We start from the raw sequence: 144,179 nt of genomic DNA on the forward strand, positions 1-144,179 counted from the left end.
TTTATTATTATTATGATTATGCAGCACAAAAGATTAAACAAGAAAAAATAATCAGAGACAATAAGGGATCAAGGAAGAAGGCTTATCGTTGTTGATTGCTTAGCTTATATAGCTCTAATGCTTTACCTTCACTGCCGGACGTGCTGTAACAATGTTTATAGTGGGGGGTGCTGACGATGGAAACCACGTATTTGGTGTTTGTTATTACTACTTAAAGCCAGGGGGTGCAGCAGCATCCCTAGTTCCAGCACCACTGCTCACTGCCAACTTTGTGCCATACATGATTGCAGTGTTTCTCCTTGTCAGTATCATACTGTTGGCATTGGGTGCTAAAGCTTAATTCCATGGAACTGAGGATATGAGTCTGAAAATGACAAGCTGAGAACAATGATTAGAAGTGATTTGGGTTGGACATGTAGCACTGCAGTGATGGGCAGAGACCTGAAACCATGAAATGAGCCAGGCAGCAATGAACTGGTTAGCAATTTTCTGACAAAACATTTTTTTTGTTGGAAAATGTTGATTCATCAAAACTGAAACTGTTGGCAGGAAAGGGTTAGTTTCAACTAATTTCTCAATTAAAAAATTCTTTGGAAAAAAAGTTCTGAAATTGTCTAAATGTCCCATTTTGACATTTTCAAAATGAAAATTTAGTTTTCAATTTCAAAATGGCTTTCGTTTAAAAATTGAAGGTAATTTATAATTTTTGATAAATAAAGGTTAATTTAAAAAAAAAAGTTGAAATTGAAACAAAATGTTTTCAAAATCCCATTGAGTGACCCAATCAGAAAATAGTTTTGGATTTTGGGTTTGCAAAAATGTTTGAGATTGTTTGAGACTTTTTGTCTCATTTTGGGATAGGAAAAGATTTCAAGATCTCAAAAATTCTTATGTGATGGGAAAACCATTTCCTATCCAGCTCTATCAAGGAACAACTGAGCAATAGACACTGGTATGGTATGAAAATGCCACATTTACTCTTCAGGCAAGGGAAGAAAGGTTGTTTTTGAGTTACAGGTCGTTAAAGAGTTATCCTTCTTTGAAATTTTGGCATTGTCTGTTGCTATTTGTTTCCTTCTGTCTCAAAAATAGCTTACTACTACTCTTTTTAAAATTCCCATATATCTAATTCTTCTTAAACTCTCACACTGGCTATTTGAGCTTGTCTATTTTTTTTCCACTGGAAAATATCCTGTGGGAAAATGTCAGTTTCACCAACAGCAACAACAAAATTGATCAGAAAAATTGAAATGAAAAATTTGGTTTAAAATCTAGTTTTTAAAAATCTCCATTAAAACTGAAAATGTTGGTTTTGAAATGTTTTTTAAATGAAAAATTTTATTTCAACATGTCAAACTGTTTTGATTGAAAATGTCAACATTTTCCATATAAAGATTTCCAATTTGAAAATAGTTGGAGTTTTCCCACTTTGTGAAAGTTTTCAATATTTTGACTTTTCGTTCCAGTTCAGATTCAGGAAAATAATTTTGAAATATCAAATTTTCCCATGGAAGGAAAATTCTGATTTTTGAACTGTTTTCCTTTACTTGGGGGGAAATAGAGGGAAGGGCTGTAATTGTGGATATATTTGAACCCAATCCTGCTTCCATTGATTTCAGTGGGAATTATGGGCCTAATGCTGCCTCAACTGATGTTGGTGGGAATTTTTTGCCACTGGACAAAATTTGTAAACCTGAGTATCTGAATTTTATATTTTTCTCTCCCTCCCTCTTTGTTCAACATTCATAGCACTCACTGGTTTTCATTTCTCTACTGCGTTTGGTTAGGACCAGGATGCAAAATGTCCCTCTTTGTAAACTCTTTTACATTTACATGAGTTGTTTTTCTGAGAACTTAAAGTCTTCAAATACACAGTGGGAGATTTACAAAGGGAGACTTTCAAAGGGAATTGGGCACCTAACTGCCCTCTGGACCTTTGAAAATCTCCCCCTTAACCATTTCCTTTGACGTTTTTCTCCAAAGTTTGTTCTCTTGTTTTCTACCTAGTCTTCATGTCATTTGTCTGTACTGTTCATATTTCTACCCATCCGTACTTCTGTACAATGTTATTTATATAGAGAATATATACTCCCATATCTATATACTTCCCCCATTATCAGTCTGTATTCACCTGCTGTCTTATGTCTTATACTTAGATTGTAAACCCTTTGGGTTGGGGATTGTCTTTGTGATCTGTGTTTATACAGTGCCTGCCACAGTAGGGTCCTGGTCCATGACTAGGGCTCCTAGGTGCTAGGGTGGTACTAAAAGTAATAGACTACCAAAAAGCATATGATGGCATCCCACATTCGCGGATCATTAAGACACTGGAAACACACAAGTTTCATCCAAAGATCATTTCCTTTCTGCAGCAATCTATGGTTAAGTGGAACACTGAACTCTACCTGCAAGGAAGTTTTGCTGATGGGGTTCAAATTAAAAGGGGAAACTTTCAAGAGAAATCCTTATCACCAAAGGTGTTTGTGATAGCGATTCTGCTGCTGACCTGGATGGTCCATGAGACAAATTTGCTTATCAGAGCAACAACCAGTTAGCCATTTGCTATACATGGATGATCTTAAACTATGTGGACAGTCACAAGAGGGGATACAGAGATTAACGACATGTAGAAAAGTTTGGGGAAGAGACAAAGCTATGGCTGGGTTGGCTAAATGTTTGTTGATGTCTGTAAAGAGGAGCAAACTGGTATAATCAGATGCCATACAAGTTAACGAAGGTACTATCCAAGATATCTCTCAGCATGGCCCCTACAAATACCTTGGAATCAGGGGACTATCAGAGTTACAACATAAAGAAGTGGAGAAAGAATATTACACACAAAATAATAATTACTCTAAAGGGCAAAACTCAACTCAAAGAATTTGATCTGAACCATTAATATGTGGGAGATATCAGTAGTATGATACACTGCTGGAGTGATAAAGTAGAATCAAAAGGAGAAGAAAAAATTTGATAACCAAACAAGAAAGCTCCTGGAGATGCATAGAGCAATAAATATCAGTCAAGAGGGGCACAGCATGTACATCTGATGGTGTGATGTAGTAAAAGGTTTGCCATATGTGGAGAAAGCAATTGACAAAGAGTATAATATGAACATATATGAGGAGTCAGCCAGAATAAAAGATCATCAGTTAATGATTACAAGGGATGGTCAAGCATGCATCCCAGCCCAAGGAAAGCATAAAAGTAAGGAGAATGCAAATCGCCAAAGACTCAAAAGATTTATACATAAATCAATGCTTGGACAGTAGTGAAAAGAGAGCCAGAGTCATGCTTATAGAAGGATACCTCAAAAGAGAGACAGAGAGCCTTACTGTGAGTGCACAAGAGCAGTTCTTAAGGCTTAATTACATTCAAAACAAAATTAACTGACAGAATTTTTCACTGAACTGCAGAATGTTTTTCAAAATGGAAGAGACAATGGAGCATGTGTTGAGTGCCTATGTGAGCCTGGCTGGAAGAGAGTATCTGAACAGATACACAGTGAGGTCACCAAGTGTCTGCATCGTAGCCTCTGTGGCAAATATGGATTTAAATGACCCATTTGGTATTAAAACCACAAAAATGAAATCACTTTAGAGAACGAAGAGGCTAAGATTTTATAGGGTGTGGCAATTGTCAAAGACCGAAAGGTGCAGGCAAACACACTGGACATAATTGTTGTAGAAAATAAGACAAACAAGACATTGTTAATTGATATTGCCATACCAGCAGACACAAACATAAAAGAGAAACAAGAAGAGAATATGACAAAGTATGAAGAGTTCTGCTGCAAAGTGGAACGATTATGGAAAACTAGAACAAAGACGATCCCAGTGATTACTGATGATCTGTAAGGGTATGAATGAACAGTTTAAATACATGTTAGGAGCACAAGATCTCATGATCAGTGACCTCCAGAAGACGTCTCTCTTAGGCACTGTGAGAATATTCAGGAAATTCAAAGGAGAACGAGTGCCTCTGAGCACTTAAATGTAGGAATTCTGTGGAGGGTTTAATAAAACTGCTGATTACTTGAATTTACAGAGTCAGTATGTGGTCAAGATATACTGTGACTTCTGGGCATAAATTTTAGACGGTAGCTTTCCCCTTTTTGTGCTTAAAGATCTTATATGTTATGAAAGCTATTTGTTAAAAAAAGATATAATAGTGAAGGATTATAATAATAATATATTTTAATATGCTTTGATAGCCAAAGGATTGTCAGGCTGTATTGTAAACTTCCATACAGCAACACAAATGTCTTTCTTTGGTTGTCCTATAACCACACAAAACTTAATTTCCTGAATTCCTAACATAAGAACAGCCATACTCGGTCAGACCAAAGATCCATCTAGCCCAGTATCCTGTCTTCTGACAGTGGCCAATGCCAGGTGCCCCAGAGGGAAAGATCAGAACAGGTGATCATCAAGAGATCCATTCCCAGTCACTCATTCCCAACTTCTGGCAGAGTTCTAAAGAAGAAGCTGCATTACACCACACAGTGAGTTCTTACCTAAACAAATGTAAAAGGTATGAACATGATTCTCCTCCAGTACTTTATATTTAGAAATATCCTTCAGCCTTCTAATATCTTGGCCATCCTTATAACAAGTTACTTCTGATTTGGGATTGCCTGGAAATGTGGATACAAAAAAGTGAATAAAAATGTGGATAATAATTGAATGGTTTGTAATCATGACAGGAGCTGGACAATGCAAACTGTGTCATCAGTAAATCTACCTGCTGCTATCTAAGTTTATGAGTATGTGTGAAGCATGTCAAACCGGGGCTTGGCTCTCTTGGCTAAGGATTATATTTTACTACATTTCTACCCACAAACATGCAAATACATAGAACACTCAAACAGCCACATCAGCAATGTAGAAACATCTTTTATTGCCCATTTTCTTGTCAACAACACAGGTGATTAGATCTTTGTGTTCCATACTGATTTCTCTGTTGGGGAATTCATAAACAGTAGCTGATTCCAGCCTACTCTTGTGATTTTATTGCAAGTTTTATTATATTTGTTTTTGGAGGGGGTTTAAATTCCTAGCTTCTGGACTCATGTTCTTACCAGAAAAATATCAGCTTTTATTAAAAAGACAGACACACAAACACACATTTCTAGCCTTCATGACGGTGGAGGAAGCTTGAAAATGTGAATCCCAAAGCTGCAAAAATCAGAAAAAAATACCCCTTCCCACAAATTATTTTAAAAATTCTCCTGATTTTTAAGCCAATCTTATGTTTTTTGGGTCCTGATACATGATTTTTGAATGCTTCTGGATGGCAGTACCAGTACTAGCTGGCAGGTGGGGGAGCAATTGGTCTGGTTGTCCAGAGGTCCAAGGAGTGCATTCAGAGCAACCCAGGATTTGTGTTATTTTGTGTTCCTACAGGGCTCTATATTGTGCCACCATTGTAGGTGAAGTGCTGCTAGGCTCACCAACAGATCTCTGGCTGGCGTCTTGTTCTCCCTTTGTTTTTTCTTGGCCATATCTCTTTTTCCTAAAGTGTTAAGAGTCTGTTCACACTGTCTGAGCAGAGAGGCACTGCTGAATGCAGTGGGATGAGGAGACATGAACACTTGGTGAGAAGTTTGATCTGTTTTGACTCATGTTAGCTAACACCGTGTCACACTGTCCAGTGAACAAGATGATTAGATGATAATCTAATCATTTTGCAATACAGGACCTGATAATCTACTGCCTTGCAATCTTGTGCAGTCTTTTACACCTGTGCAAAATTAGCGTAACATTGCCAGATCAGAATGATAGTCACTGGGTCCCCTATTATAGGGCTGGAAGTTGAAACTAGACAATTTCAGACTGGAAACAAGGTGCAAATTTTTAACAGTCAGGGTAGGTAACCACTGGAACAATTTACCAAGGGTTGTGGTGGATTTTCCATCACTAGTAATTTTTAAATCCTGCCTGGAGGTTTTTCTAAAAGATAGACTCTTGTCCTGGAGGGCAGATGAAACCCACCTTTGGGGAGGCTAGCTCCCTGGCTTCACCCTTCCGCCCAAGGCCCCACCCCTACCCTGCCCCTTCCATCTCCCCTTGCCTGCTGGAGCCCCAAGCCCCCAAGCTAGTGCTGTAGCAGGCTTGTCAAGGTCTAGAGGGCCTAGCTACCACTAGAGGGGGACAGAGTGCCACACCTAGCAGGCATGGGTTACACTTATCATATTAGATCGGAGATATATATTTAGTAGACATTGAAGATGATCAGATATTTCATAGGTAAGTCAGACATTGCCATTCTCTGGTACAGCTTGGGAAGTCAAAGTGAATAGAAAGTAACGTGAGCTCTTCAGAAACAACTGAACCCATTATAAATTTGTGACACATGAACCTGAATGTAAAAAACCTGAAACTCCTTTGTCTCCTTTACTGTCCACTTTCCCTGTAAACCTTTTTACTTTCTCCATAATTCCACGAAATGATAGACATTTAAAAGTGACAATGCCAAGTAATTTAGCCTAACATTTAGTTGTTTTGTTCCATCCATGCCTTTCTGCAGATCAACAATAATGGCTCACTGAAACAGAGAATTTATACAGCAAATAGAGCTGTGTTTCCAGCCATGATGAATAACTTGAAATTATCACCTTAAATATTTCTTTTCAAGAACTACACTTATGTACCAACTCTTCTCAAAATTCAGCCATCTACTAATTGTTGTAGCTATACAATGTTTTTAAAGGTACACTTTTATTATTAGTTGTATTACAGTCGAGCATAGAAGCCCTAACTGAGATCAGGGCCTCAGTGTATAAACATATAGTACAGTGGTTCTCAACCTGCGGCCATGGGCCGCATGCGGCCCAATTAGCACACAGCTGCAGCCCAGCTGTGTGTTAAAGGGTGGTGGGGTAAAGGGCTTGGGCTGCCATGCAGTGAGGTCCGGGGTTAGGGCTGCCACCCGGTCCTGCACAGCAGGGGTCAGAGTCGGGGTTGGCGGTAGGGTTGGGTTGGGGCTGCCACCTGGCCCCACACAACAGAGATCAGCTTTGGGGTTGGGCTGCTGCCCAGCCCACACACAGTAGAGTCTGGGATCTGGTCTGCCGCCTGGCCCCACACACGAAGGTCTGGGGTCGGGGCTGCCATCTGACCCCATACATCGGGGTCAGGTTGGAGGCAGGGTCAGGTTGGGGCTGCTGCCCAGCCCCACACAACAGGGTCTAACTACAGTACCTACTATGCTATTTATCTTTGGTAGTTATAAAACATTATACGTAATTTTCAACATGGCTTGGTCAAAGGGGTCCTCATGATAATAATCATATTACTTGGTAGAAAATATGTTCAGGATGTGGGCTTCTTACAAATATTTGTTTATCATGGTTCAGGAACTACTGTTAACGTTGTGATAGCACCATCAGTGTGCATTGGCAGTTTATGGGCAAAATAAAAAAAGATAAAAGGCCTGTTCTGTACCACTGACTCATAGATTCCAAGGCCAGAAGGGACCATTGTAATAATCTAGTATGACTCCTGTATAATACAGGCCATAGAGCTTCCTCAAAGTAATTCCTACTGCAGATCTTTTAGAAAAACATCCAATCTTGAATTAAAAATTGCTAGTGATGGAGAATCTACCATAGAATCATAGGATCATAGAATATCAGGGTTGGAAGGGACCTCAGGAGGTCATCTAGTCCAACCCCCTGCTCAAAGCAGGACCAATCCCCAACTAAATCATCCCAGCCAGGGCTTTGTCAAGCAATGTTGAATAGAGGGGAATGATCACGTCCCTCAATCTGATGGCAATGCCCCTACTTATACAAATGTCATTAGCCTTCTTGGCAACAAGGGCACACTGATGACTCATATCCAGTTTCTCGTCCACTGTAACCCCTAGGTCCTGTTCTGCAGAACTGCTGCCTAGCCATTTGGTCCCTAGTCTGTACCAGTGTATGGGATTCTTCCGTCCTAAGTGCAGGACTCTGCACTTGTCCTTCTGAACTTCATCACATTTCTTTTGGCCCAATCCTCTAATTTGTCTAGGTCCCTCTGTATCCTATCCCTACACTCCAGCGTATCTACCTCTCCTCCCACTTTAGTGTCACCATGACCATTGGTAAATTGTTCCAATGGCTAATTATGCTCACTGTTAAAAATGTACACCTTATTTCTAGTCTAAATTTGTCTAGCTTCAACTTCCAGCCATTGGTTCATGTTTGTAATACCTTTCTCTACTAGATTGAACAACCCATTTTCAAATATTTGTTCCCCATGTAGGTACTTAGAGACTATAATCAAATCATCCTTCTATCTTCTGTATGTTAAGCTAAATAGGTTGAGCTCCTTGAGTCTATCAGTATAAGACTTGTTTGCTAATCCTTTAATCATTCTCGTGGCTCTTGTTCGAGCCCTCTCCAATTTATCAACATCCTTATTGAATTGTGGATACCAGAACTGGACACAGTATTCCAACAGTGGTCATACCATGACTAAAGTCTCTCTTCGAAGACTCTTCCAATCCTAAGGCCCTGATCCTAAGCGCATGCTTAACTTAAGCACATTAGTTGCCCCACTGACTTCAAAGGGCTGACTCGCGTGTAAGTGTTTGAAGGATCAGAGCCTAAATATAGAGCAGAAGATAAAGCAGACAAGTTGAGTGACGGTAGGACTGAGCTTTTAGTGCTGCTGTTTTTCTTGATGAGGTCTGGTAAGAAACCATTCTGCAAGGTACTGGGAATTGAGGGTGTTCGGTACCTTGCAGTAGGCTACAGCTCTCTGCCTGATCCGACTCTTGCAGTCAATTATTACTGCATTTTTAATGTTACAATGAAAAAATAGAATGGATAGGACTGATGAAAGACATGAGTTTTAGGACAAGAATCGGATAAAGATAGAGTGGTTACTAGACCTACAATATAAGGAAAGTGTATCCAATGATTTGGGCAGTATGGAAGAAGGTAAATTATACATGGACAGAAGAATAAACATGCTATGTTGTTTTAGATGCACAGCACAGTTATTTTATACACAACTAAAGGTGCACATTTGCATTTTTCAAGGCCTGATCCAAACCCCATTAAAATCAATGGGAATCTTTCCATCAACCTTAATGGATTTTGCATCAGGTCCTCAATCAGTTAAACGTCTCTTCTTGTGTTCTTACAATGGGAGAATAGCCGAGTGACACCAACGCATTTCTGTTTATATGTTTATATTTTATAAATCTTTCCTTTGAAAAAAATTACATTTACAAAAAGCATCATTTTAAGAATAGAACTTTGATTTAAAAATATATTATATGCCACAGTGCTGGAAGGTAAACTTAGCAGCAACAAAACGTATGTTTCCTTATAGTGGGACAGATGCTGATTGTGCCATTCTTTAAGAATGATTTATAATAAACAAGAGCATGCAAATAACCAGCAAAATCAGCTAAGAGAAAACCTTTTTATTTATAGCCATATGATAACCTTATTTACATTATTTAGAATTCTCCCCAGCATACTTTTCATAGCTAGGAATAAAGGACTAGGTAATTTAAATGTAAACCTGTTATTCTACTTTACATTAAGAAACATTTTTTACATAATAGCAAAAAAAACCCACGCCAACCTGATTTTTGTCCCTTATCCTTCACAATGTACAAAAGGCAAGCAGACCCAGCATCCCCATTTAACGTGTCATCCTGATTCCTTTCAGAAACATTTGAGTTGTTAGCTAATCTTTTAAAATAACGTACTTATAACTTCGTAAATTACATCGGGTTAGATCGATCAATCTATCTGTCTATCTAATTGGTTTTATATCGCTTCCCATTACCCATCACTGAATGTCTTATACGAAAAATTCATAGCAATGGCAAAATTCTTACTGGATTTCATGGAATCTCTGACATGTCTCCCATTTGGGGGTTACAACTCTGCTTTTGTTTTTGGGGTGTTTTAAAATTAATTTCCTCTGCTTTTTTCTCAAGGGTTTAGCGTTAGAAGGGGTGAGGGTGTCAGTTTTCAAAGTGTCATTGTCATGGCGAAAGGCTTTGGTCTCTTCTGGTAATTTTGGTGAAAAGGTGGATGGTGCTTTTAATACACAGCTGTCCAGAAAACCAATTCCCAAAGGGAGGTTGGGAAGAGATTATGTTACTGGGTGGCACAATCCTTCTGCCTGTGTGTCTAAGAGAGACCGACAGAGAAAGAGAGAGAGAGAGAGAGTTACATCTGGCTCCCCCATTGTGCCTGCCCCACTCCACTGGCTAAAACCCATTCTTAGGGCAATATAGGTGGGTGCTCCATTGTTTGCCCCTAAATTGAAAGGCTATGATTCCATCTTCCTCAACTCCCTGCATAGTTCCTTTTCACTCCATCCATTTCCTCAGGTTGTGCACAGGACACAAAATTTGGCTATATGAAAATTGGAGGAAACTCTACAGTTTACTATTAGATCCTTGCTTGTAACAATGGATTGTTCTCCAATCAGCTGGCTCGGCTTAGAGGTGTTATGCTGGGAGTTGAAATAAACCTCATTGGAACATAACCACCACTCTCCACTCAGCTAAATGTAAAAACAAAACAAAACAAAACAATTAAGCTCCTTTATGGAATAGGATAGGAGCCACCACCCAAAATACAGGTTATGCAGGGGCAGTCAGCAATGTGAGCTATGCGGGTAGAGGTGGAGGGGTTTTCACCTGGCGCCAGGTATTATTTATAGTGTTGTGTGTGAGAGACAGAAGCAGCAAAAATATGACAGAAGCACACAGAGCACACATTAAGGGAGCCCCAGGAATAACCTGAGAAACATTAGTAATGTGACTCTACAAGCTAAGAGGGAATGCTTTTGGGTAGAGTGCTGGCTAGAAAGAGGCTTGGAACTGTGAGCAAAATAAAATAAAATGTTTCCTGCTGTTTGATCCCTAATGTGTTCAGGGAAGCATGACTTTACATACATTCTTCATAAATAAACAGAGAAATACCTGACTCCATCATCAACTTCTCCTATCAAAAACAACTCACAACCCCCCAAATTTCTCTAACCACTTGGGTCAAAAGGGGTAACAAAAGATAAAATAATTTGTTTTTTGCTGCCACCAAATTTACTCTTCTTTTTTGTGATTTTGACTCACTATGGCTAATGGTTGTCTCCTTAGCTATCTCTTTGAATATCAAGTAGCATTCTTTAAGGGTGGTAACGTTAGACTACATCTCCCCTTTATTATATTAGTACAGGTGTTTAAAACTAAGCAGTCTTCACTAGGTGTGGGAATAAGAGATGGAAAGTAAACTTATTTCCATGATTAATGTACTCCTGAGATATAAGGTGCCAAAATGGAAGAGACAACTTGAAATCAACTTTTAAACATAAATATCAATAATAAGTGCCAGCAGAATGGTTCTTGGAACACAAGCATGACTTCACTCGCCTCCTCAGGTGCAGCTTTTAACAGGAGAACTGCATGAGAAATTGATTTTTCATTTTGTGGGAAATTCCAGAATTCTGAAATTTGTTCTCATTCTGAAATGGAGCAAAAGCAAAATGCATTGAAATTTCCCACAAGACAAAATTCTGAAAAAAACATTAGTTTGGGGTCAACCAAAATATTTTGTTTCAATAAACTCAGAAAGTTTCATTCTGATTAGAACTTGGTTTATATAACATAATGTAAGAATATATAATTAATACATAATTGAAATGCAAAGTCATTTTGAAACATTAAAAAGTTCCACTGAAAAAAGGTTGGAACAGAATGTTTTGACCTTATCAAAATGCTTTCTGCTGATCAGTATTTTCCAACAGAAAAATGTTCTATTGGAAAATTTCCTACCAGCTGTACTCGTCAGTACAGGAAGATTTCACCCCCAGAATGCAGTAGGGTTCCTACATTCCTCAGAGCTAGCACCTTTTAAATGGTAAATAAGATCTCCCAGGCAACAAAAACTAGACTCTTGTGGGATCTGTCAGGATTGAGCACCTTCGGCTGAACCTGAGGACTAGCCAAGTCAGGCACCAGGCTGATTAATGAGCTCATCTGGGTTGGCTGAAGGGAGACAGCAGGCCTGCTTTTAAGATCAGCGGCAGCAGTGGGTTGCTAGCTCCTTGATGCTTCTACCTGAAACTGCAGTTATCTTCTACCCCCACCCCCTGCCTCGGTCTTATTTGGTTCCTGACTCTGGTTCCAACCCTGGGTTTGGCTTCCTGGTTTCTAGCTTCTGGCCCCCCTCAGTCTGGTTCTAAACCACTAAGCCAGACTGCTGGCACCCAGACTCTTGGCAGGATGCCCTTAAACTTTGTCCTGAATGCTGAATTCAGATACACACCATGAAAAATACTTGTATTAAAACAAAGATTATATGGCAGTTTGCCGAGTCTGATCTTAGATGGGTTAAATTAAAAGTTTAGATAGAGCCTGCCCCTAGGAGTTTACACGCTTATGGTTTTATGTGTGCAGACTGCCTAGCACAACGGGTCCTGGTTTACAATTGGGGTCCCTAGGCACTACTGTAATACAAATAATAAAATCACAATATTATCTTAATGGGATTGTGATCAAACTAAAAAGCAATGGTAGTATATTTTGAGAATGCTTAATACTCACTATATTAACATTTTATTAAGTCAATGAAATTTGTTCCAGACAGCTGTTTTTAAATTGCTAACATTTGCACCAAATGTTCTCCTCCATAATCGTGTTAATTTATATACGTATAGCACTTTGCTTCCCAATAGACAATTATTCCTGTATGGTAATTAGTGATGCTTGTGGCATATAAATCATTTTCCAGCAAACCCTTCCTGCAGTGTCTATATTCAACACAACGCCTACTACAAAGGAATCACCAGAACTAGGATTAATTCCTTATTTGTGACAGGAATAAATGACTGTCTGTACTTTAATTAAAGAAGAGCTAATGTAAAGTAAGCAATCACAGCAGCAGCCCTTAATGCTGATCCTGTCTTAATCTATTTTTAAATGTTTATCAAGTAACAGTATCTGACACTCTCAACACATGCAATTTCTTGAGTCTAGTTTTATAGATATATGCTAACAAAATGATCATATTATTTTCTGAGTTTTCACGTAGTGAGTAGGAATAACGCAATAGGCAAATAATGCAATATTTACTTTAAAACGAGGTATTGAATATCTCTGCCCATCTAGTATAGATAATAAGCTTTTCAGGGCATGAACCTTGCCTTTTTATGCATTTTAGAAATCTCCTTTGTCCCACTGAAATCAAAGGGAATTTTACTTGGGTCAGGACTTTGGGAGTTGGCCCAAAATATTAGGAAAAATAAAAAGTGCTAACAAAATTTAGCAAGCTAAACATAAATGATTAAACATTAGCACAAGCAAACAACAAACAACAGTTCCTGTATTTAAGCAATATAAACTACTGTACAAATGGATTCCACAAAAAATAAATATGCTCCACTTTTCTGGGTTTTTTTATGACCACATGCTCTATTTTAGCAACCTCAGGTAAACAACCTAATTTCTGAAACTGTAAATGTGTGTACTTACACTTGTAAATGTGTGTACTTACACAGGGCCAGGCTGGTGGCTTGATCCTATGGTATAAGAAAATTTGACAAATAGAGTATCTGTTTGATCCACAGTGCTGAGGTTAGTTGAAAATTTCAGTGTTGATTGGCTGGGTCTGATCATAATGCAGTGTGTTTTTTTAAGAGAGTCTATTTCATCATATTGCAGCAGGTGCCTCTTCCCAGGGTAATTTTGGAAGGAGAGTAGTGGCAAGGCAAGGAATTTCCCCACGGACTTCAGTGGGATCAGGGCTTGATCTCAAGTTTTCATGCTAAGGTATTGGGTTGCTTTTAGAGTCGCTTAAGCATGTGCTTAAGTACTTTGCTAAGTATGGATGCTTAAAAGTTAAGCACATACTTAAAGGCTTTGCTGAACCATGAAAGTGTCCCTAGTCTGTGATGAATCCGTAGAGGTTGTTGTGTGATGTAGGTGGCATTGATGTCAATGAGCTCTCTCAGAAACTGTGGTAGATTAAATTGGAAATACCCCCAATTTCTCAATTTTAGGACATTGAGAAAACTCCAGGGACTTGCTGTTTCAAGTTACAAAGGACAAAACAGCTGCTGCAAATGTTCACATTCATATAAAACTGAACATCTATACATTTACCCGTAACAGGTGGGCTAAGAAAGCAAAGGAGGTCTGGTGAATTTTAACAATCACAAAAAATTCACACTGTTCAAACGATGATTAACGAAATGATTATGACGAGATAACTGGCTCTGTGGATGAGAGAAAACAGTGGACGTGTTATTCCTTGACTTTAGAAAATATTTTGATATGGTCTCCCACAGTATTCTTGCCAGCAAGTTAAAGAAGTATGGGTTGGATGAATGGACTATAAGGTGGATAGAAAGCTGGCTAGATCATCACTACTCAACAGGTAGTGATCAATGGCTTCATGTGTAGTTGGCAGCCAATATCAAGTAGACTGCCCCAAGGGTCGGTCCTGGGACCAGTTTTGTTCAATATCTTCATTAATGATCTGAAGGACGGCGTGGACAGCACCATCAGCAAGTTTGCAGATGACACTAAACTGGGAGGAGTGGTAGATACGCTGGAGGGTAGGGATAGGATACAGAGGGACCTGGACAAATTACAGGATTGGGTCAAAAGAAATGTGATGAAGTTCAACAAGGACAAGCGCAGACGGGAAGAATCCCATGCACTGCTGCAGAGTAGGGACCGAATGGCTAGGCAGCAGTTCTGCAGAACAGGACCTAGGGGTTACAGTGGACGAGAAACTGGATATGAGTCATCAATGTGCCCTTGTTGCAAAAAAAGCTAAAAACATTTTAGGCTGTATAAGTAGGGCATTGCCATCAGATTGAGGGACGTGATCATTCCCCTCTATTCAACATTGGTGAGGCCTCATCTGGAGTACTGTGTCCAGTTTTGGGCCCCACACTACGAGAAAGATGCGGAGGGCAACAAAAATGATTAGGGGGCTGGAGCACGTGACTTAAGAGGAGAGGCTGAGGGAACTGGGACTGTTTAGTCTGCAGAAGAGAAGAATGAGGGGGGATTTGATAGCTGCTTTCAACTACCTGAAAGGGGGTTCCAAAGAGGATGGCTCTAGACTGTTCTCAGTGGTACCAGATGACAGAACGGGGAGTAATGGTCTCAAGTTGTAGTGGGGGAGGTTTAGGTTGGATGTTGGGAAAAACTTTTTCACTAGGAGGGTGGTGAAGCACTAGAATGGGTTACCTAGGGAGGTGGTGGAATCTCCTTCCTTAGAGGTTTTCAAGGTCAGGCTTGACAAAGCCTTGGCTGGGATGATTTAGTTGGGGATTGGTCCTGCTTTGAGCAGGGGGTTGGACTAGATGATCTCCTGAGGTTCCTTCCAACCCTGATATTCTATGATTCTAACTGATAAATTATTTTGTGAATCTGGCCCTAATCCTGCAATGAGTGCCACAGATGCAGACCCTGTCCCTAGGAGGAACCCAGTGGAATTTGATGAGGCTCCACATTGCCTTAGGGCTCTGCACAGCTCATTTTAAAATATGCTCATTTTATTCTTGACTATTCTGCTGAGACTACTTCTGTGACTCTGGCTACAGAGTGCTCTCTAAGGCTTTGTCTACACTTACACTGTTTTGTCAACAAAAGGCAGCTTTTGTCAACAAAACAGAATGCGTACGCACTACAATGTGATGGCATTTTTGTTGGCAAAATTTACAATTTTGTTGGCAAAAATGCCCTGTTTCGCCGACAAAATACAACGAGAGACATAAGACCTTCTGTGCAAAATTTTTGTTGACAAAGTGCCAGTGTAGACACCCTGCTGGATTTTATCATTCTAAGTGGCCTCCAGGAGGTGTCCCACAACGCCCAATCTGACCACTCTGGTCAGTGGTTTGAACTCCACTTCCCTGCAGCTAGGTAAACAACCATCCACCCCTCCCCCGTAGAAGCCCCAGGAATTTTTGAAATTCCATTTCCTCTTGGCTCAGCGTGGAGAGGTTTCATTGCATCTTTCCAAGTGACTATGGCAGGTTATCGCAGCAAACACTGTCCTACTTGGACCACTGTGGAGTTGCTGAATCTGATCAGTATATGGAGAGAGGAGGCTGTGAAGTCTCAGCTGTGCTTGAGCCACAGGAATTTTGATACCTACAGGCAGATCTCTCGAGGCATGTGCAAAAAGGGCTACAAGCAGGATACGCTGCACAGCAAAGTGAAGATGAAGGAGCTGAGGCAGACGTACCATAAGGTGAGGAAGGCGAGCAGTCGCTCCGGTGCTGCATCTAAAACCTGCTGGTTCTATAAGGAGCTGGACACTATCCTCTGTAGCTGTCCCACCTCCACTGCCAGGAGCCCCGTGGATACTTCGGTGGGCCTGGAGGTGGCGGAAAGATGACCTAACCCAGCGGATGAAGTCATTGATGTAGAGGTGGAGTTAGACGACAATGTGGAGCTCCTGGTGCGGTTACCTGGTGGGGCAGGCAGCCAGGAACTGTTCAGCACAGAGTTGTCCAGCCAGTCTCAGCAGTTGCTCTCTGCCAAGCAAGAGAGGAAAGCAGCAGAATACGGACCCTGGACTTCAGAAAAGCAGACTTTGACTCCCTCCGGGAACTGATGGGCAGGATCCCCTGGGAGAATAACATGAGGGGGAAAGGAGTCCAGGAGAGCTGGCTGTATTTTAAAGAATTCTTATTGTGGTTACAGGGACAAACCATCCCGATGTGTAGAAAGAACAGTAAATGTGGCAGGCGACCAGCTTGGCTTAACAGTGAAATCCTTGCTGATCTTAAACACAAAAAAGGGGCTTACAAGAAGTGGAAGATTGGACAAATGACCAGGGATGAGTATATAAATATTGCTCGGACATGTAGGAATGAAATCAGGAAGGCTAAATCACACCTGGAGTTGCAGCTAGCGAGGGATGTTAAGAGTAACAAGAAGGGTTTCTTCAGGTATGTTGGCAACAAGAAGAAAGCCAAGGAAAGTGTGGGCCCCTTACTGAATGAGGGAGGCAACCTAGTGACAGAGGATGTGGAAAAAGCTAATGTACTCAATGCTTTTTTTGCCTCTGTCTTCACAAACAAGGTCAGCTCTCAGACTACTGCACTGGGCAGCACAGCATGGGGAGGAGGTGGCCAGCCCTCTGTGAAGGAAGAAGTGGTTCGGGATTATTTAGAAAAACTGGACGTGCACAAGTCCATGGGGCCGGATGCATTGCATCCAAGAGTGCTAAAGGAATTGGCAGATGTGATTGCAGAGCCGTTGGCCATTATCTTTGAAAACTCATGGCGATCGGGGGAAGTCCCGGAAGACTGGAAAAAGGCTAATGTAGTGCCCATCTTTAAAAAAGGGAAGAAGGAGGATCCTGGGAACTACAGGCCAGTCAGCCTCACCTCAGTCCCTGGAAAAATCATGGAGCATGTCCTCAAGGAATCAATTCTGAAGCACTTAGATGAGAGGAAAGTGATCAGGAACAGTCAGCATGGATTCACCAAGGGAAAGTCATGCCTGACTAATCTAATTGCCTTCTATGATGAGATAACTGGTTCTGTGGATGAAGGGAAAGCAGTGGACGTGTGATTCCTCAACTTTAGCAAAGCTTTTGACACGGTCTCCCACAGTATTCTTGTCAGCAAGTTAAAGAAGTATGGGCTGGATGGATGCACTACAAGGTGCGTAGAAAGTTGGCTAGATTGTCGGGCTCAACGGGTAGTGATCAATGGCTCCATGTCTAGTTGGCAGCCAGTATCTAGCGGAGTGCCCCAAGGGTCAGTCCTGGGGCCGGTTTTGTTCAATATCTTCATTAATGATCTGGAGGATGGTGTGGATTGCACCCTCAGAAAGATTGCAGATGACATTAAACTGGGAGGAGTGGTAGATACGTTGGAGGGTAGGGATAGGATACAGAGGGACCTAGACAAATTGGAGGATTGGGCCAAAAGAAATCTGATGAAGTTCAACAAGGACAAGTGCAGAGTCGTGCACTTAGGATGGAAGAATCCAATGCACCGCTACAGACCAGGGACCGAATGGCTAGGCAGCAGTTCTGCAGAGAAGGACCTAGGGGTTACAGTGGACGAGAAGCTGGATATGAGTCAGCAGTGTGCCCTTGTTGCCAAGAAGGCCAATGGCATTTTGGGGTGTTATAAGTAGGGGCATTGCCAGCAGATCGAGGGACGTGATCGTTCCCCTCTATTCGACATTGGTGAGTCCTCATCTGGAGTACTGTGTCCAGTTTTGGGCCCCACACTACAAGAAAGATGTGGATAAATTGGAGAGAGTCCAGCGAAGGGCAACAAAAATGATTAGGGGACTGGAACACATGACTTATGAGGAGAGGCTGAGGGAACTGGGATTGTTTAGTCTGCAGAAGAGAAGAATGAGGGGGGATTTGATAGCTGCTTTTAACTACCTGAAAGGTGGATCCAAAGAGGATGGATCTAGACTATTCTCAGTGATAGCAGATGACAGGACAAGGAGTAATGGTCTCAAGTTGCAGTGGGGGAGATTTAGGTTGGATATTAGGAAAAACTTTTTCACTAGGAGAGTGGTGAAACACTGGAATGGGTTACCTAGGGAGGTGATGGAATCCCCTTCCTTAGAAATTTTTAAGGTCAGGCTTGACAAAGCCCTGGCTGGGATGATTTAGTTGGGATTGGTCCTGCTCTGGGCAGGGGGTTGGACTAGATGACCTCCAGAGGTCCCTTCCAACTCTGATATTCTATTATTCTATTCTGTGATTCTATGATTCTAAGCAGGAGAGGAGATGCCTGGTAAGTGCAGGACCGGTGCAAGCATGTTTTGCATCCTAGGTGAAACTTCCACCTTGTGCCTGCCTCCCCCCCCCAGCCCTGCGGCAGCTCCCCGCCCCCCCTCGACCTGAGGCGCCCCCCCGCAGCAGCTCCGTGCCCCCCCGCCCTGAGGCACCCCCTCCTGGCAGCCCCCTGCCGCCCCCTCCCTCCCCACCTCTCTCCCCTCGGCCCGGGGAGCCGTGCGGCAACTCCCTGCCACCCCTTCCCTCGGCCCAGGGAGCTGTGCAGCAGCTCCTTGCCGCCCTGTCCCTCAGCCCGGGGAGCCGCGTACAGCAACTCACCGCCCCAGCTCACCTCCGCTCTGCCTCCTCCCCGAACACGCCGCCGCTTCTCCCGCCTCCCAGGCTTGTGGCGCCAATCAGCTGGTTGGCACACAAGCCTGGGAGGGAGAGAAGCAGAGCAGGGTGGCGTGCTCAGGGGAGGAGGCGGAGCAGAGGTGAGCTGGGGCGGGGAGCGGTTCTCCTGTGCGCCGCCCTCCCCCTCCCCATTACTTGCTACAGGCGGCCCTCCCTGTGCCCCCTGGCCCAGCTCACCTCCGCTCTACCGCCTCCCCAGAGCACGCTTTTGGCCGCCCCCAACCACTTGGCGCCCAAGGCGACTGCCTAGTTTGCCTAGTGGTTGCACCAGCCCTGGGTAAGTGGCTATGGTTTGTGTAGTTCAGAGGTGGGTTCAGGCTATAGAAATGTACAAGGCTGGCTGTGTTTGTGTGTGCTAGACATTTGCCCATACAGCTAATCATCACGGAGGAACAGGGTGTTGATGCACGTCGCGATCTCACGGGAATCCTCCTGAGAGATCTCTAGGAAAGTTTCCTGGAAGTACTTGGCAATCCTCTGCCGAAAATTTCTTGGCGGAGCTGCTTTGTTCCTTCCCCCATTGCAGGAGACTTTCCTGCGACATTCGGCAATCACTTGTGCAGGGACCAAAGCGGCACCCGGGTGAGCAGCATAGGGACCCGGGTGGAAGCCACAAGCATGTAGTACATGTACCCTCGCTTCCCTGCTTGCCCTCAGCAGTGAGATATCTGGTACAATGACCCCCGCCTGTGGGGTCACTGTAACAGTGCAGGAGAATTTTAGAATTTTTCCCCTAGTTGGTTGCACTGCAACCCTTGCAGAGTGCTCTTTTCCCCATGTAGAGCACCCCCACCCCCATGCAACACTCACCATGCTCTGGGTGTTTGTCGAGATGTGTGCTTGCCACGGGCCCATGAGAAAGTGATTGTTATGTTACTAGAGGTGCATTTTACTGAAATGTTTCAATGCTGGGCATGAACTTAACAATCATGTTTCTGTGCATGGTTCCTTGTGCTTCAGCAGATGTAGCCTCCAGGAACACCCCCTCCACACACTGGCTGAGCGTTGCCGCCAGAAAGAAAGTGCCCTAGGTGGAGCAAAGTAGACATGTTCCAGGAGGTACTGCACTTCTCCAATGCAGAGAAAAGGTAACTCAAGGAGTGGATGGAAGCGGAAAGGCAGGAAAAGAAAATAAGGAGTTTGTAAAGGATGCTACTGAGTGGGTGATTTAAGTCATGGAGGAGCAAACGCAGATGCTGAAGTCCTTAATAATGCTACAGACAGAGCAGATGTGTACCCGCCCTTTCCTGCAGCACAGTCAGAATTCTTTTACATGCCCCCAAAACTCCACCCGCACATTCCTTTCTGCTTTCCGGGACTTCTCGGTTTCCCCTTCACTTCACCCCCTCGGACAACTTTCAAAATGATAGCTGGACCTACACACAGCTCTGAAAGTCTGCCCTTCCCTGGTCCCTCCTTTCCCACCAAGTGCCTTTGTGTGTGCATGTGCGTGCGTGTATGTATTGTTTCTCGTTCAATAAAAGCAAAGTTTTTGAACAGTAATTCATCTTTATTTGTTTCCTACAAATTGAGATAGCGGCACTACCAATACATACACAGTGTAATCATTAGCTTACTGGAATGTAAGACCCCAAATGCCACCATTGATTCCTAGGAAAACTACATGTAATTTAACATTGCAACACCAATCAGAGATACACATTACTGGTTCTCATTTTCAGATTGTTGCCTCAAAGTCTCCCTGATTTGAATTGCCCCCCCTCTGGGCTCCTCTGATAGCCCTGGTATCTGGCTACTCAAAATCAGCAGCCAAGCGGTCTGCCTCAACACTCCATCTCTAAGCAAACCTTTCACCCTTAGCTTCACAAAGATTATTCAACATACAACATGCGGCTATGACCATGGGAATATTATCCTCATTGAGGTCTAACCTGCCATAAAGGCATCACCAGCACTGTCACCCGGCATCTACTCAGCCTGTTGTTGAACTGCTCCTTATTGCTGTCCAGGTTTTTCCGTTTAAGGTTTCATAAACCACGGCTGTAAGGGGCAAACCGGGTCTCCCAGGCTCACTATGGGCATTTTAACATCCCACACTGTAATCTTCTGGTCTGGAAAGAAAGTCCCCGCTTGTAGTTTTTTATACAGGCCGGTGTTCCTGAAGATGCCTGTGTCATGCAGCTTCCCAGACAACCCCACATTGATGTCAGTGAAACACCCCTAGTGATCCATAAGCGCCTGCAACATCATAGAGAAGTACCCCTTCCTACTGATGTACTCCATCGCAAGGTGGTCTGGTGCCAAAATTGGAATATGTGTGCCATCTATTGCCCCTCTACTGTTAGGGAAACCCATTTCTCAAAAGCCATCCACTATTTCACATGCATTTCCCAGAGTCACAGTCCTTCGTAGCAGGATGTGATTAATTGCCCTGCACACTTGCATTAACGCAGCCTGAATGGCTGACTTCATGACTCCAAATTGATTCACGACTGACCGGTAGCAGTCTGGAGTTGCCCGCTTCCACACAGTGATTGCCACGCACTTCTTTACTGATAGGGTATGTCTCATCCTGGTGTCCCTGCACCGTAGTGCTGGGGCGAGCTCCACACACAATTCCAGGAAGGTGGCTTTTCACATCCAAAAGTTCTGTAGCCACGTGCATGACTATATGATCCCACCACTGAGTGCTTGTTTCCCAAGCCCAAAAGTGACGGTCCGCTCCCTGCAACTGTTCCGTGAATGCCAAAAGCAATCTAAAGTTGTTCCTATCCATATCACACAGCATGTCAGGCAACTGGGAGTCTTCTTCAGTGAGGAACTTTGTGATTAACTGCACTGCCATCCACAATGTCTTCATGACAGTTTTTTTTCATAGATATTTAGATCAGAAGGGACCATTATGATCATCTAGTCTGACCTCCTGCACAATGCAGGCCACAGAATTTCACCCACCAGTCCTGCAAAAAACCTCTCACCTATATCTGTGCTATTAAAGTCCTCAAATCATGGTTTAAAGACTTCAAGGAGCAGAGAATCCTCCAGCAAGTGACCCGTGCCCCATGCTACAGAGGAAGGCAAAAAACCTCCAGGGCCTCTTCCAATCTGCCCTGGAGGAAAATTCCTTCCCGACCCCAAATATGGCGATCAGCTAAACCCTGAGCATATGGGCAAGATTTATCAGCCAGATACTACAGAAAATTCTTTCCTGGGTAACTCAGATCCCACCCCATCTAATATCCCATCACAGGCCATTGGGCCAATTTACCATGAATATTTAATTACCAAAACCATGTTATCCCATCATACCATCTCCTCCATAAACTTATCAAGTTTAATCTTAAAGCCAGATAGATCTTTTGCCCCCACAGCTTCCCTTGAAAGGCTGTTCCAAAACTTCACTCTGATGGTTAGAAACCTTCGTCTAATTTCTAGTCTAAACTTCCTGGTGGCCAGTTTATATCCATTTGTTCTTGTGTCCACATTGGTACTGAGCTTAAATAATTCCTCTCCCTCTCTGGTATTTATCCCTCTGATATATTTATAGAGAGCAATCATATCTCCCCTCAACCTTCTTTTAGTTAGGCTAAACAAGCCAAGCTCCTTGAGTCTCCTTTCATAAGACAAGTTTTCCATTCCTCGGATCATCCTAGTAGCCTGTTTGAATTCATCCATCCTGTTCCAGTTTGAATTCATCCTTCTTAAACATGGGAGACCAGAACTGCACACAGTATTCCAGGTGAGGTCTCACCAGTGCCTTGTATAATGGTACTAAAACCTCCTTATCCCTACTGGAAATACCTCTCCTAATGCATCCCAAGGCTGCATTAGCTTTTTTCACGGCCATATCACATTGGCAGCTCATAGTCATCCTATGATCAACCAATACTCCAAGGTCCTTCTCCTCCTCCGTTACTTCTAATTGATGCGGCCCCAGCTTATAACTAAAATTCTTGTTATTAATTCCTAAATGCATGACCTTACATTTCTCACTATTAAATTTCATCCTATTACTATTACTCAGTTTTACAAGGTCATCCAGATCCTCCTGTAGGATATCCCTGTCCTTCTCTAAATTGGCAATACCTCCCAGCTTTGTATCATCTGCAAATTTTATTAGCACACTCCCACTTTTTGTGCCACGATCAGTAATAAAAAGATTAAATAAGATTGGTCCCAAAACCGATCCTTGAGGAACTCCACTGGAAACCTCCCTCCAGCCTGACAGTTCACCTTTCAGTAGGACCCATTGTAGTCTCCCCTTTAACCAATTCCTTATCCACCTTTCAATTTTCCTATTGATCCCCATCTTACCCAATTTAACTAATAATTCCCCATGTGGCACGGTATCAAACGCCTTACAGAAATCTAGGTAAATTAGATCCACTGCGTTTCCTTTGTCTAAAAAATTTGTTACTTTCTCAAAGAAGGAGCTCAGGTTGGTTTGGCACAATCTCCCTTTTGTAAAACCATGTTGTATTTTGTCCCATTTACCATTAACTTCAATGTCCTTAACTACCTTCTCCTTCAAAATTTTTTCCAAGACCTTGCATACTACAGAGGTCAAACTTACAGGCCTGTAGTTACCCAGATCACTTTTTTTGCCTTTCTTAAAAATAGGAACTATGTTAGCAATTCTCCAGTCATACGGTACAACCCCTGAGTTTACAGATTCATTAAAAATTCTTGCTAATGGGCTTGCAATTTCGCGTGCCAATTCCTTTAATATTCTTGGATGAAGATTATCTGGGCCCCCCAATTTAGTCCCATTAAGCTGTTTGAGTTTCTCTTCTACCTCAGATATGGTAATATCTACCTCCATATCCTCATTCCCATTTGTCATGCTATCATTATCCCTAAGATCCTCTTTAGTCTTATTAAAGAATGAGGCAAAGTACTTGTTTAGATATTGGGCCATGCCTAGATTATCCTTGACCGCCACTCTATCCTCAGTGTTTAGCGGTCCCACTTCCTCTTTCTTTGTTTTCTTCTTATTAAATGGCTATAGAACCTTTTACTATTGGTTTTAATTCCCTTTGCAAGGTCCAACTCTACTTGACTTTTAGCCTGTCTCACTTTATCCCTACATGTTCTCACCTCAATAAGGTAGCTTTCCTTGCTGATCCCTCCCTTCTTCCACTCCCTGTATGCTTTCTGCTTTTTCTTAATCACCTGAGATGCTTGCTCATCCATCTTGGTCTACAACTCCTGCCTATGAATTTTTTCCCCTTTCTTGGGATGCAGGCTTCCGATAGCTTCTGCAGCTTTGATTTAAAATAATCCCAGGCCTCCTCTACCTTTAGATCCATAAATTCTTCAGTCCAATCCACTTCCCTAACTAATTTCCTTAATTTTTGAAAGTCAGCCCTTTTGAAGTCAAAAACCCTAGTTGCAGATTTATTTTTGTTAATCCTTCCGTTCAGTTTGAACTGAATTAGCTCATGATCACTTGAGCCAAGATTACAACCATTTCTTCTATGAGGTCCTCACTACTCACCAAAAGCAAATCTAAAATGGCATCCCCTCTAGTCGGTTCAGCAACTACTTGATGAAGGAATCCATCAGCTATCGCATCTAGGAAAATCTGAGCCCTATTATTATTACTAGCACTCGTCCTCCAGTCTATATCTGGGAAGTTAAAGTCTCCCATGAGCACACAGTTTCCATTAGTATTTACTTTATTAAAAACATTAAAAAGGGCTCTATCCATATCCAAATTAGATCCCGGCGGTCTATAGCACGCCCCAAGCACTATCCCAGGGGAGGCTGTAATAGTTTTCTTCCCCAATGTAATTTTTGCCCAGGCGGACTCTGTCTTATCCATTCCATCGCTTCTTATTTCTTTACATTCTACCTCATCATTGATATACAGTGCTACTCCCCCACCTTTGCCTTTATTTCGGTCTTTCCTAAACAGCACAGACCCTTCAATCCCTGTAGCCCAGTCATGACGACTATTCCACCAGGTCTCTGTTATCCCTTAATATCTGGTTTCACTTCCTGCACCAGTAGCTCTAGTTCCTCCATTTTGTTCCCTAGGCTCCTCGCACTGGTGAACAAACATCTTAATTTTTGCTGTTTGGCCTCACTCACATTCTGTACCCGATTAGGCACGGTCATTCTACAGCCAATATAACCTATTAGACTGGTATCCACACTGCCCTTCCTCCTACCCATGGCTGTATCCTCTCTTACTTCGTTTTCTTTCCTCTCAATGCTAAAATCCGGCATGGAGATTACCTGGACATCTCCCAACCATCTCCCCCAAATTCCTAGTTTAAAGCTCTCTTAATCAGTTGTGCCAGCCTCCATCCTAGAAGTCTATTTCCTTCCCTACTCAGATGAAGTCCATCCCGAGAGAACTGTCCTCTGTCCATGAATGCCTCCCAGTGGCCATACATCCCAAAGCCCTCCTTATAGCACCACTGCCTAAGCCATCTGTTGATACTCATAATCTTGTCACACCTTTGTTGCCCTTCTCTAGTTATCAGCGCATAGGAGAGCAGTGCAGAATCCATCGCTTCTCACAAAGATGCTGGGGTGCACAGCAAACAAGGACCATTGAAAAATGTCATGCAAGAAAGCCAGAAGCCCATGGAATGCTGGGACAGAAAGCAATGCATCATAGCACATTGAGCCCAGTCCGAAGATGTGCAGCGATCTGCTCTGCCTTCCTACAACACCTAGACGCAGAAGGTGTCGAGCTGGACTGTGGGATAGGTACCCACAGTGCATTGCTCACACGGTCAGTGATAGTGCCCCAATTGTGGACGCGCTCTGCTGACAGAGGGAGTGAGTGTGAACATGACAAGCCAATTATTATTATAGCGATTTTTGAGTGTCAACATCTGTAATATAAACAAGGCCTTAATCAGGCAGTTAGGTAGCTAAGTATATAGCTAGTCCTGTCTCAGGATGCCTAGGCTTTGTGTAAAACCTAGGCTGGAGTCTCTAATAACAATCTTTTTCTTGGTTGTTCCATAAGCATGGTCTAAAGGGAATGTTCACTGGAACTTACAACTACCATCAAGGGTGTCAATTAGTATCAACTGGAGCAGTTGTTTTTGTGATCAGGTCAATCATTGCTCAGTAGAAACTGGACTGAGACATATCAAACTCACTTCAAGGCCACGAAGGAGCTGTCAGGTAGTAAAGACTTACATACGCTGCCCCTCATTAGCTATATTTTACAGCATGGTGTCTGAAGATTGACAATTTAGAAAAAATAACTTTTAGATGAAGTGCCTCCTGTAGGAGTAACACAATAAACAACTTTGAAAGCAACTTACTACAAATATTAATCATACGGAATGTAAATAACCACAATGTGTAATGAAGTCCTCCTCCTCCTAAGCAGATATTTGCATATGAATGTACCTTAATATCCTGGATGAAATCCAGGCTACATTAACTTTAATAGGGTCAGGATTTCATCCCATGGTGCCTTTACTAGAAGAGGGAAAAAAGGCTCTAAAAACTGGAGGTTCTGCTTAAGCTTCTTTTGTGGGGGAAGAATGCTGGGGGAACAGAGGGCACAGCTGGAAGTGATAAAGCACTGAAACCAACAAAAACCTAACGTGCTAGCATTATACATCCTAGAACAGCCAGCCACAGGCATGGGCACACTGCCCCTGTTCATGAAAGGTGCTCTATTATAATGCTAACCCTTTCTCAGAGTGGTCATTGCTGCACGTGCTACTGCCAAAGAGAACAGAAACACCGTCAAGTAGGAGAGGAATGCCAGTATTCAGTAAAACAACATACAGGAAAAATTCCCACAATCTGACATAAATCTGGAAGTTAACAAAGGGGGTTTTAAAGGGTCAGTTTTAATTATTGATTAAGTGTCTGCAGTGATCTTGGCACTGTACAAGACACACAGATGGAGGCGTTTGGATATCCGGATGATAGGGTTAGCTTGGAAATTAAAAAGAAAAATTTTAACTGAGGATACCTTATGCAAAAAATTCCCAGGGTTGGTGCCTGAAGTTTGAAAATCTCCCCTTAGAATATCTAAGGAACAATAGCAATTAGGGTCCACTCTCCCATTGACAGTAATTGGGAGTTAGCTACTTAGTTGCCATTTGTGCCTTTGAAAATCTCTGTAAACATATATTTAGGCATCTAAGTAAAAGCGGCTTGGTTTTCAGGGGAGTAAAGGTGCTGGGTATACTCAGCTGTCTCTCTCGGTTACAGCACATCACTGGGAAGGCTCCTGTGCTCTATTCCTGGCTTTACCAGTAGATCATTACATGTCACCAGCAAGTCAAGCCTCTTGTCATGTCTTTGCCTCAGTTTAACATGTCACATTGGTTTAAAAAGAGGTGCAATGAGGTTTATAAACCACATTGCGCTCCTGAGATAGAAAGTAATATTGAAGAACAAAGTATTGCTATTTAACAATTCAATTATCTTGCTTTCAGATTAGTAGTGTTTCAAGGAAAACAAAATGTGAACAAATGAGAATCAGAGTACATGGCGTTGGCTAAAATCATCCAATTTGAGTGCCTACAGTTAGCGACCTAACTACATATTTAGGCACCTCAATAGGTGGCCTGATTTTCATAGGTGCTGAATACCCATTGAAGTCAATGGGAGCTGCAGATGCTGCCAGGGATCTTTGAAAATCAGGCCACTTATTTAGGTGACTAACTTTAGGCACCCAAGTTTGAAAACTTGGCGATTGATTGAAATAGATGGTAAAATACAGAGAATTTATTTTTAAGTGATTGAAACAAATCACTGGCAATCTATATAGATACGCATCCTCTGGGTAGCCTCTGACCGTGGGTCTCCCCTGGCATCCAGAATTCAACTTGAAGTGTGGCTAAACTCATGTTTAATTGTTAGTCACCTGTCATACAAGTGAGGCCCCAGGAGTGTAAATGGTTTATTTTCTGAAATATAAAGCTAATTTTGCCTATTTTAAAGACCAGGTTGACTCTCCCCTTTCTGTTTTGTTTTTCATAAGAAAGCTTTTCCCCATGTCTAGGTACCTTCAACTTCATCATGACAAAGGGCAGGGCCAGTAGCTGCTTCTATTTGCAGCAGGCCTAAGCAGAGCAGGAATGGGGACATAGATGCATCTGAGCCTCCCACCCTCAAACTTTGCTTCTAGGCTTTTGTTGTTTCCTAATGAGCATAACAAAAACTTTGATGGTTTCATTATTTCCCTTTCACTTGTTAGAACAGCTGAAGTTTTCATTCACAGACTGAAATTACAGCTTAATGTTTCTAGAATAAAAAAACTTCCAAATTATAGAATCATAGAATATTAGGGTTGGAAGAGACCTCAGGAGGTCATCTAGTTCAATCCCCTGCTCAAAGCAGGACCAACACCAACTAAATCATCCCAGCCAAGGCTTTGCCAAGCCGGGCCTTAAAAACCTCTAAGGAAGGAGATTCCACCACCTCCCTAGGTAACCCATTCCAGTGGTTCACCACCCTCCTAGTGAAACAGTGTTTCCTAAAATCCAACCTAGACCTCCCCCACTGCAACTTAAGACCACTGCTTCTTGTTCTGCCATCTGCCACCACTGAGAACAGCCAAGCTCCATCCTCTTTGGAACCCCCCTTCAGGTTCCAAAGAGGAACATATTTATGTATGTTTCACCCAGATATAGGCCCTGTTGGTAGTGTATGGGCATTTCAAAGCTCTCCCTGGATCTTAGCCTGAGGGCATGCCCGTCCTTCCAAACTATCAGCCTAATGATCCATACTCCATGGGGGGAGGGGGGGGGATAAGAGGAGGGTGTCTCTGACTACTAATTAGCTACTACAACAATTTAGCAACTTGGTGGCCTGGGTAGTACTGAGAGGAGTTGGGACATGGGGCGGTGAGCAAGGCCCCATGGCAGGATCAGGCTGAGGTGAACTGGACTGGTACAGGGAGTGGGGAGCCATTCCAGGGTCTGGCTGAACTGAGGTGAGTGGTTGCGGGGGACCCATAGCAGAGTGATGCTTTAGCAAGGGACAGGCCAGGACAAGTTGAAAGAGTGGGGCAATCATGGCATGGTTAGACTGAGGGAAGGGCTGTGGGGAGCTGGGAGGCACAGCTGGGTGAGGATCTCCATAAGGGGCTCTGGGGGGCAGGCACAGAGACTAGGTAGTCATGCAGGGAAAGGGAGATGAGGGCTGGCATAGTGAGTGGAGAGAACAGCAGGGTCAAGCTGAAGTGAGATGAAGCGGGGGGAGGCACGGGGGGAACCCCGGTAGGATCAGACTCTCGGAAGGGCTGGCACAGGCATGTCTGGGGGAACCAGAGGCTGGGGCACAGAGCCGAAGGGGCTGACAAAGTAAAGAGGAGCCTCAGCCCGGGCAGGTTGAAGTGAGGAGGGGGGCTGGCCCAGGAAACGGGGCCGTCGCGGCGGTCGGGCGGGGCTGACACCGCAGGGCGAGGGAGGGTGGCGAGGACAGACGAGACCCAGCAGCTCCCTGCTCGCCCGGCGGGTGGTTGCTGGGGCGGGAATCCCCGGCTGGCTCCTTCCGGGTGCAGGCGCCACCTCCGCCCCGTTCCCGGAGCCTGAGGCGCGGGGGAGGTTCAAACCGCTCCCGGGGCCGCTCGCAGGGGTCTCTGCTCCCCGCGATGTCGGTCTCGCCCGTGGCCCCGCTGGGGTCGCTGCCCATTAACCTGCTCAGGGAGCCGCTGCTCCGGCGGCTCAGTGGCGTGCTGGACCGCGCAGCTCCGGGCAGGGGCTGGAGAGACTTGGCGCAGCGAGCCGGGAGCCACGGCAGGGTCCAGCTCAGGTGAGGGCAGCCCCCTGGGGGCGCCGAGGCAACGGCAGGCGGGGGGCAGGAGCGGTGGGGTGCCTGGCGCGCAGGAGCCCGGGCGAGTCGGGACAGAGGGTCTGGCGCCGGGCGGGGGAGAGGCACATGGGGCAGGCTCAGGTGAAACGAGCAGCCGGCGGGAGCCTGGCACAGGGGGCAAGTGAGGGTGGCTGGGGAGCCTGGCACAGGGAGGGGAGAGCCCTGCGGGAGGGGGGGCAAGTGAGGGTGGCTGGGGAGCCTGGCACAGGGAGGGGAGAGCCCTGCGGGGGGGGGGCAAGTGAGGGTGGCTGGGGAGCCTGGCACAGGGAGGGGAGAGCCCTGCGGGAGGGGGGGCAGGTGAGGGTGGCTGGGGAGCCTGGCACAGGGAGGGGAGAGCCCTGCGGGAGGGGGGGCAGGTGAGGGTGGCTGGGGAGCCTGGCACAGGGAGGGGAGAGCCCTGCGGGAGGGGGGGCAGGTGAGGGTGGCTGGGGAGCCTGGCACAGGGAGGGGAGAGCCCTGCGGGAGGGGGGGCAGGTGAGGGTGGCTGGGGAGCCTGGCACAGGGAGGGGAGAGCCCTGCGGGGGGGGGCAAGTGAGGGTGGCTGGGGAGCCTGGCACAGGGAGGGGAGAGCCCTGCGGGGGGGGGGCTGGTGAGGGTGCGGCTGGGGAGCCTGGCACAGGGGGCAAGTGAGGGTGGCTGGGGGCCCTGGCACAGGGAGGGGAGAGCCCTGCGGGGGGGGGCAGGTGAGGGTGTGGCTGGGGGCCCTGGCACAGGGAGGGGAGAGCCCTGGGGTGGGGCAGGTGAGGGTGCGGCTGGGGGCCCTGGCACAGGGAGGGGAGAGCCCTGCGGGGGGGGCAGGTGAGGGTGTGGCTGGGGGCCCTGGCACAGGGAGGGGAGAGCCCTGGGGGTGGGGCAGGTGAGGGTGTGGCTGAGGAGCCTGGCACAGGGAGGGGAGAGCCCTGCGGGAGGGGGGGCAGGTGAGGGTGGCTGGGGAGCCTGGCACAGGGAGGGGAGAGCCCTGCGGGGGGGGGCAGGTGAGGGTGGCTGGGGAGCCTGGCACAGGGAGGGGAGAGCCCTGCGGGAGGGGGGGCAGGTGAGGGTGGCTGGGGAGCCTGGCACAGGGGGCAGGTGAGGGTGGCTGGGGAGCCTGGCACAGGGAGGGGAGAGCCCTGCGGGAGGGGGGGCAGGTGAGGGTGGCTGGGGAGCCTGGCACAGGGAGGGGAGAGCCCTGGGGGAGGGGCAGGTGAGGGTGGCTGGGGAGCCTGGCACAGGGAGGGGAGAGCCCTGCGGGAGGGGGGGCTGGGGAGGGTGCGGCTGGGGAGCCTGGCACAGGGGGCAAGTGAGGGTGGCTGGGGGCCCTGGCACAGGGAGGGGAGAGCCCTGGGGTGGGGCAGGTGAGGGTGCGGCTGGGGGCCCTGGCACAGGGAGGGGAGAGCCCTGCGGGGGGGGGGCAGGTGAGGGTGTGGCTGGGGGCCCTGGCACAGGGAGGGGAGAGCCCTGGGGGTGGGGCAGGTGAGGGTGTGGCTGAGGAGCCTGGCACAGGGAGGGGAGAGCCCTGCGGGAGGGGGGGCAGGTGAGGGTGGCTGGGGAGCCTGGCACAGGGAGGGGAGAGCCCTGGGGGAGGGGCAGTAAGGGTGTGGCTAGGGAGCCTGGCACAGGGAGGGGAGAGCCCTGCGGGAGGGGGGGCAGGTGAGGGTGCGGCTGGGGAGCCTGGCACAGGGAGGGGAGAGCCCTGCGGGAGGGGGGGCAGGTGAGGGTGCGGCTGGGGAGCCTGGCACAGGGGGCAAGTGAGGGTGGCTGGGGAGCCTGGCACAGGGAGGGGAGAGCCCTGGGGGAGGGGGGGCAGGTGAGGGTGGCTGGGGAGCCTGGCACAGGGAGGGGAGAGTCCTGGGGGAGGGGCAGGTGAGGGTGGCTGGGGAGCCTGGCACAGGGAGGGGAGAGCCCTGCTGGAGGGGGGGCTGGTGAGGGTGCGGCTGGGGAGCCTGGCACAGGGAGGGGAGAGCCCTGCGGGGGGGGGGGGGGCTGGGGAGGGTGCGGCTGGGGAGCCTGGCACAGGGGGCAAGTGAGGGTGGCTGGGGGCCCTGGCACAGGGAGGGGAGAGCCCTGGGGTGGGGCAGGTGAGGGTGCGGCTGGGGGCCCTGGCACAGGGAGGGGAGAGCCCTGGGGGTGGGGCAGGTGAGGGTGTGGCTGGGGGCCCTGGCACAGGGAGGGGAGAGCCCTGGGGTGGGGCAGGTGAGGGTGCGGCTGGGGGCCCTGGCACAGGGAGGGGAGAGCCCTGCGGGGGGGGGCAGGTGAGGGTGTGGCTGGGGGCCCTGGCACAGGGAGGGGAGAGCCCTGCGGGGGGGGGCAGGTGAGGGTGTGGCTGGGGGCCCTGGCACAGGGAGGGGAGAGCCCTGGGGGTGGGGCAGGTGAGGGTGCGGCTGGGGAGCCTGGCACAGGGAGGGGAAAGCCCTGCGGGAGGGGGGGCAGGTGAGGGTGCGGCTGGGGAGCCTGGCACAGGGGGCAAGTGAGGGTGGCTGGGGGCCCTGGCACAGGGAGGGGAGAGCCCTGGGGTGGGGCAGGTGAGGGTGTGGCTGAGGAGCCTGGCACAGGGAGGGGAGAGCCCTGGGGGAGGGGCAGTAAGGGTGTGGCTGGGGAGCCTGGCACAGGGAGGGGAGAGCCCTGCGGGAGGGGGGGCAGGTGAGGGTGTGGCTGGGGGCCCTGGCACAGGGAGGGGAGAGCCCTGGGGGAGGGGCAGTAAGGGTGTGGCTGGGGAGCCTGGCACAGGGAGGGGAGAGCCCTGCGGGAGGGGGGGCAGGTGAGGGTGCGGCTGAGGAGCCTGGCACAGGGAGGGGAGAGCCCTGGGGGAGGGGCAGTAAGGGTGTGGCTGGGGGTCCTGGCACAGGGAGTGGAGAGCCCTGCGGGGGTCAGGTGAAAGTGGCTCCCAGACTGCTGCGCTGGGCATCACAACATGGGGAGTAGATGGCCAGCCCTCTGTGGAGAAAGAGGTGGTTAGGGACTATTTAGAAAAGCTGGACGTGCACAAGTCCATGGGGCCGGACGAGTTGCATCCGAGAGTGCTAAAGGAACTGGCGGCTGTGATTGCAGAGCCATTGGCCATTATCTTTGAAAACTAATGGCGAACGGGGGAAGTCCCGGATGACTGGAAAAAGGCTAATGTAGTGCCAATCTTTAAAAAAGGGAAGAAGGAGGATCCTGGGAACTACAGGCCAGTCAGCCTCACTTCAGTCCCCGGAAAAATCATGGAGCAGGTCCTCAAAGAATCAATCCTGAAGCACTTACATGAGAGGAAAGTGATCAGGAACAGTCAGCATGGATTCACCAAGGGAAGGTCATGCCTGACTAATCTAATCGCCTTCTATGATGAGATTACTGGTTCTGTGGATGAAGGGAAAGCAGTGGATGTATTGTTTCTTGACTTTAGCAAAGCTTTTGACACGATCTCCCACAGTATTCTTGTCAGCAAGTTAAAGAAGTACGGGCTGGATGAATGCACTATAAGGTGGGTAGAAAGTTGGCTAGATTGTCGGGCTCAACGGGTAGTGATCAATGGCTCCATGTCTAGTTGGCAGCTGGTGTCAAGTGGAGTGCCCCAGGGATCGGTCCTGGGGCCGGTATTGTTCAATATCTTCATAAATGATCTGGAGGATGGTGTGTTTTGCACTCTCAGCAAATTTGCGGATGATACTAAACTGGGAGGAGTGGTAGATACGCTGGAGGGCAGGGATAGGATACAGAGGGACCTAGACAAATTGGAGGATTGGGCCAAAAGAAATCTGATGAGGTTCAATAAGGATAAGTGCAGGGTCCTGCACTTAGGATGGAAGAATCCAATGCACAGTTACAGACTAGGGACCGAATGGCTAGGCAGCAGTTCTGCGGAAAAGGACCTAGGGGTGACAGTGGACGAGAAGCTGGATATGAGTCAGCAGTGTGCCCTTGTTGCCAAGAAGGCCAATGGCATTTTGGGATGTATAAGTAGGGGCATAGCGAGCAGATCGAGGGACGTGATCGTTCCCCTCTTTTCAACATTGGTGAGTCCTCATCTGGAGTACTGTGTCCAGTTTTGGGCCCCACACTACAAGAAAGATGTGGATAAATTGGAGAGAGTCCAGCGAAGGGCAACAAAAATGATTAGGGGTCTGGAACACATGAGTTATGAGGAGAGGCTGAGGGAACTGGGATTGTTTAGTCTGCAGAAGAGAAGAATGAGGGGGGATTTGATAAATTTGTTGACAAATTTGACAAAATTGTTGCAAGGGAGAAAATATACTGGTACAAATTGGTCTGCTTTGTAGTCTTCCTGCCAGGATGTCTTCACACTTGTCTGCTGCTGAAGTTTATTGGATCTTGGGTTATGTTAGTGTCCCTTTTTCTCAAGAGTCTAAAAACCCTTTCCTATCACCACCTTATCAATTAATCTGTAGCAAGTACATGGTAATTAAATAAAGGGGTTCTAAATAAACGTTTCTTGTGGTGACATATGACTTCATATATTTCCATAACTTTGATCCTCTCCTAATTCTTCACATTTTGAGACTATCCAGAAAAGGTTATTAGAAGTGGCTGTGAACGCTTAAGACTGAAGTTTTAATGCATGGATCTCTACGTCTGCAATTACAGATTGACAATGAAGCGTAAATACATTCATAGACTTTAAGGTCAGAAGGGACCATCTAGTCTGACCTCCTGCACATTGCAGGCCACAGAAGGCCCCTAACCTCTCGTTGAGTTTCTGAAGTCCTCAAATCATGGTTTAAAGACTTAAAGTTACGGAGAATTCACCATTTGCACTAGTTTAAACTTGCAAGTAACCCATGCTGCAGAGGAAGGTGAAATCACAGAATATCAGGGTTGGAAGGGACCTCAGGAGATCATCTAGTCCAACCCCCGGCTCAAAGCAGGTCCAATCCCCATTTTTTGTCCCATATCAACTAAACGGCACCCTCAAGGATTGAACTGACAACCCTGGGTTTAGCAGGCCAATGCTCAAACCACTGAACGATCCCACCAAACTATCAGATTGATCTCAGCCAATCTGACCCAAATGTGGTGATCAGTTAGACCTTGAGCATGTGGCCAAGACCCACTAGGCAAATGTCTAATATTTAATCTTTCTTAAACTATAGCAGTACATCAGTGATGAAAGCATCATTTCTGAAATAGTGTCTTCCTGGAACCACAGTTTAAATCCTGCCATTGGTGACTCATTGTTTATTGCTTCTGAAGTCGGCACACCGTAAATGGAAAGGTTTTTGCACAGGTATTTGGTTTTTCAGAGGAGATCATGAAAAGTGAAGTCCTGCCTACAAGTGGAGGAGTCTGCCCACTGTATTGGCTAGAATTGTTCTACACACAAATATTCTTTGTGTGGCATGCAGTTCACCTTCATTCCAGGCAGCTTAATTAAAGTGGCTGTGTATGATTTGTATACAGTTGTCATGTATTTTGAAATCCTCTTGAGTTGAGATGCTGCATATGTGTAAGATACTTTAAATACTTCCAGGAAACAATAAAATATAGAACTGGGAACATACCTCACATTAGTGGAATAATCTCTACTAGATTCATATATGAAAATCCACTGCTTAATTGGAGTCAGAAGTGTACATCAGGAAGATCTTGTATTTGTAGTAATGAACCAGATTCCTGTCAGTAATTTCCCCTGCAAAAATGAATATTTACTTTCACATATTCAGTTTTATCAATATTTCCGTACAAGGCAATCTCATCGGGGCAAAATTAGGTATGAGTATTGCACAGAGATCAGGTTTCTCTTTCTCCATTTTAAATTGATCAGCTGGCATACACACAAATGCACTTAACATTTTTATTTTATTTTTTGCAGTTCTCTGGAGTTGGAACAATGTTCTCTCAAAGTACTGGAGCCAGACGGAAGCCCCAGTTGGAGTCTCCTGAGACTAATGGGTGAAAGGGGTTGCACTGTGGTGGAACTGATGGAATTCTTACAGGCCCTGGAACACACAGAGGCTCTTCAGTGTCTCAGTCCTCCAGGTTAATTTTCGTTCTTAAATTCACCATTTATATGCATTATGCTGGAAACTCACTGCGGGAAGGGTCCTGTTTTACCTTTTTATAGGTAAAAGCTAGCAATACTACACTTCCAATTTGGAAACTGAAAAAACTTCCATAATCAAAGTCTTTTTTTATTTATACAGAAGTATTGAGGTGTGTGGTGTGTTGTTTTTTTATTTATTTTATTTTATTTTTTTAAGAATCCAGAATAGATGAACTGTTAGGAACAGATGGGCAGAACAGAAGAGTCTGTTATGAAGACAATAGGTATATTTGGGAGGGAAGGTAGATGGTTTGCTTGCCTAATTATTTAAAAAGTAAGGTTTTTGTTTGTTTTGTTTTTCCTACTGTAAGCCCTGCAGCCAGGACCACACAGGAGTCTGGAAAAGTGGATTCTTTTCTGTCTTATGAATCAACAGAACTGTCATTGGTCTACACTTAAAATTTGGATTGACCTAACTGGGTTGCTCAGTAGTGTGAAAAATTCACACTCCTAAGTGCCTTAGTTAAGCCAATGTAACCCCACCATTGTGGACCTGGCTAGGTCAATGGAAAAATTCTTCAGTCAACCAAACTGCTGCTTGGGAAGGTGGATTACCCATATCAATGGAAAAACTCTTTTGTCGATGTAGGAAACGTCTACATACATACAGGCCTGCTGACAGTGGGGGAGCAAAGGGGGCAATTCCCCACAGACCCAGGCAATTTAAAAAGGTCCAGGGGCCCCCAGCTGCTGCTGCGGTAGCGGCTGCTGGGAGCCCTGGGCCCTTTTAAATTGCCAGAGTGGGCTGCAGGCAGAGATGAAAGTAAGCTGGAAGGCCCGGTACAGTGTATCAGCAAGAGCCGGTGTGCCGTACCGGGACCGGCTTTCCCAGATGGCAATTTAAAGCCCTGGGGTAGCAGTGGAGGGGCTCTGGCAGGGATTTAAAGAGTCCCGGGGCTCCAGCCCACGCTACCGCCCTGGGGCCTCATCTGGAGTACTGTGTCCAGTTTTGGGCCCCATGCTACAAGAAGGATGTGGATAAATTGGAGCAAGTCCAGTGAAGGGCAACAAAAATGATTAGGGGTCTGGAACACATGACTTATGAGGAGAGGCTGAGGGAACTGGGATTGTTTAGTCTGCAGAAGAGAAGAATGAGGGGGGATTTGATAGCTGCTTTCAACTACCTGAAAGGTGGTTCCAGAGAGGATGGTTCTAGACTATTCTCAGTGGTAGAAGAGGACAGGACAAGGAGTAATGGTCTCAAGTTGCAGTGGGGGAGGTTTAGGTTGGATATTAGGAAAAACCTTTTCACTAGGAGGGTGATGAAACACTGGAATGCGTTACCTAGGGAGGTGGTAGAATCTCCTTCCTTAGAAATTTTTAAGGTCAGGCTTGACAAAGCCCTGGCTGGGATGATTTAATTGGGGATTGGTCCTGCTTTGAGCAGTGGGTTGGACTAGATGACCTCCTGAGGTCCCTTCCAACCCTGATATTCTATGATTCTATGAAATCCCAGCCTGAGCCCTGCTGCCCGAGCCCTGGGGTAGTGATGGCGGGACTCTGGCGGGGATTTAAAGGGCCGAGGCGATAGTGGCGGCTGGAGCCCCGAGCCCTTTAAATCCCTGACGGAGCCCAGCCGCCGCTACCCCAGGGCTCGGGCAGCAGAGCTCAGGCGGGGATTTAAAGGGCTCGGGGCTCCGGCAGCCACTACCACAGCGGAGCCCCAGGCCCTTTAAACCTCTGCCAGAGTCCAGAGCCCTGGGAAAGCGGTGGCAGCAAGGAGTCCCCAGGGCTCCTCGGTGACTTAAAGGGCCTGGGGCTCCATTGCCATAGCAGCAGCTGGAGCCCTAGGCCCTTTAAATCGCCCCCGAGCCCCAGGGCTCCCAGCCGCCTCTGCAGCTGGTAGCTTGGGGTGATTTAAAGGGCCCGGGGATTTAAAGCTGTGCTTCTTCCAGTTGAGAGCACGCCCCCTGCTCAGGACTCCGGCATACCGTTAAATCCTTTAACTTACTTTCACCGCTGGCCAGAGGGCTCCTAGGCACTCCTGACCACACTGGGCTCTGCGCTTTGGGGGGTCCAGTGGGCTGGCACGATTGGCCAGCTCGGTCAGTCCCAGAAGTGACAGGCGGTCCCAGAAGTGATGGATTCCTCACTTCCGCCCCGGTCCTCCCTCCTCCCCCTCCCCAGGGACGGCCCTGGCCTTGGGGCCCAGAATTGCTATCGGCGAGCCTGTGCCCATAGTGTAGGCATGGCCTAAGACTCCTCTCAACCTAGCTATTGCCTTTCGGAGAGGTGGATTAACTGCACTGATGGAAAAACCCCTTCCGTTGATGTAGGAAGCATCTAAACTACGGCACTACAGCAGCATGGCTGCCATGCGGTAGCTGTGCTGCTGAAGTGTAGACATAACCTGAGCAAACTTATTACTGAGGTCGGAGCACTCATTGTTTGCAGCTGTCCTTTATTACATGAAACAAGGCTAACAAAATGGGGTGCTGATCCTTAATTTGGATTTCTAGATGCTATGCAAATTATACATTTCAACAGAATTCCTATGTGTTAAAAGAGTAAATCTATGAGGGAGACCGCAACTGAGCAGTCATCTTGCTGAATCTAGTCCTACTGCATTTTGATGCTATCTGGTTTTGAATTCTAGATAGTAATTAATGAGATTTCACAAACAGAAAAAGTTAATGTATATACAAGAGCAACAGTCAGAATCATAGGTGAGTTTTGTACTCCTTGTCCCTAATTTTTGAGAATAAATATGTTTTCATTACTACCTATAATGTATTCCAAAAACACCAGGCCAAATTCTGTTTTGTTATATAAATTGGCCCCCTAACATTAGCTTTTATAGTTTAAGGCCTTAAATCTGGGAAGAATTCATACAGGAATTGTTGTTTTAGGAGAAATTAATCTAGATAATCAGTTATCCTGTTCTGTTTCTTAAATCAGCTATGTGGGAATAGCTGTGTGGCATTTTAGACTCACTGTGCCTACTTTTTACAGTTGAATTATTGCTTTCGCCAAGATCGGTATTAGAACTGCAATGTGTTGCTTTGTGTAAAAGGAGGGTAATGTGAAGAATTCAAAGGTATAATGAACTTTTGTGACCGTCTAAATGAAAGTGTATCTGCGTGAACATATTAAGGCCAGGTCTACACTTGAGACTTTTGCAAGTATAGCAGTGTCAGGTACAGAAGTGATTTGGGGAGATGGCGCAACATTTCTATACTGAGAAAATCCCTAGTGTAAGTGGAGAAATGTGGGCTCGACAGAAATACCATTAAGTGAGTACATAATTGGTTAAACAACCACAAACAGAGAATAACTATTAATGGAATGATGTCAGATTGGAGAGAGGTCTCAAGTGGTGTTCCACAGGGATCTATTTTGGGCCCAGTGTTGTTTAACACCTTTATTAATGACCTGGATGGAGGTATAGGGAGCATACTGATCAAGTTTGCAGATGACACAAAGCTGGGGGGCGATTTGCCAATACTTTGGACGATAGAGCTAAAATTCAGAGGGATCTTAATAAATTGGAGAACTGGGCTATAGACGACAAAATGAAACCCAACAAAGACAAATGTAAGGTGCTATACTTAGGGAAGAAAAACCAAATGCACAAATACAGAATGGGGGAAAACTTGGGAGCAGAACTGTTGAGAAGGATCTGGGAGTTGTGGTGGATCACAACCTCAACATCAGTCAGCAACATAATGCTATTGCAAAAAAAGCAAATGCAAGTTTAGGTTGCATTAACAGACGCATAGCATGGGAGGTGATAGTACAGCCCTACTCTGCACTGATTAGGCCCCAGCTGGAGTACGGTGTCCAGTGTTGGTCACCAGTGTATAGAAAGGATTTAGAGAAACTGGAAAGGATCCAGGAGCCGGCGACAAAGATGATTAAAGGGATGAAATGCAAGCCATATAAGCAAAGGAGGAGATTAAGGGGGATATGATAGTGGTCTTCAGATACTTGAAAGGCTGCCATAAAAAAGATGGAGAAAAGTTGTTCTCTTTTGCCACAGAGAGCAGGACAAGAGGTAATGGGTTCAAACTACAGCATAGCAGATTTAGGTAAAATCTCAGGAAAAACTTCCTAAGTGTAAGAACAGTAGGACAATGGAACAGACTGCCTTGTGGAAGCTTCTTCACTGGAGGTTTTCAAAAAGATGTCTTGGATGGTGTAGGCGCAATAAATCCTGCATCTTGGCAAGGGGTCTGACTAGATGACTCTTGCAGCCCCTTCTAACCCTATGATTCTAAAGTGTAGTTATAGCAACATAAAGTGCTTTTATCAGTATAGCTATAGCAGCAAATGTAGACCTGGTCTTAGTGAAGTGTAAAGTAATGAAAAGGTGAAAACATGGGGGGTTTTGCTTTTGTTTTGGGTGCACAAGGAAGGAAGGAGTAGAAATCTCATCCCCTTGGTTATGATTGTGGGAACATAAACAATCTGGTCATGCTCAGCAATAACAGTAGCTGGAGAAGTTGCAGAGTAGCAGCCGTGTTAGTCTGTATCCGCAAAAAGAAAAGGAATACTTGTGGCACCTTAGAGACTAACAAATTTATTTGAGCATAAGCTTTCGTGAGCTACAGCTCACTTCATGCATCCGATAGTACCACAAGTACTCCTTTTCTTTTTGCAGTACCTAGAGAAACAATTCATTGTGTGTGTAAGGAATGAGTATGCCTGCCTGAGGAGGAGGACGATAAAGAAAATAAGATGGTCCATACATTCCTTTCTCTAGATTACTTGCTGTAGGTCATAAAATGTGCAGTCATGTGCAGACAAGAATTGAAATCTTAATGTGCTCTATCTTGTTAGTGATATGCACTTAAGATAACAATCAGGCAATTTAGTAAGCTATTTGCTTGTTGGAATTAGACCTTCCTATGGTCTAGGACCAGTACTTCCTTTGATATTGTGCCTCCTTTGAGCAGGACGCAAAGAAGCTGGGTCTGTTTGTAATGTCCAGGAGATCTCTTTGGGATCTAATTAGACTTGAGGTACATTTGCAGTGCAATAAAAGACCCACAGCATGGCTGTGGCTGGCCTTGGTCAGCTGTCTCAGGCTGCAGGGCTAAAAATTGCAGTGTTGTAAATGTTTAGGCTTGGGTTGGAGCCTGGGCTCTGAAACCCCATGAAGGGGGGCAGGTCTCAGAGCCTGGGTTCCAGCTTGAGCCCAAACATCTGCATTGTATATTTTAGCCCCACAGCCTGGCCTCTGAGCCTTAGTGCCACAGGTTTTTTATTGCTGCGTAGATATTCTAAAAGTGTTCCTGGGAAGATAACTTCATTGATAGAAGAGCTTTATAATGGAACAGAAAGCTGCATTTGAATCGGTTGAGTTTCCTATCCCCATGGGAGCGTGGCAAGGCTTTGTTTTGTCATCATCACTGTTCAATATTAGTGTTGATCAATTGATGGATAAGTTTTGAGGAGGCAGTTTGCTTTGAGATCTTGAATACACCAATGACCTTGTCTTGTTGACTAAGTTTGGAAAATTGCCGCAGTTTATGGCCAGTCTGGTCAGGCAAGAAGCAGCATGCATTAGTTTGGTTATTAATCCAGATAAAACGAAGTATCTGGCCATTATCAGGCAGTCTCCTCCATATTACAACCAGCTCAATATTAACCTTTCTGGACAGAACATCGCGCAGGTGGCAGCTGTCAGATATTTGGGCCCAGTGTCATAGATAGTGCTGGAGGATGCTTGAAAGATATAGATGCTTGTATAGCAGCAGCTGCTGCTGTGTTTCAGGCCCTTCAGTGGCTCTGTTGAGACGTTGTGACGTCAAGCTTGCTGCAAAGCTTTGGATCTGTAGAACCATAGTTACACCAACTCTGTTTTATGGCAGTGAAATATGGGTGATGAGGAAAGCTGGAAGAACATCTGATAGATGTTTTTGATTTATGTCTTTGTCCACTGCTTTATATTGAGTGGCAGGACAAGATTAGAAATGGGGATGTTCCAAGCCAAAGCTAGCAATCATGTCTATCAGCACTGATTTGGTTTCAGTGGCTTTCTTGGTAGGGACATGTTATTAGAATGGAAGATCAACAAATTCCAAAGTGTGTGTGTTCCAAGGAATGCTGCTACACAGGTGATGATCGTAGGTGTCAAAAGCTTAGTTGGCATGACAAGATTGCCAGTGGTGGACATGAACTGAATATACAACCACACCACTTTAAATGCTTTGCCAGAGATTAATTTGGGTGGTGCTCAGTTTGCAAGGGTACCATGTCCCTTTGGGATTTCCCCTGATGATGACTGAGATCCTTTTTTGTAGTGGACAAGATCAAGAGGCTATTCCTAGTATTGGGACTAATAAGCAATAAAGAAAAGTTGTCTTATCCTGTCCCAAAAGATGTCAGATATGGACAACTTAATAAATGACTAAGGGGGACTCTTTGGATAGGGTGACAACTGTTTCTGTTCATCAGCTTCCTTTATCACATAAAACCTTAATACAATTTATTTTAATAAAGCCATCATTAGTCTTTCGCAGCCATGTCATCTAGGTGATTCTGATATACTGTTCTCAGCCAGTCCTGCATTGGTCTCTGTCAGGGTATGTCTTCACTAAAGAGAGAACTCAAGTTACATACTGTAGAGTTACAGCTCTCGAGTTAACCTAGCTCGAGTGAGAGTGGCTGCTCTGCAAAATAACACTTGAGTTGCTGTGTCCACAATAGCACTGCACTTACTTGTGGGTGACACTAAGACTTCTGGGGACATATCCAATGGGTCTCAGCGCTGCAGTAATCTGAGCTGCACTATGAATTGTTCTGCAGCGTGATGTGCGAGAACATGTCTGTTCTTTCTGGGCCCGCAGGGGGAATCGTGGGAAGTCACAGGAGGACTAATGGCACTCAAGTGCTGCTAGCCTGTATCCACTCTTCAGAGTGGTCATGTGAGCAGCTCAGGAGCTGTGCTCACTTGAGCTTTCACCTGTCTCTCATCTTGGGCCAGCCAACTCAGGTTAAACTCACCACCACATTCAGACTATTGGTTCTCAACTAGGGGTACACAGAGGCCTTCCAGGGGGTACATCAACTCATCTAGATATTTGCCTAGCTTTACAAAAGGCTACATAAAAAGTACTAGCAAAGTCAATACAAACTAAAATTTCATAGAGATCAAATGAGAAAGTAAGCAATTTTTCAGTAATAGTGTGCTGGCACACTTTATATGTCTGATTTTGTAAGCAAGTAGTTTTTAAGTGAGGTGAAACTTGGGGTATGAAAGACAAATCAGACTCCTGAAAGGGGTACAGTAGTCTGGAAAGGTTGAGAATCACTGGTCCACACTACAGATCCCTTGCTGGTATGACTATGCCAGCACAGCAGTTCAGGCAGACCCCGCGAGTGGAGATGTGGCATAAGCTGGAAGGACTTCATCTGCTGACATAGCTACACCTTCGCCCCAATGACATTAGCTGTGTTTTCAGAAGCACTGTTCTGTCAGCATAGTTGCATCTACACTGGGGTTTTGCTAGTGCAGCTGGCTGAAGTGTGTGGGTTTCTTGTGTCCCCCCCCGCCCCGTTCCTAGCCCACATCTGTGCTGGCAAAACTGTGTAGACCAGGCCTTAAAGCAGGGATGTTGGGTGTGTACACAAGTCAAAGTGGGGCAACACTGGAGCTAAGTATGCAGTGAAGACAAGCTCTCAGAGGCTGGGAAGAGCAGTTACAGCTTTAGCAACCTGATCCCTATTGCATCTCATGGCTGTAAATCACATCCTATCAGTGGTGGCATTGGACCTGAGTCAGACAGGGGACATGAAGCCAGAGTGAATGCATCCCTATGTTGGTGACTCAGTAGGACACCCAAATTACTATGACTTTCCAGGACCCACTCAGAGCTCTGCTGATAGGCCAGCCTACGACAATATGTAGGTTGTTCTAGAGTGAGGACACTACAATCCATCAAAAAGGTGTAACCTCATCTATCTTGTTTAACTGAGGGTTATTTGGCTGACTTAGAGTGACCCTGATAGTTCAGACCCCAAGGTTTTGATAAAGACCAAGCATGTGTTAAGACTGAATCTAACTGACAGCTTTTATAAATGGTAGAATTTTCCTGGGTTGGGTTATTTTGTTGTGTTTTTAAAGAAGAAATAACTCCTGATAATTATCCAGGTTTTTACTCTTAGAAACTCGGATTGGCCCTGAACTTTAGGTCAAAATGTACTGGTAATACCCTCAGTTTGATCTGATGATCCAAGCAAGATTGATTGCACAAATTTACTTGAATGTTGTGTATGCTTCTTTCTTTAAAATTGGTGGCTGGGTCATTTAATGTCACAACTGAGTAGCTGTCTTTACGTTAATTATTATGGGTATTGCTAGAGACTTTTCTTTCTAAGCTTAGTTTCATCCTAAGCAAATTTTTCCTGAACGTACACATCGTCTGAATAACCTGTTCACTATTAATGCTATAGGGTAGTCTCTTTGAGAGCGATGCACCTGTGCAATGAAGGCAATGGAGTTGCACAGGTATAACTGAAGGCAGACTTTTGCTGGCAGAATGTTCTTACTGGTGGTGATGCCCAAGAAGATAGACAGGTTTATCCATCATCTTCACATGTATAGAATATTGCTGCATGTGCCTCCAACAATGGCTTACCTGCCTGCTGCCTCAGTTTCCCCCAGCTAAACTAAACAAATATGAACCTTCCCCTTTTGGGATAACAAAAATCCAAACAATTCATTCATTTGTCCATTCTGTCTCCTGGAGTTGTGTAGTAAAATCAACAGACCAAATCCAAAGAAGAAATTTCCTTCCCAATCTCCCCTTGGTTTCCCGGCTCCCTATCCAGGAAGGACAAGGGCTCAACTGGCAGACTGCGTGCAGTCATACTGCCCAGCCTTCCGTGACCTCAGTGAGTCACACTGGTTGAAACTCAGGCAGAGGTATTTGCTGCCTCGAGTTCTTTTCCCATGGCAACTTAGGCAAGTCTGTCTGAATTTGTACAATGTTGAGGTTGAGTTTATACAGAACTGGCGCTTAGGGTCAAATCGTCTTTTTACGTGTAAACTATGTAGAAATCAGTGAAGGATGACAAACAGAAATCATGACACAGCCGTTTTAGCCACTTTTCAGGGTAAAACCACACTTTGACTTCTGCATTTCATCTTTCAGAAGAAGTTCAAGAAGCAGTAAAACCCATTTGTAATCTCTTACAAAGTAGCGTGAAAATTTTACATCGTAAAAATTTTCTTTATAATAAGAGGGTAATTGTATTATGCTAAAATATTTATTTCAAGGTGAAATTGTAAACATTTGCAGGAAAACAAACTAAATTCTGAAGAATGTTTAAACCAGTTTTCTCAGAACTTGCCAGTGTTACTGTAATATCTCCACAGAATGGGAGATGCTAGTCTTTCAGAGAATTTGGTTTTCTTACATATTAAAATGTTAGTGATAACTGGAGCTGATTTAAAAGAAATATTTGAAAATTCAGAACATTTCTTTTCTTTTTTTTAATGCTTGAGTTTGTTCCAGTTTTTCTGTAGAAGTATTGACTTTTTAAAAAAAAATTCTTTTTCAAAATTTACATTTGAAAATTAAATGATTTACTTAAGAAATTATAAGGTTCCCATCACTGCTGTGTCTTAGTGTCTCACAAACCTTTAATGTGTCTACCTTGTAATCACCTAGAGCAGGGGTCGGCAACCTTTCCGAAGTGGTTTGCTGAATCTTCATTTATTCACTTTAAGGTTTCACGTGCCAGTAATATATTTTAACCTTTTTTAGAAGGTTCCTCTCTATAAGTCTATATATTATATAACTAAACTATTGTCATATGTAAAGTAAACAAGGTTTTCAAAATGTTTAAGAAGCTTCATTTAAAATTAAATTAAAATGCTGATCTTACGCCGCCAGTCCACTCAGCCCGCTGCTGGTCTGGGGTTCTGTTCACCTAGGCCGGCAGCAGGCTAAGCGGGGCCTGCAGCCAGGACCCTGGCTGGCAAGGGGCCAGCAGCCAGAACCCCAGACCGGCAGCGGGCTGAGCAGGGCTGGTGGCCGGGATCCCAGACTGGCAGTGGGCTGAGCGGCTCAGCCCGCTGCCGGTCTGGGGTTCCGTCCGCCGGGTCCTGCCAGCCAGGGTCCCGGCTGCCGGCCCTGCTCAGCCCGCTGCCAGTCAGAGATCCCGGCTCTGCCCATATAGAGTGGGTACCCACCTTCTCCCTGGTTCTAGCCCATTCTCTTCCTGTCTCTTTGCACTGAGCTGAGGGTGGGAGTGCACTGAGCACAGGGCTGGGGGTGAAGGAACAGGCTGGGGTTTGGGGTGTAGGGTTTGGCCAGGAGCTAGAATGAGGGAGGGGGCTCAGGGTTGGGGCAGGAGGTTTGGGGGTGGAGTGCTTACCTGGGCAACTCCCATTTGGTGCGAGGGGTGCAGGTGGGAATGTGGGGGGTGGGTATAGGACCTCCTGTTTGGTGCGAGGGGTGGGGGTGGGAATGTGGGGGGTGCAAGAGTCAGGACATGGGGTATGGGGGGCATGTGAGGGGGTGCAGGAGTCAGGGCTGGGGGCATGTGAGGGGGTGCAGGAGTCAGGGCAGGGGGCTGGGGATGTGTGAGGAGGGTGCAGGGATCAGGGCAGAGGGCTTGGGGTGTGGGCTGGGGTCATGGGGCTGCTCCCAGCCCCTTGCCCTGAGCAGCTCACAGCAGGGGGCTGGAGGGGATAAGCCCTGATTCCACCCCCCTTCCCCAAGGCCCAGTCCCCACCTCTTTTCCGCCTCCTCCACGGAGGGGTGAGCTTGCTGCAGCTCCACTTCTCCCCCTCCCTCGCAAGGACCATCAGCTGATCAGCAGCAGGGAGGGAGAGGAGGAGGGGCAGGAACCCAGCACGCTGGGGGAAGAGGCTTGGGAGGGGGGAGCTTGCCTGCCCTGCAGCAGGAGCTGGCAGGACCAAGCTTCTTCACCCTGCCCCGATTGGGGTGGGGGTGGCGGAGAAGAAGAGCGAGCCGGAGCAGGCAGGATTTTTAATGGCACGCTTCTGCCTGCCGGGGTCCCGGCCTGGGTTTGTCAGCGGGCTGAGCGGGGCCGGCGGACCCGGCAGGCAGCAGCATGCCATTAAAAATCGGCTTGCGTGCCGTAGGTTGCTGACCCTAGAGGATAATAGAGTTATAAGGAATAGCCAGCATAGATTCGTCAAAAACAAATCATACCAAACAAATCCAAGTTCCTTTTTTGACAAGGTCACTGGTTTACTGAATGGGAGGAAGCAGTAAATGTGATTATATCTTGATTTTTAGTAAGGCTTTTGATACAGTCCCACATAACAGTCTCATAAGGGAACTAGGAAAATGTGGTCTAGATGAAATTACTATAAAGTGGATGTGCCACTGGTTGAAAGACCATGCTTAAAGAATAGTTATTAAGTGTTTCCTGTCAAACTAGGATCCTGCAGGGGTCCATCTGGGGTCCAGTACTATTCAGCATTTTCATTAATGGCTTGGATAATGGAGTGAAGAGTGTGCTTAGAAAATTTGCTGATGATACCAAGTTGAGAGAGGTCACAAGCTCTTTGGAGGAAAGGATTAGAATTCAAAATGACCTTGACAAATTGGAGAATTGGTCTGAAATCAACAAGATGAAATTCAATAAAGACAAGTGCAAAGTATTTAACTTAGGAAGGACAAATCAAGTGCACAGCTACAAAATGGGGAATAACTGCTAGGTGGTAGTACCGCTGAAAAGGATCTGGGGTTATAGTGGATCACAGTGTGATGCAGTTGTGAAAAGGGTAACATAGTGCTGGGGTGTATTAACAAAAGTGGTGTAAGTAAAACATTGCAGTTAATAGTCCTGCTCTACTCAGCACTGGTGAGGCCTCATCTGGAGTCCTGTGACCAATTCTGGATGCCACACTTTAGGAAAGATGTGGACAAACTGGCGAGAGTCCAGAGGAGAGCAACCAAAATGATAAAAGGGTTAGAAAACCTAACCTATGAGGAAAAGATTAAAATAATGGATATATTTAATCTTTAGAAAACACTGAGTGGGAACCTGATACGTTTTCAAATATGTTAAGGGCTGTTACAAAGAACAGAGGGCTCAATTGTTTTTTAGATCCACTGAAGCTAGATCAAGAAGTAATCTGCAGAAGGGAGATTTAGGTTAGATATTAGGAAAAAAACTTTCTATCTATAAGGTTAGTTAAGCTCTGGAGTAGGTTTCCAAGGGAAGTTGTGCAATACCCATCATTAGAGGTTTCTCAAAAACAGGTTAGACAACACTTGTCAAGGGTGATCTAGGTTTACTTGGTCCTGCCTCAATGCTGGGGCTGGAGTTGGTGACTTATGGAGATCTCTTCCAGCCTTACATTTCTATGATTCTGTGATTCACAAATACTCCTGTAAGGTAGGAAAGTGCTATTATCCCTATTTTTACAGATGGGAAACTGATGGACAGAGACTGAAGGCTTGTTTACATGGGGAAGTTATTTTAGGATAAGTTAGTGTGAATTTAAAGTGTCATAGCTCTTCCACAATAACTCCTCACTGGACACTTATGTTGGAGTAAGAGTATCCAGATGGGAAGCTATTGCAGACTAGCTTATTCCATACTAACTGTTCTGGTCAGTTTCCCCATACAGACAACCCCTGAGTGACTTGCCCAAGATCACAGTAAGTCTGTGGTAGAGCAGGAAACTGAATGCTGGTCTCCCAAATCTTAGGCTAGTGCCCTAAGCACTGGACCTTCCTTCAGGTCTACTTTCCTCATCTTGAAAATATTCCCACCATGTGACTAGACCGATCAATCAAAATAGGGGGAAAAGGCCCACACACACCGAAAAGCCAACAGGTGAATGAATATATGTACACTTAAAATTTTTGTCAAAAATGCAAAAACCATTTGGGGAGAAAAAGTCTTCATGAAAATTCAGTTTAGAAATGTCCCTTTTTGACTAAACTAATTTTTGTTGGATAAATTCAACCATCAATAAAATAAATGAGATATCAGACAGTAACATATTAAGAACAGAACAAAACATTTAAAAGGCCTGATTCTCATTCATACTGAGTCCCCTATACTGCACTGAGGCAGTGTATTGGGGCCTTAAAGTGGGTGTAAGTGTAATTTGTGAATTCCTTTGTATTTAATACACATTTTAAAAGAACTTGCCTAATGTACAAAAAGTTAAATCCTTTCTCTGGCAACAGACTCCCAACCACAAATTTGTTAAAATTGTGGCAGTAAAAATGTTAAATAAGGTAACAATTTTTAATATTAAATAAATCTTATTTAATCATCAACATACCACTTACAACTAATCTTCATCACTTCAGACAATTGTAAAGTACATGCAGTAGGTAAACTGCAAAAATTCAGCAGCGCAGTTCTAATCGTATAACAATATTTAACTTACAAAAGACAAATGGAAGCAAGTTCATTCTTGTTGCAATGTCTTAACTTCTCCTTTTTTTTTTTTTTTTTTTTTTTAAGGTATAAAGATTGTTGTACAGCCAGACCCTAAGTCAGTATTATCTGGACAAACGGTCAAACTATGTTGTTGGGCAACTGGATATCCATTTCTGCATTATCAGTGGTTCAAACAGAAAAAAGAGGTAATAACCAAATATAGGAAATCTCAAGGATTCGATGGAAGTATTGGGTAAAGTCAGTCTACAGAATATAAATCCTTACAAAAAACTGGAGTTCATCTTCCCTATTCCCCAACTGGCTCACAGATATTTTTAAGAACATTTATGGTGAAACTTTCCAGATTGGCAACCCGAAAGAGCAGAACCCTCAGTACTCTTGTCACAGAAGTAGTACAGCACAGGTTATGTCCATTAAAGTTTTCCCACATCACCCTTCAGATGTCATGTGCTTCAACTGTCTGTGACAGTGTCTAGAGAATAGTCCAGTCTACAGGTCCAGCTTGACCAATGGATTCTGTGATCCTGCAAGAATGGCACCAACTGGAAATGTGAGAGAACTGGACTGAGATCACCAACTCATTTACCTCAGGCCATTCAATCTCTGTTGGAATGTAACAACTTCCAGTTGCTATAGCACTAGAACATGTTGGAACTGGTCACCTAGAACTGAAGGGCTGAAGGCTTAAAGTGAGCATGTCACAAATATGACCAATAAAATAAATTGTTGAAGTGGGTCTGAGTTGATATTCCCAAGCAGGGCCATCCTTACCTATATGCAAAGTACACAGCTACGTAGGGCACCAGGAAACTTGGGGCACCAAATTTCCTGATGCCCTGCGCAGCTGCATGCTGGTCCAGCCCCAGCCCCGCCTCTTTCCCAGGCCCCCTGCCCCAGCCCCGCCTCTTCCCACCCCTGCTTCACCCCAGCCCTGCCCTGACTCCACCCCTTCCCTAAAGCCCCCGCCCTGCTCTGCTCCAGCCCTGCCTCTTCCCACCGCTGAGGAGTGTAGCAGGGCTGGGCCTGCGCTCACCGGCAGCGGGAAGTGCAGGGACCCAGCCCCAGTCGCGCCACCAGTGACTGCTGGGGAGTGGTTCCCCCCACGCCCCAAGACAGCCCCTCCCACCCCCGCAGAGGCCTGTCCCCCCCTGCAGGGGGGCTGCGTAGGGCCCCAGAATAGCTAGGGATGGCCCTATTCCCAGGGGCGTGCAAAATGGGGGAAAACAGCGGCACAGGCCACTCCAATAATCAGCAGGGTCACAGAGTGAGTTCTTCTGGCCCCAGGACCACTGCGGCTGAAGGAGGTATTAGCTCCTGCTGGAGGAGCTCTGCTGTCCCTGCTGTGTCCGCCCTCTCTTTTGCTATAATGAACCTCTGGCTATAATGGTCAAATGGCTTGGATCCCCAGGGGTTCGTTATGGCGAGGGTGTGCTGTCTTTTCTCATAACATCATGTGCTTAACGTGTCCCTCCAAAAGCGGTCAAATTTAAATTCCTGCACCCGCCCCATATTCCTATAGCCTGAGTAGCATTCCGCAGTTAAAAAGGAACACAACTTTTCTCCAATGCCCCCCACCCCACCCCTTATCCAGGTGTATCTTCCTGTAAGAGGAATGCCTATTGATGAACTCTTACATTAGCAATGATATTAAAGTCCATTTTTAAGATCTAGTGTTAGATCACTTTTAGGCCTTAAGCAACATGTTAAATTAGTTTGATCCAGATAGAGATTGTCTCCAAGTTACTAAAATGTGTATAATAATTGCACTATTTACTATATAGTTTTGATTCTTATCTGCTAAAGGTAAATTTATTTTCATGTATAGTCTTTTGCTGCACTAGTAGTCAGGAGTACTGTCCTTGCTAGAAACAAATATTCTAATGTTTACCCCAAACCAGCACCAGTCAGTCTAAGTTAAGTTTTTCTGTGGCTCATATGTAACACAGGTTCCACATGGGACTTCCCCAGAGTTGATTTTTAACCCAGTGAGTGTAAATGATTCTGGGTTTTACATCTGTCGAGTGAACAGCGATTCTTCCTTTGTGTTCAGTCGGTGGGCACAACTGGACGTTTGTGATCTCCAGGGAGTGTCTTATGGTGAGTTGCAAATGCCTTTCACAATGGGGCCCCTCTGTTCGGATCTGGGGGTGGGGAAGATGAACCAGATCATAATTCAGTAGGCTTAAAGTAAATACGCATCTGACAAATTCAGTCTGCTATGAAAGTGTCTTTGACTTGCTGTAACGACTTAATTAGCTAAAGCCCAGATTATGGCCCTGCACTCATGATTATACAAGTTAGTGAAGTGGGTGTTTTATGCCTCACTGCCTTGTGCTGGCTACCCATATCACGGCATATAGAGACGGAGGGAAAACGGGTTCTGCAGAGCTTGCTATGTATTGTTGTTCCCCCCCCAAAGTAGGTGGGAATGGTAGAATAGGTGTAGCCTTGACTCCATCCCTCCCAATGTGCCTGCCAGGCTTCAGCATAGTGTGCTGGCACATCAGCAGACATGTGCTGCACCAAATATAGACCTAGAACAGTCTCTACACCCTCTCCAGAGCAGTAGAGAAATTGAGAGGGAGATTAATTTATGAACTAGTCCTAACACACAGTACTTAGGAGAATATAAACCGATGTGTGGAGTGGTAAGTTTAAAAAAAAAAAGTGACAATGTAGACAAGTATTTTTTTGCATCCAGTGTTTGTCTATTTTATAAACTGAGTAAAATAAAGAGTTAGTATTTTCTGTGTGACTAGAATTCTTGTAAGTTTACAACTAAACAGTTAATTATACTAATGATAGATAGTCAGGTAAGTCACAGATATGGTTCACATTTACCTGTGGTAGGAAAATCATGCATAAATTACGTAATGTTAATGTGGAAAACAAGAATGCAGGAAGAAAGGAATAAATAAAGGGGAAGAGAAAACTAAGATGCAAAGATTAAAATCTGCTCACTTGTATCCATTTAGTTGCTACCAAAGTTGAGGAGAGTGTGCAGGCTTTCTTTTATTTGCAGTCCACTTTATAGGCCTTATTGTGCTAACACCATTCATTGCTTCCAGTTTCAGAGGCTGTGTGGTTTTGGTGGTTATTTTGGTAGGGTAGTCCATAGAACTTTTGTAATGACAGTTGTTCATCTGTAACAAATAGCAACATTTTTACTGTTTGTTAACGGCCTTGCTTGGAAGTTTTGGCATTTCACTGAGCCTACTGATGAGGTGAAATGTGCAAAGTTAAAAAAGCAAGCAAATCGTCTTCAATCTGTAAAGAGAGAATTTATTTTACTTTATTATGCAACTCATAGGCGGTACTTTCCTGTAGGCTTTTTGAACTACAGGAGTGTTCTGCTTACAATGTTACTCCAGACAGGAGAAGAGTGTAGGGAACACTGATCAAACTTTTACTAATGTTGCAAGGACTAATGCTAAAACAGAGACCTTTTTAACATCTGAAATTAAAGAATTATTCAATTTGATATTATCTGAACAATTGTCTTCTCCCACTTCACCAAAAGTGCAGCTATTTTTTAACAGTCTTAAATCATCCTGATTGTAACATTGGCTCCCATAGACCGTGAACTGGGTCATGGCTATTTAGTAAAACTGCAGAGAGAAACTAACTGCCCCTCACGCAAAAAAAACCAGAAAAAAACAACACAAGTGTTTCACCTAAGTAACACAAGTTCTGACAATTAAAGGGCAATGGATATATATATAGTCAAGGTTCCTTCCCCACTCTGAACTCTAGGGTACAGATGTGGGGACCTACATGAAGAGCCCCCTAAGCTTATTTTTACCGCTTAGGTTAAAACTTCTCCAAGGTACAAACTGTTTTACCTTTTTCCCCTGGACTTTATTGCTGCCACCACCAAATGTCTAACAAATATATAATAGGGAAAGAGCCCACTTGGAAACGTCTTTCCCCCCAAAATCCTCCCAAACCCTACACCCCCTTTCCTGGGGAAGGCTTGATAAAAATCCTCACCAATTTGCATAGGTGAACACAGACCCAAATCCTTGGATCTTAAGAACAAATGAAAAAGCAATCAGTTTCTTAAAAGAAGAATTTTAATTGGAGAAAAAGTAAAAGAATCACCTCTATAAAATTAGGATGGTAAATACCTTACAGGGTAATCAGATTCAAAACACAGAGAATCCCTCTAGGCAAAACCTTAAGTTACAAAAAGACACAAAAACAGGAATATACATTCCATTCAGCACAACTTATTTTATCAGCCATTTAAACAAAACAGAATCTAATGCATCTCTAACTAGATTGCTTATTAACTCTTTACAGGAGTTATGACCTGCATTCCTGCTCTGGTCCTGGCAAAAGCAACACACAGACAGAGAGAACGCTTTGTTTCCTCCCCCCAGCTTTGAAAGTCTCTTGTCTCCTCATTGGTCATTTTGGTCAGGTGCTAGCAAGGTTAGCTTTAGCTTCTTAACCCTTTACAGGTGAAAGGGTTTTTTCCTCTGGCCAGGAGGGATTTAAAGGTGGTTAGCCTTCCCTTTATATTTATGACATATATAATATGAGAGAGGCACGAAGAGATTAGATTATCAGTAAATGTCTGTAAGCATTGATTTCATTGTACACAAAAAAGTTAACAAATTTATAGAGGCAAAGTAAGAAGAATGCTACTTGAGAACTTAGAATTTGATTTAAGGATATTTACTTTGTATATTTTGACATGTGATGTTGAGAAATTGATGTTGACAAATTGTTTTTTAGTGATTATAAAGCTTAAACTTTTTGAATCGCAAAGTCTACTGTAATTAATAATTATCTGACCTCCCCCAATTTCCTGGAACTATGAACATTTAAATTGATGAAAAAAATGCTTAAAACCCCATAATTTTTGCAGAACTGTGAAACTAAGATAGAGAAAAATAAAAAAGCTTACAAAAAACATTGATATAGCCATTGAAATTATTAAAAAAAAAATTGAATTCTGCCAAGCCTGGATAGATACAAATAGAAAGCAATGCACTGTATCGCATTGGCAACAAAACATTAACATTCTTTTCTCCTCTTTCCCCCTCTCCGATGAAATTAAAGTCACAATGAAGTTTTATTTAACAGACGTATATGTGTCTAAAGCAAGAAGCCTGTGAGAGGAGGGGGATGGCTAGCTTTTAGCGCCTTTAGTGTTTTCCAGACATTGTAAGATATAATGAGGCAACAAACTGAGCCTACGGGGCTGGGAAGAAGTCTAGGCGCAGTGGTGCTGGAATCCAGAAGGATCTTTATTCAGCTTTCCTTATATAATACCATGTGCTTATATAGTGACTTTACTCAGTATGTATGTGGCCCTTATACTTGCCAGCTGGCATTTTCAAAGGCTAATAGGAGTTAGGGATGTAAAATATTAACCAATTAACTGTCTTGTTGGTAAGGTGTTCTGGTTAACATTTAAACTCCGGCTGCCCCCCATCCCCCGTGCCATGGGTCCTGACTGCCACCTCCCCCCCGTGCCACAGGTCCTCCCCGCCACCGGCCCCATGCCCGCCGCCAGCCCCAGGGCAGGAGCTGGGCACGTGGGACGGCAGCCAGGACTCCAAGCATGGGCCCAGCAGTGAGTGGAGTCTCTAGGCACTGGGGTAGCAGCCAAGATCCTTGGCGCCTGGGGAGGCAGCAGAGCCTAACAGTTAAATGTTTAAATGGTACAATTTTAATACTTTAAACGCTTACTTTTTTTAAATGTTATTTAGATCCCTAATGGGAGTTGGACACCTGATTTCCTTAGGCCTTTTTGAAAACCTCCACTTGCAACTTTACCTAAGAAATGTTTTCCATCCATTCCCCTAACCCTGCTCCACCGGAGGGTAGAAAGGACAAACCTTGCACCATTTCTGTATCTTAAGCTAAGCAACTGAGGTGCCATCCATTGGGCTCTGATTAAATTTAAATAAGAAATAATGAACCCAAAGAAGGAGGCAGCAACTCTCAATGGCCCTGGGTTGGCATGTTTGCTGCACTCCTACTACTTTTATTTGTTGAGCAGTCAGGACATAAACACCCAGGAAGGAGGCTTTGAACCCCTCTGTTTACAACTGATGCTAACCCTTACTAATTCTTTGACTAGTTAGAGAAGCAGTTTGACTTGGATTTTGTGGGACATTGGATAAATGGTAATTTCTGCAGCTGCAGAATTGCAGCAAATGAACGCTGGTTATGACTCTAGAATTTGTAGCATGTGTGGTACAACTGTTTTGCCTCCCATCATCCACACACGGGGAGACATAGTTTAAATCTGTACCAACCCAAGGAACTTGGAAACATACAGATGTCTGTTAGGTCAAGAGGTGACAGAACTCTGCAATCAAAGTGTCCGAAACAACAAACCACTGCAAGCTGATATAAAGTACTAAATTGTCAGTGTGACTTCCTCACATAGGTGTATGTTTCTGCAGTTCAATAACACTAGTAATAGTGTGTTTCTGCAGTTCAATAACACTAGCAATAGACTTAGCAAATTTTAAGTTGACCAGTGTTGAAAGTTGGATGGTAAGCCTGTCAGCCTTTACAGTAGCTCATTTCCTTCCTCAACAGTGAGCTTTGCATGGGGAGATCATAAAAAGTAATAGAATGTGCAGACTAAGGGGAAACCAGTCGTCCTCCACAGCCATTGAGAGTCCCTTGACAATGGTCCTGAATGTTATGGATGGTTTTGGGTTTTTTTTCCCCTATGCAAAGGGGAGACTGGCTGTGAGGGTCCATGTCGGGGTTGCTCACAACCTGTGTAATGGAGAACCTTCAGTGACAGTTGCTCTGGTCTTCAAAGGTAATCTGAAAAAGGGAAACCCACTTTGTGTTGTTTTATTTCCTTTTGGCATATATAAAGAAAGCCTGAAGGTCTGTATGGCTTTTACAGGGGTAAAATGCTTTTTTGTTTTTTGTTTTTTTTTGTTTAATCGTGTTTCAAGAATAGCCAGTCCTACCTTCTCTTTTTACTGGAGTTCTAAGAGCACAAGGGGGAGCTTTCTAAACTGATTGTTTGTCAGGCATCTGAGAAGTTAATAAAAACAATTTGCCTAAAAATTCCTTCCCATCACAATTGTTCGAGTTTCACCTCCTTTCAGAGTTTCTGTCCTGCAGGAAATTCTGAGATTTTTAAACTTTGGTTTTGTCCCAAATCAGGACAAAGTCAATATTTGAAATTATTACAAAAATATTTCATTTGCACTTTATGAAAAGGAAACCTGTTGCTCTTTTGTTTATATTATCTCAAAAGAGTAAGTCAAAAGAAAATGTTTTGATAATTTCATCAAAATTTTCACAGGAAGTTAATACATTTCTGTGGAGGTTGGGGATTCCCTGAGTCCAGACCAGATCCCAACCCAAGTTATTTATGATGCTCTCCCCCTGTTTGTACCACATGAGGCATTCTCCAAACAAAAGAAAGGTCCATTTCTCTCTCTTTCCCTTGCGTAAGAAAGAGAAATCACAGGAAAAGAAAGGCAAAGCTTGCCTGTCTCTAGTCAGGTAGTCTTTCTGGGGTCAGCCCTTTGGGGCTTGCCTTTTCAGCTGGTCTACCTCCAGTACCTCCTCTTGGGGCATCTGGTTTATCAGCTGGTCCACGCAGTTTCAGGGGTGGCTAAGGCCTGCAAGTATCTCTCTTGGCTGATTTCTGTCTGTGGTCAGCAATCTCTGAGGTATAGCAGCCTTCTTGCAGCAGGTTTTCCCTTTTTAAGCTCTTCCCCCCACACCCGCCCAATCCATGCAGGGGAAGCCTTACAGGATGCCTTGTTAAGGCTGAACTAGGCTCGTTAGACTCCTCTCCACCAAAGTGAGACTTCACAGTTCCCAGAAATGTTTCAATTTTGTCAAATTGATACTTTCTGATGGAAAACAGTTCTGTCAGTAAATTTTCAGCCAGCGCTACCTCCTTTGCACCAAGGAAGCCATAATTTTGTTTGCTCTCTAGTTATTAATCAGCTTTCTGGAAAATCAGAGTAGATGAGATCTGATTTTCTAATGCAGAATACTAGGACTTGGGCCTTTCTTTCAATCTTTTTTCTGGGATGCCCATAAGAGATTTCAATGGAGTACTCAACTGCTATTCAAAGAGGGCAATTTTTGTTTTCCTTTGCAGATCACCTTAAGGAAAGAAATTGGAGGTTCTGACTTAATTCCCCCCAAAATGTGAAAATTAGTTGAAGCTTCTAGTTAGTCTTTAACTCTCTTATCTCTTGCTCGAGCATATATTTTGTAGGATCTCTGAAATACAGCGTGCTGTACACGCTGTGTTGCTCGGACATTGTAGAATGGGACAAAGGGAGTCAATGCATACAATACATATTGTTATGAGCTCTTAATCCACAAGTGATTGTCAGGTTAGATGCCAACATGTGTCTGCATATTCTGTACCTTAAATTTAAACACATTGAGATGACAGGTTTCAGAGTAGCAGCTGTGTTAGTCTGTATCAGAGAGTACTTGTGGCACCTTAGAGACTAACAAATTTATTAGAGCATAAGCTTTCGTGGGCTACGTCCCACTTCATCGGATGCATTGAATGGAACATATAGTAAGAAGATATATACACATACAGAGAAGGTGGAATTTGCCATACAAACTGTAAGAGGCTAATTAATTAAGATGAGCTATTATCAGCATGACATGAGTGACCACACAAGCTTCATGATGTTTTCTTTCTGGGAAAGTCTGCACTTGCTACTGTGGGTTTTTTTGTTGTTGTTTTTTTTAATTTTACCAGACATCCCATGCATATTTAAATTCCTCACAGTGAAGTTGCTTCTGTATATACAATAGAAATGTATTTAATCTCAATATTTTATCAGTTTCTATATTAATATATTTGTGAACACAGTTTTGTTTAGGAAGAAACTTTATCTAGGAGTCAGAACAAAGAGGTGAGTGGTGTTTATAAAGCACTTCTAGTACTATAGAAGAGCCCATTAATTCTGTTGTTGTTAATAGATTCACTGTCAAACTTGGCTATTTGAATTAAACAAATATTGACACGCTAAACTTGGTGACAATATTGCAGTTTCACTGTAACCCCCTAAAATGTTCACTGCCAGCCATCTGCAGCAACATAAACTGGTGGTGAGAGGAATTTAGTTCATGCATGCACATCCCTGCAGGCAGGTCAGGGGCTGCCATGCAACTCTTCACAATCACCATTGAGAGAGTGAAGAGGGTATAAGTAAATAGTCCAAAAGTGTAACTTCCATTGCTTTATATTTAAACCACTAATCCTGAAATCTACAGAATGCATTTCTCAGGTAGCCACACTGTTAACCATTTAATTTTTAAATCCCTCTCTCCAGTTTTAAATGTCTTTCAGATAATAGCTTTGTGCTAAGAAGCATCTAATATATAAATATATCAAATAAGTATTGAGGATGAAACAGGAAGACTCGGTTTTGGTTATACAAAACCATGTCAGCTAGGTTTTGGGGTCTTGTAAAAATAAACCCGGAGTTGTTTGAATCTGGATTTAATTTTATGTGAACCACAACAATGTAGGCAAGCAGGCAAGTTGTGTCCTGGATTAGGGTTTTTTGTTTTTAACCGAAAAAAACAAAATCCTATGTTTGGTTTACCTGTAATCAAAATATTTTATGTTGGTAATGCTTACTCTTGTTTCATTGAAAGTCAAAACCAGCAAATAAAGCCAACAGTAGCATATCCTTAAAGCATAATATACTCCACTGCACTGAAAATATACTTTGGGGGCACCAAAAGGGTCAGAATCTGAACTGCAGCTGGTTTCTGTGGCAAACAGTTGTAGTTCTGCTTCAGCAACAACAGCTGTCAAAGTTTCAGAGTTAAGATGCTGATCCCTGCATGCTGTGGTGGTAGTACATCATGAGCATTCAATTTGTAACACTGGAGGAGCTTCCTACAGAAGAGCATTCAGCCTTGAATATTCCGTAGTTGAATTAATGTCCTATAATAGATCACAAAGTGGTACTGGGGCTTATAACATTGTTGGGAGTTGTCAACTAACGCTATTAAATATAGTGTTATGTGTTCAGGTAAACAGAACTTATGGGAGACATTTCAGTGGTGGTACACTTCTTTTTAGATGCTGAACACGTCCTCAGTGAAATCTTCTATCTAAATCTCACTCTAAGAATCCTTTAACAGGTATAGCTGCAGTTGATAAAATATATACATAAAAGCATACTGAAAGTTATATGTTGGAAACATATACTACTGATCCCAATTGTGGGAGATGCAGAGCTGCATCTACAATGTACTAAGTCCCTTAAACCTCCTAATGACTTCAACAGGAGCTAAGGGTGCTGAGAAGCTTGCAGAAAGTACTCAAAATCAGGTCCTTAACAGTATTATTTCCAATATGAATTGCAAAGAAAAATCTGGATAAAAGGAGGATTGGTTTTCCAATCCTCCAGCAGTGCATGCTGGTCCCTAGAGGAAAGAGTGATTATCTGTTGTTTGCAATATTAACTTTTCTGTCTATTCGCTGTATGTATTAACATAGAGAGAGTTCAGTTTGGACTGCTATGAATAATGGACCAGATCCTCAGCTGGTGTAAAGTGGTGCAGCTTTATTGACTTCGGTGGTGATACACCAAGTGAGAATCTGGCCCATAAATTGAATGAATCAATTTTGTTACATATGGAGCCAAAATAATACTTTCCTGCCACACTTATGTAGAAATTGATAACTGACAAATATATATCAACCATTTTCCAGTATGAAGATTATGATCAAAGTTGTATTAAATGAACTCTGTTATGTTACCCCTCTTTTCCCATCTGGATTGTGAGATAATGATTTTATTGCTTTTTGCTTATGTCAGTCTTAATCTTTGCTGGCAAAGCCGATTGGTCTTATGGTGTTGAGGATTGTTCCAACACGTTCATTTTTCTGGCAATGTCGCTAACCAGTTTGTGTAGTGATATTGTAAGTTTTGCCTACTGTTGTTTAGATGAGGGGTACATCAAAAAGTGAGTGAGACGGGAAATAAAGTGAAGCTGGAAAATATGTAATCACTAAGGGCCAAGATTTTAAAAACTGACTAGTAATTTTTGGGTGCCTCAATTTTTGGATGCCTACAACTTTAAATGCCTTAAAGAGGCCTGGTTTTCAGAGGGTGGAGGCTTGGCACTTTCTGGAAATCAGACCCTGTCAACCAAATATAAAGGGACCCAAAATCACAAGTCATTTTTTAAAACATTGGTTTAAATTGGATAGTCTATAGACTGGTAACAGTCTTCATTGGTGCTATGTAGACAGAATAGCAGTAAACATACTGTAGAGTAATGGCTCAGTCTTTCGAGTCCTTTGTGCAAAACTCTCACTAAAATCAGTGGAATTTTATTCATGAAAGGCTTGTTGCATTTGGCCCTGTGTGTGATGAACAGCGAGGTATCAAAACTGGCTTTACTATCTTATTGATGACTAAATTTAGGAATGTAAAACATGAATGGGAAGAGGAATTAATTTTTTGAACCATGTCTTTTCAAAGAGGGAATGTTTTCAAATATGCCTTCCATGTTTACTCATTGTTGAAAATGAGGGGATCTCATTTCAGCTGAGGATGGAGTAATATATTTGGGATATAATATAGTTGGCCAGAAAGATTTTCAAGTTACCTGAAGGATTGAAAGGTTAAGTCTCATTAAACCCCTATCTACTGTTACACAATCTTACCGGAGTAGTGTCCAGGATGGCTTTTAATCTTGGTCTGATCTAGAAATGGTGTCCCCTTCAGTAGGATGCAGCTCTCATTATTGTTATCCCCACCCTGTCACTTAGATTAGATTACTGCAGCGTACGTGTATTACACTTTAAATCTATTTGGAAACAGAAGATGAAACAGAATACAGTGGTTCAGTGCTTTATCTTGCTGTGAGCACATGATATTGGTGTTCTTGAACCCTCACTGACTGCCTTTGAGTTTTGGGTGGATGTCCAAGTTTTGGTTTTGACTTGCCAAGCCCTAAATATCTTGAGTCCTCCCTACCTGAAAGAGGCACTTTTCCCATGCCATACTACTGTAGTTGTGATCCACAGAGGTATTAGAGTCCTTGGTTTTATTAGAGAGGCAGCTGCTCTCAGTTGTGAGGGTCCCTAATTTGCTCTTTCTCCTTTCTCCATTCCAAAATCGTCTGAATTTGCTGCTGTTTAGGGCATGCTGCAAAGCCCTTCTGTTTGAGCAGAAGTCTGGAACAGGCTGAGGTTTGGGGTCTCTGTGTGCAGTATTTTTGTTGTAGGTGGTTAGGATGATGTGGGAGCGGAGCTGGGGCAAGTCTGGTTGTTGATGATCTGATTTGTATGGAAAAGGTTAATGGTTTGTTTTCACTGTATTTTTAAGGTCCTTAGGCACTACTGTAATAAACATTATTAATAATAATAGTTTGTCACAGTCTAGAGACTAGGAGAGGTACCTCCTTATATGGTGAAATTGAAGTAAATAAAAGGCAAACTAATCATTCTCCACCTCTCTTTGTCTCAGACTCTCCCCTATTTAAGACAGAGCAGTAAAAAAGCTTGGGCTTGCTTCTCAGTGAATTCTTTTTGTATGTGTGTTTTTTCTCTCTCTTTCTTGTTTTTTTTAAATTTAAGGAAGCTTGGTTGGTTTGCCTGAAAACAAGATACATATCTGCATTCAGCCCCAATCACAAAACCTGATGGTAGGGGACACATTGGTTCTAGAGTGTGGTGCTGTTGGAAACCCAGTTCCTCATTACCAGTGGTTCAGAAATGGACTTCTGTTGACAAATGGGAACAGAAAGGTATATAAGGTAAGTTATTGAGGGGTTAAACTAATTTAACCACTTTTATCTTAGTTATTTGCCTCAGAGACTTTAAATTATAAGAATCATTTAGCCATGAGATAGCATAAGAACACTTTCAATTTTTTGGTGTCCCATTGCTAGTATTTCCATAGTAGTTTTGAGTCCCTTTGGAGAGCAGAGTTCTAAAATAAGTTTAATTAGGGGAACAGTGTCTCTGGTGGTATTAATTGGTTGGAGGCCATGGAAGATACTTTTGTATCCCAGGCTAGAGTGACTTTAATTTAACAGAAGGCTACAAAGAGATGTAGGATGCATTTATTGATTATATTTTGGACTAAATGTTTGCAGCACCTTTTCTCTATGCCATACCTGAGAATGTTGTATGTGGCAAATATTTTTCTCAACTCACCTGAGCTGTAGTATTCCATGCTTAATTAATCTCAGATCAGCAAGATAGATTTGTAGTAGGGTTGTCAGCAATTAAACAAATTAATCATGTGATTAAACAATAATAGAATACCATTTATTTAAATATTTGTGGATGTTTTCTAGATTTTCAAATATATTGATTTCAATTACAACACAGAATACAAAGTGTACAGTGCTCACTTTGTTTATTTTTGATTACAAATATTTGCACTGTAAAAACAAAAGAAACAGTATTTTTCAATTTACCTAATACAAGTACTGTAGTGCAATCACTTTATCATTAAAGTTGAATTTACGAATGTATAATTGTGTACAAAAATAACTGCATTCAAAAAGAAAACAATGTAATATCGTAGAGCCTGCAAGTTCACTCAGATGTTCCTGTTAACTGCTGGCAATGGCCCACCTTGATTATCACTACAAAAGGTTCCCCCCCACCCCACTCTCCTGCTGGTAACACCCATTTTTTCATGTTCTGTGTGTATATAAATCTCCTCACTGTGTTTTCCACTGAATGCATCCGATGAAGTGAGCTGTAGCTCATGAAAGCTCATGCTCACATAAATTGGTTAGTCTCTAAGGTGCCACTAGTACTCCTTTTCTTTTTGTTTGTCTTAGTGATTGGCTGAACAAGAATTAGGACTGAGTGGACTTTGTAGGCTCTGAAGTTTTCCATTGTTTTGTTTTTGAGTGCAGTTATGTAACCAAAAAAAATGTACATTTGTAAATTGCACCTTCACGACAAAGAGCATGCACTACAGTAGTTGTATGAGGTGAATTGAAAAATACTATTTCTTTTGTTTATCATTTTACAGTGCAAATATTTGTAATCAAAAATAATATACACTTTGATTTCAATTGTAACACAGAATACAATATATATGAAAACGTAGAAGAACATCCAAAATATTTAATAAATTTCAATTGGTATTCTATTGTTTAATAGTGCGATTAAAATGGTGATTAATCACGATTAATTTTTTTGAGTTAATTGCGTGAGTTAACTGCGATTAATCAAGAGCCCTGATTTGTGGTACAGCTCTTTGTCTCCAATCCTGCAACAAGCTTCATGCAGACAGATCCCTATGCTGCAGGATCAGGGCTTTTGTATTTGAAATCTTGTGAAGGATGTTTAGTCTTAATTTTTATGAATTTTTCCTTTTTATTGGTTTAACTGAAAATGCATTTTATATATTTTGAGATGTGTGGTTCTGATGCTTTATATAGGTGTCTTATGTGGACATGGAACATCAGGGGACCTATTGGTGTCATGTGTTTAATGACCAAGACAATCAAGAAAGCAAGAAGATAGAAGTCATGATAGGTAATGGTTCTGTTCATTTGACGCATAATAAAAGCTGGTAAATAAACCCTGATGACTTGGCATTAGAATTCCTATTTGAAGCTTCCAGTGCATGGCCATGGACAAGTCACTTAATCTTTCTGTAACTCCAGTTTGCCCAGCACACAGGGATTTTTAGAAACTTAACATTTTTAAAGTGCTTAAAGATCCTCTGCTAGTATCTCTGTGCAATTTATCAAGTTTCTGAACATGCTAGTATATAGTGAAAAGTCATTCAGTTCATCTAGTTTGTGAACAAAAGATAGGGCCAGTGCTTTGACAAGAGAATGACCGGTCTGACTATTGAGATTTCACCTATAGAATTTTGGTGGTGGTGGTGACTGAGTTACAGTTGCTCACTTCCTTCATAAGCACAAATAGCACCAAGTGAAATTACCCACAGTGAAGGCAAATAAATGTATAATCCAGTTTGTTTGGGTGTGTGTGTGTATGTGTACACCTGCAAAAGGAACCTAGAGAGTGGGAAAAATATATTCTAATGATTTATAGACTGGTCTTTATAGGCACTGGAATTGTAAATATGAATTTAGACTTATGATAACTATTTATTTGTATTTTCACTCTAATATTGTATATACCTCAACTGTGGCAACCAAATTTTTTCAGTGCTAATACCAAGAGATGGAGCTGTTTAAAATATGAATATTTATCCATATTTAGCAGTACAGTTTGGCAGTAACTGCTGTCGTCTTCTGGTAGTATACCAATTGAGAGCATGAATTATACTCAGATTTTTCTCTTAAAATACAAGGAAGAAAAGCCATGGAAGTGGAATGCACGGAAGGTAAAGTAAATCTTTGGTTGTGGGTGGCTTTAAAAATAATCCTGAATGCTAGGAATTATGGAGATTGCTGGATCTATAACTACAATAGTGTGTGAAGTTGAAGGCTTTAATGTGCTCTAGCATATTGATTTGCAACATAATTTGATACTTATGTATGTGCTTCCCATTGCTCCTTTGCATCTGGTTCTATCATTTTAAACAAAATCATGAGCTACTTTCTTCATCTGTGCATCAAAAATATTTTGGTTCTGCACTATCGCCATGTGCAAAGCTTGAAAAATTTACCAGATTCTTATGAAACATGAGGGTGCTGGGATGTCTTCAGCTAGGCAAAGGGGTAACATCCTTGGGAAAAGCGCAGCTCCCTAGGCACCAGTGGCTGCTGATTCAGACCTAGTGTAAATTAGAGCAGCGGCAGTACTCTCATAACTTATGTTGGCTGGCAATGGCCTGTGCAAGCAGAGACTGCTGGAGTGTGTCCTCTGTGTTGGGGGTGGCATTGGGATGGTTCTGCCAGTTCTACACCAGCTTTATGCCTACACAAATGCCTTATGCCTTTATGCCTTTCTCCAGCTGTTCTATTAGGGCAGCTTTACTTCCTCTTTGCATTGCTTCATGGTACAGAGGGGATGTAATGAGAGCCAAGGATCAGGCCCTTAATGTCCATATCGTACCTTGACTACTTAAACTATACATTATTTATGGTATGCTTCTGTACAAAAGGAAATTTACTTAGAGATTTTAGGGAGATTTTATTTAACCTTTTCCAATCAAACCAGGCATAGCATAATTTTTAAAATATGTATATGTAGTAACTAAGGCTGTCAGTTAATCACAGTTAACTAAAGCAATTACTGCTCAACAAATTAATTAGATTAAAAAAAGTCACAATCACAGTTATAATCACACTGTTAAACAATAACAGAATACCAATTTAAATGTATTATAAATATTTTTGGATGTTTTCTTACATTTTCAAGTATATTGATTTCAGTTACAACAAAGAATACCAAGTGTATAGTGCTCACTTTATATTTTTATTTTTTATTACAAATATTTGCTCTGTAAAAAAAGATAAACAAATGAAATAGTATTTTTAAATTCACCTCATACAAATAGTGTAGTGCAGTCTCTTTATTGTGAACATGCAACTTACAAATGTAGATTTTTTTTTACATAACTGCACTTGAAAACAAAAAATGTAAAACTTTAGAGGCTCCAAGTCCACTCAGTCCTACTTCTTGTTCAGCCAATTGCTAAGACAAACAAGTTTGTTTACATTTATGGGAGATAATGCTGCCCGTTTCGTCTTTACAATGTCACCTGAAAGTGAGAACAGCCATTCACACGGCACTTTTGTAGCTGGTGTTGCAAGGTATTTACGTGCTAGGTATGTGAAACATTTTTATGCCCCTTAATGCTTTGACCGCCATTCCAGAGGACATACTTCCATGCTGAATTTAAATTAGTATGCTATTATTGTTTAACTGCAATTAATTGTGACTGTTTTTTTTTAAATCGTTTGACAGCCCTAATATTAACAGGTACATTGGAAGAAACAGGGAAGAGTGCAATATTAAGCTATTATGAAGCATTTTTTCACCAATATACAGAGTTTGGATGAGGCCCTATGAACTAGTTCTGCCTATGTGAGGGGCCAAGTGCCAAAAGTAAATGGAACATGTAGGTGCTAAGTACCTTGCAGTATTGAGCCCTTTACACAGAATACCTTCAACGTCAGATTGGTCTTGTGTGGGCCCTCTGCTTTGGTGTGAGTCTAGAAGACTGTCTAGATTTCTCTGTCTCCGGGCACTTGAAATAAATTTTCCCTTAGCTCCCATTGAAATCCCTGAAATGAAAAATCAGAGAGTCCTGTGAATGTTTGACATTTCTGAAAATCATCCCAGAAATGTCTTTATTTATCTTTTTTAAATAAATATATTCTTGTTTAGTATGTTGCCATTTTAGAATGTTCATAAAAACAAATATCTTCAAATGTGTGATTCCGTCTGTTTTCTCACTTGTCATTAAAGCTGCTTGAATGTCTGTGGATTAATTCGGTGAAGTATATACTACATATTTTTCCCATTAGTGTTTCTGTTGTGTCTATTCCCTGATATAGACACTATAATGAAATCTGAGTACCGTAGCTAATCATATTTCGTAATTTGATGTAAATCAACTTGTAGTTTTTTGTTCTGTGTGTGCGGTGTAGTGGAAGCTTGTGAAGGGATAAATTTACTAAACTACAAAAATTCAGATTTTTTTAAAATAATTTGTCCAGGTTTTAGAGCTTGATTTTCTAGCCTTCAGTTTCTGTTAAATACAGAATACGATAGTTGATCATTTTTATAACCAATGTTTATTTTCCTTCTTGTTTGTCAAAACTGTAATTTCATTATTTTTATGTATTTCTCTACAGAAGAGTTAAGTAGTCTTGGAAAGCCTGGTAAGTAGCACACGTTTTGAAATAAATAGCTTTAATTTCAGATTTGAAATGTATATTAAAAACTGAATAGATCAGCGCTGCAAAATTTTAGTTATATTTGCATAGTCCAGGTGTATTAGATCTGGGGTTTTGATTCAGTCACACCATCAAGCTGTCCTGCAGTCACTCAAGAGCATGAGTACCAATCTCTGGGCAGACTGATAAGAAGCAGGGCACAAACCCCAAATTGGTTGTGAGTTCTATACTTAAATTTTGCCAATCCATTATCAAGTATAAACTCCTCAAGCATGATAACAGACTTAATATGGCGTCACGGACAGTCCTCTTGTGGACTCTGATCTATCTTGCCACCTAGGTAAGCTTATCTTTGTGATAGATGATCCCTTACATCAAATATCACAATAATATTTAGGTTTCAGAGTAGCAGCCATGTTAGTCTGTATTCGCAAAAAGAAAAGGAGTACTTGTGGCACCTTAGAGACTAACAAATTTATTTGAGCATAAGCTTTCGTGAGCTACAGCTCACTTCATCGGATGCTGTAGCTCACGAAAGCTTATGCTCAAATAAATTTGTTAGTCTCTAAGGTGCCACTAGTACTCCTTTTTCTTTTTAATAATATTTAGGTTACTCCCAGTCCCAAAGGACAAATCACTTACCCAGGTCATTTGCACTTTAGATATAACACCAAAGATAGCACTTGTAGCCAATGCTATAATAAACTATCTAAAGATTTATTAACTGGGAAAAGGAAATAAGCATTATTTACAAGTTTAAAGCAGGTAGATGTAGATACCCAAATGAGTTCCTATCTTAAGTTTCAAAAGGTAATAGAAGCTTTTATAATAAACATTATGTCCCTTAGGGCTAACCCGGGCTAAGCAGCTGGGGATGCCATGCTTATGCCTAGAAATCCTGCACCCCTAGAGCAGCAAAGAGATACAGTTTTTCTCCTTGTTAGGGCTTTTTTATTCTCCTCCCCCGCCCCCCTTCTGATTCAAGTTGCAAATTTAGCTGGTGAAAGGAATTCACTTGCACCTCTCCTTTTCATGGGGAAAGGGCGGGGGGAGGGGAGCAACAAAGTATTTTGTCCTCTAATGTTCTACAGTAGTTCGTATGCTGTTGATGGACCTTCTTTGTCAGGTGGGAGATAACGTCCTATTGGAGACTAGTTTTTCACTCTAGTTAATGTTTCTCTACTGTCTGATGACTTACATAGTTACAGAGGCTTATCATGCAAATGCTCAAATATTACCTTACAATATGGGATACAGATGATATTGTAAGTAAGATTGTTGCATGCAGCAATTTACAATTCAATGAAGCCTAAACACTATTCATATTTTTATAACTCTAATACCTATTTCATGAATATTAACACACAGGTGAACCAGACTGATTCCAGCTATATGTTTGTTATTATCCAAGTGAGGCATGGGGACCTTGGCATAAATTGGCACCTGATTTGCCAGCGTTACACCTATATCTATTAAAAATGTTAACTGTCATGTTGAGGGCACTAAAATAAATTAGTATAATTTGAAGATAACCCAGCAAATCAGTTTATATAGTTGCAAAACTACAGCAAGCCACTTAATATTAAAAAATAAATCTGGTTTGTTTGTTTTTTGGCTTCCTGTATGTGACTTTTGTATTTGAGATGTTTCAATGTGATGCTGTTTTTAGCAGATTATCTGCTGCTAGAATGACAGGTTTCAGAGTACCAGCCGTGTTAGTCTGTATTCGCAAAAAGAAAAGGAGTACTTGTGGCACCTTAGAGACCAACCAATTTATTTGAGCATAAGCTTTCGTGAGCTACAGCTCACTTCATCGGATGCATACTGTGGAAAATACAGAAGATGTTCTTATACATACAAACCATGAAAAAATGGGTGTTTACCACTACAAAAGGTTTTCTCTCCCCCCACCCCACTCTCCTGCTGGTAATAGCTTATCTAAAGTGATCACTCTCCTTACAATGTGTATGATAATCAAGGTGGGCCATTTCCAGCACAAATCCAGGGTTTAACAAGAACGTCTGAGGAACAGTGGGGGGAGAGGTTTTAGTTGGGGGCTGAAGGTGATGGATAGTGGCGTTCTGGTCACTTCAGCCCCCAACTATAACCTCTACAACCTATCCTGAAGGAGGACCCATCACTCTCACAAATCTTGGGAGACAGGCCAGTACTTGCCTACAGACAGCCCCCCCCAACCTGAAGCAAATTCTCACCAGCAACTACATACCACACAACAGAACCACTAACCCAGGAACCTATCCTTGCAACAAAGCCCATTGCCAATTGTGCCCACATATCTATTCAGGGGACACCATCACAGGGCCTAATAACATCAGCCACACTATCAGAGGCTCATTCACCTGCACATCTACCAATGTGATATATGCCATCATGTGCAAGCAATGCCCCTCTGCCATGTACATTGGTCAAACTGGACAGTCTCTACGTATCATAGAATCATAGAATATCAGGGTTGGAAGGGACCCCAGAAGGTCATCTAGTCCAACCCCCTGCTCGAAGCAGGACCAATTCCCAGTTAAGTCATCCCAGCCAGGGCTTTGTCAAGCCTGACCTTAAAAACCTCTAAGGAAGGAGATTCTACCACCTCCCTAAGTAACGCATTCCAGTGTTTCACCACCCTCATAGTGAAAAAGTTTTTCCTAATATCCAATCTAAACCTCCCCCACTGCAACTTGAGACCATTACTCCTCGTTCTGTCATCTGCTACCATTGAGAACAGTCTAGAGCCATCCTCTTTGGAACCCCCTTTCAGGTAGTTGAAAGCAGCTATCAAATCCCCCCTCATTCTTCTCTTCTGCAGACTAAACAATCCTCCCTCAGCCTCTCCTCATAAGTCATGTGTTCTAGACCCCTAATCATTTTTGTTGCCCTTCGCTGGACTCTCCCCAATTTATCCACATCCTTCTTGTAGTGTGGGGCCCAAAACTGGACACAGTACTCCAGATGAGGCCTCACCAATGTCGAATAGAGGGGAACGATCACGTCCCTCGATCTGCTCGCTATGCCCCTACTTATACATCCCAAAATGCCATTGGCCTTCTTGGCAACAAGGGCACACTGCTGACTCATATCCAGCTTCTCGTCCACTGTCACCCCTAGGTCCTTTTCCGCAGAACTGCTGCCTAGCCATTCGGCCCCTAGTCTGTAGCGGTGCATTGGATTCTTCCGTCCTAAGTGCAGGACCCTGCACTTATCCTTATTGAACCTCATCAGATTTCTTTTGGCCCAATCCTCCAATTTGTCTAGGTCCTTCTGTATCCTATCCCTCCCCTCCAGCGTATCTACCACTCCCAGTTTAGTATCATCCGCAAATTTGCTGAGAGTGTAATCCACACCATCCTCCAGATCATTTATGAAGATATTGAACAAAACCGGCCCCAGGACCGACCCCTGGGGCACTCCACTTGACACCGGCTGCCAACTAGACATGGAGCCATTGATCACTACCCGTTGAGCCCGACAATCTAGCCAGCTTTCTACCCACCTTATAGTGCATTCATCCAGCCCATACTTCCTTAACTTGCTGACAAGAATACTGTGGGAGACCGTGTCAAAAGCTTTGCTAAAGTCAAGAAACAATACATCCACTGCTTTCCCTTCATCCACAGAACCAATAATCTCATCATAAAAGGCGATTAGATTAGTCAGGCATGACCTTCCCTTGGTGAATCCATGCTGGCTGTTCCTGATCACTTTCCTCTCATGCAAGTGCTTCAGGATTGATTCTTTGAGGACCTGCTCCATGATTTTTCCGGGGACTGAGGTGAGGCTGACTGGCCTGTAGTTCCCAGGATCTTCCTTCTTCCTTTTTTTAAAGATTGGCACTACATTAGCCTTTTTCCAGTCATCCGGGACTTCCCCCGTTCGCCACGAGTTTTCAAAGATAATGGCCAATGGATCTGCAATCACAGCCGCCAATTCCTTCAGCACTCTCGGATGCAACTCGTCCGGCCCCATGGACTTGTGCACGTCCAGCTTTTCTAAATAGTCCCTAACCACCTCTATCTCCACAGAGGGCTGGCCATCTCTTCCCCATTTTGTGATGCCCAGCGTAAAAGAATAAATGGACACAAATCAGATGTCAAGAAGTATAACATTCATAATCCAGTCGGAGAACACTTCAATCTCTCTGGTCACACGATTACAGACATGAAAGTTGCGATATTACAACAGAAAAACTTCAAAACCAGACTCCAGGGAGAGCCTGCTGAATTGGAATTCATTTGCAAATTGGATACAATTAACTTAGGCTTGAATAGAGACTGGGAGTGGCTAAGTCATTATGCAAGGTAACCTATTTCCCTTTGTTTTTTCCTCCCCCCCGCCCCGCCCCTGTTCCTCAGATGTTCTTGTTAAACCCTGGATTTGTGCTGGAAATGGCCCACCTTGATCATCATACTCATTGTAAGGAGAGTGATCACTTTAGATAAGCTATTACCAGCAGGAGAGTGGGGTGGGGGGAGAGAAAACCTTTTGTAGTGGTAAACACCCATTTTTTCATGGTTTGTATGTATAAGAACATCTTCTGTACATTTTCTGTATTTTCCACAGTATGCATCCGATGAAGTGAGCTGTAGCTCACGAAAGCTTATGCTCAAATAAATTGGTTAGTCTCTAAGGTGCCACAAGTACTCCTTTTTGCTGCTAAGAATGAAGTGTTACTGAGTTAAGGTGACTGGCTGCCAAACATAAAAATGGTTGTGATGATATAGTGTCAATCAAAGTAGAGATCAAATAATGTAATTTGATACACATTTGTTTGTGTTGGTGATTCAAATATTACTCCATTAGGAATTATCCCAGACACTGGTTCCCAAAAATGTCACATCATAAAGGCCATATAATTCCTGTGCTGGACACAGAAGACAGGTTTACTTTTGATTTACATTCCAAGAGAATCTATTGACAGGGTTGTCATGATATATGCATGTTAACAAAAGGGGTAGGCATTTCACCCACCTGTTATTCAGCACTGAATATCGTTGTTAGCTCTTCCATACCACTGCAAGTGGTGAAATAAAAATTAAAGAATTTCTAGCAAAGCAAATTTCTAGCAAAGCAAAATTCTCAACCTTGCTAAATATAGAACATAACCCAACTCATGATCTGTTTGATTCCCTGCAATACATCTGATCAGAGAGGCTATACTGTACAGTATTTCAGATTTTATTGAAAATACTAACATGTAGTTTGTAAGATCAAAATCCACATTTCCTTGCCATCTCAGGTTCAGGGTGTAAAATCCCCCCCACCATACATATCCTACTAGAGCAAATGTGCTGGAGGTGGGAAATTAGGATAACAGCAAATAACTCATATTGCTAGGCATTAAGAGTGAAAACTTGTGCTGCAAAGTTAGAAAGGAAATAAAGACCACACCAAGCTATAGAAAAGAACTAGCTGAGATAGGGAGCTGTCTTAAATTAAACAAATGCACAACTTGTTTCTCTAATGTACACAACTACATTTGAAACTACTGATCCATGTTTTTCCTCTCTTTTAAATAGACCTTCAAGAGCAATCAGCTGACAGGCCTTCTGGTGAGTAGTTTCATATCCATGATAAATAATGTATATTCTGAACAAGAAATTGCTAGGGCAATACGTCTGCAGTATACTTAATGGCTATATTAAGAGAGGTATAAAAATCTCTGCAGCTTATTGGTTCTTTGGTTAGCAAACTTTAAGTATTTTAAATTAATTGGCATAGAATTGCCTTTCGGGTCTCATAATTTCTAGCTCCTTCTGTCTGTGGTCTCAACATGTATGTTGGTGCAGTATTTGAATGGTTTGACAATCTAAGATGGTAGAATTAGAATTGTTTCACACACAAGGTGGTTGTAATTTGTCCGATAAGTGAAAACTTTTGTCTCTTCCTCTATTTTTCCTTAGTATAGGACACCTGAGTTATAAATCTGTTTATTAGCACCGAATAGCTCACTGTATGAATCTCTCTGGTATTCCCTCATGCCTGCCTCTGTGTTACATGATCACCTATGCCTTCAGATTAAGGTGGAAAGCAAGGGGTTTTTTTTAATTAAATAAAAATAAACAACACAATAATAATAGGTGTTCCTCAGTCAGTACATGAATATCTTGGCTGCAACAAATACTTTCTGGTGGAAATGTGTGCGCACTGACTGCACACACACAAGGTTTGAGTGTCATGGTAAGTGTTGCAATACACTTATTAGATGAGTTCTGCCATACTTTACTAAAGATTAGGGTTGCCAACTTTCTAATTGCACAAAACCAAACATCCCTACCCCACCCCTACTCCTTCTCCAAGGCCCCACCCCTGCTTGCTCCATCCCCCTCCCTCCATCAGTCGCTCTCCCTGACCCTCACTCATTTTCACTGAGCTGGGGTAGGGGGTTGGGGTGTAGGAGGGGGGTTAGGGCTCCGGCTGGTGGTGCGGGCTCTGGGGTGGGCCCCCGGGCATAAGGGGTTTGGGGTGTGGGAGAGGGGATGGGGCTGGTGCATGGGGTTGGAATGCAGCGGCGGTATAGGCTCTGGATTGGCGGTGTGGGCTCCAGGCCCCTGCAGCCCCTAGGTACAGTGGACGGCCAGGGAGGTTCAGGGTGTGGGCTCCAAGCCTCTTGCGCCCATAGGCACCACCTCTGTAGCTCCCATTGGTCATGGTTCCTGGCCAATGGGAGCTGCAGAGCCAGCACTGGAGCAGGGGCAGTCTGCAGAGCCTCCCTCCCTGCCTGCCCATGCGCCTAGGGGCTGTAAGGACCTGGCAGCCTCTTCTGGGAGCTGTGAGGAGCTAGGGCAGGCATGGAGCCTGCCTTAGCCCGGGACCCTTGCTGCACCATCGACTGGATGCCTGGCAACCCTACTAAAGGTATAATATGTTTCCTAACTTTATTGTGTGATTTTAATCTTGTAAGTAGAGATTGTTCTTCAAAGAAAAAAATAAGTGTGATGGGGAGAGAGACGGTGAAAGGGGGTCTCTACACATTACAAGGGACCTATCTAATTGGGACATGTCATTTATTTATTTATTATTATTATTAACTTGAAACCACCCTGTTAGCACATCTGAACTTCCATCTTCTTGTAAAATCTTTCTTGCTTGACCTTCTTGTGAAATATAACCATACCACTTGGCCTTATTCAGTACTCTATTTTGTGCGTGGGTTCGTTGCATTTGGGCTGGAAATCTCTGATCAGCCCCCCTCCCTTCCCCCCCCCCCCAAAAAAAGGCCAAATTACCTCTTCGTTGCAAACATTCTAAGTTATATATTTTTGACAGTCTGATTGCCTTAGTAGTCTATCTTTGATTGATTATTAGGTGTCCGGAATGGCAGATACAAAATATATGCCTATGTTCAACCTGATTTGAACATTTGATTTTCAGAAATCATAAAGTTTATAAATAGACAATTAAAAGAACCTCATAGCTTACAGGCATAGACACATCATAGCACCTCTGGTACCGTGTTTGTTATAGTCAAAGAATTCCTAATGTCTAAGTTAAGCAACAACTTTGATGCTCAGTTTCTTTTAGACAAGGGGAATTTCTTACTCCATTGTCCATTTTTGGGGATTTGGCCTTGAGGTAGCTTGAAAACGTCCACTGGAATTGGATTCTTTGGCTAAGAACCTTCCTTGTGAAAGGGAATAAACATAGACTGTAACAATAAAAGGTCAAAGCATTTTGTTGAAACAGCTAGATACAAGCTGTGTGCATAATGACAGGCGTCCATGCCATAATAAGTCACTACAGAGAGAAATTGATTGCTGTTTTTGCCTGAGCCAATTCAGTTGTGTTATACAGAAGAATCCACACAGTAGAAATAAAATGGATCTCGTACATCTTGACACCCAGTACAAGTTGAAACTCCGTACCTCATTACAAATTTTGTGGTTTTCCCTGTTACAAGTATCACAGTCAGATACTGGGCAGAAGTTATGTGCTGAATCATGCAATTCAGTCTCTCTTATTAACAGTTTTGAATGATCACTGGCTAGAGTTAATAAGCTTGCTACCAAAGTTTAGCGTGGTGTGATTTCAGATATTAAATTGTGTATAATAGGATCTAATTCTGGTAGCCAGTTTACTAGCAACTAATACACAAATTCCAGGTACAACCTCCTCTTCCCTTAAAATCATAGTTGAGAGTTAGTGCTTCCATGACCTTAACTAGAAGCTCTTTACATGGATTTATTTAAACATCCTTGCACTAAACCCTTTCTAGAAAAAGCATTGAGTTCATATCCAAGATATTAATAAACTCTACTGGCAAAATAGACCAGTACCTTTCAATTTCTTACCATAAGAATAGCACATGGAAATTCAACTTGTGTATGTTTAAGCAATTTAATTAGACTTGATGGCATGTAAATTGTTTTGTTAATTTATGGCTCCTAATTTGTAGTGTTAAGTAAGAATAGTCCAAAAATGCAGTGTGGTCAGCATAAATAGGCAAGTGTTAATAACACAACATTGTACAAAACATCTAAATAGGTGGTTATTGAAGCCCTGAAAGTGTGTAATTTTTAAGTATCTCTCTAAAATGGCTTTCATTATACTGTAGCTTAGCTAGTTATAGCACTTCCTATAAATGACCTGTTTCTCTCTTTCACTCGAAAACTATGAACAGCCCAAACAATAAATAGACTTGGAAGCAAATGGCTTAATTTTTTCTGCCATTTGAACAGGTATCTACGGAGCCTTGGTTCTTTTTTTTTATTCACAAAAAGAAAAGGAGTACTTGTGGCACCTTAGAGACTAACCAATTTATTTGAGCATAAGCTTTCGTGAGCTACAGCTCACTTCATCGGATGCATACTGTGGAAAATACAGAAAATGTTCTTATACATACAAACCATGAAAAAATGGGTGTTTACCACTACAAAAGGTTTTCTCTCCCCCCACCCCACTTTCCTGCTGGTAATAGCTTATCTAAAGTGATCACTCTCCTTACAATGTGTATGATGATCAAGGTGGGCCATTTCCAGCACAAATCCAGGGTTTAACAAGAACATCTGAGGAACAGGGGCGGGGCGGGGGGGAGGAAAAAACAAGGGGAAATAGGTTACCTTGCATAATGACTTAGCCACTCCCAGTCTCTATTCAAGCCTAAATTAATTGTATCCAATTTGCAAATGAATTCCAATTCAGCAGGCTCTCGCTGGAGTCTGGTTTTGAAGTTTTTCTGTTGTAATATCGTAACTTTCATATCTGTAATCTTGTGACCAGAGAGATTGAAGTGTTCTCCGACTGGATTATGAATGTTATACTTCTTGACATCTGATTTGTGTCCATTTATTCTTTTACGTAGAGACTGTCCAGTTTGACCAATGTACATGGCAGAGGGGCATTGCTTGCACATGATGGCATATATCACATTGGTAGATGTGCAGGTGAACGAGCCTCTGATAGTGGGGCTGATGTTATTAGGCCCTGTTCATCATCTGGACCTCGTTCCTCAGGCCTTACCCCTTACCATGCCGCTCAGAACAGCAGGAGCTCACAGCCACACTGCTGTGCTGTGCTGCAGGAGCGGCGGGCCAGAGTGCTGGTGGCGAGCTGAGGCTGTGAGGGAGGGGGAACAGTAGGGGAGGGGCTGGGAGCTAGCCTTCCCGCTGGTTGCTCAAGGGCTGGGCAGGATGGTCCCGGGGCCAGATGTGGCCCGCGAGCTGTAGTTTGCTCACCTCTGCCTTGGAGGCTTTTCAGCTGCAAAAAAAGTTTTAAAGATAAAGATGCTGTGAATCTTTTTGGGGGAGGTGAAAAGGTATAATTTAATAGTCAAATAAAACCAGACAGTTGCTTCCAAAGCAGTTTTGAAGGTGTGCACTTTCCCTCTTTCCCCTCCCCCAAATACACACATCGAAGTCAACTGGACTCCCCCTGCATGTATGAAAAGTCACTTGTGGGATCAGAGTCTAACTTCCTAACTTAAAGGCCAGTGATTCTGTGTGCATGCTTGTGCAGCTTGGGAATCTGTCATGCACTTCTCAGTGCGGGATCTGGGTTTTAATGAGAGAATCTGTTGTTCATGGTCAGCATAAAATACTACAATATACTAAATATTGCACATGCACTTAGATTTGAGAATAGCTCATCTTTTAAAAAAAAACACCTTATATTTGATTCAAAAATGTATAAAAATATGTTCATTTCTTTACAGCAATTGACAAGGTAGCTCTGTTAATAGGAAACATGAGCTATTGGAATCACCCTCAGCTGAAAGCTCCAATGGTGGATGTCTATGAATTGACCAACTTGCTGAGACAGCTGGATTTCAAAGTTGTTTCTCTGCTGGATCTTACTGAATCTGAGATGCGGAATGCAGTGGATGAATTTTTACTTCTTTTGGACAAAGGAGTGTATGGTAAGAAAGTCATGATCTGTCCAACTAATTTAGTAAAACATTTTTTGAGTCAAGAACACTCAGACGTTAACTTTCACCTCTGCCAGATCACTAAGTCCTATTTGACAGTAAAGCAGACTTCACTGTAAATAGCATGTATATGGGGGGAAGGAGGAAGTGAGTTAAACACCCGCCAACACATCCTGTGGCTTTGAGTAAAAGGTATTGTTGCTTTTATTAGTGAACAGATAAAATCTTTGAGCCTCTTTTAACCACACCTAAATGTATAGTATTCTGCTAAATACTGCTATGTATTTTCATATTAAAAGGTGTATTATTTGCTAAAGATTGCTGCATTTGTGTTGCTTGTTTTGGTAATGGGACATGCATAATTGTGATCTAGGGAAAAAACCACTTAAGCAAGAGTCAGCACTGTGTAGTGTTTCCCAGAATGCACCAATACAGTAAGGTAGTGTAGCAGATGTAAATGCACAAACCTACTTGCAGTGGCGGAAAAGAAGCTGTGAGGAAACAATATTACTTGTAACCAGCTAGTTATCTGCCACTAACTGGTTACAAAATCACGAATGAGCCCTTTGAGTCATTGTGCTACATGCATTTGCAACTTTACACTCACTATATTTTGTTAACTTTGTACTCCTACAACTTAAAGATGATGTACAAATGAGGAAAAAGTTGTTTTGCTTCTTCAAGACATATAAATAAATTCCTTTTCTGCTTGCTTGTTTACCTTGGGACTGACAGGTCCTGTCTTTCCTTTTTTTGCTGAAGGTCTCACTGGAAAACCAGGAAACTGGAGGGGGGAGCTTTCTCAGCCTTAAATTACATGGGTAGTAATAATTTATTTGTATTACAGTAATGTCTAGAAGCCTAAACCCAACTTGAAACCCTGTTAAGCCCGGCGCTGTATGTACATAGACTAAGAAACAATCCCTGTCCTGAAAACCTTGCAATATAAATAAACAAGACTAAGACTGGGAGAAAATAAATGTTATCCATGTTTTTTTAAATGGAGCAGGGTATTGAACCTTTAACACAGATCTTTTCTCCCAACTTTTTGTCAAGCTTTTAGATTAAATAGATGGTAATAAAAATTTCCTCTCCCTCCCAAGTTGTGGTGGTTTTCACTTCCTTGGTACTTGTGATGTTGTCCTGCTAGTTCTGCAGTAGTTCTCTATATGGGGTTAGGGTAGACAAACCTGAATTTCTAATGTGGAAAAACAAGCTCAGAAAGCTTTTAAAAAAAGCTAACACCACAATATTAGCCCTTCTGTATACGTAATGAAGAAACAAAAAGAACTCGAACTAAATTTGTCTTTATAAGTCACCGTTAGATTGTAGAGAAAGAAGCTGGGAACTCTAGTGAAAGATATGCCATGAACTTCTGATGCAGTTGCTTGTCAGCAACTTCAAGTGGCCAAGGGTTCATCAAATAGTGTTAAATCCTAAGGTCCCTGTGACGTTGCACTCCATATGTTTTATGGAAACATGCTTAAGAGTGTGAATACAATGTAACTGGAATATCTTTATGAAAAAGGTCTCTTGTGAGATATCATAACAAAGATTATAACCTACTGAATATATTCCTCCTATTTGTATATATGAATCATTCTTGTATCTGAAGCTAGAAATATAAAGTATAACTCTGAGGTCCTATTGTAATTATGCAAAGTGTGGGCCCTTAATGGTGGTTTAGAATCTTGATGGCTCCCATTGACTAGGACAATTGGTTGTGGATGGTTTATTTAGCTGTGTATGTGTGGGCCAGCCCATGGGTAATGAAGAACGAGGCTTGCCCAAGGGGCAATTTAAAGGGCCTGGGGCTCCCAGCAGTGGCTGGAGCCTCAGGCCCTTTAAATTGCTTCCAGAGCCCCGCTGCTGGAGCCCTGGGGTAGTGGCTGCGGGGCTCCAGCGGCTATTTAAAGGGCCGGGGCTCCTCTGCTTCTACCGCCCCGGCCCTTTAAATAGCCGCCAGAGCCCCACCGCCACTGCTGCGGGGACTATTTAGAGGACCAGGGCGGTAGAAGCAGGGGAGCTGCAGGCCCTTCAAATAGCCCCCAGAGCCCTGGAGTAGCGGGGGCTCCAGGGGCTATTTAAGAGGCCGGGGCTCCAGCTGCCTCTGCTGCCCCAGTCCTTTAAATAGGCGCTGGAGCCCCGCCACTTCCCCAGGGCTCCGGCGGCTAATTAAAGGACTGGGGCACTAGAAGCAGGGGAGCCCCAGGCCCTTTAAATAGCCTCCAGAGCCCCAGGCTGCTGCTGCTGCTACCCTGGTGGTGGGGGGGAGGAAGAGGAGAAGGAGGGGGAGCACTTACTTTACAGGGTGGGCTGGGGCTGGCTCTGACCCCCTCAGCCCTGCCCCTTCCACCCTAGGCCCCGCCCCTTCCGGGGGCCAGAGCTGGCCCCAGCGTACTGGTAAATCACTCAACTTACTTTCACCCCTGTCTTACAGTGACATGTGACCATGTCACCTGGTAATGAAATGCATCTTAAATCTGGTACTTTTCCATTTAGAAGGAGGGGTGGGGACCCAGAGAGACAAAAGAACCTTGCCTTGTGCCAAAGCTATAAAATGGGCGGTGGGAACAGAACAAAGGGGGCTGCCAGTCATGAGAACACCCCTGCTTTCCACCTAAGATGTCTGCTGGAACTAACAAGGACTGTACCAGGGGAAAGGATTGGGCCCAGACTAGGAAGGAGTCTAGTCTGTGAAAGAAGCTTATTGGAACATCTCTGGGGGTGAGATTTTAAGTGTAATCAGTTTCTTAATGTATTAGGCTTAGACTTGCGTGTGTTTGCTTTATTTTGCTTGGTGACTTTCTTTGTTCTGTCTATTATTACTTGAAACCACTTAAATCCTACTTTTTATACTTAATAAAATCACTTCTGTTTATTAATGAACCCAGAGTAAGTGATTAATACCAGGGGGAGCAAACAGCTGTGCATATCTCTCTATCAGTGTTATAGAGGGCGGACAATTTATGAGTTTACCCTGTATAAGCTTTATACAGCGTAAAACGGATTTATTTGGGGTTTAGATCCCATTGGGAACTGGGTATCTGGGTGCAGGAGGCAAGTAACCTGTTGAGCAGTTTTTGGTTAAAGTCTGCAGCTTTGGGGGTGTGGACCAGACCTGGGTCTGTGATGCAGCAGCCTAGTGTGTCTGGCTTGACAAAAAAGAGTTCTGGAGTCCCAAGTTGGCAGGGAAAACGGGCTCAGAGGTAATTTCAGCACATCCAGTGACAGTCCCAAGAGAGTCTCTGTGACTGAACTCGTCACAGTCCCAATTCAGGCAGAACTCAAACAGAACTGTTAGTGAACACCTTTGGTGGAACTTCTCCCTGAATAAATACTGCAGGATTTGCCCCTTCATATATCTTCATGTATTGTGTAGGGAGAGCAATATGTGGACAATGACAGGGAGAAATAAGTTAGAAAATGGCAACTATAAGCTATTTCAGGATTGAGATAAAAGTGTACTTTGCAACACAGGGCTAACTTTAATAAGTTTAAATTTAGAATGATATCCCCTGGATATTGACAAATTATGGATGTGCAAACTAGTTTACAGGATGAATATTGCACATCTGGTGTCACATTGAGCTTAAATTTCCCCTTTCCCCCTGGACAGGTTTGTGATTTAATTCACAAATTAACTATGCTAGTTAAGTATGCTAGTTTCTGGTGGAGTTTTTTGTCATTAAAAACTTGCCTTACAAGCGAGTCATTGCCAGTACTGTGATAATGGGCAAGAGATGAAGATTGAGCTATACTGGTGAAATGTATCAACAATTTTCTCACGAGCATGTGGCATGGAAAATTGATCTGTCTTTCCTAAGTCTCATCTTGAAGGGGGAAGCTGAGTTACTGTCTCTATTACCTTGAAAGTGGAATAGATCAATTCAGCCAAAACTTTACTTCTTTATTAGGGAGCAGGCCACCCTGAATTATCTGATGCAGCGTGTGATGAGAGGTCTGCTGTTGACTAGCTAGATTTGGGTTTTTTTAAAGCTGTTTTTGTGTAAATTACTTTTAAAATAAGGATTTAGGACAGAGGCTAGAATGCTAAACGTAGGTGTCCTATACAAATGGCTCTAGAATTCCCCCCCTACCTAAATTCAGCCAAGAAACTGCTTAATCTGGTATTTTACTGAAACGGGTGCCAGGCCCACATGAAGTTATTTCTCTGCGTGGCTTTCACACTCATGTGATACCTGATGCTTGATAGGACTGGCCGACCTGACATTCAAAATATCTTTCACCATTTATACATCAGAGCAAAGACTCACAATCATATGGACGTTTATTATAGCTGTAAAGTTCACTCAGCTTTCTGATGGTATGACTTCCATTTGCCTCTCATGTAAAATACTTACGTTGTTTCTTGTGTGTTTGGGTGAGCTATGGACTCCTATTCTGTTTAAGGCTCTCTGTTTAAGTTAGCTGTTAACATGAATTAAAAAAATTAAGTGACCAGAGACTTTGACGTAATTCATACTAGCTCCACGTCAGAGCATTTGCAAAGTACATTTATACAGTTTAACCTTCATTTTTCCATCTAGCTGATACCTGTGGAAGCCAAGCATGGCATCTCCCAGTAAAGTTTATCATTAAACCTTTATAAAACTACTTTATCATTTAAATGATCATTCTGGATAGTAACTATGAGTGTCTCAGAAGCAATATAAAATATGCTGTCAGGGTATAAATTGCGAGTGATTTATTGCGTTTTAGTGGGCACAGCTCCAAACATAAGAGGCACAGCTGCTACTCCCATTTAGACCTTGTTTCAGATATTCATGATATTTACCATGACACTGTGTAATTACTACTTGCTGCCAGGAATGTGGCATTTCAAACACTGTTCACTAAAAGTAGAACTGATAAACAAATTGGTGATGGTGGTCTTGGTACTTTAGTTCCTCAATATATTTGTTATTAAATGCAATGCAGAATTATTGTGCTCATCATATATAAATGAGATGAGAGATGTAACAGCATGCATTTTAAAGATTGAAAGTAATCTGGCTATTTTCTTAGTAAAAACTCTGGAGATAACTTAAAATGTTGATTTCTGTGATCCTGATATTAGTACAATAACTGTTTGTGACCACTGCATCTTAAATACTTTTGCGGGCTGCTCATCAGATATCCTTAACCCAGTTACTTGCCCAATGACAGGAAAGAAATCCAGTTACCATTTTAAAATAAACCTATCTGGGGCAGAAATGCTCTGATAAAAGGTGTTCCTGCCCACTTTGTTTCATAACCCTATGAAAAACATAGTATGTGATCATGTAATTAAAGGCTACTATATGCATACATACAGGAGGCTGGATTAAAGTTGCATAGGCATTTCCTAGCTTCTGAGTGCTTTTACAGCAGATCCTTTCAACAAGTCGAAGTATCTGAGGCAATAAGTCAGCAGTTCCCAAACTGGGTCACTACCCAAATGGAGTAACACCATCAGCAGAGGGGGTTGCGGCAATCCCAAGTGTGCGGTGGAAGCACTCTTGCTCTACATAGCATGACCTCACATGCATCATACGTCGGAGGTCACAGTGTGCAGAGGACACCATTTTGCTCTTCAAATGGTGTCCCCCATGAGGCATGACCTCTCACATGCCGTGTGTAGAGAACACCATTTTGCTCTTCAAAATGGCATCCTCCATGCTGTCTTGGGTCCTGGAAGGAAGTATTTCATCAAAATGGAGTCATGATGGCAAAAAGTTTAGGAACCTCTGCAATAAGCCATGTTTCCAGATTTCTGAAATATAAATGAGATGGATATGATGTATTGTAAGTATGTTTTATAGAGTGTGAGGCTCATATTGGCTCACAGGTCCCACTTTGCTGCCTGGCAACTTTGGTAACATCTGCAATCATATAGATGGTGGTTTATAGCTAATAATAAGGAGATTAGAGCCAGGCTTCCCTGACAAGTACCCTAATTTACTGTTTCTATATACTCACCCTGGGGGAAAAAAGGCTCCATAAACTCCCATAGTTTAGCTGTCATGTTTCTAGCTATTAACGTACAGCAGACTGACTGTTTTTCTCTGTCTTATTTATTTGTCCAGGGTTGTTGTAACATTTTTGTTTTTTGAAACCCAGCATGCTTAGTAAAGACACAATGAGAATGGAACCATTGTCAGTTCTTGAAATACCTGTGGCACTCTGCAACAAGAGGAAGGTTTGGATATTTATTATCAATAATATTCAGAGCTGTCATCATTAGTGACAAGTTTTGGAAGGGATATTAAACCTTCTCCTTCAGAGTTTAAGCCAATCTAACATTAGAAACAAGGATGAGACCTATTTGGGGGACAGATTATCCCACATCTGCCTATGGCAGGGTTCTTACACCTTCCTGGTATCTGGTGCTGGCCAGTGTCGGAGAAAGTATATTGAACTAGATGGACATATGGTCTGATCCAGAGTGGCTATTTCTATGTTCTGAAGGGGAGAGAAGGAGGAATTATGACAAAAAGTGGACAACCTAATGAGGATAAAATATGCCACCCATCTTTACTCTGTTTTTTTTAAAAAAAGCATTGGGGGAGAGAGGAATCTTCTTCCCCCAGCTCATCCCTGCAGCTCATCTCAACTCATATAAAGAACATTCTTCCTGAAAGAATGGCTGGCTGGCCTTCCTCTTGTTTAAGGAACTTGTTTTCATTTGTGAGGATTGTGTGACATGATAAAGTAATGACATCCAGTCCTCACAGGTGTAAACAAACAAGTCCAAGGCCAGCCGGCTTTCCTCTCAGGAAGAAAGTCCTTTAGATGAATCAAGATGAGATGCTGTTCTGGCAGATTGGGGGATGAGCAGGCGGAAGAAGATTCCTTCCCAATCACCCTCCACCCTCCAAAAAAGTATTAGAAACAAAAGTAGCAAAAGTGGGAGGCACATTTTATCCTCATCATTTTGTCCACCAGTTAGGCCTAATATCCAACACTCCAATTTTGTTTCATTACATTCTGGCTCCACATCATCTATTTTTAAACAAGCATAATTTCAACAGTCCTTGGATTATGTCAATGGGGCCTTTTTGGTTTAGACTAATCCAGTTTCTCTGTCTAGATCTCTTGCACCAGTTTTTAACATTCAGTGTCTTAAACAACTTGACCTATTTTCATGGTTATTGTAACATCGTAAACTTTTGCTTACTTTTTACAATTGATTTTAGGGTAATTTTGTCCAATAATCACAACAAGGCCTGGCGTGAGTAGACATCATATTTTAGTGCAGATGATGCTTGATCCTGTCACCCTTCCTTTGGTACTGATCGATCCAGTTCTTGGCAGGATTAATCTACATAAAAAGCTCTGTCTAGTTCTGTGTCAGGGTTAGAATACAAGCCTATGCTAATGATTATTTGTACGATATTAATAAATGGCTGACTGCCTTTAAACAGAATAGGACCTAAATTTGGTCCACAACTACCAAGGACCAAGATGTTAATACTGTCTTATCGGTGGCTGTTGTAAGCACTGACTTCACTGGGATTATTTATGTGCTGAAAGTTTGGGTAAACATATTTTAATACCATACGGCATCCAGGCCATGGCTAAGTAGTACAAATTAAATTGCTAACTCTTCAGTTATTCAAACCTTTCTACCATGACTGGTAGTGGATAACAGCTCTCAAAGTGAAGAAACTTCATAAATCTGGGGACTCATTCTGATCTCACTCACTCACTTCATTGACATCAGTGAAGATACTCTTTATGTACTCTGATGCAAATAAGAGCAGAATTTGTCCCCTAATCTTTTTACATTGACCCTATGATCCTGAAAGCAGGAATATAATTGGACACACAGATGCTGCAACAAGTATCCAGGTGTTCACCTTTATTGTAAAAGCAATGTCAAGCATTCAATTTCCAACATTTCAACTAGTATATATGTAATAGCAATTTGTTAAAATAGGACCATCCAAAATAAACTGGCAAAGTCTATTGAACAAACGAACACAATCAAGTGATTTAAGTTCTGCCTTAGAAGCCAGTTTGTAGATAATGCCTATGATTGGTGATCAGTTACTAAACTAGATAGTTTAGCCATTGCGTACCAGCCATATACAGGGAGAGCATTTGCAGAATGATATAACTAGCTAAAACAAGGAAGGCATTAATTTAGACATAAGTTTATTCATATGCCACACTTACCTGAGTAAAATGCATCTGTATATTTAAAACAAAGACAAAGAGAATTAATTTTATTTAAAAATACACCTATGCAACAGTTGCTCTCATGTGGTTTCGATATGTACGCAAGCACAGCCACAACTGAATTATTCACTCTAGTATGTTAATTTGCACAGTTTAAAAAAATCTTTTAAATACATAAGTTAGTGTGTTGCAGCAGAGATCATTTCATAGTACTGCTCTGTTAGTTCAAGTGGAAGATCAAAGGTTGAATGCCAGATGTGGTCTTATACTCTCTAAGACTGCTATGGTCCATTACTCTTCAAGCTAATGAAGGCTGAGACCTCCTATATCTTCTATTCCCACCTTCCATATCAGGCTCTGAATTTCTTTTGGGCGTGGTGGGGGAGGTGGTACATTTTCAGTTCAGAGAATGTGAAGTAGGCAAGTGCTCACATCTGTAGGGATTGATGCTTGTAATCTAGCTGCAGTCCAGAAAGATCTATTAAAGAATTTTTTATGTTGAATTGAACCTAGATGAGTAGGTGACAAGGATTGTGTTTTATATTGTGCAATAGCTACTTCCATGAGTTGTTCTACAAGGAAATTTTTTCAGCTTTCCATTTGGTCTAGGGTAGGAATGGGTTTAGTGTGAAAAGGTGCTTATAAACCGCTGGTAACATTGGCTAGACAAAGGAGTATAATCATCAGTTCAGGTGGTTAAACAATGTAAGGCCATGATTCAGGAAAACGTCCCTATTCAGGAGAGCATCTTAGCATGTGCTTCAGTCCCAGTGAAGTCAATAGGCTAATGAATGGGGGTAAGTAAAATTTGAAGGCATCCTGAATTTGTATCTGATTAGGAAGTTGATAGGCTCAGGAGCATGTCTGCATGACATTAGTACTATTTTCAATATTGAAGTAAAATACGTGTTGACCCCTGGAGGCTATTTAGAGTTGAGGAATGAAATGCTGTGTTGTTTCCATCCCTAGTTACATATGATATGCTCTTAGTGTTGTTGGGTGACTACCAAAGGTCATTACTAAAGCTGTTTTCTCCTGCTTACAGGCATGGGTTGTGTAAGCTGTGGAATGGTTTGGATGATGCCACTATAACAGTGGTACTAGGCTGACACAATAGGGCAGAAAAATCTGGGGCAACATTCTTTTTAAAGGGTTTGACTCTGTTCATTAGACACATGGACTGTTTTAACTAATACTTCAGTGGTTGTTATTTCCTGGTCTGTGGTGAGTGGTTATCTAGGTACATTATTGCATATTTAGACCTGTATAAATAAAAGTTTTACTAATTTAGGGTTAGATCCAAAGCATTTTAAAGGATCCCTTTGAATACAGTAAGCTTTGAATGAAGTCCTTTAGGATCATGCGCAAAGTGCCTATTAAGCAGATGCTTGGCACTCAAGTTGTTTTCTAACTTCTCAAAACTCACCAGTCAGCTGTAACCACAGGAATCTTGTAATTGTCTTACTGTTAGTTTAGTTTATACTGCAGATTGTTTTAACTAGATGTTATGTCAACTGTAAACCCTTTAGAATTGTACCTTTTTAATCAAGTGATGCTATTATAAGTCTCTGAGCTTCTGCCAGGTTTGAATGGCATCAAAATTCAAGTGGCATTTAAACAATTTTTAGGCTCTCACTTGTCTTGTATTTGCTTTCTGTGCACTTATCTTTACTCTGAATCTAGGTTTACAGTTTTCCATTGGGTTGTGAGCTGTGCTCATTGCATGTAGCAACTTTAAAGGTCTCTGTGTGACTTGGAAGCTTATAAATAATTGAAATTGTTGGTTTAGCTTAGAAGTGCCATGTCAGTCTCATGGTATTTCTGAAACACAAAGGACTGTAATTTAGTTGAAGTTGCTTTTCTTTTATTCCAATAACTAAAATGTAAATCTAGCTTTCTAAATATAAAAGCTGACTTTGATATAGGTGATTTCAGTGTTTTAAATGCACCTACTCTATTTTGAGCACTCAGAACGTGAAATTTTATGATGATGGGTGGTTCATAATTCCATTCATTTATTTTATTTGTATAGAGCCCCAGTCATACTGCCTATGAGGAAGATCCATAGCTGGCATATATTGTCATAACTCCACTGACCTCAATTGACTTATAATAACTTTCACCAACTCAGTATCTGGCTTGGCAACTAGAGTGTACTGCTGACTAAAGTTCCTTTTAAAACCAGATCCTGCAATAGATAAGTTAAGGAAATACCAGGAAGAGGCAGTGGGAAAATATATAAGCCTGTGACCATGAGTTATATAAAGAACAACTAATATACCATAAAAATTTACAAGAGGCAGAAATCATATTCACTGTCATAATTTTTGTTTTTGTTACTGAGATTAAATAGTTTTTATTTGATTTAACTGGTTTTCTTATCAAGGCAAGATATCAAGTATTTCTATTCATAATAGGCTAAATCTAAGGTTTAGACTAAAGTTAACCTTTTGCAGTAAGAAAATATTTAACTGTAATAAAATTTTCTCTGTAAAATGTTTATAGAATGTTTTGAAGACTTAAAGTACTATAAGTGAATATTTATTACAGATTTGATTCAAAGATTATTTTAAAGTGTTATCCTAATCAGTCTAGTAAGAATTTAACTTGAAAAAAAAAATTTTTTAATTATCCAGCAGAGAGAGACACACATCACAGTCATGAATTCTGAACCTGTAAACAGACTTAGAGACCAGACCTATTTTAAAAAGAGTTAAAGTAGTTTAATAACAGATACCTAGTCCTATGTCCTCTCAGTTTTTATGATGTAACAATTGCATTTTTCTAAATTTCAAAATGTTTCTCTCTCCTATTGCTGTAACAAAGCTTCACAAATACAAATGGAGAAGCTGGCTATATGGGGGAAACAATGAAACTGATGATACACAAAGTAATGCCAAATATAAAGAGTAAGCAAGCTGGAAAAATAGAAATATATTTTCTCTAATCGTTTAGTTATAGTAATTTTGGTTACTCATGATAGTAGTAGGGGGAGTTTTCAGACAAGTGTGTCTTTTTAAGTTGACAGTATCCCTTTAACGTTAAATATGTTTGTAACTTTTAGCTATGTAATTCAGTATTATTCCTTTCTGTCTAATATGAAATCTGAACTTACAGATATGCAGATGTGCATGTGCAGGAGCTGATTATACAAGTTAGTACAGCTGCTAACTCATCTATGCACAATTTAACCCTTTGTATAGATCAGTGGTTCTCAAACTGTGGTTCGGGACCCCAAAGTGGGTCACGACCCTGTTTTAATGGGGTTGCCAGGGCTGCTGTTAGACTTGCTGGGGTCTGGGGCTGAAGCCTGAGCCCCACCACCTGGGGCCTAAGCTGAACGCTGAGGGCTCCAGCCCTGGGTGGCGGGGATCAAGTTAAAGGGCCCCTGCCAGGGGCTGCAGCCCTTGAACTTCAGCTTACACACACGCACGCACACACACATCCTGCTGCCGCCAGGTCCAGTGGGTTCAGGCTTTGGTCCCTTGAGTAATTTTTGTTGTCAGCAGGGGGTTGTGGTGCAATGAAGTTTGAGAACCCCTGGTATAGATTATGCGCTATACTCCCATAACAGGCCATAATTCTAGTTGCTAAATGGATTTTTACAAATATTTATATTCAGACTTCAAGGGCATCTTGTTTATACGACAGAATCATAGAAATATAGGGCTGGAAGGGACTTTTAGAGGTCATCAAGTCCAGCCCTCTGCGCTGAGGCAGGACCAAGTAAACCTAGATCATCCCTGAGAGGTATTTGTCCAACCTGTTCTCAAAATCCTTGAATAAAGGTCCTTCCTCAGCCTCCTTTGGAGGCCTATTCCAGACCTTAACTAACCTTATAGATAGAAAGCTTTTCCTGATATATAACCTAAATTTCTCTTGCTGCATATTAAGCCAAGTCCTTCTCCTCCAATCTTTCATGGGCATGGAGAACGATAGATCACAGTCCTCTTTAAACAAGCCCTTGACATATTTGAAGGCTATCAGGTCCCCACTTAGTTGTCTTTTCTCAAGACTTAACATGCTCTGTTTTTAATCTTTTCTCGTAGATCAGGTTTTCTAAACATTTTACCATTCCTGTTGCTCTCCTCTAGACTCAATTCAGTTTGTCCACATCTTTCCTAAAGTTTCCTAAACACAATTGGATGCTGTACTCCAGCTGAGGCACCAGTGCCGAGTGGAGCGGGACACTTACCTCCCAGATCTTATATACAACACATCTGTTAATATTCACACCAAAATGAAATGAAGCTTTTTCACAGCTGAATCATATATTGTTCATGCATATTCAATTTGTGAACCATGACAACCCCTAGATCTTTTTCACCAGTACTGTGAACTAGCCAGTTATTCCCCATTTTCTAGTTGTGTATTTGATTTTTTTTCCTTTCTACTTGTAGTAATTTACACTTGTCTTTATTGAATTTCATTTTGTTGATTTCAGAGCAGTTCTCTAATTTGTCAAGGTCATTTTGAATTCTAATCCTATCCTCCAAAATGCTTATGACCTCTCCCAGTTTGGTGTCTGCATATTTTCTAAATATATTCTCCACTCCGTTGCCCAAATCATTAATGAAAATATTGAATAGTATCTGACACAGGACTGACCCCCTCTGGTACCTCACTAGATATACCCTCCCAGGTGGACAGTGAATCATTGAGAACCATAGTAGAACCTCAGTTACAAACTGACCAATCAACCACAAGCCTCATTTGGAACTGGAAGTACATGATCAGGCAGTAAAGACTTTATTAAAAAAAAAAAAAAAAAAGCAAATACTGTATGGTACAGTGCTGTGTTAAACATAAACTATTAAAAAATGGGAAAGTTTAAAAAAAAGACTTCATAAGGTAAGGAAACTGTTTCTGTTCTTGTTTCATTTAAATTAAGATGATTAAAAGCAGCATTTTCTTCCGCAGTGAAGTTTCAAAGCTGTATTAAGCCAATGTTCTGTTGTAAATTTTCGAAAGAACAACCATAACGTTTTGTTCAGAGTTACAAACATTTCAGAGTTAAGAACAACCTTTGTTCCCTAGGTGTTTGTACCTCTGAGGTTCTACTGTACTCTTAGAGTATTGTTTTTAAACCAAATGTACATCCACCTTATAACAATTTCATCTAGACCATATTTCCCTAGTACATTGTTAATCTAAAGCAATGTTATTTCATAAGTACCTACTGTCTTGTGTTAAAGCAATTTTACTTACCCAAACTCTTCATGTTATGTTTGCACACAGTAGGGTCAATAATTGCCTATTTTTATTTTGACTTTCTGCCCAATCATTGATGATATTAATTGAAAACTCTACCTGGATTAGCAAAAAAGTTTAATTTCTCCCAAACAACGTAGATGTAATGGGTAAAATGCTGGCCCCAGTGCAGTCAGTGGTGGCTTTTTAATGTGTGCGTATACCATATAATCTACTTTTTCCTTTCAGGTTTATTATATTATGCTGGCCATGGCTATGAAAACTATGGGAACAGTTTCATGGTTCCGATTGATGCCCCAAATCCCTATCGGTCTGCAAACTGTTTGTGTGTGCAGAATATACTCAAACTGATGCAGGAAAAAGAGACTGGGCTCAACGTGTTTTTACTGGATATGTGTAGAAAAAGGTAGGATTTCTAGTCTTGAAATGCTTACTGTAAATTGTAACTGTGGATTAATCAGTTTCCTTTTCATGGGAGGGTGAGGAAGGCTAGGGTGACCACATATCTCATTACTTTCCGACACAAAGTGTGAAACTCTCTCCTATTTTCTTTAGCGTTCACACAGCAACAGCAAATTACAACTGGAGAAGGGGGAGCATACTTTAAAAAACAAACAAAACCAGCTAACCAAATAATCAGCTGCTTCCAGGGAATAGGGAGGAAGCTAGAACCACATGTGGCACTTCATGCTATAAATGTTTTTGTAAGTACTTAGGTGGATGGAGGTTGGAGAGAATTTCTAGCTCCAATGGGTTCTGAGAGATCTTAGAGACTGCTCCAAAAATGTGAAAACATGAAGATGGTAATTCAGCTTATTATGTATTTTTGCATACAGATACAACCTATCCGCTCAACAGGTTAAAGAGAAATGTACTAAAGCATCAAACTAGCTAGATAAAACTGATAAGAGTTTTAAGTCAGCAGAGATTGCTGCTGTCTACTGCGTCATAAGACTGCTGTGGCTGGAAGATTTTGTGTTAAGAGCCACTTCAATTAATATGTAGAAACCTTTGATGATATGGAACTGTTGCAAAGTCCTTCATTTGTGACATTTTTGAAGACAAATAGATTTTTGTTGACTCCTTGTATACCAGTGTTACTGGATGATGCTTTCTCCTGCCTCCTGAAAAACAGTTTTATATATACAAGTTTAAAAAATGGAAAGGTTTAGCAGATTTATTTTAATTTAAAGAAACTTAGTTGACTTTCTCCACATGTAAAGTAATAATAAACCCTGTACCTAATTCAGCTTCCATTTGAAGTCCTCTCTTCAGTCAGCCCCCAGAGAACTCTTATTAAGGACATAAGAATGGTTGTACAAGGTTATGCCAGTGGTCCATATAGCCCAGTATCCTGTCTTCCAACAGTGGCCAGTGCCAGATGCTTCAGAAAGAATGAACAGAATAGGGCAAATTTTCAATGATGCATTGCCTGTCGTCCAGTCCTAGCTTCTGGTAGTCAAAGGTTTAGGGACACCCAGAGCACGGGGTTGTATCCGTGACCATCTTGGCTAGTAGCTAGAATAGCTAGAACCTATCCTCCATGAACTTATCTAATATTTTTTTCAACCCAGTTATACTTTTGTCCTTTACAACATCCCCCGGCAATGACTAGGATGGCTGCATCTGTATTGCAGGAAGGAGTACTTCATTATGTTGGATTTAAACCTGTTGCCTATTAGTGTCATTGAGTAACCGCTGGTTCTTGTGTTACATGAAGGGGTAAATAACACTTCCTTATTCACTTTCTCCATACCATTCATGATTTTATAGACCTCTAACACATTCCATCTCTTCATCGTCTCTTTTCTACTCTGAACAGTCCAATACTTTTTAATATCTCCTCATATGGAAGCTGTTTCATACCCCGATAATTTTTGTTGCCTTACTCTGTACCTCTTTCAATACTACTATGTCTTTGTTGAGATGGGGTGACCAGAAGTGCACACAGTATTCAAGGTGTGGGTGTACCATCTATTTACACAGTGGCAAGATATTTTCTGTCTCATCGATCCCTTTCCTAATTGTTCCTAAGATTCTGTTAGCTTTTTTTTTTTTTTTTGGATTGACAATGCACATTGAGCGGCTGTTTTCAGAGACCTATCCATGTTGACTTGGAGATCTTTTTTGAGTGGTAACAGTTCATTTAAATCGCATCATTTCATATGTATAGTTGGGATTATGTTTTCCAATATGCATTACTGTTTATCAACATTGAATTTCATCTGCCTCTTTGCTGCCCAGTCACCCAGTTTTGTGAAACAGTGAGGTGGCAAAGTTTGCTTTGGACTTAACTGTCTTGAGTAATTTTGTATCATCTGCAAACTTTTCCACCTCACTATTTACCCCCGTTTCCAGTTCATTTATGAATATGGTGAACAGCAATAGTCCCAGTATGTATCCTGGGGGGACATGGCTATTTACCTTTCTCCATTGTGAAAAGTGACTCTTTATTCCCACCATGGGTTAAAAGATAGGAAACAAGTTACCTTTTATCCTGTGACTGCACAGTTTGCTTAAGAGCCTTTGATGAGGAACCTTGTCAAAGGCTTTCAGAAAAAGTCCTGCACCACAGCCACTGGATCACCCTTGTCCACACTTTTGATGACACCCTCAAAGAATTCTAATAGATTCGTAAGGCATGATTTCTCTTTACAAAGGCTGTGTTGATTCTTCCTCAACATATTGGATTTATCTGTGTGTTTGATGATTCTGTTCTTTACTATAGTTTCAATCAATTTGACGGGTACTAAAGTTAGGCTTACTGGCCTGTAACTGCCAGGATCACCTCCAGCCTTTTTCAAAAATTGGTGTTAACTTAGCTGTCCTCTAGTCATCTGGTTACATACCATGGTTAGTAGATCTGCAGTTTCACATTTGAGTGCCTTCAGAACTCTTGAGTGAACAATATCATCTAGTCCTGGTGACTTATTACCAGAGAGATTATTCCTCATGACCACTACAGTGTTTCCAGAGCCTGTGAACTTCATTGCTAATGCAACATTAATAACCCAATTAAACGTCACATTCTACTGGCCGAAACAAAAATGTAAGAAATATGGCAGATTTTCACATTTCAGCCTTGCTCATGTTGCATTTTGAAAGGAAAACCCATCAAGTTTCCATTAGCCTAAAATGACTGGCAGATTTCAGTGGTTTCAAAGACTTCTGGCTAGGACCGTGGCCAAATTCAACAGCAGTTAATATAAGGTGCCCTCATCTAGTCAATGCATAATATTTGGCTGTCTATTGTTTTCATGAAAATGTTGATGCAGCTAATTCTGTTTACCATCAGTGGATTCATTCTTGATTTAAGAAAGAAAGAAAAATTATCTGTTTTCTATGACATACACTGCAACACTTCCATGATTGGGTTGTCAGATTCACATTCTAAACTTTTGTTTCCGTTTATTATAGAAATGAGTATGATGATACCATTCTGATCTTGGATGCCCTGAAGGTTACAGCTAATATCGTTTTTGGATATGCAACGTAAGGAAACTTCCTCCAACCCCATCAGATTTCAAGGCCAGAAGGGACCACTGTGGTCATTTAGTTGACTTTTTTAAAAAATAGTCCATTCAGTAGTGTAAGAGCACCAGTAACTCATCTCTAATATATGTTCCTACGCTATCCCTGGGCTATTTACATGAATGATTAAAATTGCTCTTAAATTCTGTCTTGATATTTTAGAGATGTACTGGCTATGGTCAGGTCTACACTAAAAAGTTAGATTGACCCAAGTGCATCGCTCAGGGGTGTGAAAAATCCACACCCCCTGAGTGACTGTTGTTAAGCCAACCTAAGCCATGGTTGGACGTTGATAGGTCAAAGGACAAATTCTTCTGTCAACCTAGCTATTGTCTCTTGGGGAGGTGGATTAACTACAGAAATGGGAGAACCCCTCCTGTTGCTGTAGTGTGTATCTACACTGAAGTGCTATAGCAGCTCAGGTGCAGCTATAGCATTTTAAGTGTAGACATAGCCTGAGTGTAGACATATCAGATGTACATTTTAATAGGTTTATTTGCTGTTCCCCATTCAAATGTGAGCTACTGCCCTCAAAAGCAGTAGATGCTAGAGCTTATCTCCCTAACCTGCTGAATGACTCATCTGCAATTATTTTAATAGTCAACTTCAGGGATGCTCCAGCTCATTTCGAATAAATATTAGTTTGGTATTAAAAACTATGGAGAAATAGAAAATGTTACTCCATATGCCCATAATGATTGAAATATATTTTTGTGACAGATAGCAGTTTCCTACAGTATCCTGAATATGAATTTTATTTAATTGGGTTTAATGCCTGTGGAGTCATTGTATTAAAAATGCAGTTGTTTGAGTTGTAGGATTTTATATAATTTTTCTAGGCACATGACCCATGTAAATGCTAGGAACTTCAAAGAACTGTTTGGGCAACACATGAGAAGTGGGTTTTTTAGGAAGTACAGGGTGACCTTTTGGAACCACGCCCTAGGGGAAAAAACCCACTGTCTGCTGTTTGCCTGTTCCTGGAAACTCCAGCTCAAAGACCCCCTCAACTATATGAGGGATGGAATAAACTTTTAATGAGGGTGCTAGTTTTGAGCTAAGGCTGTTATGAACTGGTAACCACAAAAAGAAAAGGAGTACTTGTGGCACCTTAAAGACTAACCAATTTATTTGAGCATAAGCTTTCGTGAGCTACAGCTCACTTCATCGGATGCATAAAGTGGAAAGTACAGTGAGGAGATTTTATATATACACACAGACCATGAAAAAATATTCATTGTAAGGAGAGTGATCACTTAAGATGAGCTATTACAGCAGGAGAGTGGGCACCCTGACAGCAGGATTGTCTGGCTATGTAGACTCCTTCCTCAGGCCCTACGCTACCAGCACTCCTAGCTATCTTCGAGACACCACTGACTTCCTGAGGAAACTACAATCCATCAATGATCTTCCTGAAAACACCATCCTGGCCACTATGGATGTAGAAACCCTCTACACCAACATTCCACACAAATATGGACTACAAGCGATCAGGAACACTATCCCCGATAATGTCAAGGCTAACCTGGTGGCTGAACTTTGTGACTTTGTCCTCACCCATAACTATTTAACATTTGGGGACAATGTGTACCTTCAAATCAGCGGCACTGCTATGGGTCCGCATGGCATCACAGTATGCCAACATTTTTATGGCTGACTTAGAATAACGCTTCCTCAGCTCTCGTCCCCTAATGCCCCTACTCTACTTGCGCTATATTGATGACATCTTCATCATCTAGACCCATGAAAAAGAAGCCCTTGAGGAATTCCACCATGATTTCAACAATTTCCATCCCACCATCAACCTCAGCCTGGACCAGTCCACATGAGATCCATTTCCTGGACACTACAGTGCTAATAAGTGATGGTCACATAAACGCTACCCTATACCGGAAACCTACTGACCGCTATTCCTACCTACATGCCTCCAGCTTTCATCCAGACCACACCACACGATCCATTGTCTACAGCCAAGCTCTACGATACAACCGCATTTGCTCCAACCCCTCAGACAGAGACAAACACCTACAAGATCTCTATCAAGCATTCTTACAACTACAAAACCCACCTGCTGAAGTGAAGAAACAAATTGACAGAGCCAGAAGAGTACCCAGAAGTCACCTACTACAGGACAGGCCCAACAAAGATAATAATAGAATGCCACTAGCCATCATCTTCAGCCCCCAACTAAAACCTCTCCAACGCATTATCAAGGATCTACAACCTATCCTGAAGGACGACCCATCACTCTCACAAATCTTGGGAGACAGGCCAGTACTTGCCTACAGACAGCCCCCCAACCTGAAGCAAATACTCACCAGCAACTACACGCCACACAACAGAACCACTAACCCAAGAACCTATCCTTGCAACAAAGCCCATTGCCAACTGTGCCCACATATCTATTCATGGGACACCATCATAGGGCCTAATCACATCAGCCACACTATCAGAAGCTCGTTCACCTGCACATCTACCAATGTGATATATGCCATCATGTGCCAGCAATGCCCCTCTGCCATGTACATTGGTCAAACTGGACAGTCTCTACGTAAAAGAATAAATGGACACAAATCAGATGTCAAGACTTATAACATTCATAAACCAGTCGGAAAATACTTCAATCTCTCTGGTCACTCGATTTCTGATCTCAAAGTGAGTATCCTTCAACAAAAAAACTTTGAAAACGGACTCCAACGAGAGATTGCTGAATTGGAATTAATTTGCAAACTGGATACAATTAACTTAGGCTTGAATAGAGACTGGGAGTGGTTGAGTCATTTTACTAAGTGAAACTATTTCCCCTTGTTTATTCCCCCCCCCCCCCCCCCCGCCCCCACTGTTACTCAGATGTTCTTGTTAACTCCTGGAAATGTGCTGGAAATGGCCCACCTTGATTTTCACTTCAAAAGGTTTTCTCTCCCCCCACCCCACTCTCCTGCTGGTAATAGCTCATCTTAAGTGATCACTCTCCTTACAATGTATATTTTTTCATGGTCTGTGTGTATATATAAATTCTCCTCACTGTACTTTCCACTTTATGCATCCGATGAAGTGAGCTGTAGCTCACGAAAGCTTATGCTCAGATAAATTGGTTAGTCTCTAAGGTGCCACAAGTACTCCTTTTCTTTTTGCGAATACAGACTAACACGGCTGCTACTCTGAAACCTGTAACCACAAAAGAGACCCTTTGGCAAGGTATGGGGGGCTTCAAAGACTCACCTTTCAGAGCCCATATTGGAGACAGTTGGGTGATATCCAGTAAGTTTGTTAGCATGCATGTGGGTTCTTTTCTTGTATTGAATGTTTTCTCTAATGATTATACTTAAGAATAAAATAGGCTTGCATAGGAAGTGCTGTGTGGTAACTCATAACTGTGGCAATTGCACTGTTCACCGTCTCTGAGGACAAAGACAAAGCAGATGTGCTTAGGCAGTCTGACTTTTCTGGGGAATTCACAGTATAATCCGAGAGCTATGCAATCTGGAAATAGCCTGGTCAGGAGGAAGTGAGATGCATGTCTCCACCCAAGAGAGGAGACAGCCAGGGGAGCCTGAAGCTGAGAGTGAGGGCCCTTGCTGGACTATAGAGGGGGAATATAGATGTAGTTGCCCTGAACTATGACATATGTGTCATTTCTTACTATAGCCATTTTGGTACCAGGACATACCAGAGACACGGTGGGCGAGATAATATCTTTTATTGGACCAACTTCTGCTGAGCTCTATAGAGCTCAAAAGCTTGTTTCAGTTAGAGCTATTACTAGGGCTCTACCAAATTCATGGTCCATTTTGGTCAATTTCACGGTCATAAGATTTTTAAAATTGTAAATTTCATTATTTCCGGTAATTAAATCTGAAATTTCACTGTGTTGTAATTTTAGGGGTCATGACCCATAAAGAAGTTGTGGGGGTCACAAGGTCATTGTAGGGGGGGTGTTACAGTACTGCTACCCTTACTTTTGCACGGCTGCTGGCGGCAGCCCTGTCTTCAGAGCCGGGCAGCTGGAGAGCGGTGGCTGCTGGCTGGGAGCCCAGCTCTGAAGGCAGTGCCACGGCCAGCAGCAGCACAGAAGTAAGGATGGCATTGTATGGTATTGCCACCCTTCCTTCTGCACTGCTGCTGGTGGGGCACTGCCTTCAGAGCTGGCTTGCCTCTTTAACAGCCTCCGCTCTCCAGCTGCCCGGATCTGAAGGCAGCGCAGAAGTAAGGGTGGCAATACTGCTACCCCCCCCGCCCCAAAATCACCTTGGTGTCTCCTGTGAAATCTGTGTGTAGTATAGGGTAAAAGCACACAAAAGACGAGATTTCACGGGGGTGTGGACGAGGCCAGATTTCACAGTCTGTGATGCCTTTTTCTTGGCTGTGAGTTGGTAGGGCCCGAGATATTACATTACCCAATCTGTTCCTCACATGGATTCAGAACTTTTTTGTGTTGTATAAACTTACTTTATGAAGATATACATTTCAAGGTAGGTTTCAGAGTAGCAGCCGTGTTAGTCTGTATCCGTAAAAAGAAAAGGAGTACTTGTGGCACCTTAGAGACTAACAAATTTATTTGAGCATAAGCTTTCGTGAGCTACAGCTCACTTCATAAAGCTTATGCTCTAATAAATTTGTTAGTCTCTAAGGTGCCACAAGTACTCCTTTTCTTATTTCAAGGTAGTGGAGCAACAGAAACCCAAAGGAATTGGTGGCTTTACCCATATCACTGCCATCTTAACACAAAGACTACAACTCCAGTGTCTGAGGGGACAGAGAAGTACAAACTGTGTAGTTTAACTTTTACTGAGTGTCAGAACAAATTTAAATTTACATATATGTTTTACAATAAAATAAATGGGTTTCGTTATCTGAGCTACAGCACTTAGACTGGTTGCAAGCTCTTCTTCCTGTGGCTTGCAAAGAACAAAGTTAATTCTGTAATTGCAGTATTTTGAAGTGGTTGTATAAAGTTTAGATTAGCAGTTTCAGGATAGCACCCTACTATTGTGGATTTAATATGGCAAATGCAAAAGCATTCAGCTGGTAAGTGGTCAAGAGTTTTACCAAACTAGGAGGTATTAATGGAATTTGTACTGGCACATTTTTCGGGCACTGCTTTGGGACTGTCCTCCAAGATAATTTGTTCAAGGAGCAATAATACTTTAGGTTGATCTTGCCTCATTTCTGTGATTTGATAGTAAATATGAAAGCTTCACAAATTAATTGTTTGTAAAGGTATATTGCATTTCTGTGAAGACCCAGATTGACTAGGTTCTAAATACAACTTAGTCTTCATACAGCAGTTCCTTATTTCATGCAGCATTCCTCTCACATTCATACGTCTTGTAAAATATTACTAATTATCATTGTCTCTCTCTTTTTTGCTCTTATATTTATTATGTATTATACTTTAAAGATGCCAAGGAGCAGAAGCTTTTGAAATTCAGCACTCTGGGTTAGCCAATGGGATTTTCATGAAGTTCTTGAAGGAACGCATGTTAGAGGACAAGAAGATTACTGTGCTACTTGATGAAGTTGCAGAAGGTGAAAGCAACCTACATTTTAACTTCCCTTAGCTCCCAGTTTTCCAAAAAAAAAAATCCTTTTTTTCTTATCTAAAACTCCTCTTTTACACAGAGTGTTCTTCACTTCCTTCTCTAAATTCTTATTACTGCACTGTGTAAACCCACCATCAAAATGCAGCTACCTCTTGTGTAAAACCTGAAACATCTTAATAAAGACCCCTTTCTGTAAGCTGATATTAGCTCCTGTAGGATGCAGGGTGCTATACGTTCAAATGTACTTTGTTGTATGATGGAATTTGTATTTCATTTGTTGCTTCAAAAGCTTGGTATTGAAGCATGTTTAAGGCTTTCCATACAGGAAAATCTTCAAGTGCATGAAGGAAAAAGCATGTTTAATATCTAATATTTCTGAACGTGGCTAGGGTTTAATATGCAAGAAAAAGTGCTTTCATTTTCACTTATTATTTCAAGTGAGACAGAATTGGCATATATATACACGTTTATCTTGGAAGCATTTCAGAAGCACCCCTTACCATAATAGCCCTGCTATTGATGAGCCACTATAATATGGCATTCATACTGCTTATTTGAAATTTTTGTGAGTATGCAACTCTCATGAGAGTTTACAGATGATTATATGGTCACGAAAATCACTCTCCTTTGTCATGTGATCTCTGGATGTGACTGCTAGCCCAATTGACTTGTCTGGAGACAAACTAATTAGGCTTGAATTCTGTGGGTCATATACAGTATTAATACCACATCTGTTGGCATAACCATTATTTACTGACTAGACTACAATGGAGGACCCTATTCATCATTTGTCACTCAGGCAGAACTCCCTGTGTTGTTGATGGGAGTATTGCCTGGGTGAAGAGTGCTGAAGAAAATGTCTTAGTTTAGAGTGAGCATTCTCTCAAAGCATAGAAGAGTAGACAAGAGCATTTACATGATGGATTATATACACTGATGTCTTTTTTTTTTTTTTGTACATAAATTCACTGGCTTTCCATTAAAAATATTGTCCAGGTCTCCCAACAGCTGGAGACTTAAAGTCTGTATAATGGGCCACATTCTGCTGTCAATTACACTCAGTCAGGGTACAGGGTTGTAAGTGAAGACAGAATTTGGCTCGGTGTGCATATCTGACAAGGATTCATAAATCAGAAAAGTCCAAACCAGATATCAAATATGCAACCAAATTGGTTTGCTGTTGACAAGACAGACTGTAGAAAATGTGTTAGAAAAGTTAAAACAATTCAGTTTTAACGTGCCAGCGCTATAGGGAGAAAAAGGAAATTATGATGATTGTGTGACTAGCTGCAGCATAAACACATACAGTGCACATGTACTGCATGATTAACAATTTTGCCACCACCAATTGAGGTATGACTCACCCATTTGACTAGAGTGTGGATCCATGGATGATAGTTACTTTTCAGTTACTACTTCCTTGCCTCTCTTGCATTTTCCCCCCACCTGGCTTATCTTCTATTTAACTAGATATGAAAATATGGAATGATAGGTCATTGTTTTAATATTTTTATTAAGTTTCATGACCAGCTTTGTACATGTACAGGACTATTATAAGAATATCTTGACTACTATTCAAGACAAATAAGAGTTTTAGCTATAAATCTTAAAATGATCACAAACTTCAGGATTTCAGCTGTGTGTGAGTTTGTGTGAGGGAATATGTAGGAGTCTTTTCTTAATGTACAGCATTTCACAGCTGACTAGGTGCTATCATAGAGTGTCTTTCCCTGACATCAGAAATTTTATTACTACAGCTTACTATTTTAACACTTACATAGCTACAAATGTGGACACAGTGCACAGAACGAAGATACAGGGTCTGTTTCATCTCTCATGCTGGTTGGAATTTTAAAATAACTATACTGAAGTTAATGGGTTCACACCCATGTAAGTGAGAAGAGAATGAGGCACATCTTTTCTCCTTGAGGATGTTAAAGTCCAAGTTATGTATGGGTCACGACCCTGTGAAGGATGCAATCAGGTAAAGTGATAGAGCTATTAACTATTGTCGGAAACAGCATATTGGACTAGATCAATGGTTCTCAAACTATTATACTGGTGACCCCTTTTACGTAGCAAGCCTCTGATCACGTATGGCAAAGGTGACATTCCAAAGGAAAATACATAGACCACTGTTCAGTAATGTATATATAATGTTTAATCCCAAACTTGAATAGTCCAGATATATGAATTCATGATTTATAAACCTTGATTTTAATTCAAATCACTCTTTAGCTATTGGTCTTAATCTTGTGCACAGCAAAAACCATCTGGAGAAAAAAAAGTGAGCTTAGAGTTGTTTCATTTAAATGTATAGGCCTCCATTCAGCAAAGCACTGAAGAATGTGACTGAATAAGCTTAATGTTAGTCGTGTTCTTCAGTACCTTGCTGCATCAGGGCCATACTGAAGATTTTTTTTAAATGTGGAGGCATGTAGAAAATAGACGCAGAAAAAATTGTTCTCCTAAGACATCTTGCGTGCTGCATTTCAGCTTTGAGTGAATTTGAATAGCCAATCACTAAACCTCCCTGATAGTGAGTTCATCATTGGAATGTGGTCACAACCATAACCATAATGCCAATGATGTAGCTGCTTTAATTATAATTTCAGCAGCTTTGATTCCTGCAAAACTATTTGCATCTTATCTTTAGATATGGGTAAATGTCACCTTACCAAAGGCAAGCAGGCTTTGGAGATTCGCAGCAGTTTATCTGAGAAGAGAGCATTAACTGATCCCATTCAGCAAACAGGATCATCTGCAGAGTCCCTGGCACGGAACTTACAGTGGGCCAAAGCTCATGGTACAGTAAACTCTCTTCCAAAAGATCACCCTTTCAAGATGTTAATTTCATTATTAATTCTTTCTCACTTGATATGCGTAAATAATTCAATTGAAAATATATGTGGGCGTAGTGTCTAGTCCTTACTATTGCTTTTTTCACTGGCTATAATATACCGTGTAGAAATGTACCCAAGGAACAGAATTCAGAGGACTGTTCAGATCTTGGAGGTTTTTGCTTGGGTTTATCTCTGGATGAAATTGTTATGGAACAATATGGGATGTTAAATTCACTTCATAGGAAGTAACTTCCAGAGCAGCATACCAGACATTATCCCTGACTTATTTTTTTTAAGCAAGAATATTCTCATTTTTTTTTCTGATAGGTTTGAATGTGGTACTGAATTGTCTGTAATGTATTTGAGCAGAAGATTAGTAGTCTAAGTTTTTCTTTCCTCTCTAATCCCTTTGCCACTTTTACAAATTTACAGATTGAATAGGTGCTCAAATAAAACTGGGCACCTAACTCCTATTTGTGTCTTTACCGTATTCTCCCTTATATATCATCCCTGGGTCTTTTTTTTTTTTTTTTTTTTTTTTTTAAATCACTGCACAGCATAGAGAAATGTGCTGGTTCTAATATCAGAACCAGAGATTTCGGGTTTTTTCAGTCACTATGCAGATTCCTAGTCAGTCCACTGCATTTTTTCCTTTTTATTTTTGGCCTTGTTCCATGCATAGGAAAATATCCACAAAGCCTTTTGGGCCACCAAAGACTTAGGCCTGGTCTAAACAGTCTTCCCCCCACTTCCCTCCCATCCCCCCGGTACTGACATTACTATTTCAGTTAGGGTTGTTCATTTGTTTGTTTTTTTTTAACTGATATATAAATAAAGTTTATTCCCCTTCCTGTGTGCTAAGGATGCCAGTATAACCATGTAAATACTAAGGGGATTGTATTGCTTTAACTATAATGGTGTAGTTGAAGTGATACCACGTTACTGTGTAAACAAGCTAACTTGTCTGGATCAAGCACTTTCAGTATAGAGGCTAAATCGGCATCACTGTGTCACTCAGGTGTGTGACTGATGTCGCTATGCCAACAGCCCCTCCAGTGCGGACACAGTTATATCAATAGAAGACGCTTTCATCAACATGATTTGGGGAGGAAGCATTCCTACACTGACAGAAAAAACCCTTCTGTCAGCATAAGCTGTATCTGTACTACAAGGCTCTGCCAGTCTAGCTCCACCAGTATTGTGTAATCACATCCTTACTCATGTAAAATGTTCTAGTTGCACCCCATTTGGAAAGGAGCCTGTAAGGTGTGGGTTGAAGAGGTAGCTCACTGGCACAGGGTATGCCATTTATTGTTTTCTACCTACAGCACCTAGCAAATGAGGTCCCTGCCAGATTGTCTTCTAGTCACTACCACAATATAAATGTTTAATGATAGTAATAGGAAGGGAGGAGAATGTCCTTTTAGATCGCTAAAACAATGGCAGACGCATGTTAGGCTTTCATGAAAATATTTTAAACCTGTTTATCCAAAATACTTATTTGCAGAACTTCCAGAAAGTATGTATCTGGACTTTAAGTGTGGTGTTCAGATTCAGCTGGGGTTCGCAGCCGAATTTTCCAACGTCATGATCATCTACACAAGGATAGTAAAGAAACCTCCTGAAATACTAGTTTGCAAAGCGTATGTTACAGACTTCCCACTTGTAAGTGTTTCCTATTTGTGTTTCATGATTGCTCTGTATTTAAATTAATGGTTGTCTGCTTCTGCTCTTGTGCCAGACTACACCTTCTGGGAAAAAAAATTCAAATTTGAATTCTGAACCAAGCAGGATGCATATATAAAACAAATCTTATGATCTTGTTGAAACTCTCTTCTTTCCCTTCCCTTCACATCCTGATTTCTATTACTTGTTACATCTAAATTAGGCCTGATCCTGCAAGGTGCTAAATGCCTGCAGTCCTTATTGAAAGGATCAGTCGCTTAGGCCACGGTCCTACAAGTCACCTCATACAGGTGCACTACGACTCTCATGGATCCCCACTGAAGTCACCATAGCTGGAGAGCAGTGAATTGCAGGATTGAACCTTAAATTATAAACTCCTTAGGGCAGGAGCCTTGTTTTCTTATTCCTTCCAAGTGCCTAGCATGGTGCTTTCTAAATAATGATTGAAAAGAGAATTACGTATTTGTGAATTAACATATTAAATAAGTGTCCTTCTCTCCTACAGTGCTGTTACTATAGTAGTATATAGTATATTGTGAAGTGTTCAGCCCACCTGGTATTACAAGAGTATGAAGACAATACACTCTAAGGCCTTGATCTTGCAATAAGAAGTGCATGATCAGAGCCCCGTTGAGATCAATGGCTCTGCATGGGCATCGGGTATCTGCCTGTATAGATCCAAAGACCCAATCAGGGCCTTAGCAGGCAAAGTACAGAAGAAAGTGAGGGAGTGGGATGCAGCTGAAAGCCAAGATTCTAAGTAATAAAGTTTAGTGTGCATCTTATTGGGTTCCACATTTTTTTGTTCTGACTCGTTTATTTCATTATTTTTACTTCCCTGAGAGGGGCACAAGGGCACCCTGGCATCTTGGAAGAAATAGTGTTTTAATTTGAATTTATCAAAACGTACTAATTGTATAGCAGCTTTAGAACAATTGTACTCTGAAAATGACACATTTAAGGGAAACTAATCAATTGTTCTAATGCTACCTTAGTATACTCAAATCTAGAAGAGGAAAGCTCTATTTTTGTATACTATTAGCTATGGTAATGGATAGCAGTCCAGCTGCTTGTGACAGCACCCTGAGTTTTGACCTCTTGGTTTGGAGTGGAACAATTATGACTAGGGAGAGGAGGAGATGAAAAGGGAGGGAAACAAAACTTGCACGTTGTTTTTAGTTGTAAGAAATGGGGAAGGAGTCCGCCTGGAGTTGCATTTTAGGAAGACAAGAGATGAAACACAAACAACTACTCCAACTTGTGACTGATGATGAATTAGGCAGCCTAGGTGACTCTCTCTAATATTCATTGAATCTTATATGCAGAATCTTTTCGTTAAGAAAAGGAAAAACACTATTTTTTTTAGTTTTAAATTTTAATAAATTGTGTAGAAACAAGTTGTACATTGAACTCAAATCTTAAGCTACTTCACATAAAATCCAAATGTTCCTTTTTATTTTCCTTTTCACATTGTTCTACTCGTTTTTTATACCTACAACTTATTTCTCACTTTTTTTTTTTTTTTTGCAACAGGACTTGGATATAGATCCTAAAGAGGCAAATAAAGGGACTCCTGAGGAAACTGGCAGCTATTTAGTATCAAAGGATCTTCCCAAACACTGTCTCTACACTAGACTAAGTTCACTGCAGAAACTAAAGGTGGTTAATACATTTGTTTATACAGTACAGGTTAATCATGCTGCTTCACAACTCCAGTAAAAGAGCTGGATTCTATATGTATATGTATATTTTCAGTAATTGCCCAAAGCATGCTTGCTCATTTAAACATTTATTCTAGGGGCTTAGAAAACGAATGGCTAAGAGCACACTTCAGTGACTTGGCTCTGTAGCTGGCAGACTGAAAATATGTTCCAAAGAGACAGCCAAAGAATATGAAATCATATTATTTCACAAGTCCCTTTTAAACACAGCTCTGGAAAATGTGCCCTATAGGTTGAGAAGATTGATTGACTTCTCTGGAGGAATCACAGCACCTTGTACATATCATGTTTCCATGTCTATTTGCTCACTAAGCGTGATGCCTTAAAGCAGAGCCATAAGTTGAGATCATTAGTAAAAAGTGGAAATGTTATAAATAATCTCTTTACAATCCAGCCTGTGCCCTTGAACCCATCGTGTTTTAAAGCACGCTCACTTTGCATAGTTAAATGTTGCTGTTAAAGGATCAGAAGTGGACTGTAGCATTTTCAGGACTTTAGCATCTCTGCTGCATATGATCTACTGTATCTACTTTCCAATACATTGTGCCAGAGGGTACCACGAACACTTCTAGAAATTGCAAAAAATTGGAGTGTTTGTGGAGGTGGGTGGGATGAAGAGTGCCATACTGACGAGTGCTTTCTTATCCTGCTGCTAGCAGGTTTATAAATCAGGATCACCCATGAGTTAGTGTTACCCTAAAACCCTATATTCATTTAAGCAAGGTGCAAATGGCACCTTCATACTCTTATTTCTTTTGTGGCAGAAAGATGTTGCTGAATTGGGTTACTTAAAATTCAAATGAAATTTGGAGGGGAAGAGAGAAATCATCCCACGACTATATCTGCAGTACTCCTCCCAGTGCTTTTGTAGTTGTTTCATTAACAGAATTTCACCCACAGAGTGACAGGGGAAAGTGTTTCCTGATAAGGAAACAGCTAGTGCTCTGATACATGGTTGAGGGGAAAGGATTTGGGGACAAGAGGTCTCTGGATGTTAAGCTTGAGCTATATTTAAACACAGTATGAAGTTAGTGTGCAAAATTTTGCAATGAGTTTACATCTTTTCAGCCTCTTTGATTTCAGTGAGAGTGTGCTGAATGTAAATCAGTGCAGAATTTGGCCCTGTGTGTGTCGTATACATTTAACTGCAAGGCTTATAGCACTTCAGCAATTATGCTTATTATATGTCTATTTGTTACTGTACTTAAAATGTGTTAATTGCTACCTCAGACAAATAATCACCTTTTAATATTTTTATTTTACTCTGTTTTTGAGGGGAGAAGTAATTTTATTGTCTGTCATTCACAGGAGCACTTGATCTTCACAGTTTGTCTGCATTATGAATATCCAGGAATAGATGATTCCTTGGATGAAAGGAAGGAAGTTAATGTTGGGAAGCCTCTTATTGCTAAATTAGGCATTCATCATGGATTTAAGAAAAATTGTTGCATGTCTAACAGACCTTTCCATACCCAAGCATCCACTCCTGTGGCAGCTGAATACTACCTCTCTCCTAATCACTGTCAACCAAATTCCTACCCAGGTGTTCACCATCCAAACTCTGCTCATTCAGATCATTTCAGGCAGCCAGAAGCATGCCATTGCAATGGGACTTTGAATGTGCTAACTTCAAGACAAGAAGCATGGACTTACTCATCCCACATAAGAGAGAATAATATACCAGTAGAGACGACTGATGACACTGTTGACCTGGGATTCAGCTTCTCCAACAGCCTCAGATTATCTAAAAAGCAGTAACTACCATCTCTGCAGAATGTGCAGGAGCATCAATCCTGGGCTAAAGCACTCCAGCGCTGATTGTACATTCTCTGCAGTGTGTTCATGTTTTGAGAGAAGGTGTACTGGGAATTGTGGGTTGGGTATGGGTTAGTACATTTTCTCCTTGGAAACTTCTCAGATCCAAAGAGACAAGAATGGAATATAAACTAATTTTTCGCTCCTGAATTTTTTTCAGCAGTGAAGACAGGTGTGGGGTAATCATGGGGAGCTGGTGGCAGGAGAGGTGGGGTGGAGAGAAGCGTGAGCTGGGTACATGGGAACCCCACAGGAGCTAACCAGCAGGCACGCTGTTGTTGTCTGCAACTGTGCCAGCCAGAAAAAGAACAGAGCAGCAAGCGTGTAGCATTGAGAGGAAGTTGCATGTTTGTGGTGGGGAGGAGATGCACAGCAGAGGCCTTGTTCTTGTATCACAGGCTCTCTAGGAATACTGAAGCCTTGGTCTCCTCAGCTGTTCCTGACATGTCTATAATGACACATCCATCTTAAAAGGCTTGCATAATGGACCTGTTTCTAATCTTGATTTTTAGTTTACGAAGGGATCAGTTTTCCTGTGCAAAAACAAAATGGAAAAAATAGCAGTTGGAGAAGAGAGGGAGAGGGAAAGCAGTAAAAGGAATGTCCACATTAATGAAACTAAGCTATATGTGTACTTTATAAATGTAATTAAAATAGCATAGTAATCACTAAATGATAAATAGATTTTTAGACTTTCCTGTTCTAACCTGCACCATCAGTTGAGTTTAACATTCTGATTTTCTATTTATTTAAAAAATGGGAACTTCCATTTCTTTAAAATGTTTGTGTGCAAGCAGGGCATGTAATACCATTCATAAATTCCAAGAGTAATCGGGTACCATTATGATCATCTCGTCTGACCTCCTTTATAATACAGGACATAGAACTTCCCCAAAATAACTCCTGTTTGAACTAGAATATGTCTTAAAAAAAAATCCATTTGTGATCTTAAATTTGTCTGTGATGGAGAATCTACCTTAGCCTTTGATAAATTGTTTCAGTGGTTAATTGCCGTCACTGTTTAAAATTTTGCACCTTATTTCCAGTCTGAATTTGTCTAGCTTTAACTTCCAAATGTTAGATCTTGTTATAACTGCTAGACTGAAGAGCCCATTATCAAATATCTGTTCCCCAGGTAGATACTTATAGACTGTGATGAAGTAATCCCTTAACCTTCTCTTTGTTAAACAACACAGATTGAGCTCCTTGAGTCTATCACTGTAAGGCTTGTTTTGTAATGCTTTAATCATTCTCATGTTCTTTTGTGAGCCCTCTCCAATTTATCAACATCCTTCCGTGGAACTTTGATGTCCAGTGCTTAGAAGAAATCAACAGATGACTGAAGAGCAGTAGGCTCAAGCTCAATGCAGGAAAGACAAAAGCAATGGTGGTAGGAAAGGGGAAAATGTTTTCAAGAATGGGGAAATAAAGTAATATCGCCAATTGTTAAGGACACTGTACCACAAATCATTGAGGTGGAATGAAGCTACAGAATCCTGATGGATGCCTCACTACAGGTTGTTAGTGGTGAGAAACTCCTTCTTGTACCTTTGGATCAAATATTTGGAAGCTCTTCCAAAGTGTTACTGCTTTGTTGCTAACTGACTTCTGAAGAGATGACAATTTTTAAAATAAGCGTTACCCCATTTGTTGTTTTGGAGTAGAGATATGAGGCTAAATTTAAGCCCTAAATTTGTTTAGCATTAATATAAGCGCACATATAACGTAGAGGCCTATACTCAGTCTGGCAAGACCTGGTAAAAGCAGGAGTAATTTGTGCCTGATGTATGATGGCTGGGTGAGGATTTGAGCTAAAATATGTGAATGATGCTCCTGGACACCAGGCTGTGCTCTGGAATCATACACACGCCTGCTATGTTGTTACAAAAATAGCCCTGCACATTCCCCTCCAGGCCAAAATTAGTTCCTTTCTTATTTTCTAAATAAAAACCTTACCCACAAATGTGAAATCCCCAGCTACCTAATGCAAACTCATCCAAGTGATATGAAGGATTAGAATCTCATCCAAGTCAGGTTGCAAAAGGTGTGAGATACATATGCAGAGGCACTGTTAGGCACCAATCTTGAAATTTACAGTGCACCAGCGTACCCATATGTAGCTTTGTTGATAGGAACAAGATTCTGTCCTGCTTCAGTGAATTGAAGGATCAGGGCCATAGGTTTCATGCTCATTACTAGAACTAAAGCTGCAGGGATTTACCCTTAATTTGATGTGTGGCTGGAAACTAGTTTCAAAGCAATAGGAGATAGGTTTCTAAAGATGTCACAAAATATCTTGGTGCTCTGAAAGTATATTAAATTATGATATCGTTGTTCAAGTGGGTTCTTATCTATGATCATAAATTAGCCTCATTCCTCTCCCGTTGCTAACGGGTTGAGTTGCTGTGCATTTCATTTTTTCCTTTCCACAGTAGATGCAATTATGAAATTTCTGCGTTAGTAAAATTTTTGCAGAACTTCACAATAAATGAAAAGGCAGGAAAAAATAAAGGATGAACCATTGCTTAAGAATAAATGCTTATTGGTCTTGAGAAACTACATTAAAGATTCAATTTAAAATGCTGCACAAGTTTAGGTGGAACACATCCAAGCTTTTCAGATAGGTGGTCATTGAACAAAGATATAGTTTAGAGAGGAGAAGTTAGTCTTGTAATTCTATGGTCCTATTATAAAACAAATTCTGTAATCTGATATTTTGGCTGGAATATTGAGTAGACTACATATGGTAATTCTACATGGTGATGGAAACAATGAATGTCTCTAATCCCACTTGGAAATGGTTAATAGCATTATTGTGTGTAGGTGTTTAATGAAAATCTATAAATTCATCTGTGTTGAAAGATGGCTATTCCCTAGTGTCAGTTATCTCTGTTAATGTATTATTTATTTACTAAATGACAGACAACTTTAACATAAACACAAATGGACTGTAGCTTTTAGTCTTCTCTGGAAGAGTATAAAATAGTGAAACATTTTCTGATTTTTGAAATATACCTGTGCATTTATTATTGTATAAACAGATTTTTACATGAAAATTATAGCTTGAGATACAATCTAGTACAATAGGATACTTAGCTAAAAGTTTGTTATAGTTTTATTATTATTACATTTTTTAATTGTTTTCTACTGTTGCAATAAAATAATTCACAAAAAGATATATACGGTAGCTTGTGTCCCTTTTCTCTTCCTTTCAAACTTCAGTTAAAGACCATGCAAATCATAGAAATAGAGACTGAAAAATGGAACTTAAGGTCAAGAATGGCACCTATATCTTCTGGTGACTGTCACAGAAATAGGAAGAGTTCTATTCCTGCATGGCACAGCTCATTGCATGGCCAATTCTGCAAAATTGGCAAGATGTTTTGGATGTCTGGTTTTGGCCAACTTTAGAGACCAGTTGAGCCTGACTCTCTGAATGAAATTCCCCTTCGCTTCAGCTGGAGTTGTATGTGATCAGTACCTCCTGAAAATCAGGCCCCTGTAGGTATCTCAAGTTGGACGCCCAAAACTGGAGGCCCTATTTGCACACTTAGACTTTATCATCTTTGTACCTCAGTTTCCCCATCTACAATGAGGATGGATAGTTCTTGACCACCTTTCAGGGGTGTCCAGGCTTGCTTCATTGATGCATGTAAAGCTTTTTGACATATTTGAATAAAAGGTGTTAGAGAAGTTCAAATGATTACTTAATAAGACTTATGAAATTGGCGAGAGCCAGACAAGACCCGTGTGTGTGCGTGTGCGTCTGCTCGCTCACACACATTTATAGGGTATGACAGTTCACTGAACAGGAAGGGTTTCCAGAGGCAGATCTATCTGAGTGAGCTGGAACTGACCCTGGGCACGCAGCCACAAATGGAAGATGGAGAATGGAAGGTTGTGATTTTAAATTTGTCTGTGATGGAATATCTACCATAACCTTTGATAAATTATTTCAATAGTTAATTACCCTCACTGTTTAAAAATGTACACCTTTTTCCAGTCTGACTTTGTCTAGCTTTAACTTCTAAATGTTGGACCTTGTTATACCTTATGTGAATTTTGGATTTGCTACTTGCACTTTAGAGGGTGTACCAGTTAGTGGTTAAAAGGTAATGTGACATTATTGACTATGTAACAATTACAACTGTGTACACACTTGAGGAACGCCCACCAGACACTATGCAATCAGCCTGGATGGGCCATTAGGAAGGACAATAAAACTTTGAAGATACTAATCTCCCTCCTTCCTGAGAAGTTTCCTGAGATGCTATTTTGACACTGCAGGTCAGGTGATCACCTGGTACTACACCCTATCTTGGACTTCATGTTTTTCCGTTAAGAGGGGGTGGGGGTCAAACTGGGAAACAAAGGATTCCCACCATATGCAAATCCTATTTAAGGCTGGGGAGTGAGTTAATCTTGGTTATTCTCCATTGGCTCCCTCCCCAAGAATGTAGACTGCTGAAAACAGCTGGAGAAACAAAGGAACTAAGCTGGGGGGGGCAGGGGCTGAACCCAGGGGAGAAAGATCTATCCTGTAAAAGGAATACCTGAAGATTTAAGCTGCAAGCAGTGCAATTTACCTTCCAGAAATTCTGCAACCTGCATAAAACAACATTTAGAATGAGAATTTACTAATATTAACCAGTTAATTTAGTGTAATAATCTTAGTTTGTGTGTTTTGTTTTAGGTTTCAGAGTAACAGCCGTGTTAGTCTGTATTCGCAAAAAGAAAAGGAGTACTTGTGGCACCTTAGAGACTAACCAATTTATTTGAGCATAAGCTTTCGTGAGCTACAGCTCACTTCGTCGGATGCATACTCTGGAAACTGCAGAAGACATTATATACACAGAAACCATGAAACAATACCTCCTCCCACCCCACTCTCCTGCTGGTAATAGCTTATCTAAAGTGATCACTCTCCTTACAAGGTGTATGATAATCAAGTTGGGCCATTTCCAGCACAAATCCAGGTTTTCTCACCCTCCGCCCCCCCCCCCCCCCCCACAAACTCACTCTCCTGCTTGTAATAACCCATCCAAAGTGACCACTCTCTTTACAATGTGTATGATAATCAAGGTGGGCCATTTCCAGCACAAATCCAGGTTTTCTCACCCCCCCCCCTTTTGTTTCCAAAAACCACACACACAAACTCACTCTCCTGCTGGTAATAGCTTATCCAAAGTGACCACTCTCCCTACAATGTGCATGATAATCAAGGTGGGCCATTTCCAGCACAAATCCAAGTTTAACCAGAACATCTGAGGGGGGGGGGGGGTAGGAAAAAACAAGGGGAAATAGGCTACCTTGCATAATGACTTAGCCACTCCCAGTCTCTATTTAAGCCTAAATTAATAGTATCCAATTTGCAAATGAATTCCAATTCAGCAGTTTCTCGCTGGAGTCTGGATTTGAAGTTTTTTTGTTGTAAGATAGCGACCTTCATGTCTGTAATTGCGTGACCAGAGAGATTGAAGTGTTCTCCGACTGGTTTATGAATGTTATAAGTCTTGACATCTGATTTGTGTCCATTTATTCTTTTGCGTAGAGACTGTCCAGTTTGACCAATGTACATGGCAGAGGGGCATTGCTGGCACATGATGGCATATATCACATTGGTGGATGTGCAGGTGAACGAGCCTCTGATAGTGTGGCTGATGTTATTAGGCCCTATGATGGTGTCCCCTGAATAGATATGTGGGCACAGTTGGCAATGGGCTTTGTTGCAAGGATAAGTTCCTGGGTTAGTGGTTCTGTTGTGTGGTACGTGGTTGTTGGTGAGTATTTGCTTCAGGTTGGGGGGCTGTCTGTAGGCAAGGACTGGCCTGTCTCCCAAGATTTGTGAGAGTGTTGGGTCATCCTTCAGGATAGGTTGTAGATCCTTAATAATGCGTTGGAGGGGTTTTAGTTGGGGGCTGAAGGTGATGGCTAGTGTCGTTCTGTTATTTTCTTTGTTAGGCCTGTCCTGTAGTAGGTGGCTTCTGGGAACTCTTCTGGCTCTATCAATCTGTTTCTTCACTTCCGCAGGTGGGTATTGTAGTTGTAAGAATGCTTGATAGAGATCTTGTAGGTGTTTGTCTCTGTCTGAGGGGTTGGAGCAAATGCGGTTGTATCGCAGAGCTTGGCTGTAGACGATGGATCGTGTGGTGTGGTCAGGGTGAAAGCTGGAGGCATGTAGGTAGGAATAGCAGTCAGTAGGTTTCCGGTATAGGATGGTGTTTATGTGACCATTGTTTATTAACACTGTAGTGTCCAGGAAGTGGATCTCTTGTGTGGACTGGACCAGGCTGAGGTTGATGGTGGGATGGAAATTGTTGAAATCATGGTGGAATTCCTCAAGGGCTTCTTTTCCATGGGTCCAGATGATGAAGATGTCATCAATATAGCGCAAGTAGAGTAGGGGCATTCGGGGACGAGAGCTGAGGAAGCGTTGTTCTAAATCAGCCATAAAAATGTTGGCATACTGTGGAGCCATGCAGGTACCCATAGCAGTGCCACTGATTTGAAGGTATACATTGTCCCCAAATGTAAAATAGTTATGGGTAAGGACAAAGTCACAAAGTTCAGCCACCAGGTTTGCCGTGACATTATCGGGGATAGTGTTCTTGATGGCTTGTAGTCCATCTTTGTGTGGAATGTTGGTGTAGAGGGCTTCTACATCCATAGTGGCCAGAATGGTGTTATCAGGAAGATCACCGATGGATTGAAGTTTCCTCAGGAAGTCAGTGGTGTCTCGAAGGTAGCTGGGAGTGCTGGTAGCGTAGGGCCTGAGGAGGGAGTCTACATAGCCAGACAATCCTGCTGTCAGGGTGCCAATGCCTCAGATGATGGGGCGCCCAGGATTTCCAGGTTTATGGATCTTAGGTAGTAGATAGAATATCCCAGGTCGGGGTTCCAGGGATGTGTCTGTGCAGATTTGATCTTGTGCTTTTTCAGGAAATTTCTTGAGCAAATGCTCAGTGATCTGCTTTGTTCTATTTGCTGTCCCTTATAGTCACTTAATCTACCTTTTGTAGTTAATAAACTTGTTTTTTCTTTATTCTAAAATCCAGTGTGTGCAATTCATAACTGGGGAGAGGGCAAAAAGCTGTGCATATCTTCCTCCACAGTAAGGGAGGGAGCAAATTTCATGAGCTTACGCTGTATAGATCTCTATACAGTGCAAGACAATATAATTTTGGGTTTACACTCCAGAGGGTGTGTGCACTTGAATGATGATCAATCCCTGAGCAGAGTTTTCTGACAGAGGTGATTGCAGACTGTGTGTGATTCTACAGATGGGTGCACCCTTGTCTGTGTGTGTGCATGCCTGGCACAGCAGGACAGGGTGAGGGAGCCCAGGCAGGTGGAATGGGTGGGACCCCAGTATATCAGGTGGCACCCCAGAAGTTGGTCCAACCCATCGCAGGTAGAACTAGTAGTCAAGTTCTGGGTTCTATTCCTAGCTCTCCCTGGGCATTGTATGACTTTGGACAGGTGAGTTAACCTCCCTGAGCTTCAGTTTCCACATCTGTAAAACAAGGGTCAAAACTAAGGGAGGTGAACAGAAACCTGGAATTTTGACTCAGTGAAAACGTTGGTGGAAAATGTCAGCTTTCCATGGAAATTTTGATTTTTTTCATTCAAAAAACCTGAAAGGTTGTTTTTCAGGTTTTCAACAAAAAGTCTAAATTCTCCACAGGAAATGCCTCATCTTCTAACACTTAACTACATCACGGAAATGTGGTGAGGAAAAGCTGTATATTAGAGCTGGCTGGGAAACTGAATTTTACTTCTGTTTCAAAAAAACCCTGTGATGTTTTGGAAAGCATTTTGTCCTAAATCAGGACAAAGAGTAAAAACCTCAGGGGGGAGGGGAGTGATATTTCAGAAGTGAAATTCTACAGTATTTTGTTTTAAATATTGAAATGCTCTTGCAGGGGGGATGCTTTTTGTTGTGTCTGAAATAAAATATGCTAGCCCAAGCACCCTGGACCCCGCCCAAGCTCCCCCACCAGAAGAGCTGCTATGGGTGTTGGGGAGGGCAGTGGGCAGGTGGGTGAGCTCGATGGAAACCTGCCAGGAATTCTTCAGAAGGTTAATTTAATTTGACGTGTTCCCGCAGAATGATTTGACTTCAAATGGGCATTATCCAAAAGAAAAATGTTCCATTAGGAAACCTCCGACCAGGTCAAGTACATATTACCATTTATTACATGAGTGCATGTTCAGGGACTCTGTTCAGCCCTTGTTCCTCAGGCAAAACTCCTGTTGGCTTAAATCAGCATTTTGCCTGAATGAAACATGCTATATGTGTCCTTTAATGACACTAAATTACTAGCAGTAGAATATATATTTTTTCAACTTAAGACTGAAACCCATCTACTAGGATTTCTGTAAGTATGTATTTTATATGCGGAAAGAAGGCAAACTTTTTTTTAAAAGAAATATGGTGATGTTTTCTGTTTAGGATAATCAGTGAAGGAACAAATGAGTTTCTCCTATTAAGGCAGTGGTGCAATGGGACTGTAGAATGTTACATAACGAGATGGCGGAAACGTTATGAACACAAACTAAAAATACAGCCTGTAAAGAAGGAAAATTGCTCTAGTGCTGCTTGGACACACTGGTGAGGAAAGGCAGTTCCATTGTTTGAATTTCCTCTCCAGCCCTCCCATGCTGGAGTGGACTGAGACTACAGGTAAAATTGTGGCCCTATTGACACCATTGGCAAACCTCCCATTGATTTCAATTGGGCCAGGATTTCACCCTGTGTATTTTAAGCGGCATGGCTTAGAGAAATGATCATGCAACAGGGTGTGACATTATCTGATTAAACTGTGACTATATAGATCATGGTTTCAACCATTATGCTATATTTGCCGCAAACCTTGTACAAAGGTTGTCAAGTGAGGTGTTTACGACAAGGTTGTGATTTGCTGGTTATGATTGTGCTATCTGTGTGCATGTATCATTTTTGTATGTGAAGTTATAAATATTGGCTCTGTACCTGGATTTCAAATGTTTGCTCCTGGGGTACTGCCCGCAAGCACATCTTCGAGGGACTATTCAAATTGAGTGGCCCATCAAAAGACCATTAAACTGACAATGGACCATGGGAGATGCCCATCTGCACTTGATGGAATTTCCTGCTGTAACTAGTTGAAATGCATGGACATGGGAATTGCCCATGTGACTCCAAACGCCATCTTGTTGCTGTAATTTTCCACAGTAAGAAAAATGGGTTGCCCTCCACATGGCAAAAGTTATAAAAGGCCCTAGAAACCCCTCCAACTTGTATTCAGCTCTGCTTCTTACCTCTGGAGGGACTTTGCTACTAACTGAAGCCGTGAACAAAGGACTGAATGACCCATCCCAGTTGCGGATGTATTCCAGAGACTTGACTTAAACCAGCCGTTTATTCCACCATTGCTACAAGCCTAAACCAAGAACTTTGCAATTACTGTATGTGATTCTTTTAACCAATTTAAACTCACCTTTCTTTCTTTCTTTCTTTCTTTCTTTTTATGTATATACTAGGGCTGTCAAGCAATTAAAAACATTAATCACGATTAATCGCGCTTCTTGTTTACAATGTCACCTGACAGTGAGAACAGGTGTTCTCCTGGCACTGTTGTAGCTGGAATCACAAGATATTTATGTGCCAGATGTACTAAAGATTCAGATGTCCCTTCATGCTTCAACCTCCATTCCAGGGGACATATGTCCATGCTGATAACGGGTAGTTTCCGCATTGGAGCATTGCTCTTTTAAGACTTCTGAAAGCATGCGCTGCACCTCATCCCTCTCAGATTTTGGAAGGCCCTTCAGATTCTTAAGCCTTGGGTTGAGTGCTGTAGCTATCTTTAGAAATCTCACATTGGTACCTTCTTTGTGTTTTGTCAAATCTGCAATGAAAGTGTTCTTAAAATGAACAACATATGCTGGGTCATCATCCAAGACTGCTATAATATGAAATCTATGACAGAATGTGGGTAAAACAGCAGGGGACATACAATTTTCCCGCAAGGAGTTCAGCCACAAATTTAATGAGCGCATTATTTTTTTAATGAGCATCATCAGCATGGAAGCGTGTCCTCTGAAATGGTGGCTGAAGCATGAAGGGACATGTGAATGTTTAGCATATCTGGCACATAAATATATCTTGCAATGCTGATCACAAAAGTGCCATGCAAATGCCTGTTTTCACTTTCTGGTGACATTGTAAATAAGAAGAGGGCAGCATTATCTTCTTTAAAGGTAAACAAACTTTTTTGTCTTAGCGATTGGCTGAACAAGAAGTAGAACTGAGTGGACTTCTAGGCTCTAAAGTTGTACATTGTTTTGTTTTTGAGTGCAGTTATGTAACACATCTACATTTGTAAGACAAAGAGAGTGTACTACAGTACTTATGACATGAATTGAAAAATACTATTTCTTTTATCATTTTTACAGTGCAAATATTTGTAATCAAAAATAATATACACTTTGATTTCAATTACAACACAGAATACAATATATATAAAAATGTAGAAAAACATCCAAAATATTTCATAAATTTTAATTGGTATTCTATTGTTTAACAGTGCAATTAAAACTGCAATTAATCATGATTAATTTTTTTTTAGTTAATCGCCTGAGTTAACTGCTATTAATCAACAGCACTAGTATAAACTTTTAGATTTTAGATACTAAAGAATTGGCATCAGCGTGATTTTTGGCTAAGATCTAAGTTATACATTGACCTGGGTGTGTGTCTGGTCCTTTGGGATTAAAAGAACCTTTCATTTGATGAGACTGGTTGTAAAGAACCACTCCTCTCTGAATCCAGTGTTTTTGGTGGTGATATAAGAACTGGAATGCCCAAGGAAACTGCTTTTATGACGTCTTGTTAGCCAGTGTGGTGAAACAGGAGTTAACTTTTGTAGCTGATTTGGAATATCTTCTAAAAGAATAACCACCGGTTTTGGGTTGTTTGCCCTATTTCTCAGCAGTTCGTCTTGAATTTGGCATCCTCAGTTCTGACCCACTGTAAAGCAGAGAATCTTGTTTGTTTCACAGGCTGTTCTAAAGACTGCTGAAGGTCTGTTCAGGTGTAGAGCACGATATGGATACTAAGAAATATAACAGCATAATGCCATCTATAAATCCATGGTACACCCACACACTGAATATTGTGCGCACTTCTGGTCATTTCATCTCAAAAGAGTCAAGAAGATTAGGGTTGGAAGAGACATCACAAGATCATCTAGTCCAACCCCCTGCTCAAAGCAGGACCAACACCAACTAAATCATCCCAGCCAGGGTTTTGTCAAGCCGGGCCTTAAAAACCTCTAAGGAAGGAGATTCTACCACCTCCCTAGGTAACGCATTCCAGTGTTTCACCACCCTCTTAGTGAAAAAGCTTTTCCTAATATCCAGTCTAAACCTCCCCCACTGCAACTTGAGACCATTACTCCTCGTTCTGTCATCTGCTACCATTGAGAACAGTCTAGAGCCATCCTCTTTGGAACCCCCTTTCAGGTAGTTGAAAGCAGCTGCCAAATCCCCCCTCATTCTTCTCTTCTGCAGACTAAACAATCCCAGCTCCCTCAGCCTCTCCTCATAACTCATGTGTTCTAGACCCCTAATCATTTTTGTTGCCCTTCGCTGGACTCTCTCCAATTTATCCACATCCTTCTTGTAGTGTGGGGCCCAAAACTGGACACAGTACTCCAGATGAGGCCTCACCAATGTCGAATAGAGGGGAACGATCACGTCCCTCGATCTGCTCGCTATGCCCCTACTTATACATCCCAAAATGCCATTGGCCTTCTTGGCAACAAGGGCACACTGCTGACTCATATCCAGCTTCTCGTCCACTGTCACCCCTAGGTCCTTTTCCGCAGAACTGCTGCCTAGCCATTCGGTCCCTAGTCTGTAGCGGTGCATTGGATTCTTCCATCCTAAGTGCAGGACCCTGCACTTATCCTTATTGAACCTCATCAGATTTCTTTTGGCCCAATCCTCCAATTTGTCTAGGTCCTTCTGTATCCTATCCCTCCCCTCCAGCGTATCTACCACTCCTCCCAGTTTAGTATCATCCGCAAATTTGCTGAGAGTGCAATCCACACCATCCTCCAGATCATTTATGAAGATATTGAACAAAACCGGCCCCAGGACCGACCCTTGGGGCACTCCACTTGATACCGGCTGCCAACTAGACATGGAGCCATTGATCACTACCCGTTGAGCCCGACAATCTAGCCAGCTTTCTACCCACCTTATAGTGCATTCATCCAGCCCATACTTCCTTAACTTGCTGACAAGAATACTGTGGGAGACCGTGTCAAAAGCTTTGCTAAAGTCAAGAAACAATACATCCACTGCTTTCCCTTCATCCACAGAACCAGTAATCTCATCATAGAAGGCAATTAGATTAGTCAGGCATGACCTTCCCTTGGTGAATCCATGCTGGCTGTTCCTGATCACTTTCCTCTCATGCAAGTGCTTCAGGATTGATTCTTTGAGGACCTGCTCCATGATTTTTCCAGGGACTGAGGTGAGGCTGACTGGCCTGTAGTTCCTGGATCCTCCTTCTTCCCTTTTTTAAAGATTGGCACTACATTAGCCTTTTTCCAGTCATCCGGGACTTCCCCCGTTCGCCACGAGTTTTCAAAGATAATGGCCAATGGCTCTGCAATCACAGCCGCCAATTCCTTCAGCACTCTCGGATGCAACTCGTCCGGCCCCATGGACTTGTGCATGTCCAGCTTTTCTAAATAGTCCCTAACCACCTCTATCTCCACAGAGGGCTGGCCATCTCTTCCCCATTTTGTGATGCCCAGCGCAGCAGTCTGGGAGCTGACCTTGTTAGTGAAAACAGAGGCAAAAAAAGCATTGAGTACATTAGCTTTTTCCACATCCTCTGTCACTAGGTTGCCTCCCTCATTCAGTAAGGGGCCCACACTTTCCTTGGCTTTCTTCTTGTTGCCAACATACCTGAAGAAACCCTTCTTGTTACTCTTGACATCTCTTGCTAGCTGCAGCTCCAGGTGCGATTTGGCCCTCCTGATATCATTCCTACATGCCCGAGCAATATTTTTATACTCTTCCCTGGTCATATGTCCAACCTTCCACTTCTTGTAAGCTTCTTTTTTATGTTTAAGATCCGCTAGGATTTCACCATTAAGCCAAGCTGGTCGCCTGCCATATTTACTATTCTTTCGACTCATCGGGATGGTTTGTCCCTGTAACCTCAACAGGGATTCCTTGAAATACAGCCAGCTCTCCTGGACTCCTTTCCCCTTCAAGTTAGTCCCCCAGGGGATCCTGGCCATCCGTTCCCTGAGGGAGTCGAAGTCTGCTTTCCTGAAGTCCAGGGTCCGTATCCTGCTGCTTACCTTTCTTCCCTGCGTCAGGATCCTGAACTCAACCAACTCATGGTCACTGCCTCCCAGATTCCCATCCACTTTTGCTTCCCCCACTAATTCTACCCGGTTTGTGAGCAGCAGGTCGAGAAAAGCGCCCCCCCCTAGTTGGCTCCTCTAGCACTTGCGCCAGGAAATTGTCCCCTACGCTTTCCAAAAACTTCCTGGATTGTCTATGCACCGCTGTATTGCTCTCCCAGCAGATATCAGGAAAATTAAAGTCACCCATGAGAATCAGGGCATGCGATCTAGTAGCTTCCGTGAGCTGCCGGAAGAAAGCCTCATCTACCTCATCCCCCTGGTCTGGTGGTCTATAGCAGACTCCCACCACTACATCACTCTTGTTGCACACACTTCTAAACTTAATCCAGAGACACTCAGGTTTTTCTACAGTTTCGTACCGGAGCTCTGAGCAGTCATACTGCTCCCTTACATACAGTGCTACTCCCCCACCTTTTCTGCCCTGCCTGTCCTTCCTGAACAGTTTATAACCATCCATGACAGTACTCCAGTCATGTGAATTATCCCACCAAGTCTCTGTTATTCCAATCACGTCATAGTTCTTTGACATCACCAGGACCTCCAGTTCTCCCTGCTTGTTACCAAGGCTTTGTGCATTTGTATATAAGCACTTGAGATAACCTGTTGATCGCCCCTCATTCCCAGTATGAGGCAGGAGCCCTCCCCTCACAGACATTCCTGCCTGTGCTTCCTCCCGGTATCCCGCTTTCCCACTTACCTCAGGGCTTTGGTCTCCTTCCCCCGGTGAACCTAGTTTAAAGCCCTCCTCACTAAGTTAGCCAGCCTGCTGGCAAAGATGCTCTTCCCTCTCTTCATAAGATGGAGCCCGTCTCTGCCCAGCACTCCTCCTTCATGGAACACCATCCCATGGTCAAAGAATCCAAAGCCTTCTCTCCGACACCACCTGCGTAGCCATTCGTTGACTTCCACGATTCGATGGTCCCTACCCAGGCCTTTTCCTTCCACGGGGAGGATGGACGAGAACACCACTTGCGCCTCCAACTCCTTTATCCTTCTTCCCAGAGCCACGTAGTCCGCAGTGATCCGCTCAAGGTCATTCTTGGCAGTATCATTGGTGCCCACGTGGAGAAGCAGGAAGGGGTAGCGATCCGAGGGCTTGATGAGTCTCGGCAGTCCCTCCGTCACATCGCGAATCTTAGCCCCTGGCAAGCAGCAGACTTCTCGGTTTTCCTGGTCAGGGCGGCAGATAGATGACTCAGTCCCCCGGAGGAGAGAGTCCCCGACCACCACCACCCGCCTTCTCCTCTTGGGAGTGGTGGTCGTGGAACCCCCAACCTCAGGACATCGCATCTCATGCCTTCCAACCAGCGGAGTCTCCTTCTGCTTTCTCGCCCCAGACATATCATCTGGTCCACTCTCCGCAACGGTACCTGTGGAGAGAACATGAAAGCGGTTAGTTACCTGTGTCTGTGTTACTGGAACCCGGACATTCCGCTTACCTCTTCTGGAGGTCACATGTTGCCAAGCTTCTTCACTGGCCTCTTGGCTCCTCTGTGCAACCTGCTCTATATCTTTAGAGCTTTGTGCCCCTAGAAGCCTATCCTGAGTTTTGTCCAGAAAATCCTCAGTTTCTCGTATGCAACGCAGGGTCGTTATCTGTTGCTCCAGACCTTCAATCTTCTCTTCCAATATGGAGACCAGCTTGCACTTTGTACAGACAAAGTCGCTTCTGTCCTGTGGAAGAAAGACAAACATGGCACTACCTCTCTCCCCAGTTTAGTGTCATCTGCGAACTTGCTGAGGGTGCAATCCATCCCACCATACAGATCATTAATGAAGATGTTGAACAAACCCAGCCCCAGGACAGAGCCCTGGGGCACTGCACTTGATACTGGCTGCCAACTAGATATTGAGCCATTGATCACTACCCGTTGAGCCTGATGATCTAGCCAGCTTTCTATCCACCTTATAATCCATTCACCCAATCCATACTTTTTTAACTTGCTGGCAAGAATACTGTGGGAGACCATATCAAAAGCTTTGCTAAAGGCAAGATATATCACATCCACTGCTTTCCCTATATCTATAGAGCCAGTTATCTCCTCATAGAAGGCAATCAGGTTGGTCAGGCCGGACTTGCCCTTGGTGAATCCATGTTGACTATTCCTGATCAACTTCCTCTCCTCCAGAGTGGATTCCTTGAGGACCTGCTTAATGATTTTTCCAGGGAATGAGGTGAGGCTGACGAGTCTGTAGTTCCCCAGATTCTCCTTCTTCCCTTTTTTAATGATGGGCACTATATTTGCCTTTTTACAATTGTCTGGGACCTCCCCCGATCACCATGAGTTTTCAAAGATAATGGCCAATGGCTCTGCAATCACAACAGCCAACTCCCTCAGCACCTTCGGATGCATTAGATCCGGCCCCATGGACTTGTGCAGATATAGTAGATTGGAAAAAGTACAGAGCCAGGCAACAAAAATTATTAGGGATATGGAAATCTTCTATATGAAGAAAGATTAAAAAACTGGACTGTTAAGATTAGAAAAGATGACAAAGAGCAGATATGATAGAAGTCTGTAAAATCATTAATGGTGTGCAGAAAGGGAATAGGAAGTGTTATTTAACCCTTCACATAACAAATGAACAAATTAAGGTCAGGCTTGACAAAGCCCTGGCTGGGATGATTTAGTTGGGAATTAAGTCCTGCTTAGAGCAGGGGCTTGGACTAGATGACCTCCTGAGGTCCCTTCCAACCCTGATATTCTATGATTCTATGAACAAAACAAATTAATAGGCATCAGCTTTAAATCCAACATAAGGAAGAACTGACTTTTTATACCTTTTAACAAATAAGTGATGTCATTGCCAATTACTGACTTCAGCTAAAAATTGGAGACAGTTCATCCTTATTTCCAGTCTTAATCCAGACAAGATTTACAATCACCTTTCTTCCCAAGGCCTTTCCTCCTCTCCTTCTTGCTGTCCAACGGTTTTCCCATTGCACCTAGGCTCACATAGGCTTTAACACTGGTGTGTGGGCTGGGGAAGGGCCATGTTGGCTCATTTAAAGAGAGATTCTCTTTGTTTGATTTAAAGTCACCCCTCTTGGTCAGAGGCCTTCTTTTTAGAAACTTCCCCTTCTTTCATTAGTTATTCTTTGAACCAGACATCCTCCCTCCTTTATTCTTCCGGCCTTATTACTTATTATTTTCAAGACCTTCCTTCTATTTGCTAGTCAGGGCCTTTCTTTACAACACACATATATTTCCTTAACCAATAAGCTAACTTTAATTTTATACTTCTCCTACAACATCTGTCTAATTTTTTCCAATATATTAACATTTGAGACACATGCCTTGTGTGTTAAATGTGTGTAATCAAGTTTCATTAAGAAAATCACTAGAAGCAACTTATCATAGGTGTTGTAATGACACTCACGCTGTAATATGGTAATACCCTGTTAAAGAGAGATCTGTTGACTGTATAGTTTCTTTAAATCACTGTTGCAATGATTGTTTTGTATCTCATATTTACATACGAAATATTTGTAAACCTGCTAATGCTTCCTAAATAAATAGTTTTAAAAAAAAACAAACAACAACAAAAAGCATGTAAATCCATGCCTTAGTCCCATTGATTTACCTGGGAGTGAAGTATACATGTATAAATTAAGAATGTGCTTAAGTCCCCTTCCTGAATAGGAATGTTTTCCTGAATCAGGGTTTCTGATTTTTGGGTGGTTTTTTTGTTTTGTTTTTTTCTTTCTGAAATGAGGGGAGAGGAGAGTTATTTTTGGCTTGAAGTATTTGTTAGTTGGAGCTGATTTGTATGGGTGCTTTGTCATAGTATTTGCTTTTTTATTTTAAAAAAGTATCTTTGTGAAAGCACTTAGAGTTTTAGAATAGGGGCTTCAATAAATCAATCCAAGCAAAGCTGACAGAGTTCGTAAATTCTGTAAGTCCTATATCTCAGAGTATTGTTTTCCTTCCTTTCCTTTCTGGAAGTGGATGGCTAGGGGCTCATGGAGTTTGGGCTTTTATCTTTAGGTACCCTCAGCCTTTGCTCATGCTGGCCATCTCCCTGTCTAATTCACAGATGGCGGTGCTGGTGCTTAGTCCTGCCTCTGCTTTTATAGGTAAGTGTTCTCCTCCTGTATATCTTAGGTTTACCATACGTCCATATTTTCCTGGACATGTCCGGCTTTTGGGTTCTTAAATCACTGTCTGGGAGGAATTTTTAAATATCTAAAAATGTCCAGGATTTTGCCATTATTATTTTTCCCCAAAGAAGAGTTGATCATCCAAGAAAGAGTGAATGTTGATCACTCGAGAGAGTGCCCGCTTTTCCCCCCTAGCTCCCACCGCTTGCACCGCGAAACAGCTGTTTTGCATGGCTGGGAGGGAGGTGGAAGGAGGGGGAACGCGGCGCACTCAGGGGAGGAGGCTGGTCCGGGGCGGGGATTCAGGGAAGGGGTCCAATGAGTCAGGGATGGGTAGGAATTGGGGCGGGGACTTTGGGGAAGGGCTTGGAATGGGGGCGGGGAAGGGGTTGAGTTGGGCCGGGGGTGGGAGCAAATTACCCCCCCCATGGAGTGTCCTCTTTTTTCAATGTTCAAATATGGTTACCCTAGTATATCTTAATATGGGGCCCATAACTTAGAACACAAGCAATGAATTAGCCAGTCAGCTAGTCCTATTTACGTTGCTTTCTCGGTCACTCTGTCACTTAATGATCTCTGTTCCTCTAATTTAGACAAGTGTTCTGGGAGAGGGGTAGGGGATGTGTCTCTTTGAAACCTCCATAGAGTGGCATCTAAGGTTATGGTGCTACGGGAAGATTTAACAGGAAGGATTCTTTCTGCCCTTCACAAATCTCTCGTGCCTTGCTTTTAACCATTTAACATGTGCAGTAGAGATGGCAAAACAATTGTCACACAGCAAATCCATCGAATGTCCAGAATGTTTGACTGGAACTCAAAACAAGTTGAGTCTGGTTGCAGGGACTGATTAAGGAACTGCTTTAATCTCACCTTTGGCCTAGTTCACACCAGGAAGCTTCTTACATAAGACTTTCAGCCTCAGGCACCACTTAGTGCTGGAGTGTAGGACACAGCCACAGAGCCATTAAGTATTAATTAATTTTAGAGTTACTGGAATACAGAAAAGAGCAACATATATTGGGCCAAATTCCACTCTCAGTTAAGCCCATGTAACTCATTGACCTTGTAAGTTTTTAATGGCTTCAGGTGATCAGATGTCAATTTTAGGTCTCGTTCAAAAGATGACCGTTCCAGCAGCGTGGGGCATTGGTCCTCTGACTCAGTGCAGTACCACCTTCTGAATCATTGGTACGATTTCCTGCAGCACCCAGGTGTTACCGCGCAATCCAAGTGTACTCCCTACTTAACCTGAGATGCATCTGAATCTCTGCAAAAAGTGGTTCAGCTTCCTGTACATTTCATATTTACTCTATGCGTATTTCTGCAAGTGACACTGCTATTAATCAACTGTCTTCCTTTAGAGACTGCCCCAAAATATCCTCAGACATGAGCACAATTTTGTCTTACCTTTTAGTAGGCTGTCTCCATTAAGCAATCCCTCAGTGGTTGCTTGAGCCAAGTTCCACTGTATTGCTGATGCTGGTTTTGTTCATCTTGTGGCAGCCAATTAACAGTTGTAGTAATTTCCGTGCGTTAAGCATCAGAGCTACTTTTATATCATCATTACTTACTGAACACTATGGGCATATTGTCTTTCAGTGTAAGCCCCCCAGTTTTAAACAATACAAAGTAAAATCTATCCAGTTCCTAGAATACATTATGAATATGTCCCAGATTGAGGTGTCATTAGAGGAGGTTTTGGAACAAATTGATAAACTAAACAGTAATAAGTCACCGGGACCAGATGGTATTCACCCAAGAGTTCTGAAGGAACTCAACTGTGAAACTGCAGAACTACTAACTGTAGTGTGTAACCTAACATTTAAATCTGCGTCTGTACCAAATGACTGGGGGATAGCTAATGTGACGCCAATTTTTAGAAAGGGTTCCAGAGGTGATTCCCAGCAACTACAGGCCAGTAAGCCTGACTTCAGTACCAGGCAAAATGGTTGAAAGTATAGTAAAGAACAAAATTGTCAGACACAGAGATGAACGTGATTTGTTGGGGAAGAGTCAATGTGGTTTTTGTAAAGGGAAATTATGCCTCACCGGTGGCACAGTGAGCTGAGGCTGCGGGGGAGGGGGAACAGTAGGGGAGGGGCCTCCCGGGCCAGGAGCTCAGGGGCCGGGCAGGAGGGTCCTGCGGGCCATAGTTTGCCCACCTCTGGTTTGGGGTATGATCATGTTTAGCACAATACTTGATTATTTTTACACCCTTTAAAGACTATAATTGGTTGTATATGGGTACAACAAAATACACTGAAGCAGGCAAGTGTTGCTTCTGACTTTCCACCTTTAATTGGCCCTTATGGTGCCAGCACATTGCAGCTTCATTTTAACCCAGCAACAAATTCTTGAATTGTAGGACCAGTAATAATCAACAATGGATAAAAAAGTTACCCAGAGAAAAAGAAGAAAAGGGTTATTCGTCAAGTGACAGCCTGAGTTCGACACCCAGCTTTCAAACTGAAAGTTATAGAAGAGAAAGATGTGGCAAATCTACAAGATAAGAAAAGGAGTTTTCAGCAATCTTGGCTATCAAGATTTATGTGGTTGAAGTACAATAGTGAATTAGACAGAGCTTTTTGCTCACTCTGCAAAAACTGTTCTGAAAGGAAGACCTTAAGATTTTCTACGAAGGTCGAACCAATGTTTATTTCATTTGGATTTCAAGATTGGAGACACGCATTGCGTGGTTTTACATCACACAAAAAAATCCTTCTGTCACAAGGAAGCCATAATGAAGTATCGTGCTCTGCCATCGCAGGTCCAGGGTTCTGCACTAATGTCGACCAGTTACAGAAAAGAATCACCATCAGCTAGGAATGCACGGCATAACATTTTTAGCAGTGTTCAGTACCTAGGTCAACAAGGAATAGCATTACATGGACATAATGAGAGTGATTCAAATTTGATGCAGCTCTTGTTGCTACCCAGTACAGATTCAGAGGAACTGAGACAGTGGCTTAGTTGCACAAAATACAAGTGACTGTCACATGAGGTTATTAGCGAGATGATTGAAAGGATGGCAATGATGGCGCTAAGACCAATAGTGCAAAAGATAAAGGTTTCAAAGTTTTACGCCATTGTAATGGATGAGACTACCGATTTGTCAAAAGAACAAGTAAGTTTTTCTTTAAGGTTTTTTTCTAGCAAAGACTGGGATATTTATGAGGAGTTTATTCAGTTTTACCAAACTGACGCAATGGACACTGCTTCTCTTTTCAAAATTGTGAAAGACACACTTCTCAGATGTGATATGCCCTTTTCTGATTGCCGGGGATAGTGTTACGATGGAGCCAGTAATGTGTCTGGTAAATTTACTGGGGTCCAAGCCAGAGTGAAGGATCGAGAGCTGAGAGCAGAATTTGTGCACTGTGCTGCACATTTCCCTTAACCTTGCCACACAGGATGCCCTGCATAATATTCCAGAATGTCGTTATATGCTTTCAATGGTGAAAGATCTCATCAATGCCTTCAGGGAGTCATCAAAGCATATGGCAGCATTAAGAGAGTTTCAGAGTGAAGGGGAGCCTTCTTTATGACCACTGTGCCCAGCAAGATGGACACTAAGGATCAGTAGCAGTAAATCACTGCTCCATAACTACAAGGCCATGATGAACTGCCTAGATGAATTTAGTTACTCTTCCAATGAATTTGACTCAAAATGTAGTGTATTCTCGAAGCAACTTCAATCTTTTTCAACGTACTTTACATTAACAGTTCTTGTGAAAGCCATGGAAGCTAATGCAAAAATTCCAAGCCCAAACGTGTCACTGGCAAGAGTTATGAAGAAAGTTGGCCTGTCACAAGAGGTGTTGAGCAGGATGTGCACGGACTCGTCATACAATCACTTCTGGGAAACAACAGTAGAGAAGGCAAGAAATCTTTATTTAGATGATCCTACACTCCCAAGAAAATGCAAGCCACCAAGATGGCTCAACCATGGAAGCCTTCCTCACACCATCAGTGACCCCAAAGAGTATTTTCATCAAATATATGTCGGGATCATTGATGCTTGCAAAGTTGCCATTGAACAAAGGTTTTCAACAGAAAGCTTTTACATTCACAGTAAAATTGGAGAAGCATATAACGGATGCAGCAAATGGCTCAAAACAGGACGTTGTTCAAAGAAGTGAAGTTTTTCATGTTGATCTTAACATGGAGAGGCTCTCTCTTCATTAAGAAATGTTGAGTCATATTTGCAGAACAAGAAATTGTCAGCTTAATTCGGTGAGCGAAGTGAAACAATTTCTGAAACAAAACGAAGACTTGAGTGACATTTCAGAAGTTACAATTCTCCTGAAATTATTCTACACGATTCTGACTACAACCTACACCGCTGAGCCATCATTCAGTTTCCTGCACAGACTCAAAAATTATTTGCGAACAACAATGGCCCAAGAATGTCTAAATTACTTGGTATTTCTGCACATTCATAAGAACTCTACCTCTGAATTGGACATTGCAAGTCTCCTGGAGGACTTCATTTCAAGAACTGACTGACAGAAAGTGTTTGCTGCCTCCTGAAGAACATCGCAAATGAAGGGGCTATATTTGTTTTAATTTTAGAAAGTACTTGCTTTTCAGGGTTATTGATCCAAGAGCGCTTGGTTGTCTCCATATTCAGAGTATTAATAAAGTTGATATTCTTAGTTAAATAGGTGTTTCTTAAGATAGTGATATTGTGCAATATAGGGAAACTGTTAAATGCTTACGATTTCCAGTCCATTTTTACATTATTTTAAAATATATATATTGGCTTACAAGGTGGGCGGGGGGCAGGACTTAGACCCATTCTGGGCGCCACCAAAAATTATACAAACCTGCTCCCCCTGTCAACAAGCATGTGAACAAGGGGGATCCAGTGAATATAGTGTACTTAGATTTTCAGAAAGCCTTTGACAAGGTCCCTCACCAAAGGCTCTTAAGCAAAGTAAGCTGTCATGGGATAATAGGGAAGGTCCTCTTATGGATTGGTACCTGGTTAAAAGATAGAAAACAAAGGGTAGGAATAAATGGTCAGTTTTCAGAATGGAGAGAGGTAAATAGTGGTGTCCCCCAGGGGTCTGTACTGGGGACAGTCCTATTCAACATATTCATAAATGATCTAGTAAAAGGGATAAACAGTGAGGTGGCAAAATTTGCAGATGATAAAAAACTACTCAAGATAGTTAAGTCCCAGGCAGACTGAGAAGAACTACAAAAGGATCTTGCAAAACTGGATGACTGGGCAACAATGGCAGATGAAATTCAATGTTGATAAATGCAAAGTAATGCACATTGGAAAACATAATCCCAACTATACATATAAAATGCTGGGGTCTGAATTAGCTGTTACCGCTCAAGAAAGAGATCTTGGATAGTTCTCTGAAAATATCCACTCAATGTGCAGGCGCAGTAAAAAAAAAAGTGAACAGAATGTTGGGCATCATTAAGAAAGGGATAGATAATAAGACAGAAAATATCATGATGCCTCTATATAAATCCATGGCATGCTCACATCTTGACTACTGCGTGCAGATGTGGCCGCCCCATCTCGAAAAAGATATATTGGACTTGGAAAAGGTTCAGAAAAGGGCAACAAAAATGATTAGGGATATGGAACGGCTTCTGTATGAGGAAAGATTAATAAGACTGGGACTATTCAGCTAGGAAAAGAGACAACTAAGCGGGGATTTGATTGAGGTCTATAAAATCATGACTGGTGTGGGGAAAGTAAATAAGGAAGTGTTATTTACACCTTATAACACAAGAACTAGGGGTCCCCAAATGAAATTAATAGGCAGTAGGTTTAAAAAAAACAAAAGGAACTATTTCTTCACAGAATGCGCAGTCAACCTGTGGAACTCTTTGACACAGGATGTTGTGAAGGCCAAGACTATAACGGGGTTTAAAAAAGAACTACATAAATTCATGGAGGATAAGCTATTAGCCAGGATGGGTAGGGATGGTGTCCCTAGCCTCTGTTTGCCAGAGGCTGGGATTGGGCAACAGAGGCTGGATCACTGATGATCACCTGTTCTGTTCACTCCCTCTGGGGCACCTGGCATTGGCCACTGTCAGAAGACAGGATACTGGGCTAGATGAACCTTTGGTCAGGCCCAGTATGGTCGTTCTTATGTTCTTAATGGTGGTAGGCTTATTTATTTATTTTTGGTGTTCTGTTTTTTTATTTAATTTACTAGCTATTTTAGTTTAAGTGCTGTTGACTATGGATACAGTAAGCATGTTTCTACATTAGTTGTATTAAATGGCTTTTATTTATATTGTATCGCTGTCACAGTTTATCTGTACCAGGTTTATTTTAAAAGCCATTTAAAAAAAAAACCCACAACCCTTTCCCCTCTTTTCTGTTTTCATGCACAGCCAACACAAGAGACCGCAATTACTCCGAGGATTGTGTTACCACAGCAACCAACCATTCTCCACACATACTTCTGTCGCTCGGAGGAGTTACAACGCGGGAGGAAATGACTATGACTTCCTCCTCTGATCTTACTTAGAAATAATTTTAGTCACCAGGTTCGCAACTTTGTGATTTTTCTCATCAATTGAAACAAGTATGACAAGTCACAAATCCAGTATGTAATGTACTATACTGTACATACCACATGATATTAAGCTGGCTTATAAAATGTGCCTCCAGACGCTATGTATTTAAATACTTTAAATGTACTATTACTATTTAATATGTGTTTTAATGAAGCACCAACAAGAGTGATATAGTTTTGAGATCCAGTGTCAAAACCCCTTTTGACTTGACTGTGAAAGTCACCATTGTATCTTAACTGCATATGGTTTGTGGAAGAGGAATCATGTTATGATTCAGTGATCATTTCTGGTACAGCGTGTGTCAGGATTCCTGGGTTCTGTCCCCAGCTATGGCACTGATTTCATTCCCAGGGGCAAGTCACTTACTCCCTCTCCCACAGAGTATCTGCAAATATTTCTCTCCCGCACAGAATTGTGTGAAGTGCCTGAGATGCTCCGATGAAAGATGCTGTAAATAGATCAAATTATCTTATTGTTTTGCAGAATTATAACAGAGCTATGCCCACTGCACTGATGGGGAGATCCTCAGCTGGTAAAAATGAACAGATTTTGCTCTAGTCAGTCCACTCTCGAATGGACTGATTTTGTACTTCTATTCTTGATACTGGGAAATGGGCCACAACATAAATGTAGATGGGAAAGACGTGCATGAAATGCAAAGCCAGGTGGTTTCCTGTAAGCTCTATGCTTCCCGGATGAGAAGTGGCACCCTTTACAAAAGATTGCCCTCATCCTTGTCCCTTCCTTCAAGGTCCCGAATCACAGTGGACCTTACTCTAGCCAAGCAGCACCTATATTCACTTTGAGGCCAGAAACATTTGCCAGCACAGTTATGTTGGTTGGGGTGTGATTTTTTGGAGATGTTTCTATACTGCCTAAAGCCCCAGTGTAGATGCAGTTATACCAGCATAAGTCTTTTTGCTGGTACAGCTTATTTTGCTTGGGGAACAGGTATAAGCTATACTCACCTAAGCACCTTATTGCTAGGGGTGAAAGTAACTTAAGGGATTTACCGGTACACAGGGCTGGGGTCCTGAGCAGGGTGGGGCTCGGGTGGAAGGGGCAGGACCTTTAAATTCCCAGGCCCTTTAAATCACTGCGGCTACCCCAGGGCTCTGGCAGCGATTTAAAAGGCCAGGGGCTCCGGGCACTGCTGGGAGCCCAGGGCCCTTTTAAATTTCCTGGGGAAGCTGCCCCCTGCCGGTATGGTCGGCTGTGTACTGGCTCATACCGTACTGGCTTACTCTCACCTCTGCTCTTCTCTAGCTTTTCCCCATCACAGTACAAGCATGCTTCAGTGACTCCCATCTCACAAAACCCACCCTCGACCCTACTTGCCTCCCCAGCTACCATCCCATATGTTTTTCTCTTGTCCATCTCTAAGATCATTGAACGCTGTCTAGTGTGCCTCTCTTCCAGTTAATTTTAGACTCTCTCCAATACAGCTTCTGCCCCTTGCTTTCCACTGAAACCATTCTCAGCAAAGTCTCTAATAACCTTTCCTAGACAAATCTCAGAACCAGTGTTCCATCCTCATCCTCCTTCAGCTAGCCGCCACCTTTGACACCATCAGCTATGCAGTTAATCTTATTCTCCATTGGCTTCCAGGACTCTGGCCCCTTCTAGTACTCCTCCTGCCCCTCTAGCTGATCCTTCAGCGTGTCCCTCAGAGGATCCTCTTCATTCCCCCTCCCTCCAGCTTTCTGTGAGGGTTCTATAGGGCACTGTCCTTTGTTCCCTTCACTTCTCCCTCTATAAATTAGCTCTTGATAATCTCATTCATAAACACAAATTTAACAGCCATCTGTCGGTCCGTCATGGATATTAGCCAAGGTGGTCAGACATGCAACCCTAGGCTCTGGATGTCCCTGAGCCTCTGATTGCCAGATGCTGGGACTGGACAACAAGGGATGAATCACTTGATAATTGCTCTGTTCTGTTCATTCCCTCTGAAGCATCAGGTATTGGCCACTGTCAGAAGACAGGATATTGGACCAGATGGACCACTGGTCTGACCCAGTATGGCCATTTTTATGTTCTATGCCGATTCTTCAATCTTGCGGTGTGTTTACACTGGAAATGCTAGAGTGACACAGCTGCAGCACTGCAGTGTGGCTGGAAGGGGTTCTTCCATCACCGTAGTAAACCCACCCCTCAGAGGCAGGAGCTAGCATTCTTCCATTGACCTAGCACTGTCTATACTGGTGCATAACTACAGCTCTCAAGGGTGTGAATTTTTCACACCCGAGTGACATAGGTAAATTGATCTAACTTTCTGGTGTAGACCAGCCCTTAGTCAAGTCACTTAATCTCTCTGTGCCTGGACTACCTATCTGTAAAATAGGGACAATAGCATTTGCCCACCTCAAAGGTTTAATTATTAAATAAACCTGAGAGTTTAATAATTAAAATTAAAGATTGTGAGGGGCTCAAATACTAGGGTGACAGGGACCATATAAGTACCTAAGATACCTAGAGAGACTGTGCCTTGGAGATGCAAAACTGAACATCTCCATGGAGAAATTTCTGTAGGGAATGTATTCCCAAATTGCAAAGCAGACTTTCTAAGGGCTGGTCTACACTTTAAAATTAGATCAGCCAAACTATGTTGCTCCGGAGTGTAAAAAGTCCACACCCCTGAGCAATGTTGTTATGGCAACCTAAGTCCTCAGGTAGACAGCACTAGGTTGACAGAAAAATTCTTCCATCAGACTAGCTACCGTTTCTTGGGGAGGTGGATTAACTACATTGACAAGAAAACCCCTCCTGTTGGCATAGGTAGTGTCTCCATCTGAGAGCTACGCTGGCACGACTGAAGTATTTCAGATTTAAACAAGCCCTAAGATACAAAGCAAGATCATCATCAGGCAGAATAGGCTGAAGGAAAAATAATTACTTTAAAAATAAAGAACAATTTAAAAAAAAAAGAACATTTATCTTCAAGACATTTAACTCCAGCCGAGTTCAAGATGAGGCATCTGAATGATACAATCTTCTTTCACTTTTTTTCCTTATCTATATTTGATGATTATATTGGTGTTTGAACCTAACTGCTTTGAACTGTTTTCTTAGCTGAGTTTTGATGAACTGCATATTATCTGCATTCACCATGGGGATTTGCTAATGTTTCAGTAGAGTATTATTCTTGAAACAACAAATTGTTCAATAGGTGGAAGGACTGCATTACTTCAGTGGAGTTACCCCATCATAAAATGGGGTAACAGAAGTGAATTAGGCCCAGTATCTCATGGTGTTGACCATGTCTTGCCCAGCTATATTTCCCAGAATCCCAATTCCTGTTTGTGGGTGGTGTGTGTAACTATGTCACTATGTCACAGCTGCTTTTCCGTGCACTGCCCCTTCTAATTTCCACTAGACTGCTGTCTGCAAGTCAGCTTCCACTTTGTGGGCGGTTTGGACGCAGCCTCATACAGAGGAGATGTGCATAAAGGACTCCCTCACGAGACTTTGAATTTCTCGTTTGTTATTGTTTTCCCTTAGTATAAAATAATTTGTTTAGACTTAAACTATATGACTGCTATTTGAGTGTGTAAAACATAACACTGAGCCAACTGGGACCAGGTCCCTGGTTAACCAATGAAAGTGCTGTCTGAAGTTATGGCGTCTTTCAAGATTGCCCTGAGATACAGTGTTTGCTTTTGAGCCCAACGGGAAGGGAAGCCTGCCAGCGGGAGGAAGAGCCTCTTAAGCAGTATGCACTTCTACTTGGTTTCACTGAGTAATCCAAGGTGTTCTGCACTTATTCCAGGTATGTGGTCGGTCTGTATTTAACTGGGTGCAGGGAACATCCAATAGAGTTGATTAAGTTTCAACAGACATTCTTCCCTTCCCCCTATGTAGTTAATAATGTTCTTAGATTATGTATTATTGTTTTATTAAAATGGAACAATATATATAGCTGGGCTGCATGGCAGAACCCACATTGCGAGCAGGGCCGGATTTAGGGGCAGGTGACCCATGCGACTGCCTGAGGTGCCAGGCGTGGTGGGCGCAAGGTGATGTTTTTGTTGTTCGCGACAAAAGGGGAAACGGAATGTCTGAAGTAAAATGTTTCCGGTGCTCTGTATACGGATTCATTTTATCGACTGAAAATGCCATTGGCCAGTGTTTGATCTCTTGGATGCTGTGTTTCAGTTCGCGAGGGCAAAGGCGAGAAAAGTGAGCTGTTGAACTAAAGGACTAGGCGTAACATTCTAAGGCTGTCACCTACTGTAATAAGAAAAGGAGGACTTGTGGCACCTTAGAGACTAACAGATTTATTTGAGCATAAGCTTTTGTGAGCTACAGCTGTAGCTCACGAAAGCTTATGCTCAAATAAATTGGTTAGTCTCTAAGGTGCCACAAGTCCTCCTTTTCTTTTTGCGAATACAGACTTACATGGCTGCTACTCTGAAACCTACTGTAATGTTATTTAATACTGGTCAACCCAATGCTGGCGCACAGTTCAATTCCTTGATGTTAGTACATTTCAGTTATTCTTAAAAATTAAAACGTTTCTATAAGCTTAAAAGAAATGAATTTTTTTATCTGCTTCTATATGGCATGAATAAATACAGATGTACAGATCCTAGCATACACATTTATCATCCTATATGACAGGGATAAATCGTGCATCAAAGTTGTGAAATGGGCTACAAATGCAATAAAAAATAAGGTATTCAAAAGCTTAACAAATGGGGGGGGGCACTGAAGATGCTCCTTGCCTGGGGTGCCATTTGGTCTAGGGCCTGCCCTGATTGCAAGAGCAGTTTAAGTATTCTGTAGTACTTTTTAGTGCTTCTTTTCAAACATTAATGCTTCTGTTTCTGGAACACATTCTGCACGGACTTGAACTTCATGCAGCCCCACTGAGTTACCCAGGGTGTCACTAAGTGAAATTGGGTGCAGAATTTGACCACATCTTGGCATGGGTAATTTTTTAGCCTCACTCAAGTGACTGTGCCTTTACATGAGCTAAGTGTTGGAAGGTACTGTCCAGGCTCCTCTCAATGATCCAGATTAATCTCTGTTGGAAAACTCCTGACTTCAGCTGTGATACATCAGGAACGAGTTTGGACCCAGTAACTTCAGGGCCCAGGCCCACTACAAGCATGGCAGAAGAAATTAAGATAAAATTATGGATTCCTGATGACACACTATTGGAGTCTGTCTGACACTCCATCTTGTTATTTTAGCAACAGTTCTGAATAAAAAATCAACATGATCTGTCTGGAGTATGGACTCACTCTTCAATTAAGGAACTCTCAAATTCCGTATTTGCACCATTTGTAATAATGATAATGCTAGTTGTCATTTGGCTTCTGTTCTTACACGATGTGTTATGTTTCTAAGGTGCTAGAAGCCTCTGCTTGTTAGAGGTACAACAACGTCTCGGAGAAACATCTTGGGAATAGGAGCTAGGAGCTTTGTTATTAAGTTAATGTGTGACCTTGGGCATGTCACTTAGGGCAAAATCTTCAAAAGTGGCCACAGTTTTTGGATGCTCAACTTGAGACATCCAGGGATGGATTTTCAGAAGCGCTGAACCACCTCTATTCCCAGCTGAAGTCAGTGGCAGCTGTGAGTTCTTCACACCTCTGAAAATCAGCCCTCCAAAGTCTAAAGTTGGCATCAAGACATGCAAAATCAGAGGCCACTTGAGAAAACATTGACCTTCATTTCTAATGCTTTGGTTTCCTCTCTGTAAAATGTGAGAAACACCCACAATAGCTACCTCACAGGGCTTAGTCCGGTAATGTTTGGAGAGTGCTTTGAGACGATCAGCAAGTGCTAAACCTGTTTTAGAAGGACTGTTAATTACAGCCCTTTCAACAGTACACTATAGCCTATTAAATATGGACTTGCTGACCTTCAGAGCCTGGTGGATTTTGCTTTATACCTATCTGTGAGATATATGGAGGACCATTGTACGCTCTGCTTCAACACTGCATCTACAAAGAAAACATTTTGCTTGAAAGAGCTCTTTGATTATCAGACTGGTCTGAGTGGAAATAATGGGATTGTTTTGATTAGAAAATAGCAGTGCTTCATGCCAAGCCATTTGTCTGTGCCAGCAGGTAGAGTGCAGCAGGTGACTGATCCACTGAGTTGTAATCATAGCAGAGATCTTGTTGCTTAAGGGGGTGAGGGGCAGGGGAAAGAGACTTCTGTAACACACAAAAATCAAGTATAGGACTTCTATTGTACATTAGAGAGAAATCCCTCTGCTGTGCTCAAAGGGCTGCCTTCACCACTGTGTCCTGGTTACAACATGGCGCTCTGACATGTTAACACAGTCTGGTCCGATGGTGTAAACAGGTGCAAACCACATGGTAACTATGTTTCTGAATCGTTAACATTGGCTTTTAGCAAGTCTATAGCATGATTTAGGAACATGATTAAAACACTATTTGATCCTCCTCTATGCCCCAAGATGGGACTGTCTGAAATATTGTGGGGTGACAGCGAGGTAAATGTGTCCCTAAGGACGGTGTTCGTTTCAGCTTAATTACGTCCAGAGATACTGCTGTGATTGCTGCCATAGAATCCTAAGTGCAGACCGGAGCTATCAAACAGAGCTGTGAACAGGGGAGTTTGAGTGGGAGTTCTGTTGGAGGAGAAGGGGCTTTGTGCTGGGAGAGAAGCTGAGCCCTGATTAGGGGGCGGGGCTTCCCTGACTAGGGGTCCTATAAAGGTAGCAGCCAGTCAGGCAGCGGCACAGGAGCAAGCAAACAGAGCTGTAAACAGGGGAGTTTGAGTGGGAGTTCTGTTGGAGGAGAAGGTATTTGTGTGTGTTTTTGTATTGGTATTATCTGTATGTGTAGAGGCTTGGAGGGGCTTTGTGCTGGGAGAGAAGCTGAGCCCTGATTAGGGGGCGGGGCTTCACTGACCAGGGGTCCTATAAAGGTAGCAGCCAGTCAGGCAGCGGCACAGGAGCTAGCAAACAGAGCTGTAAACAGGGGAGTTTGAGTGGGAGTTCTGTTGGAGGAGAAGGTATTTGTGTTTGTTTGGCTTTGTATTGGTAGTATTTGTATGTGTAGAGGCTTGTAGGGGCTTTGTGCTGGAAGAGAAGCTGAGCCCTGATTAGGGGGCGGGGCTTCACTGACTAGGGGTCCTATAAAGGTAGCAGCCAGTCAGGCAGCAGCACAGACAGCTGCAGCAGCACAGGAGCTAGCAAACAGAGCTGTAAACAGGGGAGTTTGAGTGGGAGTTCTGTTGGAGGAGAAGGGGCTTTGTGCTGGGAGAGAAGCTGAGCCCTGATTAGGGGGCGGGGCTTCCCTGACTAGGGGTCCTATAAAGGTAGCAGCCAGTCAGGCAGCGGCACAGGAGCAAGCAAACAGAGCTGTAAACAGGGGAGTTTGAGTGGGAGTTCTGTTGGAGGAGAAGGTATTTGTGTGTGTTTTTGTATTGGTATTATCTGTATGTGTAGAGGCTTGGAGGGGCTTTGTGCTGGGAGAGAAGCTGAGCCCTGATCAGGGGGCGGGACTTCACTGACTAGGGGTCCTACAAAGGTAGGAGCCAGTCAGGCAGCGGCACAGGAGCTAGCAAACAGAGCTTTTAACAGGGGAGTTTGAGTGGGAGTTCTGTTGGAGGAGAAGGTATTTGTGTGTTTTTTTGTATTGGTAGTATCTGTATGTGTAGAGGCTTGGAGGGGCTTTGTGCTGGGAGAGAAGCTGAGCCCTGATTAGGGTGCGGGGCTTCACTGACCAGGGGTCCTATAAATGTAGCAGCCAGTCAGGCAGCGGCACAGGAGCTAGCAAACAGAGCTGTAAACAGGGGAGTTTGAGTGGGAGTTTGAAAGCGGAGTTTGTCTTGTGGTGCTTGTGTGGGGTTTGGTTTTGCTGTGGGTGGTGGTGTTTTGGTGTGGTTTGTGTTTCCCAGGTTAACAGGATTTAGGTGGGAAGGCTATGACAGATTCAGAGGTGGCAGTGGGAGTGACCCATGTAGCAGATGACACAATGAAGATGACTGGATGTGGAAGCTGTGGTATGTACATGATCCTGGAGGGGGCACCTGGTAAGAGTTTTGTCTGCATGAAATGCCGTCTGATAGAGCTGATGGAGGAAAAGATCAGAGGTTTGGAGATGCAGGTGGAAAGTCTGGTAGAGTTTAGGAAGGGGTTTGAGCAGATTATGGAGCAAAGACATGAGGTATCTGAAGGGAAAAGCTCAGACTTGCAGATGGAAGCAGGACTAGGGAATTTTGAGGGGAGACTGGGTGAGGAAAGTGGTCAGTGGAAGCATGTGACTAAAAGAACTAGGCAGAGGAAAAGACGGGCTAGTGAAGGAGAAATAGAGCTTCAGAATAGGTTTGCAGAGTTGGAAAATGAAGAAGGGGCTCAGCAGGTAGTCACTGAAGGTGACAGGGCAAGGAAGAAGAGAAGAGCGGTTAGTCCTATAGGAAAAGGGGAAGAGTTAATGGAGATTACACCAAATATGAGCCCCAGGAGGATACAGGATGGGTTAAAAAGGATTACAAGGGAGAATGGGAATGGAAAAAACTTGCAGCCAGAGGGAACAGGGGATAGACTGGAGAATAGCACTGTCACTAGGAAAAGGCAGGTCTATGTGATTGGGGACTCTTTATTGAGAAGAATAGATAGGCCTGTAACCAGAGCTGATCCAGAAAATAGGAGGGTGTGCTGTCTTCCAGGTGCTAAGATACGGGATGTAGACCTGAGGTTAAAAAGGATTCTAAAGGGAGCGGGAAAGAATCCCCTAATTATCCTTCATGTGGGAACAAATGATACGGCTAGATTCTCACTGGAAAGTATTAAGGGAGACTATGTTAGGCTGGGGAGGACGCTTAAGGAAATTGAGGCTCAGGTGATCTTTAGTGGGATTTTGCCTGTTCCTAGAGAAGGGCAACAAAGGTGTGACAAGATTATGACTATCAATAGATGGCTTAGGCAGTGGTGCTATAAGGAGGGCTTTGGGATGTATGGCCATTGGGAGGCATTCATGGATAGAGGACAGTTCTCTCGGGATGGACTTCATCTGAGTAGGGAAGGAAATAGACTTCTAGGATGGAGGCTGGCACAACTGATTAAGAGAGCTTTAAACTAGGAATTTGGGGGAGATGGTTGGGAGATGTCCAGGTAATCTCCACGCCAGAATTTAGCATAGAGTGGAAAGAAAATGAAGTAAGAGTGGATACAGCTGTAGGTAGGAGGAAGGGCAGTGTAGATACAAGTCTAATAGGTTATACTGGTAGTAAAATAACCGTGCCTAATAGGGTACAGAATGTGAGTGAGGCCAAACAGCAAAAATTAAGATGTTTGTACACTAATGCAAGGAGCCTAGGTAACAAAATGGAGGAACTAGAGTTACTGGTGCAGGAAGTGAAACCAGATATTATAGGTATAACAGAGACCTGGTGGAATAGTAGTCATGACTGGGCTACAGGTATTGAAGGGTCTGTGCTGTTTAGGAAAGACCGAAATAAAGGTAAAGGTGGTGGAGTAGCACTGTATATCAATGATGAGATAGAATGTAAAGAAATAAGAAGCGATGAAATGGATATGACTGAGTCTGTCTGGGCAATAATTAAATTGGGGAAGAAAACTATTAGAGCCTCCCCTAGGATAGTGCTTGGGGTGTGCTATAGACCACCGGGATCTAATTTGGATATGGATAGAGCCCTTTTTAATGTTTTTAATAAAGTAAATACTAATGGAAACTGTGTGATAATGGGAGACTTTAACTTCCCAGATATAGACTGGAGGATGAGTGCTAGTAATAATAATAGGGCTCAGATTTTCCTAGATGCGATAGCTGATGGATTCCTTCAACAAGTAGTTGCTGAACCGACTAGAGGGGATGCCATTTTAGATCTGGTCTTGGCGAGTAATGAGGATCTCATAGAGGAAATGGTTGTAGGGGATAATCTTGGCTCAAGTGATCATGAGCTAATTCAGTTCAAACTGAATGGAAGGATTAACAAAAATAAATCTGCAACTAGGGTTTTTGATTTCAAAAGGGCTGATTTTCAAAAATTAAGGAAATTAGTTAGGGAAGTGGATTGGACTGAAGAATTTATGGGTTTAAAGGTAGAGGAGGCCTGGGATTATTTTAAATTAAAGCTGCAGAAGCTATCGGAAGCCTGCATCCCAAGAAAGGGGAAAAAATTCATAGGCAGGAGTTGTAGACCAAGCTGGATGAGCAAGCATCTTAGAGAGGTAATTAAGAAAAAGCAGAAAGCATATAGGGAGTGGAAGAAGGGAGGGATCAGTAAGGAAAGCTACCTTATTGAGGTCAGAATATGTAGGGATAAAGTGAGACAGGCTAAAAGTCAAGTAGAGTTGGACCTTGCAAAGGGAATTAAAACCAATAGTAAAAGGTTCTATAGTCATATAAATAGGAAGAAAACAAAGAAAGAAGAAGTGGGACCGCTAAAAACTGAGGATGGAGTGGAGGTCAAGGATAATCTAGGCATGGCCCAATATCTAAACAAATACTTTGCCTCAGTCTTTAATAAGACTAAAGAGGATCTTAGGGATAATGGTAGCATGATAAATGGGAATGAGGATATGGAGGTAGACATCACCATATCTGAGGTAGAAGCGAAACTCAAACAGCTTAATGGGGCTAAATCGGGGGGCCCAGATAATCTTCATCCAAGAATATTAAAAGAATTGGCACAAGAAATTGCAAGCCCATTAGCAAGAATTTTTAATGAATCTGTAAATTCAGGGGTTGTACCATATGATTGGAGAATTGCTAACATAGTTCCTATTTTTAAGAAAGGGAAAAAAAGTGATCCAAGTAATTATAGGCCTGTTAGTTTGACATCTGTAGTATGCAAGGTCTTGGAAAAAATTTTGAAGGAGAAGGTAGTTAAGGACATTGAAGTCAATGGTAAATGGGACAAAATACAACATGGTTTTACAAAAGGTAGATCGTGCCAAACCAACCTGATTTCCTTCTTTGAGAGAGTAACAGATTTTTTAGATAAAGGAAACGCAGTGGATCTAATTTATTTAGATTTTAGTAAGGCGTTTGATACTGTGCCACATGGGGAATTATTAGTTAAATTGGATAAGATGGGCATCAATAGGAAAATTGAAAGGTGGATAGGGAATTGGTTAAAGGGGAGACTACAACGGGTCCTACTGAAAGGTGAACTGTCAAGTTGGAGGGAGGTTACCAGTGGAGTTCCTCAAGGATCAGTTTTGGGACCAATCTTATTTAATCTTTTTATTACTGACCTGGGCACAAAAAGTGGGAGTGTGCTAATAAAGTTTGCAGATGATACAAAGCTGGGAGGTATTGCTAATTTAGAGAAGGACAGGGATACCCTACAGGAGGATCTGGATGACCTTGTAAACTGGAGTAATAGGAATAGGATGAAATTTAATAGTGAGAAGTGTAAGGTCATGCATTTAGGGATTAATAACAAGAATTTTAGTTATAAGCTAGGGACGCATCAACTAGAAGTAACGGAGGAGGAAAAGGACCTTGGAGTATTGGTTGATCATAGGTTGACTATGAGCTGCCAATGTGATATGGCTGTGAAAAAAGCTAATGTCGTCTTGGGATGCATCAGGAGAGGTATTTCCAGTAGGGATAAGGAGGTTTTAGTACTGTTATATAAGGCACTGGTGAGACCTCACCTGGAATACTGTGTGCAGTTCTGGTCTCCCATGTTTAAGAAGGATGAATTCAAACTGGAACAGGTACAGAGAAGGGCTACTAGGATGATCCGAGGAATGGAAAACTTGTCTTATGAAAGGAGACTCAGGGAGCTTGGCTTGTTTAGCCTAACTAAAAGAAGGTTGAGGGGAGATATGATTGCTCTCTATAAATATATCAGAGGGATAAATACCAGAGAGGGAGAGGAATTATTTAAACTCAATACCAATGTGGACACAAGAACAAATGGATATAAACTGGCCACTAGGAAATTTAGATTAGAAATTAGACGAAGGTTTCTAACCATCAGAGGAGTGAAGTTTTGGAATAGCCTTCCGAGGGAAGTAGTGGGGGCAAAAGATCTATCTTGCTTTAAGATTAAACTCGATAAGTTTATGGAGGAGATGGTATGATGGGATAACATGGTTTTGGTAATTAAATATTCATGGTAAATAGGCCCAATGGCCTGTGATGGGTTTTTAGATGGGGTAAGATCCAAGTTACCCG

At 42.4% G+C, this 144,179-nt stretch overlaps 1 protein-coding gene across 4 annotated transcripts; it reads left to right on the top strand.

Annotated features, from left to right (window-relative positions):
* The first annotated feature begins 29,549 nt into the window (after positions 1–29,549).
* Positions 29,550–110,655, top strand: MALT1 (MALT1 paracaspase). 4 transcript variants are annotated; one of them, XM_073343639.1, is made up of 17 exons: positions 29,550–29,851; positions 35,700–35,866; positions 49,341–49,462; positions 51,224–51,374; positions 61,855–62,033; positions 63,684–63,780; positions 64,571–64,603; positions 67,026–67,052; positions 72,596–72,628; positions 77,227–77,430; positions 91,042–91,219; positions 94,231–94,305; positions 99,746–99,873; positions 102,544–102,693; positions 104,238–104,395; positions 105,950–106,075; positions 107,446–110,655. In XM_073343639.1, exons 1-17 carry the CDS (start codon positions 29,691–29,693, stop codon positions 107,893–107,895), a joined length of 2,439 nt encoding a protein of 812 aa, XP_073199740.1. In that variant the 5' UTR covers positions 29,550–29,690; the 3' UTR covers positions 107,896–110,655. The 4 variants fall into 4 exon arrangements, with proteins under 4 accessions (XP_073199740.1, XP_073199741.1, XP_073199738.1 ...); XM_073343637.1 differs by lacking the exon at positions 29,550–29,851 and adding an exon at positions 33,061–33,353; XM_073343640.1 differs by lacking the exon at positions 64,571–64,603.
* Positions 110,656–144,179: the final 33,524 nt, after the last annotated feature.

Source organism: Lepidochelys kempii, chromosome 5 (assembly GCF_965140265.1).
Source record: "Lepidochelys kempii isolate rLepKem1 chromosome 5, rLepKem1.hap2, whole genome shotgun sequence".
Taxonomy (NCBI): Eukaryota; Metazoa; Chordata; order Testudines; family Cheloniidae; genus Lepidochelys; species Lepidochelys kempii.

Bases quoted from the DNA above. Each gene is read 5' to 3' on its own strand.
- MALT1 (XM_073343637.1), top strand. From the start codon at position 33,094: ATGGAGCAGGTCCTCAAAGAATCAATCCTGAAGCACTTACATGAGAGG. The intron at 63,781-64,570 runs GTAATGGTTCTG...TTAAAATACAAG, and splicing joins GAAGATAGAAGTCATGATAG to GAAGAAAAGCCATGGAAGTG. The intron at 64,604-67,025 runs GTAAAGTAAATC...ATTTCTCTACAG, and splicing joins GGAAGTGGAATGCACGGAAG to AAGAGTTAAGTAGTCTTGGA.